Here is a 120,923-nt window from a genome sequence, read left to right as displayed (position 1 = left end):
TGACTCATTATAATTATGTTAGTAGTCAGAAAAAAGAGATGGGTTGGAGGACATTGAACACGTGGAGAAAGTGCTGCTGAAATAAATCATGACAGTATAGTCAGCGGTGATTATTGAGGTCAGGACTGACAAGTGAACAATAGATAAGTATTGGTCCAGACAAGGTCGCCATGAATTTAGATACAGTATCGTGTTTACTTAGGGTTGGGCTTTATAGTGAACTCTGAACTGCTTGAATTGATGTCATTCTTACCATTGTAGTAATTGCACTGTGAGGTTACAGGCGCAAAAAGGAAAGGTACTGGGCTTAATAGCATCATTGTATTTTACATAATGCTCTACATTCCTGATGGATGCGTTTATTCAAAGCAGCAGTAAATGTGAAAGGTAACTTATGAACATTTCAAGAACCCTATAGTATAGACTGACATTGACCCTTAAAGATGTAATAGACCTACTGTAGAATCTTGGGGTGCATATTGGACAAGGAAGGGACATCCCAGCATGCCTCAGGGCACACACACATTCATTTTATTTACTTTATGTATTGCCCCTCCTTATTTCCTTTCTTCTTCCAATCTCTTTGCCGAAAATAGCCGAACTTCAAGCTCATCTGCTATTTTTGACAAATTATCGCCCCCAGAACAGATGGGTTTTTCATTTCATGTGTTTAAATTGTTATTACTGAAAGGAATGGTCACTGGAAGCACATTCCTTCCTTGAGGGCTCCATTGTTTGAGCGAGTTGGTTGGAGACACAACTTGTGAGAGAGGAAGTTGCTCAGTCAGCAGGCCTTTATGCAAGGATTTTGTCCTGACAGACACGTGCAGGTTTGTCTCAGTAACAGGCCCCTTTTTGAGTCAGGCCTGTCATCATCTGTTGTTTTTATCAATCTTTTATTAAGAGTCTTCTGCTGCTGCTTTTCCAGCCTCACAATAACATTTTTCAGCATTGTCAAGATCTGATTATCAAGATTACCGGACAGAAACAAAGATACCTTAGTTATCTTTGTAACCATAAATCCTCTGCAAAGCTGCAAGTGTTTTGGTTTCTCCTAGACATGTTTTGGCAGGTGAATTTTCCCAGGGCATCGTTACTGTATGTTTTACGCACTTGCAAAACCAACCGTCATTCATCCCCTCAGCAATACTTTGACTTGCCTCGTAGATTTGTATAATTTTTTACCTTACTACCCTGTTACTTATAGAATACTGTTACTAGAATATTTGAGATTATTATTCCACTTTAGCCCCTTGGAATGCTTGTTTGTTTATATGTTGTTGTGCTTTCTGTATTTCTTTATTGCGAGCTGCTCAAAACTTGCCCTAGTGGGATTAATAAAGTTGTTTGAAAATTGAACTAGTCCATACTCTGGGGTGTGTGTGTGTGTGTGTGTGTGTGTGTGTGTGTGTGTGTGTGTGTGTGTGTGTGTGTGTGTGTGTGTGTGTGTGTGTGTGTGTGTGTGTGTGTGTGTGTGTGTGTGTGTGTGTGTGTGTGTGTGTGTGTGTGTGTGTGTGTGTGTGTGTGTGTGTGTGTGTGTGTGTGTGTGTGTGTGTGTGTGTGTGTGTGTGTGTGTGTGTGTGTGTGTGTGTGTGTGTACATAGCCCCAGTCCCAGCAAGCTACTATAAAGAGGATAGCAGGATGATACCCTACGAGAAGCAGAATGAGTCAAGCTCATAATATGGGCCTCCAACCGCCGGGCCTCGGCTGCTGCCAGACAAACAGACAGAGTGCGTGTCCATCTTACCCTCGGCCTCGCCACTCACGAAAGGCGACTGAGGAGACAGAAGCCAGGCCATCTATCGATGTCTGGTTGCTATTGTGACGGCCTTCCCCCCTCTGCCTGTCTGGGGCTGGCGCTTTCCCATCAGGGGAAGTGATTGGCAGAGTGGGGCAGGCTGTCTCACCTGCGGGTGATTGAGGGAATTCTATATAAGGCTAAGGAAACTAGAGGCAACACTCTCTGTTCTCCCCCAGTGAGCAGCTGCTCTAATTTGGGTTCCTGCCTTTATTGTTGGTTATACATTCACACACATGCGCACACCATGCTCCACTCATCCATAGAGTGCAGAGTGCAGACACTACTAATACCTACCATTTATTCACACACCATTGCTGTATTTGTTCATTATTCTTTACTTTAGGGCATTTAAGTTTAAATTACTTTTATTGCATTTATCTTGTGTGGACTCCCTCTTTGTCACATTCATCACCCGGTTTGTGACACTATCGATGGCACGTTGCATGTAATTTAATTGCAATACTAATGAAAATCTCAACTGTAATAACCTTGCTATGGCCATTTTAAGCACACCCTAATTAGAATCAGAACATGATATGCAATAGTGCAGTCATTGTTGTGCTATGTACAAACTCACACAACATCCATAGATTTCTGTCAAGAGGTTTAGTGGCTTACCAAATGTATGACTCAGCAGTCTACCTATAACACTGCAGACTCGACATAGTTGGGTAACAGGAGAACTGGGCCCCATTTTTTTTAGGTAGAACTGGAGTCTTTGTTGTAAAACAGACAAAGACTCGAACAGCATGCTGCATACTGCACATACCATGGATATGTGATACATATGGGATCAATCTGTAGAAGATAAGGCAGGCTACAAGAGTAGCCTACAAAACAGATTGGTTCAATGTTCACAGTTCTAGTGAACTGATGGAGTCAACGACTCTTATATTAAAATATTATATTTGGCGTTATATACAATTAAGTTAAACTTATGTAAACTATTGGTTATGGGGGGAAAAGAAAGAAAGAAACTATTATATAAACTGTCTAGAACACTTGCCTTGTGTGTGTTATTTATGAGGTGGAACATTCCGTTTAGTTTGCTGTAGGTATGACAGGTGGGTACTACTTACCAGTGGTGGAAAGTAACTAAGTACATTTACTCAAGTACTGTACTTAAGTAAAAAGAAATAGGTACTTTTACTCTACTGGAGTATTTCCACATTTCTGTACTTTTACTTCTACTCCACTACATCTCAGAGGCAAATATTGTACTTTTACTCCACTACAATTATTTGAAAACTTTAGTTACTAGTTACTTACTAGATTTTGATTGTTATTACAAAACACACATTACATTTCGGCCATTTGTAAATAGCCGATCTACAAGCTCACAAAGTGACACATTGTGTGCTTGTAAATCTGCTATTTTCAAAGAATTTGTATACATTTTATACACTTGAAAACTTGAAAAATGGGACATAGTGCATAATGAGTATACTTTTACTTTTGGTACTTCAAGTGCATTTTGATGCCAACACTTTTGTACTTTTGCTCAAGTAAAATTTTGATACCAACCTTGTACTTGTGACATTGATTGATTGATTGATTGATTGATTGAGATACTTTTACTTAAGTAAAAAAAATAGTACTTTTTCCACCACTGCAGGTAGGTAGCAGCTGAGCCAGCAGTACAAACAAGAGCTCAGGTTATAGTCTGAGTCCGACAGAGGGGGGAGACAGACAGACAGGCGGACAGACAGACAGACGGACCTAGAGAGAGAGAGAGCAACTTTAATCCTCCGGCTGAGACACACATGTTGTTCGAGAAACTTCGTGAAAACTGTGGAATTGAGGAAACTACAGTCAGTAACTCTCAGTTACACAGAGACAGCAGATAAGAAGATAGACACACAACAACCTGTAGTCCTGTAACTATATAGTTGACTATTTGTGGTTCTCTTCGCTCTGGTCTGCTTCGCTTTCCCCCGGTGAGAGAGGAGGATGAGTAGTCCGGTGGAACAACAACCCTCCACAACCAATGTGAGTGACGTCTCTTCAACTGTCTTCAAATAATGACGTTTATCATTAGTTTGTTTATCCGAGTTTACAAAGTAGCTAAATGTGTGTATAGCCTTTATATATGTGACGCTAATGGAAGGCGAGTTGCTAACAGAAACAGAGTCGCCCGACAAAGTCAATAAAATGTTCAATCATTTGAGACAAAAGCGCTGCCCCTAGCAACATTATTTCAACACTTCATTTTCATTATTATTAGCCTTTTAGGCTACGCTGTTTATTTGTGTCTTTCATCTTTACTCTAGACTACTATTATGCTATATTAAAGAATATGATTAACTTTAATACACAGCCTACAATACATTTCATTATTACTGCTATATATGCCCTTCAAAGTATAGCTACTTGTTGGCTACATTGCCATTCTAACCCCCCCCCCCCCCCCCCCCAAACAACACAAATATCAAACTAAAAAATCTATTGAAGAAGTTATTAATGCTGTCAGCCTATGTTATTCCTAGCTAAAGGAAGTCAGCATTAGGCAGCAGATGTAACAATCATCACATACTGTATGGCTAAAGAGTCTCTTATAAGAGATAGGCTACTGTAGCATAATTATGTTCAAATTCATTGAAGTGAGGAGGAATTATTATGGACTGAAATGTCTTTGTCCTCCATGAAGACATTTTATTATGCCATTATTTTCAAGTGCCCTCACATTTGAAGCAAATTGTCATTAAAACTACATTTTTGTTCAATTGAACATTTTCCTCTGTAAGATGGCACCCAATACAAAATAAACTTCATAAAGCTCAAAGAAAGTGAGACAAATCTGCCTATTTTTAATTTGTGTTATTATTATTATTTATTTATTTAATATTATTTTTCTATACTTATACTTTTACCAGTCCTTTTCTTTAGTGAGATATGTCAAGTTTTACTCATGTGGCTTTCAGGTAATTTTTCCACCTGTGTTAATGTCAAATAAAGACAGTTTGGCAATGTAACTATACTGCTCAAAGAAATGTAGGGAACACTTTGATCCCTTAATAATTTTGATTGCGCCAAAATGTCCTTGAATTGATCCTCTTGCATAACAGTGTCACCATGCAAGTTTATCATTAACCGACTGGCAAACATGAGGACCATGATGATTGTTATCTGTATGTCTTGTATAACTTTCACTGTCTGTAACACTAACCTGCCTTTCAACTTTGAAAGTGTGTGAAACATCGGTGTACTGATTGTTTCACATGTGAAACATAGTATAATGCTTAACTTGTAAAAGTCCATCAATTATACAATCATATCCAATCTTAAAATATTTGCAAATACAAAGAGCAGGGAATTACCAAAGCTGTTAGATGACACTGTGGAAGGATTTGCCATATTTTTGAGCATGCAAACCTGTCTGTCTGTCTGTCTGTCTGTGTGTGTACACCTCTAGGTTGTTTTTATTTCTAAGATTTAGCATTTTCTTCTCTCAGAGGTTTAGCGTCAACTAAGTGGAAACATGTATTTAATTTTAAAGATCAATACAAGTTAAACCTTAGGATTAATAGAGATAAGTCTGTATCGGCCCGGAGGCAACCCACAGTGCCTAGAGCCTCCTAGTGTCACCAATAGCTGCAACAACCTGGCCTAGCATTGGCCGGACTGATGTCGTGGATTCACTCATATATGGTTCGTGTGGGTGGATCCACGTTGTCGGTCTGGCTAGTGCCAGGCTAACCTGGCCTGGCATCAGCCGGACTGATGGCGTGGGTAGCTGTTGCAGGCTATAAATATAGCATTCATGGATCTGCGTAGTCGGTCTGGCGAGTGCCAGGCTAACCCTAACCCCCTAATTAGCACTGTCTCTAACTATCCCCAAGAGACAGTGGGGGCAGTAGCATGCCACTTGGACACAGGCCGAGGTCTGACCAGCCTCGGTCGGGTCGCCTGGAGGAGGGTTGTCTGTTGCAAGACCCGAAACACCCAGTGACTCCAGGTAACAACACTGATGATGTGTCCAAGTGCATCAGTCAATGTTTTATTGACAGAGATAAGGCTGCTTGCCATCTGCTTTGAGTGTACAAATGAGTAGTTAAAAAGGCCGTTAAACTGGCTCTGACGTGGCAAAACTGTAATTTCACAGGTCTTTATTACCTGTGGATTTACAGTTTTGTCACGTCAGAGGGGCCCTAAAGAATTCAAATAAAAACCCACTTTAAAAACCTGTTCTGTTTTCTGATATTATCTCCACACTGCTGGGAGATTATCTCCATGCTTATCCATAAACATAGGTCCTCTTTCTGTAAAGGAGTCAATATTTTGTCCTAAAACATCAATGAGTGTTCTAAAGGGGACAGTTGAGTATACATTTTACACAAGTATAATTTCCTTTTGATTTTGTGGATCAGTATATAGTTAATTGCTTGATGTTGTCATACCTGCATTTTGTACGGATAGGTAGCCTGTACTGTAGTGTAGTCGATGTTTGACCGAGTCACAGTTAGACTCTATTAGAAAATATAATTTGTGTCAAAAGAGAATAATATTTTAATTCCTCCAATTGTTTAATTAAATAAGCCACATAGTGTTGCATTATTATTATGAACTTCATTTGTTAGGATGGCATGAATGAGCAGGTGGATTGTAAAAGTGTCTGGCAGATGCAGGAGAAATACCTAGTCATGCCTAAACATACGCAGACATGTTGTCTGTGGTTCTGGCTCAGCTTCCAAGATTGGTGGCGGGCCAACTGGGCTTGCCAAAGGCAAATAAATAATTAACACTGGACTTAAATGCTGCTTTGATGTTCAGTGTTTGTGATTTACTATGTTTGTGGTGATTGACACTATCTAAAGTGATGATGAACTTTGTTTGGAACCTTATGTTGTAAGCTACCTGAGCATGATATATAAGTTCAAATATTGTTGTTGATCATCTTTATCTGTTGCTTCTGTGCTCTGTGAATGAGGAACCGGGAGTAACGATTCTATATTTCACTCACATTGAATGGTGAAACAGCTTCTGTCAGTATATAAAACTACAATTTTGACTCCCACCTATTTCACCTATTGGTGTTGTCGTCGTTGCTTATGTTACACCCATATTGGTGACCTTTTTGATTCCTGTGATTCTAACAAACTTCCATCAATGATGCCATGAATATAGCCATTTCAGTTTCCCAAAGGTACCAGGAATTTTTACATATTGGCAATGTATAATGTGCTTTGTTCACGTCCATTTATGTGCTAAAAGTTTTTGAGACCCTTTTTCAATACTTCTGGCTTCATGATCACAGAGCGCAGAAGCAACACAAGAATAATCAACAATGTTTTGACCTAGATCATGCCCAAACGTAGCTATACTGTATAACCCAAGGTTCTATCAAAGTTCAACATTGCAGTCATTCTGTCGGCTCAACCAGTTTGTGCGTGTAGTATCACATACGCTAGAGGGCAAGTTATCGTGATGTAATGGATTTGAAGTCTGCTCAGCTCATGACCTTTATTACTGTACACTCCATCCCCTCTCTTTCCTGTTTCTCCCCATTGTTCGGTCTCAGAAATGTCTTTAAAGAGTCTCCAGTCTAGTCCCCACAAAACGGTGTTTCCTCTATAAAGTTTAAAGCGTTATCACAGCCCCATTAAACCATTGTTAACTAGAAGGTTTTCTCGTATGCCAGCGGTTTCTGCATTTACAGAGAGAGGGGAACATTTTCTTAACCACTCAATATGACAAATAGCTAAAATAGCTGACCTACAAGCTCACAACACATCACATTGCTACGCGTTCTCAACTTGTAGATTTGCTTCTTTTTTTTATGTTGGATTTGAAAAATATGTATTTGACAATTTTTTTAAACTTGCCAAAAATAGGGACAACAGGGTAGCTGTGATTAACATATAGCTTTTTATTAAATTGTGATATTATCAAATATAGATTCTACATTTCCCCTAAAGTATGCATGTATTTGATTCAGTCTGACCAGAAGCAGGGATAAAACATATCCACACTGGCGATAAAAATGAATGACCAGAGGCATGGATTTTCTGTCCATCCCTTCCAGCAAATGGAACCCTGCTGATAGACATCCATTGCTGATGCACTGTAACTTTGACTACTGGTTGTATGTAACATTGACAGCAGGCATGTAATGATTTATCGTAAATCGATTCAAATCGATTCAAATTGGTGACAATTTAAATCGATTTAATAAAAAGATATATCGTGATGCAAACAGCAGGAAGAAAAAGAAGAAAATACAGGATATTTGTAAGAGTATTGATTAAAAAAAAATAGTTTTCAGTCATTTACTACTGTATTGATAAGAGAAAAAAACAGTAAGAGAAATAGTAAAAAAAAAGATTTGTTGGAAACTCATTATGTGTTTTTAAAAATCGTGAAAATTTGTATCGTGAACCTAGTATTGTGATTCGAATTGTATCCTGAGTTGAGTGAATATGTTACATGCCTAATTGACAGTCTGGGAAAACTCACAGTAACCATGCATTATCTTAAGATAAGCACGGCAACTGAATGTCTATTATGTAATGAGACTAGTGATCTCTCGTTAAACATTAGATCTGACCTCTTTGGCATCCTGTTTTGCAAGCCCTTTGGCTTTGTAATTCCTCAGGAGAACAGTGGTAATTACCCCTCACAGCGAAACACATTTAAGGGATTATAGTTTTTTGTCTTTTTGGACTGAGCTTGGCAAGCCAGCAGTTTGATGGACGTCTCCTAATGTGGCGTGATCATGCGCGTTAACCACTTAAAGGACGACTTCACCCATTGTCAACCTATCTTCATATAATTGGTCCCCACTAATGCTCATTATAATATGGTACCATTTTTGTCTAAAAGCCTGTGTCTAAGAGGGCTGTGGAGAGCTCAGAAATCCGCCTACCAGTGACATCATCGATGGGGATTCCAAGCTAATAGAAACTGCATGCTTTCTCTTCCTGGAAAGTTAGCATGCTATAATGGAAGCCATGGAACGATGATTTCACTGGTAGACGGGTTTCTGAACAGTCCACAGCCCTCCTATGAGACACAGACAGAGTAGAAACAAATGGTACCATTTTATCATAATGAGCATTAGTGAGGACCAATTATTTGAAGACAGGTTGAAAATGGGTGAAGTCGTCCTTTAAGACCTATTTTGTATTTGATTGTCCGAAAATAACTGATCGACAAGCTCGCATTGTGTCACGTCACGATGTGCCGTGAGCTTGTAGATCTGTTATTTTGGAAAATGTTTTTAATTCTTTATTTTATTTTCATCTATAATGATATGCCCAAAATAGGGATGTCAGGGTTAAAGTCATTAACAGAACAATTATAGAAGAATGGTGCAGTAGCTACAAGGTATCTACATTGGCCGAGATTGGTACATATGGTTTTCAAACACTGTGCAGTGTGCACTCAATTGGTTCTTTGTTGGGGTGTTACTCCTTCAGCCTGATCCGTCAGAAATGTTGTATAGGGAAAAAGTACAGTTCAAATATACACACAAGCGTAGAGAGCAGGTGTTTATTTACATGGCAAACATATTCCACATGATGCGTAAAGTACAGTGTGAACATTTTGAAATAAACACGAGGCATAACCTTACCTTATACAGGAAATGTATACATTCAGATCAAACCAATATAATAAATAAAAAAGTAAATACACCAGGATATTGTCTGAGGGAAAAGTTCATATACATTATTTTTAAAAAGTTCATTGGGAGAACAGAGGACAAACTTGACATTTGACCTCTGTTTGCACAGCCCTGTTTACACTGCATAGCTACCTCTCAATGCCAGCAGAGACTCCTATATAAAGACGCTTCATTAATCAGGCTTATGTAAGCAACACTGCACATTCCTCACTGCACTGCTACCAACCGCTGTCACCCTGTGGCAACAAACAATGCCCTCTCCAATCTCCATTTCTACTGGCCAATCACTGCTCCCAGTGACTTTTATAAAGACATGCTTAAATACTGTATGGTTATACGGGAGCTGTGGAACACAGTCACGTACGTTACACGGCAGCATTTGTTTGATTACAAAATGAGGCGGCTAATTGATTGAATGCAGGAAATGTAAACAAATTGCGGTAATTCGAATGGGTTGAAAACGAAGTATTTTGTTTGTTTGTTGGTACTGTTACTTTATCCGTGTATATTTGATTCTTCTTAGAAATATGCTGTGATGAACTTATGGTATGAATCGATTAGCCTAACACTTTGGAGAAATTTCGTAAAGTTTAGTAACCTTGACGTTTGGAAGAACACTGGAAAATAATAAGCTTTAAGTTTTGACATCACATCATTTTTAGCTTTGACATCACAAGATACTCATTCAGTTTGAATTCAACAATTTAGGTTTTTTGTTGTTGTAGACTTGTAATCTAATGAATGACATAGTCCCTATCCTATGAAGTTCTCTTCTCATCTAATGTACTTGTAACGACCATGTAATGGCCTTCTACCCCTGCAGGGGAGGCTAGTTCCTGTAAACTCCAGTGAACACTACTGACTGGTGAATAAAAAAATCTTGAGATAAAAGGGTTGGGTTGCTGTAGGAGCCTCGCCCAGACGTCTTAGTGAGGCAGGCCGTTTCCCACACTAACATATAGTCACACACCCAACACACAACATAACACCCAGATCATCACAGGAAAAAGACCACGGTTGGTTGACTTCAGCTCCCCAGGAGGTATGCCTAAATAATGACTTATACACATCTAGATAGTGAAATCCACGGGGATTTATTGCATGTAGTCTGGATATTGTTTTGTCTGTGTGTGTAGTTAATCGTTTATCTGTATGATTCAGTGCGTGGTTATGTCTCATGTTGTATGAGTGGTTGTAGATTCGTCTGATAAAAGGTGCAGCTGATTCAGTTTTTCAGTTTTGTCTTTGTAGCGAAGATCATACTAAAATATTGTGACTCAAAATGAAGAGTCACAACAACTGCTATTGTTTTCATTAACATGGAATATGTTATATAGACATAGATAGACAGACATAGTGATCACTATGTTTATCTAACTGGTACAACAGCAACAGACAAAAAAACATTGTCAATGTGGTTGTCAGAGATCAAGAAACATTGACTCTTGTGCACTTCCCAGTTGACAGCTTTTTGCAAAATGGAAGTGGTTATATAGATTTCTCAGACAGGGATGGCAATGATGTTGGTCTTTATGATTAAACTTAGGAAGTTAGCAATAGCAAGGCATCACAGTCTGCTTTATGGCCATTGTTATCCACTGACCATTGTCACTCGCCAATCATCGTCTGTTAACTACTGAAACCCTATACTTTGTTGACCATGTTCCCCCAGGGGTCTATACTTGGCCCCCTCCTTTTCTCCCTTTACACCAAATGTCTTTGCTGTAAATAGCCGATCTATGTATGACAAATAGCTAAAATAGCCAATCTACAAGATCGCATTGTAACACATTGTGAGCTTGTAGATCAGTTATTTTGGCTGTACATTCGCATAATACAACATTGCCGTGAATGGGGACCGTAGGGTTCTTGTGGTTAAAGCTTTCACTGTGATGTCTTATGGAGGAAATGTGTCATAATTGATGATATTACTGAGTTGTAAATATACTCAGTGGCTTTGGCTGTTCTCCTGTGATTCATGGTCATCACACTGAACTGTGAACTGTGATAGTACTGTGAATACAACTTAAGGTCATGATACAGAGCTCTTATGGGCAAGCACATGTTCCACTGCTTTCCATGAACTACCAAGGCACAAGTAAAGGCACGCATTTAAATGTTACATAACAGCGCCATGGGAGTAATGCAGTGTGTGGTCCTCAGGCACTCAATTGAATATACAGTATTAAATGTTGAATGTTTCTAAGTGATTTTAAGCAGTGGTGTGTTCTAGGTTTATTTGGAGGGCATAGTATAATTCTCCCACACGCACGGCACGTGCACGCGCACATGCACGTGTATGTGCGCGTGCGCAAGGTCGCCGAATGAAATAACCGCTCTATTGTTAATGCAGTTAATGTGTGAATTACTTCAAAACTCCCAACGGCCAGCGGTCATTATCACCTCAAGACAATAGCCACACATAAGCCTTCACCTCAGACGCCACATTATCACATGAAAAAGGCTATTTGAACTGAAGTTTACATTCTTGCTGCCCCCCAGCCCCTCCTCCTGCGTATCAGATATTGCTTTCTCGGAAGTTTTTTGGATGGCTAAGCTTGGCTACGAAAATGTTCTGCAGGTCACACTACCTATATAGCGTAACACGGTAGAACACACCACTGATTGTAAGTGTTTTAACCACTTGAACACTTGCGTCCCTATTCTGGGCATGTTATAATAGGCCAACATTCTGTGAAAATAGCAGATCTGCAAGGTCACAATGTTTTGCAGTGCTTTGCGGTGCTTCCCGTGAGTTGGTAGATCTGCTATTTTTGGCAGAGATTTGTTGTTGAGGGAGAAGGGGGCTAATGATGATAGTCTCCTGGGGGACCACTGTCAATGACGTATATAGGGTTTAAGCGGCTAAATCTTTTACATTTTTAATGGTTAGTCATCAGTCGTCATTTCTCGGTTCTGTGGCGTTCAGTTTATAGCTCAATGACATGCACCTACATCTGGTTTCTGTGTGATCGTGTGGAGACGTGTTTAGTCACCAACTTTGCATGAGAATGTCAAACAGCAAAGCACTGATGTCACTTCTAAATCAGAAGTTAAAAAACTAAGCACACTTAACTGGGGATCTGTTGGTCTTGTGTGTTGATTATAGACGGACACTTCTTGCGGTGCGAGAGTGCTGTGTGGTTGGTTGGCTCAACAACTGGGGGAAAGCAACAATGTTCCTTCTGAATGCTAGAGACTATATTCACAATTGTATAGCTTCCTAAATGGGCTTGGTGGCTTTGATACTGATTTATAGTATCATGTTTTCTACCTAAGTGTCACTTTATAGGACAACTGTTGTACAATATGAATACATTAAGACCGCGAACGCATCTGCGTCATTTTAAGATTTATTTGGCTATTCAAAAATAGCAGATATATAGATCTGCTATTTTTTTTTTAAAGTGGAGAATTTGTGCAAATCTTTGAATATACATATATGTTTTAAAGCGAATTTGTTTTACTCCGATCTGTGCTTCTGGGGGTCCCTGGAACAGCATATTTTGAGATGGGGGTCCGCGGCCAAATCCATATCATTTTGGGGGTCCTTGACATGGAAAATTTGGAGCACCACTGATATTATAGTAACATACGCTTTTCAGAAAACTGTTCGGATTTAGAAGACATTTGTAGAATCCCCAGAAGCAAAAGATTTCAGTTACAAATGTTTGCTTTAAAGCAACCACTGCACTGCAACCATATGACAACTGTGTTGGGCTGCTGCCCAGAACTCCATTGTGTCAGATGACGAGTGTGAGACACTAGAGACTGAAAACAGAGACCCCTCGCAGGGAATGCCAGAGAGCTGACCCATGAAAGAGGAGTTGGATACCGTCCCCTGTGGCAGATTGTTTTCCAAGCATCCCTGTGTTTTGTATTTGTTTTTTCACACTGCATTCCCTTGTTTGTGTTTTTCCGGTCTTAACCCTTTCAGACCGGGAACGCATCTGTGTCATTCAAAAATAGCAGATATACAAGCTCATAGCGCGGCACCGAGTGCCGCGCTATGAGCTTGTAGATCTGCTTTTATTTTTTTTATTGTGATTTGTGCAAATCTTTGAATATATATTTTGTAAAGCGATTTTTATTTTTACTCAAATCTTTGCTTCTGGGGGGTCCCTGGAACAACATATTTTGAGATGGGGCTCCGCGGTCAAACATATATTTTTGGGGTCCTTGACATGAAAAAGTTTGAAAACCACTGACATTATAGCAAAACATACGTTTTTTGTTAGGATTTAGAAGACATTTGTAGAAGCAAAGGTTTGAGTAAAAAAAAATAGCTTTAAAAAAATTCCTTGATGCCACGCTACGAGCTTGTAGATCTGTTATTTTTGAATAGCCAAAGAAATCAAAAATTACACATTACGCGTTCCAGGTCTTAAAGGGTTAATACAGTATGTACTAGTAGTCTGTATGCCCTGAGACTGAGAGTTAATTTGAAAGAGAGGGTTTGGTTTGCATTGTTCAGTTTTCTCATGAGAAGCTTTGTAACAATCTTTAGCGCTCTAAAACCAACAGGGGTGGAGGATATGAGGACTATACAGTAATGTAATCCATGGGAAAATGTACAGAGTGAGCAAGCATTCTCCATTTAGTAATGCCCTACTATACAGTAAAATCCTCAGTGTTAATTTAACTGTGACTGTAAAAATGGTCCCAAATCCACCCAAAGGTGGGAGTGTTATGGCCATCATATTAAGTTGTAAAATGATGATAAGTGGCCATGCAGCAAGCAAAGGTAGATTATCAATGTCACAGTCATTTATCATAAAAATATTTGCCTTGGTTCCACTGATTTACAGAAGCTTGAGAACGTTTTAGCCCATCAGGATGACATTATGTATAGGTGGCTAAATAGCTGTCATAGCACAAAGCTACCTTCAATACCTGCAGTGTGTGATCGAAATGTCTTAAAATAGTAATGCCCTCACTAGACCTGCTGTCTTCATTGTGCAATGTAAGTCCTGCGGAGAAGCAGTTCATCGCTTTGTTTTCTTTGATGTTTGATGTCATCTCACGCACCCAATCGCATTTGATTAAAGTTCACTCAGACCCTGGAGCGACAGTCATTACAGTGGAATGGAACGCCACTTAAACTTGTATCACTACAGTTGTTACCAAAGGCTTTCCCACAAAGCATTTGGCAGCTTACTTCATAAATAACATGAAGGTCATGTAAGATCAGATAAGGAGAAGGAACATGCTTCTAGCATTGAGAGGTAATTCATCTCTGTTAAATCAACAGATAATATTTTGCTGTGTGGCCTGAGTGCAATATAACTTTTTGACATTACACGCTGTAACAGCTGTACTTTTATTCAGTACATTGAAAAACAATGTTGCAATAACTTGTCGCAATACCGGCTGTGCTGACATACTACCGAAACAATATTTCTGTGATCATACAGCACTTCAGTTAACACATACGTCAACAAACTGGAATAGGGTCCTGAGTCAGAGTGAAATAAACCTGCTACTGTAATGTTAGGCCAGGGTAGCAAGGCAATGCCACCTCACCTTGTAGACATCATGCATTACATTTGTCTAGACTATGAATCTTGCAATCATTGGTTCCATGATGACATGTCCACAGCAATGGAAATGAGTGTTCTTCTGAGCTGTGGGGGCTGGCCGAGCAGATCCGCCCTCAGGTGTCTGGATGGCTGGATGCAGATGTTTCATACAGTATACTGTACAAGTACAGAACAGTTTACAGTGTGAGTATGGGTTTACACATGCCCACATTGCATAGACAGATATGGATCATAACAGCGCTTGAAGGAGTAAATAGGTCAGGCTGCGGTCGTGATAATTTTTTGCTGAAAATGGTTGAAGCATGGTTGGCAGCTTGAGTCGTTTACTTTTAACAGTGGTCATGTCGTCTGAAATTACCTTTACTAAGGGTAATGGCCTACTCAGGGATCATCCATGTCGAGAATGACCCGCAGACAGACAGATACAGACATCTGTGGTTTTTCGGTTCTGGACAACTGCTGGTCCAACCAAATTCCCACTCATCACAAACCATCTCCAGGTCATCGGCGAGACACACGCCAAGTTTGAATTCAGCTGGTCAGACAGTGCCTGAGTTATGCTGGGAACAGACAGACAGACAGACAGACATTTTTGTCTGTCTTTACTTTGCATTTTTGTTTAGCACTTTTTGTTTAGTTGTATATACAGTATATTGCAATACTAATGTATGACATCAGCAAAGGAACATCTAAACACACAAAATAGGTTTTAATGCACCACAGCAGCTGTCAACAATAAACAAACCAGTTTTGACCCTTTTGACCTTCGTTAGCATCGAGCGCCTGAGCAGAAATTAACTATATAATATATAGCTGATACTAGCAGTCATTAATATGCAAATGTACATGCTCACCATAATAATATACACAATACAATATCCCAAACATATACATAGATTAGAAAATATGAAAGTTGGGAATAAAAAAAAGTAATATAAATGACAAAACCCACAAGAAAACTACACCAGGATTTTTCTAAATAGCTATTTAATACCAGTTCCTCATTTAATCCCAGAGCGAATTCAGTATTTAGGGATTGAATCCAGTAAGCTTATCTTCTTTTCAAGGGATTCACCATTTCAATACCCTGAAACCTCAGTCTACACACCTCATGTCCTGTGGCATTGAAATGCCTGGCTACAGGAGACTTTTCATCGAGATTTCTAATGTTGCTTTTATGTTCGGTGATCTTCAATTCTCTCTCTCTCTTGCTGACGTATCAAAAACTAGTACATTTTAAAAGATGAACTACACACTTGCGGCTCTATTCAGAGCCAGATTTGAACAAACCACTAATTAGGGATTTCGGACTAGGCAAGAGGCGTTTCCCCGCAAAATTCGGTATTCTATGGCACCCCCCTCACCCGCCAAACACCTGAGCTACCCGTTACATTATGCATAGGTGTGGTTTGGGCGTTACAATGATAAAACCAATCACCGTGCCAGAAGCCATTGCCTTTAAGAGAAGACTGCGCTAGCCGTCATCCCGATCCAATATATGCTCTAGCCTATCTACCTGTCTGCACTGTTGCCTGGTCTGATTATTATAAGCCACATTGGGCTTGTTTTCCTTCTTTTTTTTTTTTTTATCCAAATACATTTTTATATTAATTTGTAGCCTATTGTGTTCACAATAAGCTTGTCATATTAGTCAGATCCGGAATAGTATATGAAAGCCATTTAAAATATGTATACTATTGGTACACACTGGCTGCTCCCAAATAATTAATTACATCATGTTGCGACAACGCTCCTACGTGGTACACAGACAAACAGTAGCACATGGGTATAATAAATTGGACAGTTTTAGGAAAGGTCTATAGCCTATGTACTCACGTTGGCTGTTATCGTTCTATTTCCACCGTTCTAATGGATTCCAGGGGTGTGTAAACATCTCTGAAGTTGCTCCATAGTTTCCTCTGAAGTGACGCAAAGTTAACTTACATCCATATTGTCCCCGTTATCTTTCATCATCCACCTTTGTTCAGTAATCCCGAACAGAGCTAAACTTTAAGTTTACATCAATCAAAGCCTCTCAAACCCAGACACATTGCTGCGATGCGTATGTGCGTCGCCTACCCAAAATAACAGACATACAAGCTATCAACGGCGCTGCGTCATGTCGTGTCGACAGTTACAGATCTGTTATTTTGGGCAGCATACAATGAGGCGCGCGCGCGCCACGGAGTAGCCTATCACTAAACCAAAAACATTACATTACGTGGTCAACAACATACTAGACATGTAACTTGCTTGGAGCTTTTAATGCAGTGGTTCTCAACCTGTGGGTCGAGACCACAATGGAGCACCCAACGCCTGGCGAGCTTGTAGATCTGCTATTTTCAAATAGCTGATGTATATGTTAGAGTGCTCATGTGGCCCATAGTCGCTTGACTCGCTTCTTTTGGGCTGGTTTTCCTAGACCTGGTTGCTTGTTAGTTGTTTTTCCTCACAACACTGGCACTGATGATAACTAGACGGCAGCCGTCATAGAATCAAAATGACCCCGCTGGGAGTGGTGGTGGCGTTTGTGGTAGAGTGACCATGGGTTTGTATGAAGAGAGATAGCGCATTTGCGGTAGAGTGAGCATCGGTTTATATGAAGAGAGAGAGCACATTTGCGGTAGAGTGAGCATGGGGTTGTATAGAGAGAGATAGCGCATATGCGGTAGAGTGAGCATCGGTTTATATGAAGAGAGAGAGCACATTTGCGGTAGAGTGAGCATGGGGTTGTATAGAGAGAGATAGCGCATATGCGGTAGAGTGAGCATCGGTTTATATGAAGAGAGAGAGCACATTTGCGGTAGAGTGAGCATGGGGTTGTATAGAGAGAGATAGCGCATATGCGGTAGAGTGAGCATCGGTTTATATGAAGAGAGAGAGCACATTTGCGGTAGAGTGAGCATGGGGTTGTACAAAGAGAGAGAGGCATTTGCGGTAGAGTGAGCGAGCATGGGTTTGTATAAAGAAAGAGCGCATTTCACACACAGATCATTCATATATTACCAAGATTTAATGAGAAATAAGGCTTCTTTAGAAAAATGACTGACGGGCTGGGCTGGGTCTAATTTGTCAATTATTAGTCGAGCCGGGCTGAAATATTTAGGGGATATGAAAGCTCTAGTTAGTAGTTTGAAGTGCTCATGTGGCCTTAGAGTTGCTTCTTTTTGTTTTCATAGACCTGCGGACTGCAGTTGCTTATTTCTCTCCAAGGCTGGCAACACGGCTCATGGTCCAACGCACAAAGCCATTGTAGTGTCTGTGTGCACTTGACGGGTGATTTTATAAACCAGCGGGTGCTTCTAGAATCCACTATCCCCCGTCCCCAAGCCGTACCCATGTGTGTCTGTAGAATTGCAATGTGGGGGATATAGCAACAACACGCCCACGGGCACACCTCCACGCGCAAATAACGGCGTCGGCATAATGGTGACGGGTAGAGCAGGTGCTAGAATAACCTATTGGGGCGGCGCAGGTCCATTATCCCGATTTAACGGGGAATTTTTGGCCTGAGAATGGGGCCCTTGGTCTTACATGTAGTACCCCCCTGCCTTCACCTTTATATTTTACATAGAGTGTAAGACAGAGTCACTGTTGATCATGGCATTACAGTTAACATAGTTGTTACAGGGAAAGTTCCCTGGGGATAAAGTAGCCAAGAATATTTTTTTTATCAACCTCAGGTTTTATCTCTCAGATTGTTCGCAACTTGGCACGTTTATTAGCAAAAAAGTACGAGGAGTGGAAAAAGCCTTTCCCACCATGAGATCACTATAATAACCGTAATCATAGCCATCATTACAGCTAAATAAGAGTGGAATGCTTTGTAAGTGCAGCATTGACTAGGCTAGTTAGTATTGATGTTGGCAACTTGCATAACTTCATAAATTAATCACCGCAATTTTAACTAGAAGGTTCTCATTGTGGGTCCTAAATGTCAGGATAACCCAAAGCAAATGCATAATTAGGCTTTCTGAGCACCCAGTGATTTATAACACTGCACTGGCGCACCATCACAAGTACTGCATGATGAGCCACTGGGTGAAGTGTGGTCCTTGGCCTCAGTCATCATTAGCTCCTTTCCCACATGTGATTACCCAGTACTTCAGACATGATCAGACGTGGGGCACATTCATCATTGCTGCAGCTATTGTTTGTTGAGGAAATGGCTTTGAGCACCACAGTTTTTGACTGATTTTAAAGCTGATGTTTTGGAACCCAAGCTGAGGACAATTTGCGGTGTGTGCACGGCACGCCAAAAAGAAATGGGAACAATAGCATGTGTTGAAAGCAGAGAACATTGTGTCTCTGTGTGAAGAGCCTATTTGTTGCGTGCGTGTGCGCGTGTGCGTGTGTGTGTGTGTGTGTGTGTGTGTGTGTGTGTGTGTGTGTGTGCGTGCGTGCGTGCGTATGCGCGCGTGTGTGTGTGCACGGCCGTGCGAGTGCATGTATGCCTCTCCCTCTCTTCTCTGTGTTTTCTCTGGGGGAGAGAAGCCCTGAGGCTGCCACTCCCACAGATCACAAAAATGACATGCTGGGGCTGCCTGTCAGCAGCTGAAGCCCTGATGGTTTTCTTCAGGCTTTTCCTGCTATGCAAACAGCACTCTCAGGCGAGGTAAACCATTAAGCCCAGCCTCGACATGCAAATCAGAGACAAACGTTTGCTTATGCATCTCTAGACTACTAACAACCAGAGAGACGTTGCTTCTGCTTTTCTCTGCGCGGCCTGTCCATGCAGCACATATGGTACTCATGTTATTCACACAGTATGGTTCACATATGGTACACATATTCACACATCTTGGCAAGCTGGCACATACCGTATACACTGAGATGTTACACGTGCATTCTGTCTTGCAGCATCATATGAACCCACCAAACAAACAACGTTCAGTCTGACACCATGCACGCACACACACGCACACACGCACTGATGAGACGGTTAGAGGTTTGTGTTAATGACAGAGTGCTCCTGTACAGACAAGCCACTGATGCTGCTGGGCTCGAGGAGTCAGTTCTCCTGGTGGAGGATTGATCCAGGCAGGATGTGGTTGAAACAATGATATAGACTGAGGAGGGTGTGGCGGTGTGGACTCTGCTCATTGGTTCTTACAACCTTCCCCCTTACCCACCCACCCCAAAACGCTGTCAGGCATACATGCTGTAGATAGAAGTACACAGTGTACTTATAGGGTCAAATATCAAAAGTAGTTATTGTTAAAATGATGCTTTCTAATATTACTATCTCAATCTTGATGACGCTGTTCTTTACACAGGCACCTTCCACAAACGTTTTTCATCGCAGTCATGATGTTATAACTTTGTAATTATTTTTTAAGTAATACGAAAATTCATAAAATAGTTTAATAATGTATGTAGCACATTTGAAAGCATTTGATATAGTGCTTCACAAACCATAGTACTATGACATTGACATTGAGTCTGAATGTGGAATTACTGAGACTGTAGCTGCTGTGTTGGTTTTTTAGCGCACAATGAATTTCACGTGCCTTTTACTTGTAAATGGTATTGTTGACAATAAAGTTGAACCTTGAACCTTGATAGAACAACACTAAATAGAAACAATGCTTTAACAGCAAACAGCTTCAGAGGAACCAGTGAGTGAACAATAAAGTAACAGAAAAATACATTGTTAAAGTCATGGATTTTATTTTGCCTCTACATAGTGTTGCAATGTAATTTGCATACTACTGCAAATGTTGTTGCTGGTGTGCCGTGTCATGGGCGTAGCCTAGTTTCTCATAACAAACAACAGGCTGTGGTGTGCACCCAGCGCGTTGTCAAATATTTATCGTTCCTCTGCTGTAATTGCTGCGGTGTCATTCTCACGAACAGTACCTCTAATACCTCACCTAACAGGTGTCATACTTTTAACCACTTATGGCATATTTAACATTTTTCAAAATCAGCCGATCTACAAGCACACAACATGTTGCATCATTACGGTTTGTGAGCTTGTAGAACTGCTATATTGACATTTTTTTGGAAAAAAAATCTTTTTTTCTCCTATAGTATAATGGCATGCCCAAAATAGGGACGACAAAGTGAAAGTGGTTAACTGACTATATTCATATGGTGGCCATTTTTCTCTTAATACATACCATAGAGTCTCCCACACCTGTCTCTGTAGCTATAGTTCACATGTCAGCATTCAATATAGAGTTACATGGATTCTTTATGTATTGTTACAGCTAGAGTGGCATTCACTCTAGTACCAGAACGACAGTACTGTACGACAAATTAAGGGGAAAGGTCTGAGGGATTATATGGAAGGCTGTGTTGTTTGTTTGTTTTTCTTTTCTTTTTTACAGCTAGAAAGATTGTGTAATATTCAACATGGACATGAATAACACATATGATGTAGTTAAAACCTATTAAATGAGATTAAGTTACTAATTGACATGGAATTTAATGTAAAAAATGGTCTGAGAAGAATGAATGGTATTGTTTAAAATCAACCAGTGTTTAAGCTTTTTGGCGTGAAAACGTTTCCATTCTCATTTTATGTGCCGTAACAAAGTTGCACCTGCCTGAGAATCCCGTAAAAATACCTTTCTGGGTAGCAACAAACAGCTTACTGTTGAGAAGATTAGTTTTTTTTGGTGAGTGATTTTAAAGTGTAACACTAGTTCATATTAAGTAACTATAGCCTTTGACTTTGACATCTTTATTGACAATGCAATATATATACAACATAAAAACGCAATAAAGCTGACAGCTTATTTCCATTTCGGGCTTTAGGTGTATGTACTGTATGTGAAAACAATGTACTGATCATTCAATAGTAATGCAAACACTTTGTCAAATTAATAAACATAGTATTGTCATTTCACAGGAAATGCAATGATTACATCTTCCATATTTTTATTTGCTATCTAGAAGGTACTCAATTTGGTTAGTTATTTGACACTTATGGCATGTGTGCATATATCCACACAAAACATTTTTTCTCAGTTACAAGTTCTACAGGTGTGTCTACACATGCCTGTAGAAACAGGGATTAAGAGTCCCTTGGGCTTTTTATCCTCACCTAAAATGGCGTTTGTTTGCTGAACGGCAATCATAGCTAGATGTCTTTGTACATTCACTCACAACCTCAGTAGTTTCATCCAGTCCATAGTTTCCTCGAAGGGTGTTCCCCCCAGGGAGACATTTGTTTATATTCAAACCGGTTAGGCATGACAGTATTTGTCTGACTTGGCAAAAGAGTTTGAATGGCAAATGCTGTGTTGCACAAGACGAAAGAAAAACTATTCAGGGCTTCAGGAGATGCCAGCTTAGTTCAACTTGAAAGTTCTTGTTGAAAGGAAAATCGGAATCCTTGACTGACAACCTTTGTTTCTTTCTCTAATCGTATGACTATATTTTGTAACTGCAAACTCCTTCGAGCTTAATTTCCCCCGCTGTTTTACACCTGTAAACTTGTCATGTGAAAATAAACTTGAAGTTGAACCCTTGAGGATTTACATGAACAATAACGAAATAATGAAAATGAAAGTCTGTCTGAACATTCACAACTAATAGTTACTTTATTGTCAGTTTACGTTGCCATGGGTACAGAGCAGAGAGTGACTCATTCCTGCACAGAAAACAATTTTTGGAGCTGCTGGGTTGGACTGGTTTCACTTTTCCATTCAGCGCAGGGACGTTTCACGTCATAATGACCCACCAGACCTGCCCAGCAGTGGAAACCTCTCTTCACTATTATGTTCTCCCATAGAGATGGAGAGTGAGAAGGGCGGTTCTACAATATCACTGGCACGGCCTGTTAACTGTAGAACTTTCCTTACCGTCCGCATTCTGCCCCTCCCCATTTTGTGTTCCACTCTCTTCTGTTCTGACTTTCGTCAACGTCATTTTGCAACTCTTCTCGCTGAGTCCACTTCTATTTTATACTTTCGGACCCACCACCTTTAGTTGTTTTGCCCTCATACTCTCCAGTCTCTCCACAGCTTTCAGTCGTTTCATTCTTCTCTTATCCTCTCATCTTTCATCTCAGGACCAATGCAGGCGGAGTATTAGACTCACTCTCCAAGACCACGACCAGTCTGCCCAAAAATCACAGCAACACGGCAAGAAGGTGAGCACTGGCTGTATTCAAGGACATATTCAGGGACAAAGTGACAATGTGTTTTAGCTTAAAGAATATTTGTATTTGATTGATTGATTACATTTTATATAGTATTTGTGTTCAAAGATGGCATCTTAACCACCACACCAGCACTGAGCACTGCACTGTAGATGAAAGCATCCTTAATTGTACTGTATGTGCAGTGTTTGATCACTGAACCACTTTATCAGTGTTCAGTAAACCCTCATTTTGATTTCCATTTTCTGTTGTTATGAATGCAGGAAGCACCGGCAAAACAAAACGGCTTAGAGCGGCCACATACACCTGACCGCATCAGACCGACAGAAGTAGAGGTCATCAAGGTACAGTGTGTGTGTGTGTGTGTGTGTGTGTGTGTGTGTGTGTGTGTGTGTGTGTGTGTGTGTGTGTGTGTGTGTGTGTGTGTGTGTGTGTGTGTGTGTGTGTGTGTGTGTGTGTGTGTGTGTGTGTGTGTGTGTGTGTGTGTGTGTGTGTGTGTGTGTGTGTGTGTGTTCAAGCATTCATCCATGCATGTGGTGTACGAGTGCTCACCTACAGTATGTTTACCTAAGTGAACCCCCCCCTCACTTTGTGTTAACATCCAGGTTTACCTTGAACCCCGCCAGAAGCACAAAGAGGAGAGCCATCGTGACTCGAGTGCCAAGATGCTGACAGATGAAGTGTCACAGATACAGGAGGTGAGTGTGGACTACTGTAGTAGTAGCCTGCTGCAACCCTCCTGATTTCGTGTATAAAGGGGCGTGTGTATAGAGCCGGCGAGAGACGGCGCCTGATCCCATTGGTTCACCGATCTGTCCGTCAACCCCCGCCCCGTTAACACAACATTACGAGCGACGCCCACTGCACTCTGGTTGGTTGGGAAATGAAACACTTCCTCATACCCAGTACAGGCTATAGTTGGGCCAGGCTTTTATTTTTTAGCAAAACTAAGCAATAAAAGCCTGGAGATCGAGGCTACTGTAGTAGTGCCTTGGCCTTAGTTGTCCCTCGGGTTTTGTTGTGCGTTCGTTTATGCCTTGTCAAATTCAGTTTGCCAGTTTGTCAATTTGCTTGTGTTCTTCTTGTCTGCTTCCTGCGCGGCAATGAGATGACTCAACATTTCCCAGCTGGTGGAAGACATTAAGACGTTGACATTGATGTGTGTGTGTGTGTGTGTGTGTGTGTGTGTGTGTGTGTGTGTGTGTGTGTGTGTGTGTGTGTGTGTGTGTGTGTGTGTGTGTGTGTGTGTGTGTGTGTGTGTGTGTGTGTGTGTGTGTGTGTGTGTGTGTGTGTGTGTGTGTGCGTGCGTGCGTGTTTGGATCAAATACAATTTGAGCTGGATGACTGCATCACATATTTAATATTGTTGCCTGATGTGTTTGTGTGTATAGGTGAGGTACTGTCTGAAGACCCTAAGAGAGCAGATGGCATCCAGACAGAACAATAACAACAACAAGGTACAAGGAACCTTTCCAAAATGTCTGATGCTCAGTGCTTGAAGCAATATGATGCTAGACTAACTCCACTTACCAGTCGCTGCTCTTTCCTTTAGCATCCAGCCAATGGCTACAGAGTGACCATGCCTACATGTAGCAACCAACCAGTTGTCACCAATGGCAACATTGTTGGGACTGAGTCAGACATGCATGTAAGCTACCACTCACAAATCTGCAACTTGTGCCATCTAGAATATGGATTTTATGTGTATTTATGGTTGGATTTTGTTTGTGGCTGATTCATGGGAATTGTTGAATCATGTCTACAAAGTCTGTTTAAATCCAGGTTGCCGGTGACAGCTAATTTGAATGTATTTAAATTCTTTATGAAAATGATGGGCATTATTTTGGAAATGGAAATCACCCTGCCGTTCAAGTGAAATCAATCATCTGTTCTGTGGAATCGTTTTCAGACTCTGACTCAACACAATTTACCACGCACAGCTTATACGTATCCTTTTACATACTGGCAAATCACACATCCACACATGTGCAACACACATACGTAATGCACACAGATATACACACACATATACACACACACACAGCACAATATCTAATTTCCCATGTGTTACTGGAGACTCAGGACAGCACATCATAACATCTCCGGTAACCAAGTACTAGAGACCCATTATCTACCTCGGAAGTGGTGAAATACCATCTAAGGAAGCACATCTAATGTGTCTATCCATTCCATACCCAATGCCCTGTATGTGTGGTATGTAGGATATCGAGAAGGAAGTTACCCTGTCCTCCATTCTAAGTATCCCATTACACAACTTTGTAAAGTACCCATTTGACTGATAAAGAAACGCGGTCATTCAGTGTGCCGACCCCGGGGTGAAATCGTTGAGCCACGAACAAACATTAGCAACCATCCACTTAAAACGCTTCTACTATCTCAAGCTAGCCTAGTGAGATTTTTCAGTCGCACCACCTCGGCCAATGACCTTTCTGCAGCCTGTCTTGCTCTGTTGTGTGTTAACTCTTGCGTCTTGCCCCGGGCTTCTGTCAGAGTTTGGAGTCGATCAGGTTGCACATTAAATTGAGCATGTGACTTTTTGTCTGCAGGTCAAGGATCATCAGGAGGAGACGGCAAAGCTCAGGGAGATGACCAAACGTCTGTACGCCCAGCTGAAGGAGGGGGAGAAGAGGCATCAGGAAGAGATACACAAACTGCAGGTTGATTTTTAGGCGATCAATAGGTCTTAGAGCAGTCCTGCCTTTGATTATGATTCAAGGGATCACAATGGAAACAAGCCCTGCCTGGGGCTTTTTGTGCCTTTTTAGCATAACCTTTGACTGTACTACCTGTACTGTTAATAAGCATGTTAATAAAGTATTCAATCAATCAATCAATCAATCAATCAAAAAATCATACCTTGTGAGAGGTCATGCTGACACATGGCTTACATACATTCACAGTGTCTGTTTCACATTTAGCGTGCTAGGTCAGGACATTGCCCACATTTGAAGTCATTTTTTGTGTAGACGTGTGCTTCTCTTTCACTATCCGCTAATACTATATACACTATATTATAGTGTATATAGTATTATACATACTATGTCTATAGTGGCTCCTTGAACCGATGCTGGTTCTCAATATCTGCAAGCTCAGAATCTGGGAGATTGAGGTCATGTAATCTCAATGGCTATTGTAACTGCTTGAATCTTGAATCTTTGAATCTCTCTCTGTCACTCCCTGCAGGCGGAGAAGAGTGAGTTATGCCGCCAACTGGATGAGCAGTCCGGGCGTCTCCAGAAGGCGGAGGAGCAGTCGGAGGAGAGGGGTCAGAGGGTGGAGGAGCTGGAGAGGCTACTGGGAGGCATGGAGATCGAGAGCGCCATTCTTAAAGACAAAATGGCCGCTGGAGAGGCTGAGCTGCTGCAGCTCAAAGCAGAAAGGGATGAGGGCAAGCTGGAGAGGTGAGAAGAAAAGACACCTTCTGGTGGTTAAATGATGGTTGGCTCAAACTCAGTTAATAGTCACACCAACAACTCAAGCATTATCACTCCAAGTAAAGTAAATCTTAACTCCTGGTATCCCAACATTTCTCTACCATTTTTTGTAAATATTTAGAAAGTAGCTTATTTAGCCGGCGGCAAGCTTGCAAAGTGCCACATTGCGATGTGTTGTGAGCTGGTAGATCGGTTATTATGGAGTCGCTGAAGTATAAAATAGGGCTTAAGTGCTTAAAGTGGTTCAGGGTTAGAACTGTGAGACAAAAGGGTCAGTACAGTATATATCTTTGCATAGACGTTACATGTATAGTTCTTTTGGGATATTGTTGCATAAATCCCCAGTATGTCCATCAGTGTAAGTCAGGTCTTACTGGAACCCCATTTCCTGACATAGCACTGATAGCACAGACAGCCAACACACAAAGCCAAAGCCCAAAACGCACAAGCGCTAGGTAAATGACACAATATGCAGCTTATAAAGATTAATATGACTCTTATAAATCGGTATGTTCATTTGCATAACCGTATCGTGGGGTCCAAAGTTTAAGTAGAATGTAAATATGCCATGGTCCACTCCCTATGATTTCTTGATACTGTCTTATAGTTACCATATTGCCTTGGTAACCATTGTGTGTGTGTGTGTGTGTGTGTGTGTGTGTGTGTGTGTGTGTGTGTGTGTGTGTGTGTGTGTGTGTGTGTGTGTGTGTGTGTGTGTGTGTGTGTGTGTGTGTGTGTGTGTGTGTGTGTAGGAATGAGGAGCTGGAGAAGGAGGTGGCCCTATTGAAGGAGAAGATTCACCAAATGGACGACATGTTGAAGAGCCAGCAGAGGAAGGTTCGCCATATGATCGAACAGGTAGAAACATCTGTGTATAGAATTGCAAACGCACACATACACATGCAACATTAGGTCACACACACATACTACAAATGCACATGCACACAGACATTTTAATGTTTTTTTGGGGAGAAAAGTTCCTATCACACAAAACTTTGGCGGCCCCTCTGTAGTAACTCTGAGAGCCCCCTAGGGGTCCCAGACCCCCTATTAAAGACCCATGGATTATTAGAGGGAGTGGAGCCAAGTGGAAACGTGTGTGGTGAAACACAACACACACTCGTCATGAATTAGTGAAGTTCTTTTAGCTCTGGAGTAGCTTGACTTACTCTATTGTGTGTACGTACAGCTGCAAAACTCTCGGACTGTCATCCAAGAGAGAGATCGGTGCGTTGGGGACCTGGAGGAGAAGGTGGCTTTCCTGGAGGCAGAGGTAAAACTTCTGTGTGTGCGTGTGCGCGTGTGCGTGCGTGTGTGTGTGTGTGTTCTGCAGAAAGACCCTTAACCTCCTTCCTTAACTTCTTCCTGTCTACAGAACAGAGAGATGCAGGACCACATGGAGTACTTCCTGGGTGGACAGAGCTCAGAACCACCACAGACCTCGGCTGAGAACAAACCCCAGGTTGTCTACAGGTGAATATGTAGCATATAATGCATTCTGATTCCCTGTAAGCTCTGGGAAGGCTGGAGATACTGTGCCACAATAGGAGGTCATGCCACCACAGCAACAGCCAATCAACAGTCCAGTCCTCTTGAGCAAGACACTGAATCCCCTTCATTAAATGTAGTTGTGGAAACAAATGTAGATATGACCATGACTGTAAGACACTGTTATATTCCTTTTTAAACCTATATGATGTGTCTTTGTCAGACAGATTAAAGCCACATATTCCAGAGAATACTCTTTAACTTATCTTTTTTTTTTAATCTTTTTCCCCTTCCCACAGCAAACCACTCACGCCATCAACACGTGCAACCAAGCCCCTTCCTTTCATCAAGGTCATTGAGATCAAGTCCTGAATGAACAGCGTGAGCCAAACGGAGATGTTGCACAAGGAACAACATGTATGCCGCAGTGTAAATAATTTGTGTTCCATCCATTGTAAATAACATATTTAATCATGCAATACTCCGTGTAATATTCCGGTCAATTGTGATTTGAAGCAGTTGGCTTGAGAGACACCATGGTAATAAAGCACACTGGTTGATCCATTAGTATTATTTATGAAGCATGTTAGGCATTTCAGGCTGTTTAGTTTTGTTTTTGCATGACGCTATCAGCTTTGTCAAGGTTTTCCATGCTTCATCTCAACAAGGACAGGCAGTGAGAAATATTAACAGACATGGTGGCAGGCGGTCTCCAAAAAAGGAAAAAAAGGAGGCAATGTAATGTAATAGAAGGAAACTCAATTAACTATTTACATAATATGATTATGCATACATAGAGACAAGTGTCCATGCTATACTTTTAGATGACAAGGCTTTTTCATGTAGCGTGATGTACTTTAGTAGTGAAGTTCCCCGCATTGCCCTTATGGGCCTTTCCTTTCTTTTCCCCATTCAGAATCTGATATATTCCCTTGTCGTAGCACAGCAGACCTACCTCAGCTCCAGTCCCATGGTTGGTGTCTGTGTTTTCTTTTTTTAGATAAATATTTTAGACAAAGCACTTATTCTGTTTCAACACTTACTTTCTGCAGTGGTTCTCAACAACCCCTCAAGGGCCGGGTCCTTGAGCGGGTTCCAGGGGCTCCTCAGCTAAATTATTTATAGTTAGGAACCAAATGGACCCTGTAACTCAGAGAGTGTACAAATGAAACCAAATGGACCCCAATGCATATCAAACTGGGGGTCCTTCGGTTTAAAAGGTTGAGAATCACTGACTGAATTACTGGACTACACTCACTCAACCTTGTAGCCCAATCACAGGGTTTGAGGGTCAAATTCCTCAGTGCTCTGCACCTCCTTGCCAGTGGTGTGCATGCAAGTCAGTCATGTCAACGTTGTTAAAGTTTTATGTCTGACCTAAACATATTTCATTGGCTTTGGAGTGGGTTACTTGGCAAGAATCTAAAACAAGGTGGTCTTATAAGGTATGTTAGACGTTTGACCTGTTATGTATTCGTTTTATTTTAACATGTTGCTGGTGAGATTAGTGGATAGAGTTAAGAGTGGCTAGTTGATGCTGCATTACGTTTATGTAAATTATTAGCTGAGCTACATAGTGCTGCAGATCAGATCAGAACACAGCCATTCTCTTGGGATAAGAAGTCTAATAATCCTAATGACCTTTATTTAAGTAATAAACCTCTGATGCATGTTTAGGATCTCTCACTCTAAACTGTTCATACTGTCTGTTGTAGTTTTATTTTCCTGTTTTCTATTTTGTTAAAACTCCATGCTGAATACTTTTTATAAAATGAATGACTATTTACTGTGAAAGTTATCATTCTTCTTCTTTTTTTTAACAATTGAAGTGCAGTCTATCCTTTGTGTTTTTGTCTAAATAAATGTTATTTAAACGTGTTTTGAAAAAAAAAATTGCATCGCCTCAATTTTCTGTTCAATGTAGTGTTGAAAGCTACATGTGAATTATTTCCATGGAGCTCTTCACCATGGCTCCAAAACCTTGCTCCTTGGTTCACAACTTCCACATAGTGTTGAAGTTGTGAATAACACACTGTTGACAGTGTTTTTGTTCAAATCACAAGATGTAATTAATCACACACATTTAAGAACAATGAAATAAGTCATTATAGATTACATATAACCATGAATGAAAATGTACATTTGCCGTGGCAATTTACATTAGCCACTGCAAAATCATACGTTGAGAAGATTAACTAACAACCACTCAAAATCTGAATAGATTCATGACAAACAGACAGGGTCCACATTCACATTCTTGAGAAAGAAAGCTCATTAGGTCCCATGAAAAGTAGAACAAATGCTATGTAGCCTAAATTACACATTGCATTCTAGTGCTACAAAATATTGACCAAAAAGTTATTATGGTTGCTGTATGAACCACTTTCGAGGTTGACTTTTGCAATAAAAATACCTTTCTTTAGTTCTTGAAAGGGGAGCAGTGAATAAGCAACATAAATTATAATGCCACCGGGGCTATCTGCACAAACATCAAATTCTTCATTTAAATGTTATTGGACTAAAATTGAAAATTTCTTCTAAGTGTAAGGTAGTAGCCACTGGGTGTCACTGTTCAGCCATCTCTTCCCCTTTTCATTCCCATATTGCAATACAAGTACCTACCATAGACAGTGGTGGTAAAAGTACTCAAATGTTTTACTTAAGTAAAAGTATCAATACTGCAACGTAGATATGAGTGTTACTTACAAGTAGGAAGTCCCGTATTCAAAATTTACTTGAGTAAAAGTACAAAAGTATTGGCATCAAAATATACTTTAAAGTACTCAATGTGCAGAATGTCCGATTTTGCAAGTTCAAAATTTATACAAATATCTTTTGAAAATAGCCGATCTATTGTAATAATAATCAAAATCTAGAAATTAACTTGTGACTAAAGTTTTCATGTAATTAGTAAAAGTACAATATTAGTATTGAAAATGGTAAATACTGAAGAAAGTAAAAAATATCTAAAAATTGTACTTAAGTACAGTACTTGAGTAAATGTACTCAATTACTTTACACCACTGACCATAGACATACATACACACTATGGTATGTCCTTATAGGACACCGTACTTCTGTAACGCGTTACGTTTGGGACGCCATCTTTTTCAATATTGTTTACCTACACGTCCAAAAGGTAAGCAGTGTCAATGGCTGCCTACATTATCGTAACATTTCTGAATTAAACACTACCATCTAGCCAATTATGTTCAACTAACGTGTCGTTTAAGATTTAGACTTCGCAGTGGGTTTAAGAAGTGAACGCTTATGTTTTGTATGGAAATGTTGGCCTTGCGATTGGCTAAGCTTGTTGGAGTAGATCACCAATCATGGTCATGCAGTCTCTGCTATCTGCTGTCTGCTGTTTTAGAATGTCTTTTATTTTCATACTGTAAATCAGTGGTTCTCAAACTTTTTCATGTCAAGGACCCCCAAATTGACACTTATTAGCCCGCGGACCCCCATTTGAAAATATATGCCAGGGACCCCCAGAAGAGAAGATGTTTATGTTTCTAGCAGTGATTCTCAACCATTTTAATTTCAAGGACCCCCAGTTTGACATGCATTAAGCTATGGACCCCCATTTAATGGCATTTCTATCTCTGGGACCCCAATTTATATTGTAAAATCAATGTTAATTTAACTCAGAGAGTGTACAAATTGTACACTCTCTGAGTTACAGACCCATAAGGGCCCATTTGGTTCCTAATCTATCATTTAGCTGGGGACCCCCTGGAACTCCCTCAAGGACCCCTGGGGGCTATTTTCGAATTCTTTGCCTCTTTCTTATATTAATTGACAATTTGGCCAGTTTGACCTAGTATAGTTTGATTACTTTTGATGCAGTAATGGTCTCATTCCCCCCCCCCCATTTTTTTTAGGTATTAAAAAGGACTTAAAAGTCCTTAAATTGTCACTTCACTGTTATCTGGGGACCCCCAAAAATCATGTGGGGTTCCGACCCACAGGTTGAGAACCACTGCCTTATAGGACCACTTCACCCATTTTCAAGTTCAACCTAATCTTCATATCCATGTCCTCACTAATGCTCATGGTACCATTTCTGTCTACTCGGTCTGTGACTGTGTCAGAGGATGGCTGTGGGCAGTTCAGAAACATTCCGGAAAGTTTAAAACAAATATATATACATATACATATTTATCAGAACAATGGTTTCTATATTTTTCAGCATGTTATTTTTCCAGGAAGAGAAAGGCTGTAGTTGTATTAGCGTGGAACCCCCATCGATGATGTCATCGGTAGGAATGTTTCTGAACTGACCAGAGCCCACCAATGAGATGCAGGGTAAGTAGACGGAATTATATGAAGATGAGTTTGAAAATGTGCTCCTTTTAAATGTACTTTGTTTGTTAGTAACTTTGTTGCTGCCAGTGTTTTTTTTTGCATTAGATCATGATTTTCATTTTCATTTTTTTCCTTTAAGTTTACTTTCACTACTTAAGGTTATGGAGCCAGCAGCCAGCGTAGTGGACCTGCAGCGGAGAGGAAGCCTGTACTACGAAGCAACTTCACCATACCCAGGATGTATTTTTGTTATCCGTCTTCTTCACTAACCCTAACAACCACCGTCTCGCTAAGTGGTCCCACGAAGGTCCAACTCGGTAAGTCAACCCACTGGATTTCCCAATCTGGCGGGAAGGGTCTATCTGCAGTATGGAGGTTTTTAGGGAACTCCCCTTCAATGGGAACGCCTCTTCTATGGGAACGCCTACAGGGGAGTGCAGGTTTTATTTGACTCAACTTCCTTCATATGTCTGGGACGATGCAGCGCAAACAATGTTCCCACTAAATATAATATGTTGGGATGGATGAGCGCTAAAAGTGTTCTACTCAGCGACCTGTGTACGTTTGGGAAGGGGAGCGCTCAATTTGTCCGACTTGAACAACTCAGATCTGAGAGAGCCGCTAGGCGAGCGAGTGCCCGCACCTACCTTTCCAGTGTATATATATATATATATATTATTAAACATCTCAATGTAATGTTTATATGTAACAATTGACATCAATAGACTGGGTTATTAATGTTTAAGTTTCAATATGGTTATGTATGAATTAAAAAAAGGCATTCCCAGAAGCTTGGAAAATCCCTAAACGTAGTGAAGAGGGGCATTCCCTAAGCGCCTTCACACTGCCGATGGACCATATTGAATTTAGCCATGAGCGAGTTCACATCAAAGAGGTGGCGTTTGCACTTTGCTGCATAAACTATTTGCAAACATGGACAATTCTACTGACAGCACAGCAGTGAGCCATATTTCACAATTAAACTATAATAGCAAACTATGTTATTATACATTTAGAATACAAGCAGTTCAAACACAATCTACACTAAAAGCAACACAGTAGTAGCTGCCAAATGCAGGAGGAACAACTGGCAAAAAGTAGCCAACTGTTTGCATAAATTATATAAGATTACTTCCCCATCATTAGGGCGAGGTAGATCTGACTATAGTTACTATAGTTTGTATTTGATTAAATTGTGTTGCTTAGACATGCTTATTCTTTCAGCTGCAACCCCCAGTGGTGTAAAACGGACTTGGGAGCAAATAGAAATAAATATAAAAACATAATTCAAAGTGGTAAGTAGGCTTACTTTCATATCTTATAAATACAGTACAATACTTTAGGGCTTCAGTCAGTCTCTGTTGTAGGATAATATGGGTATAGAAAAGCATAAAGAAATTGCTTCGATATTGCTTGCAGCTAACAGCTGATGGCTCAACAAGCTGAAACCGATAACTCACTCCCTCTGAGGAGAATCTGTACCTTGTCCTCTCATATAAAGAATTATCAGGGACAGCCAACGGCTTTTACCGGTGTCTGGACATTCTTGCCCTCCTAAGAGACCCTCTCACTATCCATGCACCAAGCTCCAATAGATCTTCTGTAGCCGCGGTGCTTTTATGTGCGTTGATCTGTTATCTTGAACATAACCCGTTCTGGCCGCATCTAGGTGTTCAGCATAAGTTACCGTGGCGATGTCCCCATGTAAGAAGTGAACTACCATCATAATCCTGACAATCCAGGGTTAAACTTAAAGTTACCTCACTAACCCCAAATCCTGCTTTGTAGTACAGGCCTCAGACAGAAATCCAGAATGTGTCTGGTGCTTCTTTCTGCATAACAGCCTGACACAGACCAAGAAATGCAACGTTGTGTAGTGTGGAGAAGCTGCAGCATGTGTGGGTTACATAAACAATTATGTTAATCAATATGGGAGTTCTATTCATAACTGTTACAGCATGCTACATAAAGACATTTCAACATTGTCCTTCTCTTATGTTACTGATCTGAATTTCTTCATCTCCCCCAGACCTTTCATAGAAAGATACTTTTATGGTTTAACTTATAACATTTACTGTAGAAGGTCTTGAAACAACATTAGAAGGATGTGTTTATCATAGTTAGGTTGTCAAATCTCTCAACTTCCCTGACCTGATTTTTTTCTTAAATCCCCTTTTCTCTTCATCTCCTCTCTACCACCACATTCTGTTGCGTTTCTTCTCGCCTTTATACATGTCCCTCCCCCTCCTCTGTATGTCCTGTTTGCAGTGTCCTCTTGTGTGCTTCTCCCTCTTTCCTCCTTCAGCCAACAGAGAAACCATGACGGACAAGAAAGAACGGAAAGAGAAGGCCAAGCTGGCCAAGCAGACGGGGCACTATGACGACATGGCCGCCACAAAGACTTTGACTGAGCATGACTCCGGCCTCGAAGACGATGAGCGCAACCAGCTCTCTGTGGCCCACAAGAATGTGGGGGGAGAAAATGGGTCCTCCACACAGTTGAGGGAGGAGATAAGAGATCAGAGGAGGGAACTGAGGAGGGAACTAAGGAGGACACAGAGGAGAGAACTGAGGAGGGAACTGAGGAGGGGGCAGAGGAGGGAACTTAGGAGGAAAGAGAGGAGGGATCTGAGGAAGGAAGAAAAGAGGACACAGGAGGACGCAGAGGAGGAAACAGAGGAGGAAAGGGAGGGGGGAGCAGATGAAGAAACGGAAGAGGGAGCAGAGGACGAAACAGGAGGGAGCAAGAGGAGGGAGCAGGATGAGGGAGCAGGGGAGGGAGCAAGAGGAGGGAAAAGGAGAGAACGGGGGAGAGAGCAAGAGGAGGGAACGGGAGGGAGAAGTTAGGGATGCACAATATATCATGTCATCATTTTGATTGATATTCTCCTAAATTACTTCAAAACGTGTTAACGCCGGTATTGAACAGATTAAAATTTTCCTGATATGTCGCACTGATACGATGACACATGAATTATGTGCCAACCAAGATGTGTTGGTGAAAAGACGTATATTGGGTGTCTGCAAACCCGGATCAGGCATATATACGGCCCACACAGTTTCACAACTCAGACTGAAAATAACCATACTAAAAGGAAATGTCATTGTATTACACTTCTTGGGTCATTTTCACATCTACTTGAGCTTTTGTGTGCACCCCAGACAGTTTAAGTTGCTTGTAGGTGTGACAAAAGGCCCCAGAAGTGTTATGAAGTGAAATGACCATATTGAAATTTAATAACTTGAATTTAGGTTTACATAAACATTACTTGGTTTCATAAATCTAAATCTAATTATATAATGCAAAACAAGGCAGGTGTGCTCTTTTTGAGGCACTGAGAATCATGAGACGTGCCAAAGCGAGCTACCATGCGAGCGAGTGTCTGCATCAAGCAGCCGATGCCCTCGCACGTCAACAAGCACGGATGTTTCGAAGTTGCACATTATGCAGGACACTAAATGAAACACGTGAGCCCATCCTCGACACAACTGTAAATTACTAAGAATTCAGTCCTGAAACCGCAGCCTCTGGTACTGCAGGAACCCCCTACTGGCCTACTCCTTCTATCGGTCTGCTGGTTCATAGGTCAGCAGTGTCGTAGAACTTGCCTTGACTGTAGATCTGCCTGTGCTCCAGGTCTTCAGCCTCCCCCGGTGCCCCTTCTGGGAAAAACAGCTCTTTGAAAGTGACACCAAATTTGCCATTTGCAATGACTGTTTATCTTCAGTCATGCGAGGAGGGAGCAAGACACAGTTGGTTAATAGCACCTGATTCGGATGCTATCAAATAAGCCACCTGAACATCTGACATCCAGAAATATGATCATCTGAGATCATTCTGTTCTAATTTGTATCGTAACTAATTTAAAACCGGCCCTTGTGAACAAAGTGTCTTCCGGCCTACTAAATCAGGTCATAACAAAGCAGTGTTTTTTATCTGAATCCAGCATCACAGGAGTTACAGCAGGGGTTCCCAAACTTTGTAGCTCAAGGCCCAAAAGAGAAATGTTGTCTCTCCAGGACCCAAATTAGTGAAAATAGTTTTTTATTTTTTTAATCTTTTGAAATAAAAAAAAAGAATTGTAGGAAACGAGAAAAAAAAAAGAAAAGGATATTTACTCGGCCATAAAAATGGTTCCCGAGTCTCCCAACCCACTGTTTGGGAAACGCTGAGTTACAGTATTACTATAACTATAAGGTGTGTGGTTAACCGGGCCTACATGTGGAAACCGGTATTGCAATATTGGTATTGGTCAATACGACCATAGAAATAATCGGATATACTGTATTGGCCATGATTTCAATATTGTGCTTCCCTAGGAGCAAGTGGAGGGAACAGAGGAGGGAGCAAGCACATACCAATTATTTTGGTACACTGTTGTTATAGGTGATTAATTCTTTAGTTATTTTATTTATTTTGACTTTATTTAGCACTTGAGGTAACCAGGCAGCTAGTGACCTTTATAGCTTTGTCTTATATATTTTTTGCTTGTGTACATGTTTCTTTGAAAAAGGAATGAAGTCTTCAATATCTAAGCCTAGCTACTGTTTATCTTGGTTTGTTTTTGACTTGTACTCTTATTTGTGCGTCTTGTGTGTGTTTCAACCTTGTTGCTGTTATGACACCTGAATTACCCTCTGAGGATCAATAAAGGTTTCTCTTATCTGTGAATATGCAGTTAATCAGAGTGAAACTCCTATATTATTCAAATTAAAGCTAAAGTGTGTTGAAAATGTGAATTCATTGCAAGGAGCTCATCACTGTGGCTCCAGAAAAGTACCTTTATCCTTGATTCACAACTGCTACCTAGTGTTGATATTAAAAACACGATGGGAATCCACAGATTTATTTCAAGTCACGAGATGTAATAATCACACATTTAGGAACTTTACAATGAAATAATTTATGTAATATAAATACTATCTTACATCTATACAGTCCATGAATGAAAATGTAAATTTACATCATTTTGCATTAAGAAAATAAACGGCCTCTTACAGTATGTTGGTTTTACAAAAATCAGCATTGACTACATTCACAATCACATTCCTATTAAGAAACAAGCTCATTAGGTCGAGGTCCCATGGAAAGAAGAACAAAAGATATGTAAATTACATATTGCATACTACGGCTACGAAATATTGACCATAAAATTGTGGTTGCAGTAATATGTTTTAAATGGCTTTTGCAACGAAATGTATTGTTCTTTACTTGAAAGGGGAACAGGGAATAAACAGAGGCTTAATGTATTTAGGAAAGATCTTAGATCTCAAGTGACTACTGCCTGGTTATAAAAAGTTTTAAAAAAAGGAAGGAATTGCAGTTTAAATTGTCATATTAATTCTCCATTGTTAAAGTTCATTTGAAGGCCAAAGGGTTTGTACAGAAGAATACATTGATTGAAACCCCTTTATATCTTGTGAAAAAGAAAGGTGACGTGCTGCTTACATCAGACTCCAGATTCTCTTACAATGTGGAAATTACTGCATAGCTTAGAAGTTACAGTAATTATGTTTTGATTCATCTCGTCATACTGGAAAATTGCACGAAACCGGGTCACATAAGGAGTTCAGTCAATCAGTCCAAATCTCAGTCTTTCACAGAGTACTCTCCAGTGTGTTGTAGTTGTCTTTAAAGCTCTTGAGTTCCAGAAAATGTTTTGGTCTTTTGCTGCGCTGGCCAGTGGAGGGCAGATAGGTCACCTGGATGGTGGAAGGGGTGCTGCAGACAGGCGATCCCGTCAGGTCCTTGGCTGCAGACTGGTGATGTTGGTCTAGACTGGTGGTGCTGGAGTATGCCTTCACCCTGAGGATGGACACAGAAGGGGGATTATGTAAAGATTATTATTAGTAGTAGTAGGAATCAGAAAACGTATTACTTCATGTTAAAACATATTTCACTGTAATCTAATCTAATCTCTCGTTCTCTACTTATTAGTGCTATTGTAACCATTGTCTTAAGAAAAGAACACAACACTGCTATTCTGATGACAATCAGAATATGTCACATTTGCATATAAATCATATCACATCATGCGGTGTGGTACGACTACATACATACAATGATCATATAACTGAGCAGTGAGTCTGTTTACAAAGACAATGTAGTACCATACAGTGAATGTATCATGTATTCTCTGATTATACTGTCAATTGTGATTGGTTGTATTAAGTACATTTTTATTTTAGAATCTTCTTAACCACTTAAACCCTCTATTCTTAATGAAACTGACATTATTATATAGTCATAGCAGTAGTAATGTACAGTATACTCAGAACATTAAGCAGCTTCTAAGTCCTGGCCACACAACACTTACACATCAGCTAGTTCATTGAGAGCCATCTGGTATTTCAGAAACTCAGCTTCACCAAATACCTGGAACAAAGAGTGAAAGTCGAGTCATCAGTAGTATGGTATCACAATCAATGACAGAATTATTAGATCAAATTATATAATCATGTATCTGTAATTCATTCACATTTTGGGCCTAGCTGGCTCCAAAACAAAAATGTCTCATCTGGAACAATCAAGTCTTCAATTTGATATTGAACACACACTGTGGTTGTTACACACCCCAGTCCCATGGCGAGCATTGTCATAGCCCTCCAGCAAGCTGTCAATGAGTGCACTGCGGCTGCTCTTAATCAGAGAATGGGAGTTCCGAAGCTCTAGCAGCCAATTTCGAAAGCTTCGTCCTGTGAAAGCATTGGGACTCCGGCTGATCTCCTGCAGTGGAATTCCTAAAATAGAAAATGGGCAATGGATGCGAAGATATGTGTCAGGTAGAGGAGAAGTGTGCGAAATAAGATAAACTAAACACATGCCAACTTGCAGTGCTCTGCATGCATTAATTGTTTTACATAAGATGATGAGAATGACTATCATGGAGAATAAGTGCATGAATATCATATCATTATATGGTTGATTGCTGAGAAGAAAAATGCAGACATCGAGATACATCTCTCACCTGAGTCACGAATAGCATCCAAAGCCTTCATTCTGTACAGGTAGTTATAGCAGCCTGTGGATTATAGACATGTTTTTTTTAAGCCATTCTTAAAGATTTCAGGAACTTGGTTATAATAACAGAACAAACTTCAAATGCAAACTCACTGATCTGTGCATCGTGTTGTATCCTGTCATCTTCTAATGATAGCAGGCGAGGTTCAAAACGGATTTCCTGCACCCTGGACAGTCTTGAATCGATATCCTCTCTTAAACCCTGTAACCCATCAACACATGACCCATGAAATTATCCATTTGTAACTGAGAGTGTACAAGACAAGAGTAATGGTGGACACAGCTACAATCCAGAGCTTATTTTAATAAATAAAACGTTATTTTAACCAATCTGTATGGCAGAGTATGTTGATACAATGAGGATACTGGGTCGTGAGTGAGACGTTACCTTAGGAGCATTATGGCCGATGGGGGCATGGGGACCCCGGCGAGATCTCATTGCAAAACGCATGATCTGCCTCTTGACAAAGATGAAGAGCAGCACAAACACCTGCAAACGTACAAGGTTACATGCTTGCAGTTGTGGATAGTAACTAAGTACATGTACTCAAGTAAAATGTTTTGATATTTTTCACTTTACTGGAGTATTTCCAATTTTCTGGTATTATTTACTTCTACTCCACAACTGACATCTCAGAGGCAAATATTATATTACTTTTACTTGTAACAGTAACAGAGTATTTTTAAATTGCAGTATTGATACTTTTACTTAAGTAAAAAATTGAGTATTTTTTTCTGCCAGTTAAACACTTACCAAACTGCCATAGGCCATGACCAGAACTACATTAACCCCAGATAATGATTCTGCCATTTTCTCTCTGATTCAGACGTTTTAGATAAGATAACAGACTCAGACCTGTACTGTTTATGTGATCAGGTTAATAATGTTAGCTACCGTAGCTAGCTGTGCAGTTTACCTAGCCTTACTAGCCGTTTGATGTTCAAATTGGCTATCTTGCAACGAAAACATGTCAATTCCCCTGTAGCGTTTAGACCATAATTGCTAAATAAAAGGGGTCGGCCTGGATCCTACTCATTTTCAAATTTGCATTGTCCAATTTAGCTGCCTTGCCGCAGCACAAGACACCAGCGTTGCCAGATTGTGCGAGAGAAATAAGCATCCAGGTCTATGAAAATAAGCCCAAAAGAAGCACACATGAGCACTCTAACCCTATCTACATTGGCTATTTTCAAAGACAAATCTAGGGGAAAATGTGGAAATTTGTATATTTTTTCAAATCCACACAATCTTGTATGGGGGCCTCTGGCACAGAATATTTTCAGAAGGTTGGGTGACTTATAAAAGCTTATAAAAAGCGGACATGGCAACGCTGATGCTATTGGTCGAATAAGGCTTATGCTAACCTGACGGTCTCGCGAGATGTTGCTATTGATTGTTACGACGCTCCAGAATACCGTAATAACGGTGTACGATTCCCGCTCAAAACAACACTAGAAGACTGTACAGATTAGAATAACCTACAAAAAAAGTAATAATGACACGACACTAGTCTGCATGCATCTTAGCTTTGTGTCACAAAGAAAAAAACCTTTACTGTATATCCATGATATACATAGTGACAGTCTCAGACTCACTCAGAGTAACAAACAACGGACAATTGTGCGCATATAGACTACCGTGTGACTGTGAGCACACAGTTGTCAGTAGATACCCCACACACAACAAGCACAGGCATGCACGAACGAACGCACGCTCGCACGCACGCACACACACACACACACACACACACACACACACACACACACACACACACACACACACACACACACACACACACACACACACACACATTTTAACCATTTATTTATGTCCACACAAAGGAGAGTATACAAGACAAGGACACAAATATTAAAGGTACAGTAAGATTACATCCCAAAATCATGGAATACATCTTCATGATACAATAAGCATGTCACTCAGTACTCTATGGGTATAATATAGTATATAGTAACAGCGTCTCCGCCATATGTGGCGGCTGCCAATTATAGCAGAAATAGAACAATACTTTGCCAGCCTTTTTGCCTCCTTTTTTGGCATCCCAAGTTGTTGGAACCCTCTAACAACCAGTCTGTGGGTATGTCCTAGGCTGCCAAATATAAAAACAAATAGTCTGCACCTATAGCCCAGCTCTGAGATGGTATGTAGAAGTGGTTGGTATTTAATGACCTTGGTCATAAAGGCTTCCTCTAGGCTAGGGTCAAAGGTGCAGGCTATCTCTAATACAAACACCTCTCTGGACTCTTCATCAACCACAACATCTGGTGTATTAGCTGTCAAAGATGTAAATATGTCAATATATATATTCTACTGTGTATACTTTATTTATTTTTCATTTTTTGACTTGTTTTCATTTTTCATTGCAATTGTGTCTTATTTGTTTGTATTGTCCTTTGTTTTAATGGTACAATGAGATACCAGGGTTGTGGCTCTTTCGGAGCGGGAACTTTGGGTGGGTGGGAGGGGTAAATACATTGACTGTTTTTGTATGCCTTTATTATAGACCTGTATGTGAAAATATAAAATAAAAAAACCTTGAAAAAAAAATGTAAATATGACTGGGTTATCACAGAGATGAAACATGGATGAAATGACACGGGAATGTTTGTACATTCTCACTGAGGGTGCATGATTTTTTGATATGTCCTTTGCGATGAGTTCCACTATTCTATCATGGCGTGCTATGTACATCCCTTTGCATGCATAACAGCCATTCAGGATGTGTGGCAGTGTTTCAGTGATCTGTTCTGTGGTGTGGTGCAGGCAATGAGGAACCTGAGTGGTGGGAAACCATATGGAAAGGTTGAGTCTGGTGGGAAGGACTTGTAGTCTGGCTTTTATAGTGAATGTGATGATGTCCTCATTGAGTGCAGTGTTCTTAAGGAATGAGTGTGAGACAGAGTGATCAGCATAGGGAAGACATGCGAGTTTCCCTTGGAGTTTTAGTCCAGTCCAGTGTTGTTGTTGTTGATGTTGTAGCTGTTAGCAGGTGACTGTGACCAGCATAGGTGACTGTTGCCCTGACCTAGGTGAGGGGGTCAGTTGTAATGTCCTCTGAGACCCTAACAATCTCTGAGTCAGACCGCACCCACTCTAACGACATTCCAGTGCGGACACAGAGGTCGTTCAGGTCTGGCCAGTCCGACCAGACACCAAAACCAGCGGAACGGGTGTCGAGTTTTCCGCTGGGTTTCCTCCTGAATCCGAGGAAGTGGGGCTCTGACTCCCTGGCCAGTGGGACCTTACGCCTCCTTAGGTCCAGGAACAGGGAGGATCGAGCCAGCTCCCTAACGTCCTTGTCGTCGTTATTCAGCATTTTCAGAAGATGCTAAATCCGCATGCTGGTGTAAATCCATTCCACGTTTGGCAGCCCCAATCCTCCCTCCCACTGTGGATGAAAGATAATGTCACGTGTGCTGTGTGAATTGAGTCCAAACCATTTTTGCACCAGGCTCACAGTTTTGTTGTTCATCTCACACAGTACCTTCTGTTTGATGTGAACATTGGAGAACAGGTGTTGTACTTTGGAGAGTGCAACCTGTCTGACAGCTTCCAGCTTCATGGACATCTGTCAACCAGGTCCAGCCTAGCTGTATACTCAGACAGGATGTTGTCAACTTGCTCTTTCCATTCACCTGCAATGTTAATTTTATGTCCCAGGTAATTGTATGTCTCGTGAAGGGAGTACACACGTATAGGTTCCGATGCTATTGTAAACACTGGGGGTGTATCTGTTCTTGAGTGATACCACCTGTTCCCGCCACTTCTCCTCTCATACAAAACGGCACATTTCGTGTTTTTAACCTCTAGGCCTGACCATTCTAGAAACGTATCTGTCCTGGCGAGCATGGTCTTAATGGTGCTCTCTTCCCTAGAGGCTAATGAAATGTCATCTGCATAGCCCTGTACAGGGTTGGGGGAGATTACACCAAGGGGGGCACATTCACACATCCACTTTATCCATTGGTTAGTGGCAATTATGAAATTAACTGCGCTCCATGGGCAGCCAGTCTTAATGCCTATCTGTAGAGGTGTTGGTTGTGTTAGTTGTTTTCCACAAATTACTTGAATAAAGCAGTGTATATCAACCCTGGCAAACGTCCCAATTTTGGGCCGGGGCTACTGCTGAGGTGTGCCGCGCCGTTTGAAGAAGGTTTGAAAAAATATAATTTTGAAAAAAAAAAAAAAAAAAAAACGTTTTTTTTTTTTTTTTACATTAATAGTAATCAGGCATGCAAACAGCCCCGAGGTGAAAAGGGTGACAACATGCTGTTTTTTTTCGGGTCAGGTGTCACACTATTGCCCTATTATATTTGGATTCAAAACGGCTAGTGGAAGCTGAAAAGCTACAAGTTTGCATGTCTGACAAGCTACAAGTTTGCATCGTTTCGTGAAATTAGTGTATCGGCACACCCCTAGTGTGTGTGTGTATATATATATACCGTATATATATATATATAATTAGATATATATATATACCGTATATCTAGGTGTGCCCTGGGATCTTTTGGGTATGCCAGGTGTGCCTTGGCACAAAAAAGGTTGATATACACTGGAATAAAGGAGTCTTTGTAAACATCTTTCACTATGTCAATAAATAGTTGGGGTAGCTATTTCCTCCAAAGATCTAATCATGACATTGTGAGTTAATGTTCCAAATGCATCCCTGAAATCAAGGAACACTGAATACAGTTTGCAGGACTCATGTTTAAAGTCACACACACACACACACACACACACACACACACACACACACACACACACACACACACACACACACACACACACACACACAATTCAAAGAGCTTTAGGCATGAGAAAACATACGTTTACATTGCCAAATCAAAAGTGGAACAATACAATCAAAACAAAATAATCTATGTACAATAGGGAATATATTCCCTATTGTACATACATTTCTGGAATATGTTCCATATTGTACACATCATTTCTATTCCCTTTTGTACATTCATCTATAGATGTATGTACAAAAGGGAATAGAAATGATGTGTACACACAGAGCCCCAGCCTGTGTCTTCCGTGAGGAAGAAGCCCAACAAACCCATGGTGAGGCCTTTAAAGAGGGCCTTTCAAGTAAGCCGCAAGTGGAGCCTGTAGTACCACCACGGCCCAAGACACCATCACGCCGGGTGTGAAATGTTTGGAACGGGGCATCTGGTGCAACGCTCAGGTCCTGGACCTGGTGAGACGAAGGAGGGGCCCGGCCAGGAGGCCATCCACAGAGCCTAGTCCCTCCACGTGCCAGAGCCTCCCCCAGTCTCGGCAGAGTAGTTCCGGAGAAGCGGACTGAAGGCCCCTGTCTTTCCCTTAGAGGACTGACCGTGGGTAACCACTGGGACGTAAGTCGGGGCTTGATCAACCCCGGCTGGGTCACCTGGGCGAGGGTGTATGTTGCGAGAACCGAAACACCCGTCGACCCCAGGCTACAACACTGATGATACGTCCCAGGTGCATCCATGTGATGTTTTTTATTTATAGTTGATGTTTTATTGACTGAAAACTCTGGGAGTGGGAGTACCAGTGACAACCAGGAACAGACTGGGTGACGACCACGAAGAGTGTGGTGACATCTGGACAGACAGAGGACGGCCGGAGAGACGCTGACCCGGGGTGGAGAAGGTCGGCAGCCCAAACCACGTCTTCCGTGAGGAAGAACTTTTTGCTGCAGGCTGCGGTGAAACCTGCAGGGAGGGTTTAATCCATCAAGGCAGAGTGAGATGTTTGTGCCCAGCAGCAACGACAACGCAAACCACAGAAAAGCCTCCACTTCTGGTCAGATGAAGGAGGAGCCAGGCCTGGTGCCAAACCACAGTGCCTAGAGCCTCCTAGTGTCGCCAACACCAGCTGCAACATCTAAACTAACCTGACCTGGCATCGGCCGGACTGATGCCGTGGATTCACGCATCCGCATTGTCGGTCTGGCTAGTGCCAGGCTAACCCTAACCCCCTAATTAGCACTGTCTCTAACTCCCCTCAAGAGACAGTGGGGGCAGTAGCATGCCACTTGAACACAGGTCGGGCAAGACCCGAAACACCCAGTGACTCCAGGTAACACTGATGATGTGTCCAAGTGCATCAGTTGATGTTTTATTGACTGATTATATATATATATATATATATGTTGAGGATTTTTTGGGGTTATCCTTTTAGCTCAAGTGTATGATTGTACCCGTACTTTGATTGATTGAATACTTTAATTAGACAGCAAACAGCAGGAGTAGTCATACACTTGGTCTAAAAGGATAACACAAAAAAATCTTGTGGACTTTGAGTTTCCAATGAGGTCCTATGTATTCAATTCATCAGCATATCATACAACTGTGTGCATTTCTGCCTAAGAATGTATTCAATCAATCAAAAAAAGTATCTATCTCTCTCTCTCTGTCTATATCTGTATATATAGACAGAGAGAGAGAGAGAGAGAGAGAGAGAGAGAGAGAGATAAATGACACATGTTGAGTTAAAGTAGGCTATGTGATCATGTGGTTGTATTAAAAGTTGTTATATCACAGTTAAAAGTAGGTTATGTGATCTATATAAATATATATGTTGTTGTGTTAAATGTTGTATTTGTGATAAAAAAAAATAAAGCTATTATATTACAATTAAAAGTATATGTGGTGTTGTGGTAGCATAGTTATATTTGTGTGGTAGTGTGTGTGTGCAGTGACTGGCTCCAGTTTCCTTGAAGCCCCCAGTGTGTGTGTGAACCACGTGACCCAGCAGCTATCTGTGGTGTCAGAGTGGAAAAGAAACAGGTAAATTCCGAGGCTCTCGCAGTTTTATTGTCTGCGCGAGTCGGTTCACTGTGTATTTTCTGCTGTATAAACGTCGGGGAGTTGGGGTCGCATATTCTCTCGCCTAGGAGCTCGACGACGAGACCATTCGGTCGGTTGTTTTGCAGGATATCTTTCGGTTTGAGCCCTTGTTTCTGGTTAGTATGATCGCCTGTTATTTATTTTCATGTGAGCTCAGCTCGGGGCCTTGCAGGCCGCAGTCGCAAGCCTCGGTGTCTGGTGTTTCTTTGAACCCGGCAGACCGGGTGCATTGGGGGATAATCATAACAGGGGATGGTGTTTCATGGTGGTGGTGTGTAACTCACAGTGCTAACGGTGTAGCATCAGTGTTGCCATGTCGGCTTATTATAAGCGACTTTGGGATTCTTTTTATGTAAAGTTGCTTGTAAAAATTGGTGGTTATGTTTTTTTGGGGCTTGTTTCAAAGGTGTACTTGCTTATTTAGGCTTGCTTTCATTTTGTAAAAATGATTTAAACCAGCTGTTCTCAAATATTTTCATAAATGTTTTGTGCCAGCGAGTCCTGTACCCGATTTGTGTCGAGAAAAAAAATCTAAAAATACTTAGAACGTTTAAAAAAATATTCTAAATATTCCACATTTTATTTCAAGAGCTTTTGAAAGTAGCAGATCTCCAAGCTCACAACGTGAGCTTGATAAAGTGCTCATGTGGCCTAGTTAGTTGCTTCTTTTGGGCTTGTTTTCCTAAATATGGTTGCTCATTTCTCTCTCAAAATACGGCAACACTGTGTAGCATCTTCTATACGCGTTAGCATGGCTAACACTCGCTAACTATCAGCCAGTGGCAGATGACTGGTATGGCAGGGCGTTTTTGTTGGGTCTTTTCCCCGACTCCCGTCAGTCGTATTTTCGGTGTTTATGTGACAGTAAAGTGCACGGTGTGGACTGGGTTTAGCTCGCTTGTTGGCCAGCAGGTCACCGTTGTTAACGCCACCTAGTAGCCAACCAGCTAACGTTACCCACACAACCCGGGTGATGTCGTTTCTTCTAGCAGGCTAGCTGGTCTACTAACTAGACTATACTTAATAAAAATGATGTAATTTTCAGCTGAAAAAAAGGGTCAAGACCGTCTTTTCAGTTGAAAATAACGCTACGTTTGTCGCGCTACGAAGAGACGTCGGTCCTCGACCGTCTCTCGCTCGTCGCCATGAGGCTGAAGAAGCGGAAGCCCCTTCGACTAGAGACTCGACGACGGGCTCCCCCCCCCCCCATCCAACACATTATTAGCACGTTAGCATGTTTGCCATGTGGTTGTGGTGGTTATTGGAGGTGGATATATCCGACCGACAGGCCCTGGACGTAGGCTTTAATTCGGACTGACTGACTCCTCAAGACCAGGGGAAATTTACGTAACGTTTACCAGCGTTACCGTTTAGTTACCGGGCGGATGGATGGACGTCTCTCTCTGTAGCAGCGCTGCGTGTCGTCGTGCGTGTACCCTGTGTGATGTTTGTGTACATCCTGAATCGTTCACCCACACGTCAGTGTCGTCGGAACAAAATGCATTTGTGTGCGTTTTCACACTGCTGCTTTGAGATTATAGTTTGATCTAGCCTTGGATCAAGACTATAATAGATGTATATGAGCGATCTACGATAGTCTTGATCCAAGGCTGAAGATTATAGTTTGATGTAGCATGGTATTGCACATGACGGTTGTGGTGCTGGGTCTTTAAAACTTACAAACACGTTTTAGTTACATTATCTACTTGTGTGTGCGTGGTGGTACTCAACGGTCCCATGCCACGCCACACACTATTTCCCGGCAGAGACCCCGCCACCAAAACAGCGCGTTGAAAAGGCGCAGTACCAGTAGAACAATCTGTTTCTACTATGTATAGTTGCATGTTTTAGTACCCCACTGTCGTTATCGCCTTGGCTTGGCATCCACTGTTACCCCAACGGTCCAACCCCTCCTTGAAAGGCCATAAAAGTCTGCTTTGGGAACATAGTGTGTGTCTAGTGTAGTTTGTACACATATGTCTCACGAACTATGGCGTGGTTATTTGTAACTCTTTAACATAAATGTATCCCCTTTCAGGTGTCATTCCTTTGTAAATACTGTTATTTGTATATACTGTAAATGATGACGTCCGTGGGCGGAACCCGAGCCCGGGGCAGCTGGGAGCAGACACAAGGCCAGACACAGAGCCAGACACAGCATAAGCAGAGGCCCCAGGTACCCATATATATACCCACCACGACCACCTGTAATCTAGGTAGGAAAGAGATTCAATCTCTCACAGGAGAGAGAGATTACTAGCTAACTACTATTGGCATATGAGATGTATTTATATATACTAGCAGGAAACTAACCTAACCACCAACCACAAACTGAATTAACCACCAACATTCTGGGTGGTAAATTACACTTATTGGAAATATTCAATTTCACTAAATGCCTAGTGGTTGACAGAGGAACAGACTTGACAGGCAGTCAGAATTTTTGAGGTGGCTATGATTTCAGAACCTACCTAAGAGGATCAGTGATTTTTACTTGTTAGCGGGTAATATTAGTATATTAATCAGATTTACATAGAACAAAACACTTGTGTTTTACAGAGCAAACAAAAGAAGAAAGAACCAATTATTCTCTCAATGTTATTTGAAGTAACTATTCCTAGCTATGACATTTATTTACAAATACAAGCAAAACTGTTATGCATTGATATGGCAGTGTAACTTCACCAGTTAGTTTTTAACAAAGCATGTGCCTTAATGTAAAGTAGGCTAAGGCATTGCTTGTAGCCTTGGTTGAAACTAGCAACTAAACTACTCATGTTTGTAGAGTAAAGTCCTGTCTTTTTTATGAATTTAATTTACATCTGTTTAACCACTTAATTTTACTCTTATAACAGGCCACTGCTGAGCAGATCCGACTCGCGCAGATGATTTCGGACCACAATGATGCTGACTTTGAAGAGAAGGTCAAGCAGGTGAGAAGTGGCACACATTCTCATTGCTCCAGGACACATAGCTTCCCTCTTTAGTCTCTGCAAAAACGGTATTGCACAATGATATTTTCTTCAGGCTTATCCGATCAGGTTGTTGCATTGTCCAATTTATTGTAGCTTGAATAGCAGTCCTCTCAATTCTTGTGACCATATTTTTCATCGGGGAAATCAATCTGATGCATGTCCAGCTTGTTCACTGCCAAGCAGACTGCAGCTGTCATAAGTAAACAAAGGCATTGGTACTGTGTTAATGGTTTTCTACAAATGGTCTTCCTTCTATCGGAACCAAACAAAATTAATGTTTATGCTGACTAGAGCCAACAAGACCCTGTTTACCCTAGTAAAAGGAAGTAAACTAGCTGAAAGGATGATTTTGTAATGTAAACTGGTGGAATCTGGCACTGTTGGTCTGCCACCTCAGGAGCTAGTGGGCACAAGCCAGTCTGCGTTGCCATAGATGAAATCTGGAAGGATAGAACCTATTTTGATGCCACATTTTTTTTCACTTCTGCAAATATGAAAATGTCTATCAACCATATACCAAATTCCATTCCATGTGAAATGATTTAATTTAACTTTGATAAATGTAGGCTTTCATTGTAGCTGTCAATACAGCATAGAAATGCCTAGAAGAATAAGGCCACCCACACATTTTGCTGCTATTAAGGTTGATTGTTTACAGCTTTAAGTCTTTGTGTTTGGGGGTCAGTGCCTCATCTCTTCTTTACTTTCTACCTTTAACAGCTGATTGACATCACAGGCAAGGACCAGGATGAGTCTATGATCGCACTGCATGACTGCAATGGGGATGTTAACAGAGCCATCAACGTCCTACTGGAGGGCAGCCCAGATACTGTGAGTATGGGCTTTGTGTGTGAGGGCCAGGCTCTGGAGTAAATGGCGATACACAGGACCAGATGACTATCATAAGAATAACGATGAGAACCTCAGGAGTATTGGTCCTGAGTCCGTCCATGTGTTATGAGCTCTATTGCATGTGTAGCTTCGTGTGAGGATAATGACAGTAAAGCTCTTAAAGGAACACCTTTTCAACCATAGCTCCATATATTATTCCTCACTCATGTTCACTATAGAACGGTATCATGTCTGTCTACTTACTGTGTCTCAGAGATGAGCTGTGGATACCTGCCGATGACATTGGCGGGGATTTCAAGCTTTTGACTACTAGGCTTTCTCTTCCTGGAATGACACAGAGTAGATAGAAATGGTACCGTACTAGTGAGCATTAGTAAGGACTGATACAATACTTGGACAGTGTTGCATGCTTGTTCTGTTTTTCAAGTGAGCGTTGGAAGCTCTGACTGGTTTTTGAACCATTAATCAACTTTATTTGAATGCTGTTCACCTTGTATGCTCTGTCTATGGTGACATGGATGGCTTTGTTCACGTACTGATGTCAGTTGAACTACATACGATACAGTTGCCATGTTCAAGGCTCATGATGTCCGCTGCAATGTTAATTTGTATAAATATTCCACAGTAATCTGAAGACTCACCTCTTCAGACTCCATCTTAGCCCGTAGCACTTGCCATAGCACTTTCCCTAGCCTTGACGACCTTGCAGGCTTATGCAAAGGTTAACATTTAATTTAGATAGCATGTTATGTAGACAGATGCCAGGTTCATTCGTTGACCTGGCATGCTATTGTTCGTATAGCTTTCAATGTACATATTTATTTTTTGATATTATACTGTTTAGACTGGTTCTTGGTTTACCTATGATCCTAGATTACTACTTCTATGCATTTGATGTAATTACCTTGTGTTTACCTTGCTTGCTGTAAATCGCTCTAGATTAAGAGCGTCTGCTAAATGCCTACATTGTATAATATCACCCTACGGTTAAATGCTAACAAGTGTACACTTTTAAAGAAAAACATAATGTGGTGAAGAATGGTGAAGTTATTTTTAAAGTTTGATTCCGATAGCGGCAAACAATGTTGAAACTCATTTTGGCATTTGGGAAATTAATGTTTTAGCTTGTGTGTGACTGTTATGCCACACTGTTATGCCATTTATGTGGATACACTATGGATCTTAATGAACATCACACGGTTTGCTTTGGTGTGTCTTTTCCTTGGTTGGTCCCCTAAAACTGTCTGAAGAATATTACTGTTTTCTCGACCACTTCCCTAGGAATCTTGGGAGATGGTGGGGAAGAAGAAAGGGGTGTCTGGCCAGAAGGAGACAGGCCAGGCTGAGACTGGAGAGGAAGGAAAAGAGAACAGGGACAAAGGAGAGAGGGATGTTGCACGCCGTCGAGGTGGGGCCCCACGCAGAGGCCGTGGAGCCAGCAGGGGACGAGAGTGTGAGCTTCCTTTTTTTAAATCTTTGTTTTTGGGTTGTTTCATTTCATAGCTACACTGGCCAACGGCAAGTATTTCTTAGCTTGGTTGTTGGCTTGTGTATCCTTTTGAATTGCACAACATGGAGAATTGTTTCACTGTAGAGTTCTGTGTCCTACTCCTATCCAAGTAGCATTATGTTCCAAACTACTGTATAAACATAATAAGATTTGGGGGGAAAAGTTGTGAGCGAGCCAATCGAGTTCCGATCCTGACGTCATTCACTTGTCAGTGAATCCATGTACCAATCCAGATAAAAAAATTATAATAAATTACACACTGGAGTTAATTATAAATATTGGTCCATACCCGATATACCCAACCTGTGTGCAGACTTGACACAGCAACTTAAGTGGCTCCTTCGCTTGCGCCTTTCACCTTTAGTGGGGCTATCTGTACTGTATAAAAATGTTCTGTCCGCTGATAAGTTATGTCACTGTAGCACGTTTAGTGGTACTTAACAATCCACAGCTGTAGGTTCTTGCTGACACAATTGACGAGATCGTTTTATAATGAATGCTGCACGTGTGTATATGAACAATAACAGTGTTGCTGGGTGTTCTGCTTTCTATACGTTTAAATCAAAGCCTTTATAACTTTGCACCGTTCATGCAGCTTTCTTTCTCTCTACTGCCATTCTCTCTAGCGTTGTGTGTGTGTGTGTGTGTAGCTGCTCCTATATAGGCATGCAAATGTATAACTTTTCGTCAGAATTCGCCGTTTTGAATCAAAGTAGGCTTTTTCTGCCTGTATTTGATAGTATACAGTAGACTGACAGGAAATGGGGGAGAGATATGGGGAGTGACACGCAGCAAGGGTCATCGGGATTCGAACCCGCAACACGCTGTTAGACTTAGCAGCCTAGGCATGCACTGTGGACTAGGACCGATCTCTCGACCACCCATTGCAGTGGTGACTGGGTCTTTATTTTACGTCGTGTCTGTGTGTGCTCTACGAACATGTGTTTGTGTGCACGCACGTGTGTGTGTGCACGCACGTGTGTGTGCGTGCACGCGCGTGCGTGTGTCGTACACGCACGTGCGTTCATGTGTCGTACATGCGCGCATGTCTGACGTAGATAATGTTGAGCTGGTAATTTTAAAAGTTAGTTTTGGGTCTGACACTGATCCTAGATCAGCAATTAATGCAACGTTTACCTAAAGCAGGGATCGGCAACCTTTTTAACATGGAAGTGCCAAGTTTTCATTTTCTTGATAGTCATTGTGCCAACATTAAGTTTAATTATGACAGCACATAAAAATGTAATGTATCCGTCTGATTTTGATTGTCCATAGGCTAAAAATAACTTATGTTTTCCTTCTTTTAGACATAGGTAATTTGTATATAGATGTGAGGGGACTTAATTTAACTGACTAAACTTATTTTGAATATTTAATTTTAAAAGAAAAAACCTCTCACACTTAGCCAGTATGCAAGTGATCACCCTCCCGTGTGCCAATGTTGACACCCGTGCCTAAGGTTGCCTACCCCTGACCTAAAGTTTATTCTAATGCATTCTCAATTATATGGCAGAGGAGAACAGGATAAGATCACTTTTTACATTTTAAATGACAATGTCCAGGTATTTGGGATCCCATAGCTGATGGGGGGGGCAGAAATGAATAAAATGAAGGACAGTTTGTCATTAGTGGGATATGATCATGCAATTTCAATTTAAGCCAAAACCTCTTGTCATATAATTTGTAATTATTATAATCCAGCACTCACTTTGTTTTCTGCCAGAATTCTACGATTTCGTTTGTTAGACATTAATCTGGGAACCCATTCAGTTGTTTTTGCCTCTGTGGCAGAGGGTGCCACCTCCTTTTTTGTGTAGAAACAGGAACTTGGTTTGGCCCTCCCCTTATTTAGTCCACTTCCTCCCCGGTGCTTCTGTGTTTATTCCTACCAACAAGATTGCATGTTTAGGGCAGTGGTGCAGACAGATTCTGCAGAATCTCTCTTGAGAGATTAGTTGGACTAATGCTGAGTTGCTTTGTATTTAAATCATTCTGCTATTGGTATCGGGACAGATTTTTCTTTATTGTGCATTTCCTGAAAGAGATTTAAAGGACCATACAATAGATATAATTTGCTATTCACATCTTGGCCAAGTACCGTACATTAACCACACAGACCATTTTCAATGTTTTACTTACTTATCCCCATTACGCCGGCTGGCGTGTAGGGCAGCAACAAAGTTTCTCCGCGTCCATCTGCCTTTGGCAAATATTCTCTATGCTCCCCCGGCTCTGGTGGTGTTGCTGGAGCTCCTTCTCTATTTCCAATGTTACCTAGACATAATTGCGTGGTTAAGAAGTCGTTTTAATTTGGTTATGAAACTACTCTTTGCTACGGGAACTAGGGGTTGGACAAGTATTGATATTTTATTCTCCTTTTCCTCGCATCTCTGTTCTTGTATTATGCATGCTCACCAAAATGTTGCTCTAAGCTCCATAGTTAAAGTTATGGATATGATTTGGATTGTGATACAAGATAAAACTAGAAAAAGTGCTCCTCGGAGCACAGGTCTCCGCCAGGTCAGGTAGGTTAGTGTGGGCCAGAATTGTTCGCAATTCGCCAATCAGGCTGGAATGTGAAAAATTGGACGGATCCATCTTGATAACTTGACTAAAGAGATAATGTGTACCAATTTGCATGATGTTTGGATAACATTTGTTGGAGTAATATAAAACAAATCGTTTTACAAAAATCGGCCTCCTGGTGGCGCTATAATAGGGCAATGTTGAAAGGGTGGCACGTGTTCCTCAATGTTGAGCGAATGTGCGTGCAAAGTTTCACCACAATCTGACGTTGCGTTCATGATTTGCTGCATTTTGTTCAAAACGGGCCAATCCTGTAAACTTTAGATGTCAATCTTAGCAAATCAGGATGGAATATGAAAAATCTAACGGATTCATCTTGATCACATGACTATAGAGATCATGTGTGTACCGATGTGCATGAAATTTGGATATAATCTGAAGGAGTAATATCCAAAAATGTGTTTTACATAAGTCGCAAAAGTGTCCTCCTTTCTGAGGTCCTGCTGGTGGCCACCCTACTTACACGTTCATTTGGTTCCATTTGTACACCCTCAAGAGTTACTGACCATTGGACCGTCCTATGTTGAGAAACCGTGCCCTAGAGAAGCCATGCAGTGATTTCTCGCGAGCTTGTAGATCGGCTATTTTCAAGTAGCCAAAGTTTAAATGGGGCTGAAGTGGTAAATGTATGTCTTGTAATAATAATCAAAATCTGCAAAGTAACTAGTAACTAAAGTTTTCAAATATTTGTAGTGGAGTATAGAAAATTGGAAATACTCCAGGTAAGTAAAAAAATACCTCCAAATTGTACTTAAGTACAGTACTTGAGTAAATGTAGTGCACCGCTGCTCTTCAGGTGGTAGTAAAGCTCAAACCTGGATTCTCTGGCCGTCTATATTTTGGGGCCGATTGGCAGCAGGACTGCGCTCGTAGCTGTAGAGAAACGTGGCAGCAATGACCAGAATTGCTCCTGCGAAGAAAAGACTAGTGGGATGAAAGTTATCTAGCCAGAAATATGAAATGAATGCGGTCAAGATGATGCTGTTGTAGCCTTGAAATATTCCAGAGACTCTCACCCTGCGTCCATCATACACCATCATCCCAATAGAGCCAAACGCAACGCTGAACAAACCGAGCTGTATATTACGGACCAACAGGCTGCTTTTGGTCTTCTTCACGATCTTCTCAAAGTAAACCCCGGCAAAACCACTGGTGATGCAGGTGATCAGCACAGCCGCCAGTCCTATGAACTGGTTGCCTGCAGATCGCTGGTTCAGTGGGCCTGTAGAGGCGACTGGTTCAGTGGGCCACTGGACCAGCACTACACCGGCCATCAGCATGAGCATGGAGAGCCACTGGTAGATCCGGAGCCTCTTTCCCAGCATGGAGACCGAGAACAGCGCGGTGGTGAGGATCTTCAGCTGATACGTCACCTGGTAGGTGGCAGTGTCCAGGTTGGACAAAGCAGCATAGAGCAGATTGTTCTGCAGGGTGTAGATGCCGGCGGGAATGGCCAACTTCAGGGTCTCCATCAATCTCCTCCTTGAATACACGGTGCAATGACTGGACACTGAACCGTTGCTCTCCGAAGATGAACGGGATGCAGGTGAAGATCTTGAGCAGCTCGGCCGACACCACGGCAGAGGTTGCCAGGTAGCAGGGCCCGTCCTCCTGCTGGGTGCGTGAGTAGCGTACGGTGAGCAGTACGGTCACGGTCTGCACCACCAGCACTGCTAGTGACACGTATTTCCGCCACAACCTGTAAGACGGGGAAGACATGACCGTTGCCGCAGGCGGCTCCTCCCCTGGGCCAGTGGACACCGACAACAACAAGGGCTCTTCTCTTGCTGTGTTTGCACTGCCGGTTCCGACACTCATCTTGCTCGCCCTTAGGAGTAGGACTGCTCTGGTCTCTCGGTTGCCAAAATGCTTTTATGTTGTTCCTCTTGTAAGCACAGTTCCTCTCTCAGTCACTGTCTCAGACTGAGAATCCTCCCACAAGTGAAAAGCAAGAGATTATCAGAAAAGGAACAATTTAGTTTAAACCGTGTGTTTTTCTGTCTTGTGTCCCTTTTTATGCTCATGAATGGAGATCCCTGACGTCATGGCCGCCAAGTACTATGATATAGTACTAAGACTTCTGGTGATTAGTAGTTTTCGTTCCCTACCTATGTTGAATGCACTTATTGTAAATCGCTTTGGATGACTGTATGTAATATTATTGCACTAAGTGGTGCAGCGAGCCCACATTACATTACATTACAGTCATTTAGCAGACGCTTTTATCCAAAGCGACTTACAATAAGTGTATTCAACATAGGTAGGGAACGAAAACTACTAATCACCAGAAGTCTTTAGTGCATTTTCTGCAAAAACAAGCAACCAAGAGTATACCTAGCGCTAAGGTAAAAGTGCAATATATCAGCTACCTATTTCCTTAAACAGATGAGACAAAATAGCTAAGTCAAATGAGCATGAGCTAAAACAATTAAGTGTATCGACTAAACAAGATCCAATAAACAATACAACAATAGAAAACAAGCGTTCGTACAACTATGCCCACAGTACCCACAATAATAACTAATAACTAATAAGTAATAAATATGGTCATGTCTGACAGTCACAGTACTGACGTGCCAAACGTCAGCGTAAATCGGCATTGTACTAGTGTGTGACGTCAGACTGGAGCTCGATCAGCAAGAGATGAGAGAGACTGGGAAGAGGAGAGGAATGCAGAGCCTATTTCACCTATGCAACTAGAAAAATTGCTCCTCGGAGCACAAGTCTCCGCCAGGTCAGGTAGGTTATTATGGCCTCCTGGTGGCGCTATAACAGGCCAATGTGAAAAGGGTGGCATTTCTTCCTCGGCCTAGTGGGAATGTGTGTGAAAGATTTCACGGAAATCGCACACTGCGTTCATGATTTGAGGAATTTTGTTCAAAACGGACCTATCCTGCAAACTTTGGAAGCCAATGTTAGCCAAGTAGGATGGAATATGAAATATCGGACACGTCCATCTTGATCACATGACTATAGAGATACTGTGTACCGATTTGCGTGATGTTTGGACAGAATCTGAAGGAGTAAGAGCATTTTTTTTTACAAAACTCGTGGTGGCGCTCCAAAAAGCATATGTGAAAAATGCAGGGCAAAGGTTTTTCCTTGGCCTGTAGGGATTGTGCGTGCAAAGTTTCACGCAGATCGGTGCAGCTATAGCTAAAAACGTGAATCGGCCTGTTATAGCGCCACCATGAGGCTGATTTTAAAGTCTTCAAGTGGCATTTCTTCCTGGGCCAAGAGGGAGTCTACGTGGAAAATTTCACGGAAATCGCATGCTGCGTTCATGATTTGAGGCATTTTGTTCAAAATGAACCAATCCTGCAAACTTTGGAAGGCAATCTTAGCCAATCAGGATAGAATATGGAGAATCGGACAGCTCCGTGTTGATCACATTGCTATAGAGATACTGTGTACCGATTTGCATGTTTTTTGGACAAAATCTGTAGCAGTAATATCCAAAAATGTGTTTTGCAAAAGTCAGCCTCATGTTGGCGCTATGACAGGCTGATCTGAAAAATGTGGGGCAGAGGTTCTGCTGTGGCATCCAGGGAGTGTGTGTGTGTGTGCACAGTTTCACAGCGACCGGGCCAACGGTGGCGGAGATTAGCTGCTGGCAGACGGACGGACACACGGACGGACAGGGGGCAAAACATACCGTACTCTCTCGCCATGCCTTTCGGCCTGGAGGAGACAATTATGTTAAACGGAACATGATACTGTGATATTGTCACACCAAGCAGAGACATAGATTTTGAAAAGGCAACAAATCCAACTCCATCTGTGTGTGAGGTTCTTTATTTTTCTCTGTTTACTTTTCTAAGGCAGCACCATGAGCAACAATCATAAAGCAGTTACAGCTTTGTATCGTGGCGGCTTCCTCCAGGCCTCACTTTTTTTATTTTCAAAATTTGTAAAAAAAAAAGAAAAGAGACTGGATAAAATGGCTTATCTACAAGCTCGATGTGTCGTGCATGCATTTATTTGTCCATCTGCTGTTTTTGAAAATGTTTGACAAATTAATATTGTCAAAATATCGCACCGTTTAGTGTGATTAAAAAAAACGTTTGTATTAACCTGCAATTTCTCAACGGTTAATGGTTAAATGATGAACCATTAACATCAGTAGGCAATACTTGTATTGTCCCGCCCTGCCGGGAACTTCATTTGTCAGATAGCTGAATAGAAAGAAGCTTAAAAATTAAAGGGGGAGTAAATGGTTAATAACATAACTTTATCCCCCCCCCCCCCCCCCCCTCTAGTTCGTGGTCAGGAGAATGGCCTGGATGGAGGCAAGGCTGGTGGAGTTGCTGTAAGAGGCACAGAGCGAGGCCGCAGGGGGAGAGGCAGAGGAAGAGGGGCCGTGGGCGTGGGTAAGAGATGCCCCCACCCATGCACTCTCATACACTTGCACACAAGCCACCAGGACTCCTGATGGAGTTGCTGACAACTTGGAGCAGAGTAATATTTAACAAAGTAGTGCAGTGCTCGTTCTGAGCGGTCGAATTGTTTGGTTCACTGTATTGCCCCTCAAAACTTGCAGTGTTGTTGAGTAGCCGGTAGGGCTGGGCAATATATCGATATCCTGATATGACACAAGATATCGTCTGGGATTTTGGATATGTCATAAAATCTCTTCCTGTTTTAAAAACTTTCCTTATTTTATACTCCAAAAATCTTTTAAAAAAAAAAAAAAAATAGAATGTCTAAAATGGCTGATCTACAGGCTCAATGTGTCGAGCATGCATTTATTTGTATATTTGCCTTTTTTTTTTTTTTTAATATAGCCAAAATATCAATCTCGGGGTAAAATATATTTGATTTTGTCCATTTTACCCAGCCCTTGCAGCGTTCTCATCTGGGCGACTTCACACTCGATACAACACTCCCTTTGGTCCTCGGCAGTAGTGTGAAGTCGATCAGATGAGGTGTTCAAGACATACAAGAAGGATAACCAGACATGAAGAGATTTACAGAATTATAGATTAGATGGATGGATTGTGACATGCTGTTCTGGTCATGTATCTAATAAAAGTTATTGTAAATAAATAACAATTCTTGGTTGTACATCTGATGGGTTCATTGTGCTTGAGAATTTAAAATACGTTTCTGGTGTCATCTGCAGGAGTATCTACTGGACGGCGAGGGGGCAGGTTCTCTGCACAGGGCATGGGGTAAGATAACACCTGTGTTGCCTAAAACCAGAGGGCTTTTTGTTCCTCCTCGCTCTCTTACCTGTTGCCATGGTCACCAGAGAGCAGGACCCCAAGCCTATTGTTTAGCCTTAATCCAAAGGAGGCGGGACGTTTGGGCCGGCCAGTGGAGTGGAACAGCGTGGGCCGAACACAGCATTTATGTAACTCAAACCTTCAGAGTGCAGGGTGTCCAAACAAACCATGTGAAAGTGAAAATTTGGGTATATTATGCTACATTAACAACCACCTAATTGGCTAACATTTAAACCTAATGTTTTCTGGCCATTGCATATGGGTTTCCTCTAATTTGTGTGTTATCCTACAAGTTATGTAGAGCTTTGGTTTGTGTGTCTTGTGTGGGTTGCAGTGATAATTGTGTGTTGGCATTTCTAAAGGGTTGTAGGTTACTGTGTCATGACAATAGTGAGATGACATTGCCTGATTAGATTTTTATTTACTTTTTTTTGCTGTCAGGAAAGTTAGAGCAGCCGTTTTAAATCTAGTTCTGCAGTGCTTTATCTGCCATAAATTATAACTGTACAGCTCCACATTTGGCAAAATGTACACATTCACAATATGTTGTGATGGGGGTTGGGATTGTAAAACGCGGCAGTGTATGGTTTCCTCTAGTGAGGCTGCAGGCACACTGGCTTCCTTCCAAGATGCTTAAGCATGTCATTTTCACCTTTGACAACAGAAAGTGATACTGGCTTTGTTTGGTTCTAACTTCTAAGCAAAGCAGCTTGTTTGGGTGAGCTGAGGGATTCTGTGACTTCATCAGCTTGCCTTTCAGAGTACAGACCTAGGCAGGGCTTATGCACTCCTTTTGCATACCTGCCAACCTGCACATATTTTGCGTCCAAACTACGGCATTCTTGGTATCGGTACGCAGGTACAAAATGCCTACTGAAAACTATGCAATTTGGGGGATGGGCGCGGTATAACAATCAAACTAAAAATATGTTCCATTCGGTATTTACCCCTCAGTTTTAGTAAACTCAACTCACGGGAGTTCAGTTGAGTGCTGGTGGAAGAGTGCCTACCCCTCTCTGACCTCCAAATCTCAGTCTAAAACACAGACCGTTAAAAGCATTGACCGTGGCGCACTGACTAGGTACCGTAAATGGGATGTGAGAGAGCCATAATAACTAAGTACAAACTACTTAAAATGTGTCCGTAATGTTGTGAAACATTGTTAAATATGTTCGGTAACGTTATGTACTAGTTTCATGCGTTGTTTGACTGTTATAATTTATGGGGATAAATTTTAAACAAATACTAGCTGTGCTATTTCTTCAGGTATATCTATAATTGCAAAAAAGTGCTCAATCATGCTTACCATGTTGTAATACTGTCGGAGGTGGCTTATTGTTATAGTGCTGTTAACATCAGACCCTAAACCTAAATGATAACAGTTCCACCAAAGCCTTTGGTTTGAAGGAGAAAATTAAGCCACACCAATAAATCGGCACAGAATAATTCTCAACATGGTATTCCTTAAATCATACTATATATATATATATATATAATAGCAGGCCAAAATAACAAACAAGCTAGCTCAGAGTGAGCGAGTGTGGTGTTCCAATGTTAATGAGCATGTGAGCAGTCTGACTGTACTTCACTGTCTTATCTTGTACATACATGTAATAGGCCTACATGTGCATTAGGGCTGCGTACTGATTTTATATTTGATTAAGTAATATAGCTTATCAACATAATGTTATTGATAATGGTATCACTATTTCAATTACTCATAAAAAGCAGATTTATTATTGAACTTGATTATGGAATATAGTGGGAAATGACTGTGTTCAAGCAAAGCGGCGTATGCAGAAACTGCATGCGCAGAAACGCGTGCGAAAGCGGTACTAAAAAAAACATTTTCCCAAGGTTGGCAGGTCTGCTTTTGCTGCAAGGGAGGATGGACCCTGTTAGACGCAAAAAGGGGGATGCAATGAGATTGGTGGAATACACATGGATAGGTTGAGGTCAAAAAGCTGCTCAATGAACCACCAGTGGAACATAAATCCAGTGTGGGCTATCCTTATATTTCACAACTCAGTTTAATGCCATTCACTTTCCCCCAACCGAAACATGATTTTTCTGCCACTGGTGCAGAAAATAGGATGAAGGAATACACAGCCTGCATTGGCAGTAAGCTTGTTGATTAACTGAATATTGTATTGTCCATATGCAAACCATTTTGAGAGAATTGTAGGGCAGCTTGTACAGGCCATTAAAACTCCAGGGCTTCCGTTTAGGATGAAATGTTGGCAAAATTCCAATGATCATGGGTTGACGAGGAGCCCACAAAGATCTTAAGGTTTATAGATTTTGATTTGTAAATAACAATAGACTTTTTTTTTTGTTTTTGTCATGGGCCTGTAGGATTCCAAGTGGCTCCTCTGGCCAGATCAGTGACCCAAACTGTAAACGTGTTTCACTGTAACAAGTTAATCAAAGTCCTTGTTTGCTGAAACTAGTTTCCTTCAAAACGATTCTTTAAAGGAGATATATTCTGCAGCAGCAGTGTTAATCTCGAAACTATTTGGATACTAAACAGTCTGATATGCACGAAGAAGGTCCTTGACAGAATTGTTGCCATTAAATGTATTTATTGAACAAGTGAAAAAGGTGCACAGGTTTTTTTGGTCGCTTGGATTGTGTACATTTACTCCAACAGCGTACCTGTAAAATGGATTATTTTCAGGTGTGCAAGAGACATTTGATGACCAGAGAAAATGGTAAGATCCTGAGTGTTAAAGTTGCATTTTAACATTCAGGATTTTACAATGTATGGAATGCAGTTGCTGTCAAGAGACCTGCTAGATTACACTGAACCTCCAATCCAAACGTCTAACAAATGCCCTTGTCAGCCCAAGGCCAATGGAATCTTGCCACCAGTGGTCATAATCACGATTAATTTGGCTGTTATATTTACCGTTAATCATGAATGGATTTTCTTAACTACTTTTTGAAGTGTGTCCTCCCATCTGTTTAACCTGTGTATGTGTAATTTCAGGGTTGTGTAGGGATGCACAATGTAAATGGAGGGCTAATGCATTTGCTGCTGCAGAACGGCTATAGAAATCCAGCTTCCATTCCTGTTTATACACTGCTGACAAGTTTGGCTTCTTGGAACCCACATAACACTAATGGCCCACTCTGAGTGATAGCATACTGGCTTGGCTTGCTTTGTACTGTAGTGTGACTGATGGATACTTAGTGTGTCCCTCAACATATCCCTGTTGAAGGGTCTGTTGCTTCCACTGCTGCTCTGGGTCGTGTGGTTTATAGACCTTGTGCTTACGAGCTGCATGAGAAGGGTGGGAAATTGGCATCATACAATAGCCAAATGCTGGTGTATTAATAAGGCGTATCTTCAAGCTATTCTGCTTTATTTAATGGTACAGCTAGGAAAGGGTCTGGGGGGAGGGGGCTGATCATGTGTGATTTCAAATCCACTGTTAGAATTATGTGACCAATAACTGGTTGTGCTGCAGGGAAATTCTTGGTAAATTTGAACTGTGGCTGGTTATTTTTGCTTACGTACTCTACTGGCCATTTGAGTGTGTAAACAACTATTTGTTAAGAGGGTGGTTTACCTTCTTTTATTTTCTTTAAAAGCTAATTAAGTTTCCCACCCACTACATGCATGCCTTTCTAACTTGTATGCCCTGTGAGTCAGATGCTTTTATGATGAAGGAAATATTAAACAAACAAACTTGTGACATTCCCGTTCCCTATTTTTAGACTAACCAAAACACCTGCAGAAAAGTGCCACTGCTTCCACCTTGCAGTGTTTATTGTATGTTTTTGTAAAGTGCTCAGTGTTGCAGACAGTGACTTGTGACTATGCATGGAGGACACACACATTGTATCCTGTACTTTCCCCTTTATTGTGCTGCTTCTAATCCTTGCTATTATTTTCCCCTCTTAAAGCCAGATTGATAAAGGGCCCAGATATGATTTGTCAGGAGATGAGAGGTGAGTGCACCACCATTGGTGTGTCAGTGTGTCAATCTTGCTTTCTGCCAGGGGGTGGTATTTGCCAGTGCCATGAAAGCAGAAGTTATGATGATGCAGTATTCGGAGCATGCTAGAAAACAAATGCCAGCGAATAGATATGGGCAGAATGTTAACACTCAGGCCTCAACCTGTCCATGCAAGCCCTCTAGAAGCCTACAGATTTAAATTTGGCAAATTCCACAGAAGTCCTGATGTGAAGTGTTCGCTTAAAGCTTGAGTGTGTGGATTTTCTTTCCTGTCTATAATCTGCAAAACTACTGCTGTTATGCATCAGATTTGTTAGAGACCTCTGTGGAACACATGGTTGGAGGGAGGGTGATGAAAAGAAGCAAAACAAATGCTTGGGATATTTTTCTGCTTCTGGCTTCCTATAAGTCTGTCATTGCAGATGATTACTCATGCACCGTCAGTAGCCTGCATCTACGATCACTTCCTGCTTTGACCATACTTCCTCCCACAACAGTTTCAGTAGCTCAGCAAACAGCTTATAACGCTAACCATGTTATAGTTTAAATTCCCTTACACCTCATATTAACATGAAATTTACATGGCACTGTCAGGTCTTTTGCATTAAACCACCCACCAAATGACATGTACCATATGTGCCACATTGCACCCTAGTGAAAACACATGGATGAATGGAGATTAGAGCACCAAAAACCAATCCCTATATTAGTTTGTTGCTCTCCCAAGCGGTAGCAGTTTCATCCTTTATGTTTGCTTCTTCAGTTAAGTACAGGGTATCCCAAAACACTGGCAGCGTAGAGGGCAGTGTATGGTTGACTGGATGAAACCATTCTGAACCACTGGATAGGGATGCAGAGTGTGCTCCCAGACTAGACTCTAACCAGCTTTATCTTCAGCAGCAAATGACTGAGGCCTGTGCAGCTGTCACTCTATATGTGCTTTGACAAGACACAAAGAACCATGGTTTTTTGTTTGTAAACCAGTGGTCAGTGTTCACAATGAGCTCGAGAGTTTTCAGACAGGCCTGTAGACCAGACTCTGTATGCTCATAAGGCCTACTCCGTCACTGTCTCTCAGAACATTCAACCCTGCTGACTACGCCGAGCCAGCCCAGACAGAGGAGAGCTACGGAGGGGGCAGTACCTGGAACAACACAGTGAGCATGGAGCCTGAGGAAGGAGCAAGTAAGTTAATTGATCAACTAATGTTTTAACCTCCGACTAGACATTGACGAGACACCTGCTTGTTAAACATTATTGTCCAGCTTCATCTATGAGGCTCCTTAAGCTAAGACCTGTATGTATAAATGAAAGTCTTAATATGGTTTCACTGACAGTTTTATTCCTGTAAATACAGTCACTTGGTCTTATGAATGAAAACTCTGCTCTGACCTCCCTCCTTTTTTTTATTTTCTCTTCAGGGCTGGAATACTCGGCAGGAGAGGGCACAAACTATCAGCCCAAGTTTGATTCCGCTCCTGGTAAGCCAGCCTCTTGGCTGTGTGACTTATTTTTAGGCAACCTTTATTCCGTTTGAAGCTGTGTTTACCCTGTGCGTGAGTACTGAGCCCTTTCTCTTTCATGCTGTAGGTGCCTGGAGGACCCCAACAGAAGAGTGGGGTACTGAGGACTGGAATGAGGATGTGAGTTGTCTCTTGAGCTCAAAAACCCACCTGTAGTACTTCAACACTGAACCTAAATATAATGTTAATTTGAGCACTTCTGAAACCAGAGCCAAGTCACTAATGCATTTAGGCCAGCTGGTGTTGATCCTTGTCTGTATGTCCCTGTCTCTCCCTGTCTCTGTCTCTCAGTTGTCAGAGACCAAGATATTCACAGCATCCAGTGTGGCCACCATGCCTCTGCCTCAGGAGAATGTCACCATCACTAAGGGACAGAGGTGGGTTGTGATGCCTTTAAAAGTGGAAACTACAACCTCACTGACTTTTAAGTAGTTTAGTACAGTGATTCTCAACCTTTTTAATTTCAAGGACCCCCAGTTTGATATGCATTGGCCACAGACCCCCATTTGATGTAGCCTGGTTCCCAGCATTACTCATCATTGTTTCCCCTAGTCAGATGTTGAAGGTGTGGGGGAGGAATGCGCCACGTGCGCGCTTAAAAAAAGTTGGGTTCTCAAAATGCATATTTATGCTCAAACACAAAGTCTTATATATCTTATATAGTACAGTGCACAGTAATAATCGGTATAGTTTACTTATGAATTGTCTCCAGATTTAGGAAAATATGCTTTTATTAGACAAAAGTATAGACAAAAGTATACAAATCAGTCGGTCACACATCAACAACTGGTGATGGCACAGATGGCATCCTGCCTGAGAGCGTTTGAGCCTTATATCAATGCATTTGAGCATTGATATAATTTTTCTTTTTTTTTTACTGAAAAAAATCATACTGTGGCGGCCCGCCACTGCTTAATGCATATAGGGGAAACTCATCTGCGAAGAGATAAGCCTGGTCACGACCTAAAGCAGAGAGTGTCTATAGGGGCGGGATTTCCGTTGTGGTACCAGCGGTTTAGTAAACCTCTTGTTCTGACCCTGATCTCTGCCCCCTCCCACAGGATTGATCTGGCAGTGCTGTTGGGCAAGACTCCCCCGTCGTCCTCTTCGGAGCCAGAGAATGCCCCCATGGAAACCTCCCAGCCCCCCTCATTGCCCCAGTCACTGGTCTTCAGCAATTCCAAGCAAGGGGTGCCGCTCTCTCAGGCACCCTCTAGCACTCCTTATACCCAGCACAGCATGGTGAGCTAAGCCTTTGTAGTGGATTGAATACATGCATGTCAGCTCTTGCTCTCCTTTGTCTGTACACTATTGTTTTGCCCTCCGCTGCAGTTAGAGTTGTATTCTATTTCAGCTAATGGCATAATAGCCTATATTATTTAAGTTATAGCAAGTCTCTGGCAGTGTCTCCAGTATGTCTATTTATGCCTATTAACATTTCAGGTGGTTTATTGGTTGTTTAAGACTTATTCCATTGGCTCAAAATCCAATTGACATTGTTGGCATGTTTAAGGCTCATTCCGTTGGCTTAAAATCCTGTTGGCATATCAATTTATAAGTGCAGTCATTCTACTGAAAGCATCTTTGGGTTCATATTTACAAAAAATATACTTAATTTTACAGCCACCTCCTCTACTCTAGCACCTGTCCTCTATGATGGGGTTGTCATTTACATTGACAACTGCCATTTTGACAGGTTGATGGCCCAATGCTATTGTAACACTAGTTTTCCGCTAGTTATGCTTCATTTGGGTCAAATGGAACTGTCTGATGCTTGCCAATAAAAACTATACTGGCTGTAGAATTTCCTCCCTGGGGAATTTTCTATAGATACAGGCCAGGTCTACAACAAAAGCTTACTTACTTCATCCCCCGCCCCTGACAAATACAAGCATCTGCTTGTTTTTGGGTGAGACAAAATAATTTAACCAATAGAACTGAACAGTAATTCCCTATGTCAATTTCAAGCCTGACGAACAATGAATGATAAGCAGAGTTTTAGGACAAATAGTTTGAAATAATTTGCTAAACCCAATTTTCAACAATCCTACATGTCAATACACTGTCCAAATACCACATAATCATAGAAAATCTAATGTTCCCTTGGAATGGGCCTCTAATATAATCTGTTGACAGTAGAGACAGAAATGTAAGATAACATAAACCAGCAGCATAACTGGCCGGCAGAAACTCTTCCAAGTCAGCATGTGTTTGAAACACCACCACATTATATTCAAGTAATAACCATTATTGCAGGTGGGCATGCTGAGCAAGGGCTTCGGGGACGTGGGAGACCCTAAAGGAGGTAGCACAGTTACCACCACTGGTTCCCAGTTCCTGGAGCAGTACAAAACAGCCCAGGCACTGGCCCAGCTGGCTGCCCAGCACTCACAAAGTGGGCCTCCCAACGCGACTCCGTCTTCGTGGGATACAAGCCCCTCGACACACGGGCAGTATGGTGAGAGCACAAACTGTTTAAATCATTTCTTTTTCACTTTAGTTTTTCAAAGCTTATCCAAAGGATAAAGGAAGAAATGTTCTGCTCATAGCAACACTTTTTACTTGCACCTTCATCAGGTCACATTAATGGAGCGTGAGCAACAAACATACAGGCTAGACGGGAAGTAGAGCCATTGTAAGATTTATTTCTTTTTTGAAAAACCAAAGCGGCACCAGATGTGGACATAACAGGAAGCAATACAAAATACCTACAACCCTTAGTCCAAAAGAATAAAATTAATACTTCTAACACAAAGACAGAGCTTCATCCAACTTTGCCACGGGTAATTCTGCCTGTTTGCAATCACGATGTTTGAGCTCGGAAAAATGTTTGTATTTTCCATGCAGATATGAAGACTCAGCCGGAATCTGCGGTCCACACACCCTTCACCAAGCGCCAGCCCTACCAGTCCACCACCTCCACCTCATCCATGTTGGACGCTTTCCTGCAGGACAAGGGCCTGCCTCCACCTTCGTCTTTTCCCCAACAGACCTCCACCTCACCCCACGTAGCCCCCCCACCTGCCTCGTCCCTCCCCAAAATGGTGGCGGCCCCTACTTTGGGTCAGCAAGTGTCGCCGGGTCCGTCAGACACGCAGGGCTCCAGCCCTCTACCACTACAGCAGCACAAACTAAAACAGCAGAAGAAGAGAACCTCCATTACTACAAAGGTATCGTCATCACTTTGTATTCAAATGTTTTGTCTGTTTTGGCAATTAGCAGAAATGCATGCTGGTTGCTAAGTGTCGACTTCACTTGAGCTTGGGTGTCTTTGTCTTAACTTATTAGAAGATAAGCAAATGCTCAACTGATATAGACGGAAGAGACAAAATCAGGAAATGAAATACTGGTAGAAACAAACTGTAAAATTTCCATCTAAACAATGTCATTTTATATGGTTCGTAAACCCAATCCAAACATCTGGCTTGTATAATCTTTTTAGGCTTCGATGTTAACTTGCTCTGGCAGTTTCCATCTGTGCTTACTTCACATTCTGCCCACCGTTAGAGGCTGACGTTAGACATGTTGTGCTTGTCAGGGATAAAATGCATACAGATGCAAAAAAAGAACCAAAGGGCCGCCCCGGTGTAGCGGTTGGAGCATACGCGTTTCATGTGGAAGATCGTGGGTTTGAACCCTGGCTGGGGTCGACGTCAGCAAGGGCATACGGGTTCCTGATGCCAAATCAAATGGGTTCAGATGTGAGCCAAGTCTCCTGCAAGGAGGCGCGTCTGAAGCCTGTCCTGGACGGGAGTCTCCGGACTTAGACGCAGATGATGATGCATTTTATTCCCAGCCTTTTATTTATTTCTCCGTAATGCGCCAGTGTTGATGGTGCCACATTGCGTCTCCCTAAACAATGTTGGAAACACTGCTGAAAAGATCTCTTAACATCCGTTTCCTTGTAATGTCTACAGATTCCAGCGATGGCAGTAGAGATGCCAGGCTCATCAGACATCTCGGGCCTCAATCTCCAGTTTGGGGCGTTGCAGTTTGGGTCGGAACCAGTGCTGCCAGAATATGACTCCACCCCCGCCACCACCACGCCAGCCAACCAGGTTCAGAACACCATGTACACCAGTCCTAGCAGGTTTGTACGACTCAATAACGCATCACACCGGGTGTAATTACATTGAGAGATAGTGTAAGAAAGTGACATCCATTTTTTTGGGGTCACTTTTTGCACCCACTGTTCATTATGCTGTTACAACCTCCAGTGAGTCGACTGCTGCTCTCCCCAACCCCAGCCAGATGGACCTGTATGAGCAGAGAACCTCCCAGTCCAGACGCTACCCTCCCTCACCCTCAATCTCATCCTCTCCCCAGAAGGACATGCAGCCCAAGGTGAGGTCATAGTCTTTATGGATGAGATTTTGATTGATTGAATATTTACTTTTGCAAAAAGTACAGGTACAGTTATACTATAATGCTAAAAGGATCACGCAAAAAGCCCTGAGGGATTGTTTCCATTGTGGTCCTATGTATTCAATTCATCATGACGTATAAAGACATACACTACTATACTAGAAATCATCAATATTAGGAGCGATAAAAGTATATTTACAGGACAAACAGTGGGGGGCAATTTCTTCTGGCAAGCTAGAAGACAAGCTAGAGTCTAGGTCCAGTTGCAAATTGCAGACGGGTGCTCTTTTATGGCGGTTTTGAATGAGGGTAGGGAGTCTCACTTTTTGATGGCTGGTGGTAGGGCATTCCACATTTTGGTGACATAATAGAAAGAATCTCCATGTTTGCCGAATGTGGGGAGAATGAGATCAGTGGAGCTCCCCCTGGTGTTGTGCCTGTTGTGCGTTTCTCACTCTTTTGAAGTAGTTTGACAGGTACATGGTCACTGGTCCCAGTATCTTGAAAACCAGGCCCATTGCAAGTTGCTGTACTCTGTCCTCTACCCTGAGCCATCCCACCCTAGCATAATGAGCAGGGATTAAGTGAGTCCTAGTAGTCTGATTCGCTTGTTTTGAGAGGTCTGTACTGTGGTTTTGATTTTAGTGCCTTTGAAATGCTAGAGTACCATGAGGTGCATGCATAGTCAAAATGACATTGGATGAGTGCTCCAGCTAGTGATTAATTAGAATGTTTTCAGTTTTGGCTTTGGGCCAGAGTTGTGAGGGGATTAACTGTGGAGAGATTGCCTATTTGACCGTTATCCTGGTTTTTCTTTGTGCTTGATCAATCAATGAATCTTTTTCTCTCTGCATACCCTAATATATTATGACAACTGTCATAATATTGAGTTGCATCCTCTTAGAGGCAGTCTCTCAGTTGTCTCCATAATCCTTTAAACTGTGCAATCTTCATAATTGAAGTTGAATCAATAGGTGAAATGAATAGTGTAAAACAGATTATTATTTCAATTCATGTTGTGCTGTTTTGTGTGAGTGTGCAACCGAGTGAAATGGAGGACATTTGTCAACGGCCCATGCACCCTAGAGGAGGAGCAAAGGGCTTTAGTCAAGTGTGTGCGCTATTAATTTTGTTCACTCAGTCTATTCCTATGCTTCACAATGTCTCATCTTTCTAGGTCTTATTTTTACTGGGTCAGGGCCGTTATAAAGCATGAGTGGTTGTATGCCTCACACAGAGTTGCAATGCTGCGTACATGAACAAATGATATTAATGATTCTGTTGCCAAGAACCCCACACCCCCTTAAATATTTCTCAGTTGCATGTTTCAATAGAAACGAGTGAATTCACCTTCATTTTTGTTTTTACAGAATGGTTACAGTTCAATGCAGACGGTGCAATCTGTGGAAGGTAAGTGTCTTAATGTGCTTTATTTCCATTAACCACTTGAACCCTATATACTTAGTTGGCCGGGGTCCCTCAGGGGTCTGTACTTGACCTCTTCCTCTTTTCCCTCTACACCAAGTCTCTTGGCCAAAATAGCCGATCTACAAGTTCAACATTGCAACGCGTTGTGAGCTTATGTAGATTGGCTATTTTTTGCAGAATGTGGAATAACTATTATGACATGCCCATAATAGGCATGTAAGTAATTAACTAAAATGTGACTTTGATTTGCTCTTTGTTTTGTATAAGTTGTTGGTGAAAACAAGTCAGATTAGCTATTTTTCTGAATTGGAACTATTATCCCAGAAACGTCCTCTTTACATGTCTGATTACCAGGTATTTCTCTGGATTGGAAGTAATCCTAGAAGGCATCCATTTTATTTCCTCTTAGTTTGTTTCTCAGTCTGATTGTGGGTTGGGCCATATCACAGAAATCACCTCTTTGATTTCCTCTTAGCTGCAGCAGGTTCTGCAGTGTCGGCCTCTGATTCAGTTACAACGGCATCAGTTTCAAGCATGGGAGCTTTGGCGGACAGCGGCTCAAGTCCCGCCTCTTTGTTGACAACATCCAATCAGACGTCCCACAGTGCTTTGGGGCACAGTGAAGACCTGCCCCCAAGTACCATCCCCCAACCCCAGCATAACAAGTAAGACAGCTCAAATACGTCATTTCAATTCACTAGCATATTCAGATATTTATTTTCTATAGTGATTCATCAAATTAAACACCATTTTTATTTAGCTAAATTAAGCAAAATAAAGACATGACTCACATCATCACTTTTTTTCCCCAGTTGTAAATATGTAATTTATGTTGAGCGACACGCTCGTTCACAAAGTATAAATTGGCCTTAAGTGCTCCGATTCTGTCTTCCTTCCATAGTTCTCTCGCAACACAACAGAACAGCCTCGCTCAATCTTCAGGCCGAGCATCTAGTTCAAGCTTAATGGTGGTGAGTGGTTGTGTGTGTGTGTGTGTGTGTGTGTGTGTACAGTATGTGTTGGGGCATTTCCCACCTGGCTTAACCACTTAAGCCCTGCATACTTTGTTGTACTATGAATAGCGAATATAGCTGATTTACAGGCTCATGCAATGCATTGTGAGCTTGTAGATCTGCTATTTTCACTATTACATTTTTTTAGAATCTTAGGGGGATAAGAGTGATTCTTTTCTCAATGTGTGCCTCTATTGTCATGCCCAAAATAGGGATGTCAGGCTGAAAGTAGTTAAAAAGCTTAGGGGAGAACCTCCTCCAGGGCGAGCGTAGGCATGGAGTTGCTTGCATCTGCTACTCACTGTTGCAGGATAAACTGTTGGATGAAATGCTGTCATAGGAGGAATTAATTGATTGGATAATGTTAACTCCAGGCTCTTGAATAATAGAACATCTCATATTTTGTCTGTGTGTGTGTGATGAGGATATTTGCCTCCATCTCTTAAAAGCAACAGTCTGAAAACAGCATTTCCTGCGATAGCGGATGCATCAGATAACGGATAACTTATCCGTTCGACCCCTAATGGACATCTAATATAATTTGTCTGAACGACATCCTCTCTGCAGCACCCTGGCGTAGACGGTGAATCCGGCTTGCATCCCTCCTCCTACCCCTCCTCCGTCTCAGCCGTGGCCTCTTCGTCGGCACCCTCTTCGTCAGCGGCTGCGGTGGTGCAGCAGGTCTCCCTTGGGGCACCCCAAGCCTCGTCCATGGGCTCCTCCACTATTATGACCCCCTCAGGCCTGGTGGCCGCCAGCGCCTTGGCCGCCATGGGCCTCAACGCAATGGGTCACCCAATGGCCATGGCAGCCGGGTCAAATTCCACGTCGGTCATGGCCTCTTCGACCTCATCGCGCGGATCAGCAGTGTCCTCAGGTTAGATATGTTATGTGGATGTTTATTTTCTCCGCCCACAGATCAACATGTGAGGGAGGTGGGAGGGTAGGTTTTCAATCTGCATGATTTATTGATCTTAAAATGGCAAAAAAAACTAAACATCTTAACCCATTAAGACCTGAAGCCGATTCTGCATGTCTCTTAAATCTCAACAGTTTTCTGAAAAACGTATGTTTCTATATCAGTGGTGCTCAATCTTTTTCATGTCAAGGACCCCCAAAATTATATGTATTTGGCCGCGGACCCCCATCAAAATATTTTGTTCCAGGGACTCCCCAGAAGCAAAGATTTGAGTTAAAAATGTTCGCTTTAAAAATATATATATTCAAAGATTTGCACATTTTCACGATTTTTCAAAAATAGCAGATCTACAAGCTCGTAGCGCGGCACTCGGTGCCGCGCTATGAGCTTGTATATCTGCTATTTTTGAATAGCCCAAAGTGTAAAAGAATGCTTTTTATCTCAAATCAAAAAATGACACAGTTCCAGGTCTTAATGGGTTAATGTACTTGTTAGCCGACAGACATTAGAGACTAGTTGTACCTTTTTTCTTTGTTGAATTGAATATAATGTTTGGTCTTTTTTTTTCTCTTCTACTTCTGCATACAGGGAAAGCACCACCAAACCTTCCCCCTGGAGTGCCCCCTCTGTTGCCCAACCCGTACATCATGGCACCTGGACTACTGCACGCCTACCCTGTGAGTCGCACACTACTACACCATGCACAGGGGGGACCCGGTCCTTCTCCTGGACCTCACTTCTACAATGTTAGTTTATCCTCCATTTGATCCTATAATTATTGTGAGGATTAGAAGTGGCAACTATGGAATTCATGCATTGATGCATAAATATTTTAACCTGATGTAGCGCAGACAAATGGACTAGTATGACTCGCTCGGATGAATCCAGTGTTTCCTAATGACTGAGTCAGGACAAACAATTTTATTGCAGGATGTTGAGACAGTTACAGACATAAAAAACAACTTAACTTTACGATTCTTGTGCTGTTTTACATATCAGTTCCTTGCTTTGCAAAGCATAATTCCCCAGAGTCCAAAACTAGTGCAGTTGGACAGCTCTGATCCCCAAGCATGCTGTTATCTCTGGTCTTATGATTTGTGTAGCAGTGGTACATTTTAAAGTAACCTTTTTGTCTCTCTCAGCCTCAGGTGTATGGCTATGACGACCTACAGATGCTACAGACCAGAATACCACTGGTGAGTTTAGCCTAATAAAAGTACTAAAGTGCTTTTTGATTTATGGATAGAATGATGCCATTTTAGTTAATTGCCTATTTTTTCCTATGACGAAATTACTACTTTTTTTTTTTTTCTCCCTCCCTCCACTTGTCCTCTGTCAGGATTACTACAGCATTCCATTTGCAACTCCTGCAACGGCACTGACTGGCAGAGATGGCAGCCTGACCAACAACCCTTATTCTGGTGAGCTCATTACCTGGCAGTCTGCTCCGGGGGTTTACGTAACCTAAAGTAACATTACGTAGCATCCATCCAAACGTCCATCCGGTTGACGATTGTGTCCGTCACCTGATGAGTGCACACGTTGCTAGAGTGGCCTCAGGTGAAATCAAAGCTCCAAATCCCGGCACAGATAGTGGTGTAATATTCTACCAGTACCAGGCAGAGCATGTGAGCGGAGCGACGCGATTTTGACGTGAGCGCGGAGCTGGTTTATAAAAAGGTTGGAGCGCTACTCAGAGCGAGGACCGCCTGCCGCTCCAAGCCGCCCCGGCGGGGGCTGCGCACCGAATGTTTGAGCATGCCCGGTCGCACGGACTCAAAGACACACAGACATCCAGCAGTGCACCGAGATTTCATTAGAATTTCTACTTTATTTTCTTTTTTTTTACTGTTGAGCGACCCGGTTTGAGCGGAGCATGTAGCGAGAGGTGCTCAAATCAACGTGAGCGACGGGGAGCGGAGCGCGGGGGGACTCAACGTGAGCGAATAGCGAGCGTGAAACCAGCCCCCTGGAGCGCCGAGCCGCATTTCCACCCGCTCCGCTCCGCTCACGTGCTCTGGTACCAGGACAAACCAAGCTCTGGCAGTTGTAGTGCTGTGCTCTGCCCCAGGATGTAAAATCCTCCACAATGAATGGAATCTCCTCCTAACCCAAGAGTTAGGACAATTGAGCTCGATTCATACTTTGTCACCCGAAGATGTCTTGCTCCCAGAATAGCCGATCCACAAGCTTGGTCTACTATTCTCGCCATCACGCGACGGAGTATAAATTTGGCTTTACACAATTTTCACTGTTTCCTCCTCTTCTCTCATCCATCTTCCCATTTCCACAGGTGACCTGTCAAAGTTCGGCCGTGGTGACGCATCATCTCCGGCTCCGGCCACCACACTGGCCCAGACGCAGCAGAACCAGACCCAGACGCACCACGCCGCGCAGCAGCCGTTCCTCAACCCGGCCCTGCCCCCAGGGTACAGCTACACCAGCCTGCCCTACTACACCGGCATGCCAGGCCTACCCAACACCTTCCAGTACGGACCTGCTGTCTTCCCGGTGAGGAATGCCCTGCTAAACTGAGAGGAAGAAGCACTACGGAATGTCACCACGTTTATTTAACCATTTTGTCACATCTGTGATTGTACTTTTTGTGTTCAGGAATGCAATTAAATGTATTTTTTACAAATTCAGGAAATGAATGAAAATCAGTGGTCCAAAATGGATTTATTGACTTTCTTTTCTTTTTGTACTTTAAACAATAAATAAATAAATAATAAAATGGATTTGCCCTCGTTTGCGGTTGAAATGTTTGGCCAATTCCTTTTTTTTTAGGTTGTTGTAATGATGATATGCTATGAGTTGTATACCAGGCCCAGCAGGTGCACATGTGTTTCCTGTGACTGGGGGGCTTTCATCAGGCTGTGGACACAGCCTCTTAACTACTTCCTGTTCATGTTGTCTCCTACATTCAGGTGGCTCCTACCTCGTCAAAGCAGCATGGCGTGAATGTTGGCGTGAACGCATCCGCCACGCCCTTCCAACAGGCCAGTGGCTACGGTTCCCATGGCTACAGCACTGGTGAGGCACCGAGCAATACACCAGGCGCTCTCCACGGAAACGGCATGCCTTCAGTGGTCATGCCCGTTTAGTTGACTTACACCTGCTTAGTGTTACTGACTGTTGTCGATTTGTGTTTCGACTTCTTGAATGGATTTTTTGTTTTTCTTTTCTTTTGTACGTCACTAATATCTATTAACGTAAGCAAAATGCTTGTCCGCATGTGTTCATAGGTTGTTCAGATTCAACTTTTGAAACCTGTCCCCTGCATCGATTCTCGTGCCTCTGATTCTGAAAGTTAAGAATGCAACTGCTTGCAAGTCGATATGGGTTTCTGTTAATGCTCGCTTTCATTTCTGTCCAGTTTCACTGACAGACCATGGCTAACTTGTATGCATCTTGCGCAGCCATTGTTGTTGCCTGTGAACAGCAGGAAATACTCTGTACAAGGAATGTGGGCAAAAACTAAATTGTATGTTTCAACAACTCCCTAGGCTGGTCTTGGTCTGTAGGATTGCCAATGGAAAATAAACGGGAGGAAAAAAAAAGCAGGACGTACAACAATGTTGCCTGGCGACCTCACTTTATAAATAACAGATGGGGTTAGGGTGGTTGGTCTTCTGTTGTCTTCCATTGCTTGCTTTCTTCATTTCAGCAAGAGGAGTTGGCCTCTTAACGCTTCACCATCAATCCTCCCCTATCTCCAACACTCACCGTCATACTCGATACTGTCCCCTACGGCCCCATCATCCTCGACACTGCCCCCTTCAACACCACACTGAGTGCTGCCAGCTCACACTTCTCCACACTGACCTTTTTCTTTATGTACCTTTCTCCAGGTCAAGCCCCCCCATCATCAAATGTTGACTTATCCTGTACTTACATTAGTTTCATTCACACTGAATTTACTCTCAAAACCATGTTGAGTTTTGTGCACCTACAATCATAGTGCCTTTTTATTTGTACAAAATTGCACAGTCTGCTGCTTTCTGCCATTACCTACCCCCCACCACCAAGCTCACCTGCCATCTCGCTCAGCCTCCACCCCCGCCCCCCATTGCGGACACGTACACACCCTGCCTGAACCTCACCCGTACCCACCCCCATCCCCTCAGACCTCGCTCAAATAGTTTTGCAGATAATACAGTACCAGGTGAATGCCGTTTAACCACTTGGGACAAAAAACGGTACCAGAATGTCTTATGTAATCACAGGCATTATTTCAGTTTGCTGTGATTTCTACTGTAACCTGACCCTGAAACACCACTCACCTGGTGCTCCACAAAGGCTAGAACTAAGCGACTATTTAAGAGCAGAGTCTGCCCTCCCTTCCCTCCTCCCCTCCCCCCGCCTGGTGTGTCTAACGCTGTGGGCTGCGGCTGTGTGTCTGACTGTTGCAGGCTATGAGGATGTGGGCCAGGCTTCGGGGAGTGGGGATTTCTGTAAGGGCGGATACGGCTCTGCCGTGGCCGCTGCCGCTTCCGCACAAAACAAGCCAGCCAGCTCTGTCACCGGGCCTGGAGTCGGTGAGTGCCGCCAAATGAAAAGCGAGAGAAAAAAAATGAAACTTCCATTCCACCCACCTCCCATCCTCCTTGTGTCATCAGCCGTCCTTCCACATCGCCTATTTTCCCTCTTCGTCCCCGCTCCTTCATCGCTGATTTGAAGCGAGAACCGCCGCTCTGTGTATGTATGCTGGACAGTCTACTGCGGCCTGCCTCCATTTTGTTTTCAAGCCCAGCCTGCCATTGTGTGTTAAAGCTCCCTTACTCCAGAGCTACTCATCACCAGGGCCTTATACAAGTATAGGTCATAGCCTCAGTTGCGGTAGACGTGCCTTGTATATTCTGATCAGTTGTGTTGGTAACGTAAGTGATTGCTGGTGTCCAATCTGTGTTTAGTAATGTGTGACAAAAATATCCAGTGTTTCTCGTTTGATTTCATGCGACAGGGGTGGGTTTGGGGTCATTTAACTTTGGGTCCATGCATGTCCCAATTGTGGTTACAGTTATGGTCCGACTGCACTTTGATGCATCTAGAGATTTTATAATAAATTTAGGAGTGTTCAAATTACACTGAATTCATATCACTGGCAGTTCAACTGTTTCTTTTTGCTGTAGCGGATCACCACTGCTGAACGGATCAAGGAAACACTATAATATATGCATTTAGCAGACGCTCTTTTATCCAGAGTGACTTAACAGTAAGCAAGGTAAATGCATACATTAACGTGTCACAAGTGTCACTAATGGAGGGAGTTGAAATGGAGGGAGTTCAAACTGGTGATGAGCAGCTGTGGTTCACGCTTTTCCCCCTCTGCTGCTTGTTTTCCACCATGTTCCCATCGCTGTTCTCAGAGGTACCTACCCCACTCTCCTGAGGATGAAGTAGGTCGCAAGGTGAAAAAGGCACAAAAATAAAGCCAATAAAGTACTTGCCCACAATCCTGTGTTCCAAAAAGGTGATTGTACGAACTGCTTGAGGATTTTGTGGCTATTCAACTGAACGGAACTTTGAGTTGCTGCGCCTAACCGCTGTCCCATTTGTTAGGAGTGGCAAATGTTTGTCCGAGTTGTCATCTGAGTTGAAACAATGTTGCCTGCTGTAGATGTGTATGAGAGTTTGGTCGTCCGTTTACATGCTTCTGTTGGTTTTTGGAATAGAAGAGGAGCCTGTTTTGGAATTTTTAGATGTTAGATTTACCAGTGTCTTTGAGGGAAGGGCCACCATGTTGGACGGGCAGTGACAAAAAGAAAGGAGATGGTGTTATCTCTCTAATATTTTAAATTTTTAGTACAATTACAACCCACACTTACCCAGTTATGTATGCCATTTTCATTTATATTGTTAGAGGAGGAAATACAAATTGTTCTCCCTATCTCCTCATGGTGACGGTGGCAATCCATAACCAATTTCTAATGAATGTGTCAGACTTTTATGAAAAACTATAGGCTTTGAGCCATCTAACTTTCACTTTGCCTAACTCAACGTTCAATCATCTGTTCATGAACATTAGTTTTGTTTAATTTCAGTGAACTTGGCACCGTGGGATTTTTATTTCATACAAGGTGTTCCATGTGTGTTTTGAGTGTCCTCCTATTCTTCACACCGGGACCCTGTTCTGCATCTCCATGGCAAGACGGGCGATCTCTGCGTCAGAACAACTATGGCAGTAACCACCAGATAGTCTTGTGCCTTGACTACTGTGGCTGACTGGACTTGATAAACTGCTAAACTTTCTTTTTCCCCTCCATCTCCTTTTTTCTTTACCCTCTTCATCATCTCATCCTGTCCCCTCACCCCTTTCCTTTTTAATTTGTTATGCATAAAGGGTAATTCCACCAAAATGGGTCTTTAGGTTGGTATTCATTCTGAAAGAGTAATACAAACATCTTTTATTTTATTGTAATCTATTTGTTAGTTTTATTTGCCACCAGGATTAATGGAATTTGAATCACATAACTGCATTTCCTCGGATCGTTGCAAGACATGTTGATGGGCATCATATAAATGTTTCATTGGCTTATTTGTCCACCTAAGTTACATAGCTAAGTCAAGGATTGTGTTTTCGTCACTCTTGGTAAAAATCATAATTGTGAAAACATATGGCAACATGAAAACACCCTAAAACTCAAATGTGTAGAATTCCCTTTGAACGCTTATTTGTATGACAAGACTACAGTGTATTGTAGCAGCCACGCTAATCCAAATGAGAGAATATTCCCTTGGGCAGTGATCATGTTACTGAATCACTGGCTGAATGCCCATAGGGCTTTTCCTTTAAAGTGTTTTTCTGAAAGATCGGCTTCCAGATTTGTCAGGCTAAGTTTGTCTCCTCTGTGTCCCCTGCAGGAGTCTCTGTGACATCAAGCAACACAGGGGTACCAGACATTTCAGGGTCTGTTTACACAAAGACTCAGGTCAGTATGACAAGTCACTGACAGGACTGTTCTGATTGTGAAATGGTAGTGAAGTTTGAAAGAATGGTGCGTCCTCCATAGACTATGAGCTCTTGCTCTTACTGCATTAATTTGTAAGTTTATACTTTTAAGTGTGTCGATTGTTTTTCGCATTTAGTGTGAGAATCCATTATTTTTGTCCACTGTTGATAGACACTTGGCTTACGAGTATTCAGTTTGCTTATTTACTTAATAGGATTTTGATATTGCACTCTGAGTGCAGTCGATCTAGTTTTAAAAAAAAAGATTGTATCTTTGTTTCTGCAGTCGTTTGAGAAGCAGGGTTTCCATGCTGGTACGCCGGCAGCATCCTTCAGCCTGCCCTCGGCCCTGGGCGGTGGTGGACCCATCAACCCCCCCACTGCCGCTGGCTACGCCCCGGCCCCATTCATGCACATCCTGGCACCGCATCAGCAGCCTCACTCTCAAATCCTGCACCACCACCTTCAACAGGATGGACAGGTAGGTTATCCTGACAACATTTTACCGTTTTGTTTCCTTGCCTGCAGGATATGTGTGTGAGTGTGCAGACTGCAGACAGGTCAACTAGGGATGCACCGTTTATCGAACAAATATCATTATTGGCCGTTACTTGCCTTGACTGCCATCGGTGTATCGCCAAATAGGGCTTAGCAGTGGCGGCCATTTTCTGGTTCCACTTCAAAATAGTATCCACTAGGAAATAATATTTCCAAAAATATTTATATCAATTATGTTAATTAAATATAAAATAAAAACAAATCACAGAAAAAAAAATTTTATGGTCATGATTCACCATGGATGGCTTGATTCTAGGCTTAAATGAATTGATATAAATATTTTTGGAAATGTCAATGGGAAAAATGCATTGACTATTTTGAAGTGGAACCAGAAAATGGCCGCGCCACTGCTATGCCCTATAAGATGACATTCACGATGACAGCGGCCGATAATGTGGTGTTTGATAAAGCTACATGGTTGAATTTGTGCTCATTAAAACATAGTGTGAAGAAAGGCAGCAATACTAACAATTATTTCTTATAATGAAGTTTTTTTGTTTGTTTCCTTGGCATAAAAGGGTAAATGAATGGCAACAAAAGAAAATTGCTGCTGGCTATCGGTCAAATTGTTATTTTAACATCTGTATCGACCCAGAATTTCCCAATTGGTGCATCCTTTAAGTTAACACAGAAATCCACAATGATGGGATGAAATGCTTATGATCCTCTCTATCCACAGAGCGGCGCTGGACAGCGCAGCCAGAACGCCTCCCTTCAACAGAAGTCTCAGATCAACAAGACTGCATACAACAGTTATAGCTGGGGGACCAACTAGTATCCACCGTCTGGGCCCCCTGGTGTTCCAAAGTCTTGACAGAAACTGGGGCCATGGAGGGGGCCCATTCTGCCCTGCCCCCCCTCCCACAAATGGTCTCTGTGTCATTCTCTCTTCCTTTTTCTCTCTCTCGCTCTCTGCTATAGAGATTCCCTCCATGCTCTCTCGGCTCATAACACCTGCAGTTCTTTCCCGCCCCCCCTGCCAGAGGTGGCGCTGTGCCGAAAGAAGCACTGGGACGGGCAGGAGGGTCAGGGGCAGTCTTAAGAGAGGGGAGCTGGAGCTAAATGGTTATATGGTTGTAGTAGTGAAGCACCGTAAAAGAGCTGAAATATTGAGTTTTGGGAAATTTGTATCATGTTCAAAACCCCCTTAATTTCAGATGTATGTAACATAGAGATGTTTTCTAAAAGAATGAATGTTTGCTTTTTGGTTGGTACCCTTTTCACCCCTTTTTTGGGTTCTTTTTTTGTTTTGTTTTTTTTATGATGGGGACAAACAAAGAAATATCTGAAGGTAGGGCGGGGGTGGCAGGCCGGGTTTGTATTTTTCACACTTTACTCCCCACTACTTACTGTATATGAAAATACCCCCAACACACAATATCCAACCAATTTTTCTTTTGTTTTTCAGATTTATTTTAGACATTGTTTTAAGCTTCAAAAGTTATTCTCCCAATTGGCAGTGAAGTTTATTTTTTACCAAATATAGAATATTATATGTATGTGTGCATGTCTGCGAGTGAGTTTGTGTGTGCGTGTGTATAAGCGCGCGTGCTGGCTTGGAATGTGAGGAGAATGTGTTTGTTGGTGGGTGTTTTGTGTGTCTGAGCATGTGGTTGTACGCTCAGGAGGCTTTTTTTTTTGTCTTACCACAGAATATGAGACATAGTGTACAAACTTATTTTCCATTAACTCAATAATGTACAATAACTGTGGAATATAAATGTTAATGCATAAATTCCCACCAATTCTGGAAGAGATGGTGAGAGTGAACAAGACCTACACACACCCCGTCTGCCTTCTAACCTAACGCGTATGAGTGACTTTGTTTTTCTAAGCACCCCCCCCCCCTCTACACAAGGCCCCTCCCTCGTTCTCCACTTATAATGGAAGCAGTGATTTCAGACGGACAGAATTGTACTGTTTTGTTTTGGGTTTTTCTGTCAGTGACTTTTTTTTTGTACTGTGCGTTTAAAAAAAGAATTTAAATGGATAAACTTGTCTTGTACATATATATATACTATATATATAAACACAAGTACTGTAGTCCTTGTTTGTTTGATGCCCCCCTTCCCTTCTCAAATCCTCGCAGACTTGTTAGCTTTTTTTTTTGTTTCATATGTTTTTTATTTTGTAAAAAATATATAAATATTAAGTAAATAAACAGGAAAAAGACATTTTCATCATTTTGGATGTGAATGTCTTTTTTTTTTTTTAAGAAACTTTATTTTTGTATCCTGTGGCTTGTAAATATGGCGGCATTTCTTTCAAAGTCAGTTTGACAGTGATGCCCTACACTTGTACTGTGGGCTGTCATTCTGCTAGTTGGCCTTTGATTCATTTGACATATTGAAATGTGAAATTCAATTTTAATAGTCTACATATATCTTTTTCAACTTGCTGTAACAGTGGAACGGTGTATTCAGGAGAACGCTGTCCAATTCTCGGCCTGTGCTACATTTCGCATCACTGGATGTTTACATGCACACAATACTTCAGTTACTGTGAACAAAATTATTAAGGGTCATAGGTTTATTTTATTTATTTTTTTCCTAATAACCCAGCTAGGATTTATTTGATAGATGGGTTAGTTTACTCAGGATGGTATTCATTGAGATTAACACTTATTTTTTTGTCTTCACCACTTGTCACGTTTTTATTAGAATCCATAATCATGCCACCGTGGCAGTTTAGTAATCGGACTATCATGATGTTGGAATCAGAGTATTGTATTAAAATCTAATTGTGTGCATGTAAGCATGCCCACCTAGAAACTAAGAAAGAGGGTGTTTGGTTATAGGTGTGCGTCAAAGGGCTGTGATCTCTTAATAGTTGACTCTGGAGGACCAGCAGTACCAAATAAAACTTAAAACGGTGTTTCTCCATACAGTTGCATTTTGTTTGTTCTTTGTCATTTTACACTGTTATTCAGAACTAGGTTTGGGTTTAGAATAATCTGATTGATGATTTTACTCGGCAGAAAGTACATTTCTGTATCAGCCTGGCTAAACATTTTACTTCATGACACAAATCTTTGTATTCACACTTCAAATGTTTAATCTGAAACTGGCAATACAAAGCATTCCATCAAGTTCATGTCTATTCTTATACCGCACACACCAGTGCTGCTGGTCCTCAGAGTGAACATAGGCAGGGTGTGATTTAACAAAGAAAAACAATGCTGTGAAAAAAGTAAGTACACTTCATGAAAACCATTATATTTCTAATCGGTCTTAAGGAAACCTACTATACTTTTGAGTGTTAAAGATGATCAAATTCAAGCCAAAAAAAAAAATTCTCGCACAGAAAATAAATGAACAAAAAAATGCAATAGCTGACATTGGCATTTATCACCCAATCAATGTTTCTTGTACATTTGTATCGGTCTCGCTTTGCTCTGGCTTTATGTTTACTGTCTGAAGGTCTGAGTGACTAAATGCACCGGCTTCACCAGATTTAGATTTTATTTTAAGAACAATTAAGAGACCAGTGCCTCATCTGAAGGTCTGATTGGTTTACAGACTGCGAGCATAAGAGATGTAGGCCATTCATGAGCTAAACCAACTTAGTAAACCAAGGCAGCTTTTAGTCAAACATGACACCTGCCTGTCATCACAAAATAATTCAACCTTTAATCTGTCCAAGTACTGCCGTTCTTCACCCAAGTGCTGTTGGGCATACAGTACTTCTTCCATTCAGCTGTGCATTTATGGTATACTGTATTGTTTTTCATCAGAGCTTTATTCTTTCCTGACGCCCATTGGTCATGACATTTGTGCAGTCTCTTTCTGATGCTTGACTCATGCACTTTGATATTGACTGAGGTTTCTTAGGGATTCCTCATTCCTCTGGTCAGCTCTTGGACTGAACTTGCATTGGACTGCCTTTCCTGGAAAAATGTACATTCATCTGTCCCTGTGTGGGATAATCTGGTGCTATGTTTAGTACATTTTCGGTCACTGGGAATCTTATGATATATTTGTTACCCCTGCTTGCCTTCAAATCTAGTCTTATACTGCGTTGATCAGAGCAATGGTCACGAGATATGGCCATTTGAAGTGTTAAACACTGCTGTAACACTTCTGTAGCACCCCCATATGTGTGCAATTTAGGTTTCTGGTACCACTATTCTCGTGCCAGAGCTCTGAACAGTGCGCTCAAGTTTGGTGCGGATTGGTGTGGCCCTTGACACAGTAAGTTGGGTTGCACAACGTGGCCCCTGGTGTGAGTATTCTCATCATGGCAGAACCCTGAACAGTGTGCCAAGGTTGATGCAGATTGGAGCAACGGTGCACTGTGTAGCCCCTGGGGGCTTCCGTGGTCCCTGGGGGCCCCGGTAAGTTGGGTTGTACAACGTGGCCCCTGGTGTGCCTATTCTCTTGACAGACGGTGTTTGTGCCGAGTTTGGTACGAATTGGCGCAACGGTGCGACTCGACAACGTGGCCCCTGGGCCTGGAAACCCTGTCTGGTGTGACTATTCTCATGGCAGACCCCTGAAGAGTCATCCTCTAGGCAATATTAATATAAGAAGATAAATATATATAAACAAACACACACACACACACACACACACACACACACACACGTACATTACAAAAATAGAATATAATGGAAAACAATTTTTTTTCAGTTTTCTGTACTTTTGCTTCTACTCCACTACATCTCAGAGACAAATATTGTGCTTTTACTCCACTACAATTATTAACATTACTAGTAGTTACTTTATAGATTTAGATTATTTCAAAACACACTAACCAGTTTAACCACTTCATCCCTATGTATATTTCGGCCATTGAATAGCAGATCTACAAGCTCACAACGCACACGTTGTGAGCTTGTAGATCTGCTACTTTCCCCCCAAAAATTATACATTTTTAAAACTTGAAATGGAACATTCTGCATAATGAGTAGGCTAGTTACTTTTACCTTTGGTACTTTAAGTACATTTTGATGCCAATACTTTTGTACTTTTACTTAAGTAAATTCTGAATACCAGAAGTATTTCTACATGGCGGTATACGTGAGTACTTCTTCCACCACTGTCATGATCGTACTTCACAGATTTCACAAGGGGGAGGCCCGATATATTATAACTCTATGGGGAGGCCGCATATAGGGCATTGGTTCTCAAAGTGGGGTCCTTGAGGGAGTTCCAGGGGGTCCCCAGCTAAATGATAGATTAGGCACCAAATGGACCCTTACGGGTCTGTAACTCTGAGTGTACAAATGGAACCAAATGGACCCTAACTAACGGGTCCATTTGGTCCCATTTGTACACTCTCAGAGTTAAATTAACATAGATTTTACAATATAAATTGGGGTCCAAGAGCTTAAATGGGACTGGGAGCCCAACCCTAATGCACGTCAAACTGGGGGTCCTTGAAATTTAAATGGTTGAGAATCACCGCTAGGGTCGTAAAAATCTTCTCTTATGGGGGTCCCTGGGCCAGATATGCCAGGGACCCTGGCATATCTTTTGAAATGGGGGTCCGCGGGCCAATAACTGTCAATTTGGGGGTCCTTGACATGAAAAAGTTTGAGAACCACTGGCATAGTTATAATATACGGGAGGCCGGGATTACTTTCTGACTAGCCCCTACGGAACCTCTCCCTCCGCTAAGTAGCTCCGAGATGAGGTCCCTCGTTAATTCCTGCCGGCTGCGGTCGACATTTTCGCACGTTTTCCAGTTTTACATGTTTCTTACCCCTTTCTGCACATCGTATCCAAAAAGCAAAGCAATTGCGCCACTCTCTCAGATGGTTTAAGTTCTAGCGGAACATAACAGCTTCCAACGTGTTGAAGAAAGTATTTAATTTGCCTCGGTTTTCATCCGGTTCTATGTTTTTAAGACATTGCGCAAGAGTTGCGCCCGTAGAGATAACATTACTGATTACCCTACTGGTCAAATGTTGAATTGCATCTTCTAATGCAAAATATTATGGAACCGGATGAAATCCGATGCAAATTAAATACTTTCTTCAACACGTTGGAAGCTGTTATGTTCCGCTAGAACTTAAAACGTCTGAGAGAGTGGCGTAATTGCTTTGCTTTTTGGATACGATGTGCAGAAAGGGGTAAGAAACATGTAAAGCTGGAAAATGTGCGAAAATGTCGACCGCAGCCGGCAGGAATTAACGAGGGACCTCATCTCGGAGCTACTTAGCGGAGGGAGAGGTTCCGTATGGGCTACTTTCTGACGTGCCTTGTTTGTGATCGTTACGGTAAAACTAGTATTGCGACTGATTGCGTCACTCAGAGACATCCAGAACAGTTTACGGCGTTGTTGACATTCTGAAAGCGTCCTTCCTGCCTGGGCATCAACACAACTGAGGATGAACTGATTTTTATACACAACAGCTGACAATTAAATGAGCGTTTTTGACTTATTTCGTGGATTCTTCGGGGTTCCTGGCGGCCACCATCGTGGGGATTGCCGAAGGTGAAGTTAATTCATAATAGTAACGAAGACAGGCGCTAGCAAGCCAGCTAGCAGCTAGGTGCATGTCTGTGGGTTTGATTGATTACTTTAACAGTTAGCAAATAGTACAGATTATACAATGATGCTACAAGGATAACACAAAAAGGGCTTGTTTGTTTCCATTGTGGTCCTGTGTATTCAATTCATCAAGACATTTAAAGACAGTAAACAGTGGGGGGACATGTCAGGTATTAAGCTTAGAGGACTTTTCTAGGACCAGTTACAGATTGCAGACATGAGCTCTTTATGGCAGTTTTGAAGGAGGGTTAGGATTCACACTTTTTGATGACTGTTGGCAGGGCATTCCACATTTTGGTGACATACAGTAGCAGTAGAACGAATTTAACCCCATGTTTGTGCCGAATCTGAGTTGAACGAGACCAGTGGAGCTCCCTCTGGTGTTGTTCCTGTGTGTGTGTCTTTTTCATTATTGAAGTAGTTTGACAGGTACATAGTAGCTTTGGTCCATAGCGTTAGAAGGGGGGGAACTCCTTCTAACTATGGACCTGTTTGGCCTGTTTATTCATGTTAACTACTCTGGATTCTCCACTCTAGTATGTTCAGCTAGATTCAGTCCTACGAATATCTAGTTCTAGATGCCCTGGAATGGTAACGTAGAATTTCCACTTGTTGCTTGGAATTTCGTGGGCACGCATTTCATGTATCCATACACTTCATTCAACAGGGACCCCTTCTTTGATGCCATGACTCATGATGATGACGACGACGATGAAGAAGACGATGAGGGTGGATTCTACTACAATGACTATCAGGGAGATCAGCAAGATCCCTTTGATGATGCGTTTAGGTTTGGCCTCAGCTTTGGACCCAGTGGAATCAGAATCCAAGAGTCACCTGTGTTCGGCCAGGTTTTCAGGGAGATGGAGGAAATCTTTTCCCAGCTGGGTCGTTGGGAAGGACATGCTGGGCCTGGAAGCTTTGGTATTAAAGTCCCTTTACCACTCAGTCTAAAACAACTCATTGTCTAGTTCAGTAAATTACACATTATATCTCAGCATTGTAGCCTTCTCTATGAGACCTGTTGTTTTGCTTAAAAGGGAACCTTTGCCCATTTTAGAATCTGTTTACTCATTACATAGCATGTGAATCTAAAGTGAGTGCAAGTGGAAATGGAACATTAGACACTAATGTCTCAAGTCATCCCTGTAATTTATTTTAAAAAATCTGATGTTTTCCTCTTGTCATGTGCAAGGTGGGCCCAGTATCATGCCACCCCCACCACCACCACGGGACAGGCCTGGCGGCAATCATGGAGAATCCAGTGGGAATGCTCTGAGAGATTTTATGTTGAAATGTCCCCTCCACGAAGGACCCCCATCGGGAGAGCCAAGAAGAGATGGCACCCCTCCCTCTGGGGCTCCACACCTACCCAGGTCCCCATTCCACGACTGGACCCCAAAGGTAATCCAGACTGTAACCTCTCCTTTAAAGGTTTCATGACGTTCAGTTTTACCACACATTAAAAGTCTCTGTCATGGTCCTTCAAACGTGTATAAAAAGTTAACAAAAAATTCCACTCCATTGATCCATGGCAGGTGTTTTTCTCTCACATTTCTAAAGCCTTTTCAACTGCAATGAAAAAAGAAATCTTTGCCTGCGGGTGTCGCTGTTGAGGGATTTTGCCTGTCAATCATTGCCTCTGCTCCGCCCCCCCCCCCCCCCCCCCCCCAAAAGGAAAGGATAGGGGAGGAGAGGGGCGAGGAGGAGAGTGGGCGGGATTAATGAGCTGTGACTTCACTGCCGAAGGGCCAAGCTCAGATTACTTTTCAGCCTAATTATTCAGAAAACCCCAGACTACAGAAAATCCACTGAATGTTCAAAGTTCAGATTTTTGGGGTGTAATTGAGGTCATAAAACCCCCCAAAAAACATAAGAAATAAAAAAATTAAAATGAATGTCATAGAACCTTTAACAACATTGGAGATACACGCTGAGTTGATTAATATCCTCTAGATTTTCATGTCGTTTATTATGTAACCTTTTTGAATAATTAATAGTTATTGCTTATTGGTCAATCAAGCCATTCTTTTCTGCCTCTGTTTATGTTGCTATGGAAGCTTGTAAACACATTTTGAATTCATATTTTGTGTCACATTATTCATCTTGTTCATAAGTAACCTTGTAATAAGTGGGATAGTGTATAATGAGGCTTTCATTGTTAGAAACATTTCTGTCTCTCAGTTCAGAGATTCAGACATTTGGAGAGGGCGACCACAGAGAGGTCCAGAGACTGAGAGAAGGGAAGACACAGGTAGTAGAGCTTACATTGGTACTTGTATATCGTTGCTGTCGGGCAGAAACCTTGTATCTCCATATTTCAACGTCTTATGTTTTTTCCGAAGTTAATACCCTACTTACATACAAAAGTGTTATGCAAGAATAGCAGATCTACAAGCTCTCTATTTCATTTTTAAAATATTTCGAAAGTGAAATTGATTAAGTGTGAATTTTATCAATATTGAACCAATGTAAAGTGTTAAGAAGAGCTCGTTGTGACTAAATAATAACTACATTGGATGCATTTGGAATACAGGTAATGTTTTGCCATTTCCTGAAAAGTAACCGTTTTGGACCACCCGACAGCGACGATATCTAACATTAACCCCCTGTGGCGTGAAATACATTATGCTCGTAGTACTGGTTCCCAGTTGCAGCTCAGTTCCTTCTCCTGTGCAGATCTGGATTCTGCCGTGTCCTCGGGAGGTCTGGATCAGGTCCTGGATCAGATTCTGACCCCGCCCCCTGCTGAGTCACCAAATCAGCCGAGGGTTCGTTCCTTCTTCCAATCTGTCAGCGTCACCAAGGTGGTGAAACCTGATGGGGTGAGACAGCTCATGTCATGCTATAATTGTACCAGTACAAGATATCTATCTTTTTTAACATATTGATTGACTTTATTTGATGGTTTAAAATACATAAAATCTGCCCTGCAGTACTATGTACGGTAGTGCTTTTAAAATAATCGGAGGATAAAAACACAATAAAGACAAAGAAGGTCCCTTAAAGCCATGACCACGATGGACATGTGGTCCATCGTGGTGGCAGGTGTATGGGGTGGGGGGGAATGGGGCAGAAGGCAGGCAAAAACGGTATAGTCTGTGAGCTTATTCGGATTCTATACATCAATACTAAAACATCACACCATTTCTATACATATTACATGATGCATACAACTAATCACAGTTGATTGATTTCAATCAATCATTTTTGCCTATCTAACTACAAAAAACTGATCTAAGATCGATCTATTAACCCTAATTCACTTCGATTTATCTGTCTTTTTTTCCATCAGGCTACTTGATTTATAATAAAAGTGATACAGTTATTTAAATCCACTATCAGCTGAAGAAAACAAACATTAAATCACAGGACACAGTTGTGTGTGTGTGTGTGTGTGTGTGTGTGTGTGTGTGTGTGTGTGTGTGTGTGTGTGTGTGTGTGTGTGTGTGTGTGTGTGTGTGTGTGTGTGTGTGTGTGTGTGTGTGTGTGTGTGTGTGTGTGTGTGTGTGTGTGTGTCAGACTGTAGAGGAAAGGCGGACAGTCAGAGACGGCCAGGGGAACGAGGAAACCACAGTTACACGTTCAGGAGGCCCTGGGAGCCTGAAACAATCACATGATCACATTGGTCCTCTTGTTCCAGGTTAGTTGATCACTACTGGCTGCATTTAGGCCGCCAACATTGCACTTTGAGTCCATGACTCTTCAAAAGATCCATCATCAGGATATTTTCCTGATGAATACTTTTTAGAATTTTATAACAGTTTCCAGATCAGTACTGTTGCCATGTATATTGCTATATTGTATCTATATAGTGTATAATGCATATTGCATTGTATATCGGTTTTAGCCATTTCTGCTTACCTTTGTTGTCGCTTGTAATTAGTGTGGTTGCCCGAATGGGCAACCAGACTATAGTACTCTACCGACTTTATTTCATTTTCTAGATAAACTTTTTTCTTACTCGCTATTTCTCCCACAGTTTATTTTTCCCAATTTCGTGCCATATGTCATAATGACCGGCTTCATCGGGAATAGACTGCTTGTACTTTGCTAAGAGATTGGTTGCATAGTTTTATTGATATTGATTTATTAGTGCATTAAATTTCCCCATCCACTTTAATGGAAAAGTGAAAACTCAAATTCAAGTATTTTTTTCTCAGAAACCGTAAGAGCTAGAGTTACCAGATTTGGAGGGGAGGTTCATAGTTTATTGCAAAATTATTTAAAAAATAATCACACCAGTCGGCCACATGGTGGCGCTATAACAGCCCACTTCACCTTTTGGCCTATAACTCTTGAACCGTAGGTCGTAAAATAAAAAAAAAATCCCCTAGATTCCTTGGGTCAAGACGCAACTTCCCATATAGGCCACGCCCATTTGCGTCAGGAGAGATTTTCCGCCATTTAGAATTTTCTTCAAAACACACTTTTAGCTCCTCCTCCCACATATTTTGTCCAAATTTTACAAAAATCGGTACACATGATCTTCGGACCGATGCGATAAACATATACACATTTTGATAGTCCTTACCGTTTGTCCGTAATTGGCTTCCAAATTTAGAGGGAGGGGCCCGTTTTACAAAAAATGCCAAAAATCACAAACGAAACGTCCGGTCAATCCCAAATTTGAATCACATGATGAGGGTGCTTTATTCAACAAATCCCCTAAAGCATTTCCACTTTGACCCATAGGGGGCGCCACAAATGCTCAAAATGTCACCGTATGATGCAAAAACATGATTTTTGGGGGGATCAGTCCCTTCAAAATGAAAAGCAAGTGATCTCAGGAGTGAGGTGACAATATGATTGGGCCGTTACATTTGTGGGAGGGTCCTGTTTCTTTAGTGGGAGGGGCCTATTTCCTCAAATCAAAACGGCACGTGTCACGAACGCGGGATTCGATCAGCACCGAATTCGAATCGCACGTCACGCGGCCTCCGACGGTATACCTCCAAGCGTATTCCTCGAGTCCAGGCGGCCGCGACCGGCGTCGGCGCAACCACACTTTGCAATTGCCCTGAATTGCGACGCGTCTAGTTATGTCTTGAGTTGAAGAGTTGTACATAATTTAGACGTTTCTATAAAGTTAGTGTAATGCAATTTGAAAATATACCTGTCAATAAAAATAATCCTCAATCTGAAATAGAATAACTGGTTAAGAACCAATTAATCAGCATGCCATTTTCATGGCATGCATTTTCATGGCATTCACACAGAATGGATCAGACAGAAAAAGACAGCTAGCAAAAACGGTTCAAAGCTTGTGACATGACATGATGTAATGCAGAACATGGCTGTAGTATCAACAATCAATGTGATTGTGCTCCACCTAGTGGTCTCTCAGGGGTATAGCACATTCAACAGGCAGGACAATAACACATGTCACAAGAGCCACATCAGATACAAAAATTGTCAAACGATTTAGACTTTATTCTACAGGTTAATACATAAATCAAAAACAATTTTAGAATATACTGTACATGCTACAATCTTACCTGGGGTCCATTTAGCAATGCTGGTGGCTCTTCTACTCTTTACTATAATTTGTTCATAATGTTGACAATTTAAGTAGAGCCAGACTGATACATTGGTCAGCTGATATCAGCAGCTAATACTGGCTTATTCCAGATATATCATTAATGGAATGTTGTCTGATATTGCATATAATATATATAGATATAATGCAGAAGCACTTGAGGGGCTTTATAAAGTGTCATTAGCATAGTACAGCAAAGCATGCTCCGACTCCTATGTTAGTTTCTTGGCAATTTGCTAATTGGTTTGTGAAATGCTGTTGGAAAGTCAATAATTTTCAATATAACCCTGACAACCATCATGTGACCCATTCTTGTCACAATTACAGTACTTTATGTGTTAGATACTGTAGCTAGTTAGCCACGTAGCTAACTACTTACGGTATCTTTGTCACAACTCTTTGATTTGACCAAATTTGAGGGACCCTTCCTAAAATTAAATGTGTGAGGATCAGCCTTTGCCAATTCATCAGTACTTGAATATTCTTGTTCCTAAATATTATCAGCAGCTCCAGAAATGCATTATCCGTCGTAACTGTAAAGGAGTGTGCACTATATGCCTACTGTAAAGTTATATTTCTACTGTAAAATGGCATTTCTTACCTAAATACCTACAGTAAAACATTACATGCCATAATGCCTGCATTAAAATTAGCGTTCCTTACCATAACGTTTCATTAAAAGAGAGTTTTCTAACTATTATTCTTTTTCTCTTTTTCTTTTCTCCAGGTGGTGAAAACCCTTTTTCTGACATGCGGGATGATGGGTCATTTTTCTCAAAGTTCTTTGGAGGTTTCAAGTAACTTGTAGCCTACACGAAACATGCTCCAGACTGGGTGGAACATGAAGATATTTTTGAGTTTTAGTGTTGGTATTTTATAGCAGATGCGAGACCTTTTATTTTCAATGACCACTCTCTCACATTCTCTCTTTCTCACACTCTGATTGTATGCCACTGAACGAGGTTTGATTGCCAAAATACATGGTTTGCTTTAATATAATACAGTATATTAAGTTCTAAGATGGCACCTTCCATTAAACCACCTAGAGAAGAGGCTGCCAATCCTGTTGAATAGTTATTTTTCTGGCAGGTTGAGACACAAACACTTCTCAATTAAAAGCTTATTTTTGTAATGTCCTGCAGATGGTGTGTAGGGTTATATAAATGTGAGTGTATGAATGGCAAAATAAAAGATAATATATTTACTTCAGTGTTAAAATGTGTGTTAATTCATTCCTGGTTGTCAGTGTTAATGTGTGTTAATTCATTCCTGGTTGTCAATACGTCTGTCTATTGAACATGAGATATAAACATTCTAATTTTTGTTGAATAACCTTGGGTGTTTGCTGAAACTTTGTCACTAGTTTTCATGTTTTGTGAAGGGTCTCAGATCTGCTGTACCTTTGTTGATTGGGCAAGACTTATGTCATCAACAGAGACCCACAGGAAAACCACGTCTTGGTTCATGTGGTTAAATGGCCTTGACATTTGGTTACAGGGCAGCATGGTGAAGCAATGATGAAGATCCTGTGGTGAAACAGTGGGAGATAATAACAGTGTGTGGACTCTTATTTTGATGCTGATCTTCTGTTTGTCCTGCACCTGATCACCTGAGTGGATGTGCGTGCTTATAAAACTTATAGTTTTATAACTGGCAGGACTGGAAGGGGAAAAGAACCATTTTCAGACTGTGGAAATAATTATCACCAATATGCTGGTGCTATTTCCATTTCAGTGCAATTCTTGAAAGTTGAGCTTGGTGACCTTCAATGTAACTTCTCCAGGAGATTTGTCTTTTACTGTAGCAGAATTGTACCGGATCGTTGATGGTGACGTACTGTATTGCAATTTCTGGTTGTCAGTGACACAGGGTATACAGGGATCCATCCAGTGGCACAGAATCACAGGTAGTGATAGCTGAACCAGAGCAGTTTTGAATAGATAGTGACCAGCAAGCATGGACCAACTAAAGAAGAGACTGAAAATTAAGAACATCCTAGTTCGGCAGTGCTTGAGTGAATGTTTGGGCACATTCATCCTTATAGTGAGTATATATACAATTTTATTTTATTTTATTTTTTGCCATTTCCTTCTGCATAATATACTATTGTATACTGCATGTGGTACCTTGTGTGGTAATGAATTGTACAACTGTATACTAAGAAGTATTTTAACATGCATACCAAATGAACTTTGAGAGCAGTGGACTAAGATATAATAATATCAATATGTTCTGGTCTGGCAGTACATTTTGGTGGCATAAATGCTATGTTTCACTGCCGAAGATGTTGCAGCAAAACTTAAGATCTATGTTATGGCTCCATTAAAGGGATGTGAAAGTGTAAGGCGGGACTTGCACTGGGTTCCTCCGATCATAACTGCACCTTCTGCCTGTGTATAGGTCTGTGCTGAGGATGCAGAGTACAAATAAAAGGCAATATGCCTGTACTGAGGACAGTTATTTTGCCCTCCAGGGGATCGCTCAAGTTGGTTTTAATTCTGATAAACACCTGGCTGGTGAATTAAAGGGTTTCTATGTACAGTACAGAGTACAGTAGGATTTTATTGATTTCACTGCACTGTGTCATGAGATAAGAGAAAATACAGCAGCTTCTTCAGCATTTGCTATTGATGTGAAGAGAGTGGCAAACCTTTTCTGACATACTAAGACTAAGATCTCACAACCTGATACCATGTGCAGACCATCTATCTCTAGCATTTTTCAGCATGTTTTGACACAGTCTCTTCAGAAGATCCCCAAGCTTTAGAAGCAATCCATTATTGTCCCAGTAGCCAACAGTAAAACCCCTACTGCATTAAATGATTTCAGGCCAGTAGCTTTAGCTTCTTCATTTATGAAGTCATTTGAAAATCTTATCAAGAATACATCATCTTCTCCAATAGAAAAATGATGACTCCAGTCAAATTATCAATCAATAACATCGAAATTGAACGAGTGTATGAGCATAAATTCTTGGGAATTACAATAGATAATAGACTCAGTTGGAAACCCCATATAGATAACACAAAAACAAAAATATCAAAATCAATTGCAATATTATATAAAATGAAACATTTAGTAAATAGGAACTCACTTCACATATTGTATTGCTCCCTCATACTTCCATACTTAACCTACTGTGTGGAGGTATGGGGGAACACATACAAAACAACCACAAAACCAATCTACATGTTACAAAAGAAAGCAATACGAATTATAACCCAAAGTGATTACCTTGCACCCACCAACCCACTCTTCATCAGTACAAAAACTCTCAAATTAGATGATCTAGTGGACCTACATACAGCTGTAATTATGCACAAGGCACACAATAATATACTTCCACCCTGCATGCAGGAGCTGTTTGAGGCTAGGGAATCCCAGTATGCACTCAGGGGTACGTGTATATTTAAAACAAGAAGTGCTAGGACCAACACAAAAGGCAGGTGTATATCGGTAAAGGGGGTGAACTTATGGAATAACTTAGATAGAGAACTCAAAATGTGTAAAACTGTCACTACATTTAAAAAGATGTTAAAAAATAAGTTACTAAACAAATATAAAACCTTACTATGATACAGCACTCAAACAAACAGTTAATAATAATTAAAAATACCAATATACAGAAGAAAAAGTTGACTTGTTTAATGTGCTTCTTGGCCCCATATTCTGTGGTTAAAAAGCCACCCAGTATGGTCTCTGCCGCTTGGTGTTGCTAAATGGTGAACCAGAATTAAACTCTAGTCTTTCCTGTCTTGTGCCTGGAAAGTCCTTCTGAATTATGCCTTTTATTTTACTATAATAATGTTTGAAAATTATATTTATTTATGTTTTGAAACTTTTGCTAATTTTTGGAACTTTTGTTACTCCTCAAATTAGACTATGTAAAAGTTGTCTTTTGCTTAGATTTGCTTTAGTTTTGTTAAAACCAATGTTTGCCTAGATTTCTTTTCTTTTTTTCAATTTATCTGATGAATTTAGCTTAGTCAAACCAATGTGTTACTACATTTTATTTTATCTTCGAAACCAAAGTTTTCTTTTTCAAAAAGGGTAGGCAAAATAAGCTTCGGCTTCAGCCTACACCTTTTCGGTGCCACTTGTATAAGTGGACTCTAATGTATGTATGTATTTTAATTTTTAATTTTTAAATGGACCGAAATAAAGATTTACTACTGTACTACTACTAGATTTACTACTAGGAATGCAGATCGATGAATGAGCTGATCTGTTACAATTTGCGTACAGGCCGGGTAGAGATATGGAGGATGCATGTCGTTATTGTAACATTTTCTGTACTAGCATTTGGGAGGGCCACAAGAGGCATGCCAGACTCTTATTCATTGATATCTCATTGGCATTCAATACCATCCAGCCATTCCTGCTTGTTGAGAGGTTATTCTGTCATTTTAAACTCGATACTAACCTGATTGGATGAATAATAGACTTTTTAACTGATAGGTCACACTGTGTGAGAGTTAATGGTTCTTTCTTAAACTGGCTCTACTCATCTACAGGTTCCCCTCAAGGTTGCTGATTCTCCCCTTTTGTTTACAGCTTGTACACTAATGAGTGTCACAGCAACTATAAGAAAAGACACATTTTAAAGTTTGCTGTTAGCATTCTTGGAGAGGAGGAACAGGATTATGGGCCTGTGGTGGATGACTTTAATTTGTGGCTTAGAAAGACTTTGTGGCTTGGTGTGATGAGGCTTGCTGCTTTCCTCCACCTTACTGTGTCAAAATAATGTGAACACTGATTTCACAAAGTCACAATCTAGACCACTACTTACCGTTATAAAATCTGTTGACATTGACCTTGTGAATACCTACACACACTTGGATAATGCTCTTGATAACAAACTGTTTCGAATCCCATGTCAACACTATCTGTAAAAGGTTTCAGCTAAGACCTTTTTCGGAGAAGAATTCACTCTTTTAACGTCTACCGAGATGATGACTCTCTTTTACAGAAGTTTGATTGAATGTGTTTTGAGTGAAAAACGTTTCACTCTTAGTTATAATTTAACAATAATTGGTCTGTTTTCCTGTCTGTCATGTTGATGTATTGAGTACTAGTGTCTCTGGTGTGTGCGTGCATGCGCGCATGTGTAAAATATGCATGGTTACAAAAAAAAAGTATTATGAATAATAATATTATTACTTTCCCCCCATTCTTCCTCTGTCCTCAAGATATTTGGCCTTTCAGCATCAGCCCAGGTTAGAACGACACAGGGTATGAAGGGCCAGTACCTGTCCGTCAACATGGCCTTCTCAGTTGGGATCATGGTTGCCATGTACATCAGCAGAAACATTTCTGGTAAATTTGACAATATTTTTATTGCTGTTTAATGTAGAGATGGGAATAAGGTGAAGGTCCCAAACTCAGGAAAATATTTATGGAGCCTACACATTATGACGTACATCTTCGGTACACAGTAAAAATGATTGAAGCATGATAAGCATGCACAGTGTTTTAATTGAACTCTGACAGTGTAAAAAACATTTTTGTTTACATTTGTGTCCATCTCTCCACGTTCCTACAGGGGCCCATTTGAATCCAGCTGTGTCTCTGTGTAGCTGTGTGATGGGCCAAATGCCCTGGGCCAAACTTCTGCCCTACTGTCTCTCTCAGGTCTTGGGGGCCTATATAGCATCTGCTGTGGTTTTCTTCATGTACTACGGTAAAGCATCATTTATTTATTGTATGATGGTGTCGTGCCCTTGACAATTGCATATGTACGCAAGCTCATGATGACGCATTGTGAACTTGTACATAGTATACTGTAAATCGGACTTTAAACTGATCTAAGATTCCATCTCCATTTTCTCTCTTTTATACGGTACATATTGCATCACACATTATTACTTATAGTCTATTATCTAAAAGAGTCCATCTATCAGACGGTTCTCGAGATCAATAAAACCTTAGTGTTTTGCCAATAATTTGGGGGCCCACTTGCAATATCCTAATGGCCCACCGAAGTACCATAGATGACAGGGAAGCACCATAGGAAGCACCGTAGAAGACAGGGAAGCACCATAGGAAGCACCGCAGAAGACAGGGAAGCACCATAGGAAGCACCATAGAAGACGGGGAAGCGCCATAGGAAGCACCATAGAAGACAGGGAAGCACCATTGGAAGCACCATAGAAGACAGGGAAGCACCGTAGGAAGCACCATACCATGATGCCGATTATCTAAAAGAAGCCAAATATCAATAACAAGTTGGGAATTTCATAACAAGGTGGGTCTTTCTTTGTCTGTTTAGATGCGATTATGGACTACAGCAGTGGCATCCTGACTGTGTACGGAGCAAATGAAACTTTTTGCCACCTATCCATCTGAGTTCCTGACTCTGGGGAGCAGTTTCCTTGACCAGGTAAAAGATGATTGGAATAAGTACGAGAAAATACATAACACACCCATCATTAATTTATACTCAAAAGTGACATCATTTCAACTGAAACAATTCAACATTTTACAGTTTATTTTTGTCAGACGACACGGTCGTGCTACACGGAATATAACTTTGCCTTACAGTATGTGCACTATTGGGTATGACATGCAATTAGTCAACAACATATTAGGGATATCTTCCCTGCATCTACATCGACAACCTTCATGAACGAGGTGAATTAATTAGTGAAGTCAATTAAGGCTTGTGGTGAGGTCTGGATTCACATGATTATTTCATGATGAAAAATAACAGGTTATTGTAATTAATTTCCACACAGGAAATTTACATGAATTTGCATTTGATTTGTAGCATTTATTTCCTAAACATAAAGCGGGCAATTTACAATTTACAATTTAGGCATTTAGTAGACACTCTTAATCCAGAGCGATTTACAGTAAGCAAAGCGAGGATCATAGGTAAACCAAGAACCTATCATCACTCTAAACAGTATAATATCAAAAAAGATCAATGATCTGTGCAAGGAGGGCAATGTAGAATAATACTATGTACAATATGATCTTTGCAGCAAATATTCCTGTTACCATAATACTGCATACTCTTATCTGTAACAGAGAATTAACCAGTGTCCTCTACCATACAGACAGTGGGTACAGGGATGATAATGATGTGCTACCTGCCATTGGTGGACACTCAGAACGATCCTGTCCCACACAACCTGGTACCTCCACTGGTCGCGGTTGGTTTACTGGGCATCTCTATGTCCATGTCTTCCAACTGTGGGGGTGGGATCAACCCAGCCAGAGACCTGGGGCCGCGCCTACTCACCCTATGTGCAGGCTGGGGCACAGAGGTGTTCACGTGAGTAAAGCCATTGATTTGCACCACAAATTGAAGAGAGTAATCTTGAGTAATGTTTCCTCCTGGCATGACATTGCTGGTATAGTATCTTCGTTGTCGGGCGAAAGTTTGTTTGTCCAAAACCATTACTTTTCAGGAAATAGAAAAAAATTGTTCCAATGGAGCCAGTCTCTAGTTATTGTTTAGTCACAAGCTCTTGTTAATAATATTCATTGGTTAAATATTTATAGAAATCGACAGACAAACAACCACTTTCAACCTGGTGTTTCTCCAGAATTCCTTTTGGTGTGTCATTCTAGGCGAAAATGTCCAAAAACAAATTCACGTTGTATTGTATTTTCACTATGGAGATACATGGTTTGTGCCTGACAGTGACAATATAGTAAGTAATATAGTACATTGTTTATGGCATTTAGACTGTGTGCATGTAATCGTAAGCTTCTTCAAGACAAATCAAGACAAAGAAGAGAACTTGATAAATATTGCAAATAAATAGAGCAAATATTGCAATACGATGCAATACAGTACATTGTGCAGTACATCTCACAAAGCCCTATCCCTCTATTCCACCCTCTAGGGCTTACAACTACTGGTTCTGGGTGCCCATCGTGGCTCCCATGGTGGGAGCCGTCCTGGCTTCCTGGATCTATGTCATCATCATTCAGTGGCACCTGCCTGAGAGGCACCTGCCCCAGTCAGAGTCAGAAGAACCTAGAAGAAGTGACCTCGTCCCAGGAATTGGTTCCCACAGGACTGTGGAAAATGGCGTTTAGTTGTCCCAGAAACTCTTAATGAATGCGAAAGGCTGTTTTTGGGAAGCAAAGGTGACCCTTTGCATTGTTTCACCTTGGAAATTATAAATTGGAACATTTCAAAACGATTTTCCATAAAAGCAAATAAAATAGCATGAGCTTGATATTTCTTCTGCACCAGTTTTTTGTATTAGTTTTTATTATTGTTCAATTAAATTCAGTTTATTTTTATAATATGGGTGTTATTTAACAAAATAGGTATTACACTTCAAGCACAACACTTTGTCTGTCATGTAGACATCCCAGGTTGACTAAAACTAAAGACTCACTAGATTAAAACTCAAGACTTTTTGTCTGCGCCTACGAAGCCCAGATGTTTTCACCCCTTTCCGTCCGTGTGAATTTCCAAATTATAGGATAGGCAACCTGGGGCCTGTTCCTCAAAAGGTGAATTAGAGCTAAAGCCTGGCTTTTCCACCTATCCTGGCTTAATTTAGCCAGGATTAGAGCTGAGTCGGTTCCTCAAAAGGTGAATTATCTTGAAGATTAGTTTAGCCAGTTCACCCTGGCTAAGTTTAGCCTTATCCGATTCCTCAAAAGAGAATTGAAGCAAGCCTAGCTTAGTTACCATGGCAATTTAGCTGTGAAGTTAGCCTGGTCAGGAGCAGGCTAACAGCCAAGCTTACTTAATCTAGTGCCTTGTTCTTCAATTTTTTTCAAAACATGTGTTTGTATATGGACTCATTTTAATGACCCTGCATTCAAATAAAATGAAATAAATACAATAAGATATAATCAAATTAATTACTGAAATAGTGTGTGACCATGAATCATAATTGTTTCACAATGACTCATGTGATATGTAATTGTCACTCTGTTATAGTTAACTAACACTATAGTTCATCTTGTTGTTAGATGTTTGATAATATTTTAATTCATTTTAATTCATTTTAATTCATTTTAATTCACCTTTTGAGGAATAGGCCCCTGGCCTGGTAGAGACATGTGCACAGAAGAGCACACGTTTCTAGTATTTACGTATGTGTGAAGTGAAGCTCTATCTATCTATTCATCCATCTATCTATCTACTGTATCTAGTACCATATTGACCATAGTCATTAAGCATAGTCAGCACCATAGTCAGTACCAGAGTCAGCACCATAGTCAGTACCATAGTCAGCACCATAGTCATTAACTGTAGTCAGCACCATAATCAGTACCTTAACTTGTGAGAATGTTGTTAATGTTTTAAACGTACTTTAGTGCAACACTGTATTGTTGTAGTGCTGTTTATGAAGAAGTTTAATGCTAACTAAGCTAACTAGCTGCTAGCCTTGGTTAGTGAGGCAGCAGCATGGTGATTCTTTTAGGCTTAAATGACACATATTAAAAACATACAGAGGAAGGTTGAAAAATGCTGAAATGGTCCATTAAGTATGCTTTACTACAGTGGTTCTCAACCTTTTTATACAAAGACCCCACTTTACAGGAAAACAATTTGGGGACCCCAAACTTGATTATAATTATGCCATTATATATATATTCGAAAAATATGTTGGGAGCTTGTAGATCGTCTATTTCCAAAACATTTTTTTCTAAAGAAACCAATTGAGAACAGCTGATTTACAGCATGCTCTATGAACAAGAAAACTGTCAATTTATTAATTTTGTTATTTTTTAAAGAAAAAATCTTTACACTATTGCACATTTTAGCTCACAAAACGTTATTTCTTTTTAAAAAAAGACGTAGGTTTACAGGTGGAGGAAGTTCTTTAAAGAGAATTATCTGGCCATCTATTTGCCCTGAAAGTCCAGGGGACACATAAACCTGGCAGATGCAAACAGGGTTGTCATACTCAGTAGAAATGAGGTAATCATTCAAAACTATATATATTAGGATCCCAGTTAACATGAACGAAACAGCTTTCCATGGATCTAACTCCCATGAAACCCACTGGTCTCCAACTCTAAACCATTTGCCCTTTTAAATCTTAATTGGCCTTTCTTTCCTTGGTACCCCGCCATTCCTCTCAGGTGCATAACGCAGCAACTTCATCCCTGTATAGCAATTCAGTCAACTTGCGGTCAACTTGCGGTCAGAGGTGCCGCTGGGAAAAAAAGAAATTCTTGTTGTAAAGATGCAGTGGGCATGTTCCATTCCATGGTGACATAAATGTCCTTTTTAGTGCATTAGATTTCCAGGTGGCCTTAAGGAGCATTCACCCATTCACCCCATATTATTCATATCATTGATCAACAGTAATGCTCATACAAAATGCCACCATTTATGTCTACTGTGTGTCTCAGAGGAGGGCAGTGGACAGTTCAGAAACCTGCCTACCAGTGACATCACATCAATGGTCATCATTTTCAATGTCCATTAGCTTGAAATGATGTCACTGGTAGGCAGGTTTTTGAACTGTCTTCTTAACAGATTAGAGAACAAGGGAACCAGGAGACAGGTGTGTCTCAATTCGGGGGTTGCAGCCTTCAAAGTGCAGCCCTAGGTAGGGTGGGTAGGGCACTACCCCCTGGAGGGCGCATAGGGCACACACTCTGCCTCTGAAATGGGACAGCCCTTCGGCCGAGTCATGGTCAGTATCATTTCTGTATGGTCAGTATCATGGTCAGTATCATTCAGTATTCAGTATTCAGTATGCTCAGTATTCATGGTCAAAATGATGAAAATGATCATGTGGCATTGACCATCGAACACAGTTTTGATATTCCATTCTGTTTGCCTGTAGGGCGGCCTATTTCTTACAAAATATGTGCTTATATTTACGACAACAACAAAAATACATCATGAACACAAGATCTAATCATCCCCAAATTGGATGTTGGGCCTCTATGGACTGCACCTCCTAAACGACTTCTGCCCATAGGGGCCACTGCATATGTCATACAAATGCTGCACCCCCCCACCCAGCCTCCTTAATTGCGTCCCGATGCCTGCAAACCAAGTCTGGGATGAGATCTGGAGGAGATATGCACTCTGTGGAGTGTGGAGCACCTTTTTTTGGTTTTCTACATCAGACACAGTACATTAGTAATGTGGCATCGCAGCCTACTTAAAACAAAAAAAAAGTATTGAGCAAAAACCTCAGACGATCCCTTGTTCTCTCCCCCTGGCCAGTGTACACGCCGAGATACAAATCAGTTGGAAAGGAGCCTGCACCAGAAGGACTCCATCAAAAAGTAACACCATAAATTTGTTCCCTGGGAAGAGGGTGACATCATTAACACCTCCATTTCTCATCCTGTAGAAAGTCCTCCTCCGCAATCAGTTAGCCTGACACTCCAAGTGAATTTAAGGCCCGATCTATAACGAGAGCCTCGTCACGCCGCGGCTTCCAGTCCCCCGCTTAGGATTCTGGCGACACGGCTGCTCTCACGTGTTGCTTCTAAATCCTAATCTATAGGCTACGTCATATGACGGTGTCACATGCCGAAAATAGCAGACCTACAAGCTCACACCAGTGGTCCAAAAAGGAACTCACATTTTGTAGTTAATTAAAATAATCAATACTGCAATGTAGAAATACTCTGTTACAAGTAAAAAACTTTACACCACTGATGTTTGTCGTACGACGGAAGTATATGTCAGGCTTAAGGAAGGCAGGCTATTGATTTAAAGGCCGTAAGTCTTTATGATAATGATGGCCGTTCTCGTTCGATTGCAGGCGTTTACTGTGGATCACATCAGCGTAAAGGCTGGTCCTTAAGCTGTGACTGTGTTGTTTCATTGAATCACTGATAGTAATTTAATTACAACCGCTTATTGCTTGTCGATAAAGTAAGCTATGAGGGGATGCAATGCACTTTAGAACCAACTTCTGCACCTAGTGGACCCAACAATAAATAAACAACAAATAATATGATAAAGAAGGTACAACATTTCGCTGCTTGTACCTGTATGAGTGACAAATAACTCCTCTTGGTTCTTGATTCGCTTGAAACTGCAATTTTATCATAACAGACTAAAAACTGAACATACTGATTAACAGTACTGCCATATTTGCATCCAAAAGCGGAACGACTGCTAAGAAAAATTCTTCATGCTGCCTAGCAAAAAGCCTTTTTAAATTAATATCACACCAAGCAAACCGGCAGTAAACACTACGCTATGCTACTGTATGACAACTGGATTTCCCTTAATTAATAAAAGGACTATCTATCCACTGTACAGTATCAGAAGGAAATAAGTAATGTGGAAATCAAGTTTATATAAGAAGGTTTACACAAATGTGAATCCAAAGTTTCCAAAGTTGAACCACATGAACCCTATCGTCCCTATTCTGGGGCAAACATTCTGTGAAAATAGCAAGCTCACAACGCATCGCAACCCAACGTGTTGTGAGCTTGTAAGTTGGCTATTCTAAGCTAAGACAAAGTGTGGAGGGAAAACGTAGGGGGCCTATTAGAGCCCTAGGGGACTTAAGTGGTTAAAGAGACAGGCTATCATGATTTCCATTGTTGTTATCAAATATCTATAACATAGATATTTGATGTACTGTATGGTTATTGTTCCATTAGCAACCATAAAGGTCCTTACACACCGGGGCGATTTTTTTCATGCGAATAATACGTTTTTTTTAAAAACCTTATAAAGTCAATGCAAGCTTCCACATCAGTTTCGCGGAGCGAAAAAAGCGTCTTTTAATTATTATACAGACTTCTGTGTCTCTGAAACATCACCAAAGAAATCCCGTACTTCTTGATTTTTACTACCCTTGGTGGCGTGACATTTCTGTCTTTACAGCAAAACAGAGATCTTGATTTAAAATATAAGGTCAATGTGATGGCGGCTATTCGGTTCTTAAGTCTGACGTCATTTTGTAGTCCGACGTCACGTCCGGGTCCAAAAGGCACCAGCGCCGTCCACTCTTCATTGTAAACAAACATGTTGGAACCCGCAAATCTTTTTACAATAACCTCCTTTTTCAGAAATGAACCATTGAGGGTTAATAAGGGTCTTAATGCTAATATCATAGACAGTAAAAAGTAGGCTAATATATATATTTATATTTGTATTTATTTATTATTAACATTATAAAATATATTTTTTATATTTATTTATATATATCTATATATAGATGTAAATACAAAAAACGATTTCCTCTTCTTTTTGTCGTTGCCAGGAAAGCGGTAGAATGACACTTCGTTATTTTTGTCTCAGATCTGTTAAAACAGCGAGGGACACAGCACTGCGCATATTGGGAAAATACACACTGGGACCCGGAACTTATTCTAGCGGGGCGCAACGTCACGTCTTAACAACCGAATAGACCATAGGCCAATGCTTGTCCACAAAATGCATCATGGGAAATGTAGGAACAAAATGAGAGGCTGGAACTGACAGAAAGAGGGATATTGTCTGTCAGGCTATAGTGCTGTTTCTACAGACTATAATATTGTATGCACATCTCTGAGTTCCTTTAAGAAAGTGTTAATATAATGGCTCACTTTCCAAGTTTTATTATAGAGTGCATGATTTAAAGATACAGATACAGATGCCGGCTGGCTGGACGGACGGATGGACGGACGAATGGACGGACAGACACTGTACTTCAACCGGCAGGGGAAATTCAGTTGTACTGGCAGTATCGCATTTCTGAAACACAGAACAGATAAAGAAAAAAGATAGAGCTAGGAGTAACACATAAATACTGCTCATAATAAAAGAGTAAACAGGTAAAGTAACACATGGGGGTCAAGAATAAAGCAGCAGAAACCAGGAGGTTTAGGTATACCACACAACTCTTGCTTGGTCCTCTGTACCATCTGCCTGTTTTCCTGTTTACCATAATACATTTACATTAAAATAATGACATCCAGTCAACATCCATCTCATTACTTTAATAATAATGGTAAAAGGGAAGGAAAAAAGATTCACTTAAAAAGTGAAACAGGTTTAAAACTCACTATGAAAATAATCTTAATAAGAGCTCCTTCCTACAGTAGAGTGTTAATTTAACTCAGAAGAGTGTACAAATGGAACCAAATGCACCCCTATGGGTCCATTTTGTTAAATTTGTACAATCTCCTAAGTTAAATTAACGATAGGATTTTACTGTGTAGCCTCAAGCAGTGCTCGGGGGACCTAAACAGGCTGCAGTCTGTTTATTCCCCTGCTAAACGTACATCAAAAGCATTATTTATTTTATTGTTGACATTTGGAACTTTATTAAAAAATGAATTCGGTAGACTCTTAAAGTGCATGCTTTAATGGACATGCCAGAAAAGGGTAAGTAGGAGGCCGTTATCGCCAATCAGACAGTCTGGAGTTATATACTGTCGAAAAGCAAAAAGCACTTTCTCCTCATCGCAGAGCTTTTTCCACTCCTCTTGTTTTTGTGCAACAGCAAATGTGTGTGTCATGTAAAATGCAAGTGATTCATCCATTTCTGATGGAACCACAACAGTGGCATATTTGTTGCGCTGACTTTGCACGCCCTTCAGGAAAAAGAAAAAAATCACACGCTCCCCTTAATACCTGGAGCTCCTCTGAATGTCCACTCACGTGTTTTTGTGTGTGTGCGTGTGCATGTGCGTGCGTGTGTGTGTGTGTGTGTGTGTGTGTGTGTGTGTGTGTGTGTGTGTGTGTGTGTGTGTGTGTGTGTGTGTGTGTGTGTGTGTATTACTATACTTTAGAGGTCTAGTCCATGGCCAAAAATGGAGAAACAGCCTTCTAATGAGGTCTTGCACCTCCAAAATGGTGGATCCTACAAGAAAAGAAAAAAAAGTTAAGTTAATCAATGTTGGGGTACAGGGTTAGTATTAGGCATTTAGGGGTTGGGGTTAGGTTTAGGTTTACGGTTCAAAATGGCAAGAAAAATGCATAGCCTTTTTTTTAATATTGCTGTCCTCACAAGCATATAGAAATACCAACGTCTGTGTGTGTGTGTGTGTGTGTGTGTGTGTGTGTGTGTGTGTGTGTGTGTGTGTGTGTGTGTGTGTGTGTGTGTGTGTGTGTGTGTGTGTGTGTGTGTGTGTGTGTGCGCGTGCGCGTGCGTGTGCGTGTGTGCTCGTGTGCGTGTGTGCATTAGTGTGTGTATATGTCACAGGGTGAATGGAGATCCAGGGTGATTGAAGACAGAGCGCTCGTTTTTAGGCACGGGGCTTCGGGCGAGGCGGGGCTTTTCGAGACAGGGTTTATTAGCGAGGCTCGCGAGGAGGAGAAGGAGTGTGAGCTTGTAGATTGCTGCTATTTTCAAAAGAAGGAGGACGCGGCACTGCGAGGCGGGGGTTTATTATGAGAGGCTCGCGAGGAGGAGCTCCTCCTTCTCCTCCTCCTCCTCCTCCTCCTCCTCCGAGGAGGAGAAGGAGAACGCGGCGCCAAGAGGCGGGGCTTTGATGCGACGCGGACCTGTCTTTTGTTGTTCCCCCCCACATAGCAACCAGGAAGCTACGCTAGGGGAGCGCTGAACACACGTTCACACGCACACGCTTGTCCATGACGGAGGCGCGCCGACTTAGTAGAGCTTGAGGCCGAGGAGGCGCGCCCTCGCGCCTCCAGGCGCTGACCTCGCGCCTGCCCGCGCTGACCGGCCGATGCTCTACTAGTCGACACAGCGCCGTTCGAGTTGTAAACCGATAGGGACAGAATAGTTCTTTTCATGGATCACTGTGTGCGTGTGTGTGTGTGTGTGTGTGTCAGGGAGAAACTAAAACAAAAGCCAGCAGAACACAATAAAAGTATCTTAACAGTCCATTGAAAGCATGAGCGCGTGTGCGTGCGCGCGCATGTGTGTGTGACTGTGTGTGTGTGTGACTGTGTGTGTGTGGGTGGTCGCGGCCATATATGCTTGTGCACAAGCCTGGCTTGTGGCTCCCTCTAGTGTTTCTTCTACAGAATTGCTGGGTGGGTAAAAACGAGCGAGCCTTCTTCAATCACCCTGGTTCTCCATTCACCCTGTAACATATACACATGTACCGTAGGTGTGACTCAGTACAATTTTCAAAGTTATCAGTGCTACTTTAAGCCCACAATCCTTCTGTCAACAATCTTGTATTCATATCAAGTCGGTACGCCGGCGGAATTACAATACCTTGTGCACTTTGATCTGAAAACGAGGAAACTGTTAATATGCAGAGGTGGAAGAAGTACTCAAATGTTTTAAGTAAAAGTTTCGATTTCACAATGTAGAAATATTCTGCACAAGTGAAAGTCCTGTATTAAAAATGTAATAAGTAATTATGCAGAAAAAAAGATAAAAAAGATAAAAATATATATACCTCAACATTGTACTTAAGTACAGTACTTGAGTATGTGTACTTCTACTGCTTTCCACCTCTGGAAAGCAGTATACCGCCACCGAATTAATATATTTATTATTTATTATATTATATGCATTCTATGCTATATTGGTCATTATTTGACCTTTTTGACGACATCGGTATCGGCAGTTACGCAGCAGTGTTGATTTCGTCGACTGAAACTATTTTTTTTTTAAATCGTCGACTACCTTTTTTCACTAAAACTAAATTAAAACTAAATTAAAACTAAGCTACAATGACTAAAACTAAGACTAAATATATTGACAATTTCGTCAACAAATAAAAACTATACAAAAATGTTAGGGAGGGACTAGTGGAGAAGAGATCCAGTAGAACTAAAAGACAAGTATGTTTGGTTGCGCTCAGGTGTTGCGCTCTGAAAATAGCAGATCTACAAGCGCTGCAACGCGTTGTGAGCTTGTAAATCGGCTATTTTCAGTATGCAACCAAGTGTAAAATCAGCCACTACGACGCCATCATGGCACCGCCAAAATACATTTTAGTTGACTAAATCAACTTTATATATTTATCCCACGTGCGGCGCTCTAACGAAACTTTGGGATCATCCAAGGAGTCTCTAAGAAGGAGAGGCCGGGTGTCGATCCATGTCAAAAATGCTTCCGTTCGTCCGCTCCAATGTTAACTCCTTGACTAAAAGCTTAATATCTCCTATTTCTTTTTAACGTGGTGGAAGTGAGCCGTTTTCGATCGGCGATCACTCTGCAATGGAGGATCGCGTTAGAAATATTATTGTTCCAGGCGTTAGTCGGGACCCTCCGCCGTCTCGCACGCGGCTTTGTTTACATGCACGTCCGCGTCGGGGCTTTTACAGCACGAAACATATCAGCGTAAGTGGATGGAAGATATGCTGGTACTGGATGTAGGCCTACCCTATTTTAATAAACCTCTGGCACACGATGTGTTAACTAATTTCACCATATATGACCACTGTGCAATTCTAGTGATTGAATTAGGGTGCGTTCGGAAATACAGCACTGAGCGCACTGGCCAATACAAACTAATAGGCGAGTGCGCTCCGGTGCGCAATATCCGAACGCACCCTTAATATCACTCAACCTCAAATAGGATTTAGTTGTACCGGGCAACGGCAAGCTTTTTGTGACGTCACGATTTCACATATCAAAGTGTCGAAGTAATAACACATTTATTCAAGACACAAACAATCAGCGTAGCCGTGAAGACACTTAACAAGTAAAACAGATTACAGCCCAAACAGGCCTGTGACTGAAGGTCAAGGCGGGGTGGCTGTAACAAAGACTTTCACTCCCTTCACGTAATATGGGTATTTGATAGATTGACATGGTGAATACTGGTGCTCCCTATGTGGAGTTCTCCGACCTATCCAAAGTATTGTAAACTCCATATATGGAGATAGCTTATCGTGACATCAGTGAGATGTCACGAGCATCCAGCCAAGCACTATATAAATGGTGAACACACGAATGAACCGCGACCGAGAAGCAGAATTATTCAAGTAAGTAATTAATTTAGTAAGTAATTCACTCTCCGACTATCTCTAAGGACTTCTAAAGACTATTCGCCCTCAAGCTTTGACTACAGATCTGGTCATGGCTCGCCCTCTAACCAGGTTGTTCAGGCCACCAGACAAAAGATGGGTCTTTTGTCTAATAATCGTCACTGTGGGAATGTTGGCTATCCTAATCCACCTGTCTTTGAATTGGAAGAATGAGGACCCGCCTCCGCCTCCGGCAGCCCCGTTGGCCCGGCCGTGTCCGAGAGGAGCGATTGCACCGGAACACATGCGCTACGACAAACCCAGGTCCCTGACCGCACCGAATGGACGCACCGACGTTGTCGCTCTGACGCCTTGGTTGGCTCCCATAGTATGGAATTCCACATTTGAACCCGCGCTGTTGGATGCCATCTACAAACCCTGCGACCTCACCATAGCGCTGACAGTTTTTGCCGTTGGTGAATATATGCAATTCCTCAAGGATTTCCTGGAAACCGCAGAGATCCACTTCTTCGTGGGATTTAAAGTCCATTATTACGTCTTCACGGATAGGCCAGAGCAAGTCCCCTCCGTTAAGATGGCTGCAGGACGGGAGTTGTTGGTCAGGCCGGCGCCAAACTCAAAACGCTGGCAGGACATCGGAGCCGGCAGGTTCAAAATCATTGCCAATTTTATCGAAACGGAGCTGAGCGATGGCGCCGACTACATCTTCTGTTTCGACGTCGATTCGAAGTTCCATGACCGCTGGGGAACTGAAGCTCTAGGTAAGCTGGTCGCCGTGTTGCACTTTATGCAACAAGACTTCGCCTTTAATGAGCGCAGCCCGTTCACCTACGAACGCAGGCCGGAGTCTTCTGCGTTCATGTCCGCCGACGAGGGCGACTTCTACTATCCCGCGGGCGCGTTCGGAGGGGAGCCGGAGGCCGTCCGTCACATGCTGTCAACGTGCAGCGACAACTTTGAGCTGGACGCCCAGCGGGGCATCGAGGCAGCGTGGCAGGAAGAGAGTCATCTGAACCGATTCCTATGGCTGAACAAACCCACCAAGATTCTGTCTCCAGAGTATCAATGGCACGGGCAATGGCCAGAGAGGCCAGAGATCAAAATAATCAGATTCTCTACAGTCAATAAGGACTACCGTAAGGTACGGCCAGGATGGACTGGCGGCGCGTATTGGTAGGAAGAGTCATCAGCAGGGCCGGCGCGTCCATACAGGCGACCTAGAGGCTAGAGCGGCAGTTTGGAGAGGCGGAAAAAAGTGTTGGCAAAAGACAACAACATAGTTACCAGAGAATTCGACCCAGGACAATTCGACCCGGTCAGGTCGACCCGCTTTCGACCCGCTTGGACCGGACAATTCGACCCGGACCGCGAGAGAGAGAGAGAGAGAGAGAGAGAGAGAGAGAGAGAGCAGTGTTCTACCGTCAGATGCTGTGTACGTCGTACACCTTGAGATTTTTTTTCGTCGCCACCGTACACCTTCAAATACTGTTCAAAACAGCGTATCTGAGACGCTGATACGCTCTGATACGCTAACTGACGGCGCTGACTGACTGGCGTTAACGTGCACTGTGCTGCTCAGGCAGCAAAGCGAGAGAGAGTAAAAAAAAACGATTCTGGGCGAGCGTTCCGGTGGTAACTGGAACGCTCGCCCCAAAACACACTCGCCCCCATTCATTTCGCGGACAGAGGCCGCCGGATTAGAGACAGAACGAGAGCAAGACAGACATTACAGAGCGAGATTATACCTCTATGAGCGAGACACACACGCGCGCGAAGCGTGCGGAAAAATTTCACATGCAATATTTTTGTGGGCCACGCGCGCGTGCAATTTTTTACATTTCATTAATTATAGACGCGCGCATGCCGTGCGTGTGGGAGGCAGGGAATAATCATAGTATACCTTCAAAAAAAAACTACAACACACCACTGGTCCTTGACAGTGGACCAGACTTGGAATTGTCGTACCGAACCTTCCCCAGTAGATGTCACCCATGCACCGCAGACAGACGCGTGTCTGGGACGGTTGCTTTGTGCAGCAGCAGCAGCCACCTGTTGGTGATCTGCTGGAGGGGCATGTGTCGTGTGTGTGTGTGTGTGTGTGTGTGTGTGTGTGTGTGCGTGTGTGCGTGTGTGCGTGCGTGCGTGCGTGCGTGTGTGTGTGTGTGTGTGTGTGTGTGCGTGCGTGCGTGCGTGCGTGGGTGCGTGCGTGCGTGCGTGTCAGTGTTGCCATGTCTACTTATTATAAGCGGCTTTGGGCTTGTTTTTCTGCAAAGTTGCTTGTAAATATTGGTTAGTTGCGGGTTGCGTTTTTTTGGGCTTGTTTATAGTGTTAGTTGCTTATTTATGTCAATGTCCCCAGATGAAGATGTATTTGTCCGCGGAACTCCATTTGTAAATATGTAGTGCCAGGGAGGCACACGCATTGTTAGCTTGTAGATCTGTTCTTTTTTGATCATGATAATAATAATAAAAGTTCCAAAAACGTTCACAAATATTTCCCTTTTTTTCAATATCTTTTTGAAAATAGCCAATGTAAAGTGGATAAACTTAGCCCAGTCGCAGATCCTATTCTCTATCTAATCTATCTATCTATCTATCTATCTATCTATCTATCTATCTATCTATCTATCTATCTATCTATCTATCTATCTATCTATCTATCTATCTATCTATCTATCTATCTATCTATCTAACTGCCTGTCTATCTATCTATCTATCTGACTATCTATCTATCTATCTATCTAACTGCCTGTCTATCTATCTATCTAACTGCCTGTCTATTTTTATCTTATTTTATGATTATTTTTGTTTTGTTTGCTTCCTCCGATATCACGTTTGACGTTTCCAATGAAGGTTTAATAATAATGTACTGAAACAATATGAAATCTCAATCATGTCCCTTTGACAGATGTTGATCTACTCTACTTGCCCCAGTCTCCACTAGGTGGCAGCAGAGCCTCTTTCATAGGAGGGCTTTTAGTACACAATATAATCGTGTCACTGATAGTGGTTCTCAAAGTGGGGTCCAGGGACCCCCCCTCCCTTTGAGGGGGTTCCAAATAATGGACCCTTACAGGTCTGCACCTCTGAGAGTGTACAATGTAACCAAATGGACACGTAAGGGTCCATTTGGTTAGATTTGTACACTCTGTTAAAGACATTAAAAACATTTGAGTGTGGATATGGGTCATGGGTCATGGGTGAATGACTGTGTGTGTGTGTGTGACTGTGTGTGTGGGTGGTCGCGGCCATATATGCTTGTGCACAAGCCTGGCTTGTGGCTCCCTCTAGTGTTTCTTCTACAGAATTGCTGGGTGGGTAAAAACGAGCGAGCCTTCTTCAATCACCCTGGTTCTCCATTCACCCTGTAACATATACACATGTACCGTAGGTGTGACTCAGTACAATTTTCAAAGTTATCAGTGCTACTTTAAGCCCACAATCCTTCTGTCAACAATCTTGTATTCATATCAAGTCGGTACGCCGGCGGAATTACAATACCTTGTGCACTTTGATCTGAAAACGAGGAAACTGTTAATATGCAGAGGTGGAAGAAGTACTCAAATGTTTTAAGTAAAAGTTTCGATTTCACAATGTAGAAATATTCTGCACAAGTGAAAGTCCTGTATTAAAAATGTAATTGAGAAAAAGGACAAAAGTATCGTCATCAAAATATACTTAAAGTACCGAAGTAAAAAGTAATTATGCAGAAAAAAAGATAAAAAAGATAAAAATATATATACCTCAACATTGTACTTAAGTACAGTACTTGAGTATGTGTACTTCTACTGCTTTCCACCTCTGGAAAGCAGTATACCGCCACCGAATTAATATATTTATTATTTATTATATTATATGCATTCTATGCTATATTGGTCATTATTTGACCTTTTTGACGACATCGGTATCGGCAGTTACGCAGCAGTGTTGATTTCGTCGACTGAAACTATTTTTTTTTTAAATCGTCGACTACCTTTTTTCACTAAAACTAAATTAAAACTAAATTAAAACTAAGCTACAATGACTAAAACTAAGACTAAATATATTGACAATTTCGTCAACAAATAAAAACTAGACAAAAATGTTAGGGAGGGACTAGTGGAGAAGAGATCCAGTAGAACTAAAAGACAAGTATGTTTGGTTGCGCTCAGGTGTTGCGCTCTGAAAATAGCAGATCTACAAGCGCTGCAACGCGTTGTGAGCTTGTAAATCGGCTATTTTCAGTATGCAACCAAGTGTAAAATCAGCCACTACGACGCCATCATGGCACCGCCAAAATACATTTTAGTTGACTAAATCAACTTTATATATTTATCCCACGTGCGGCGCTCTAACGAAACTTTGGGATCATCCAAAGAGTCTCTAAGAAGGAGAGGCCGGGTGTCGATCCATGTCAAAAATGCTTCCGTTCGTCCGCTCCAATGTTAACTCCTTGACTAAAAGCTTAATATCTCCTATTTCTTTTTAACGTGGTGGAAGTGAGCCGTTTTCGATCGGCGATCACTCTGCAATGGAGGATCGCGTTAGAAATATTATTGTTCCAGGCGTTAGTCGGGACCCTCCGCCGTCTCGCACGCGGCTTTGTTTACATGCACGTCCGCGTCGGGGCTTTTACAGCACGAAACATATCAGCGTAAGTGGATGGAAGATATGCTGGTACTGGATGTAGGCCTACCCTATTTTAATAAACCTCTGGCACACGATGTGTTAACTAATTTCACCATATATGACCACTGTGCAATTCTAGTGATTGAATTAATATCACTCAACCTCAAATAGGATTTAGTTGTACCGGGCAACGGCAAGCTTTTTGTGACGTCACGATTTCACATATCAAAGTGTCGAAGTAATAACACATTTATTCAAGACACAAACAATCAGCGTAGCCGTGAAGACACTTAACAAGTAAAACAGATTACAGCCCAAACAGGCCTGTGACTGAAGGTCAAGGCGGGGTGGCTGTAACAAAGACTTTCACTCCCTTCACGTAATATGGGTATTTGATAGATTGACATGGTGAATACTGGTGCTCCCTATGTGGAGTTCTCCGACCTATCCAAAGTATTGTAAACTCCATATATGGAGATAGCTTATCGTGACATCAGTGAGATGTCACGAGCATCCAGCCAAGCACTATATAAATGGTGAACACAGAACACACTATGAATGAACCGCGACCGAGAAGCAGAATTATTCAAGTAAGTAATTAATTTAGTAAGTAATTCACTCTCCGACTATCTCTAAGGACTTCTAAAGACTATTCGCCCTCAAGCTTTGACTACAGATCTGGTCATGGCTCGCCCTCTAACCAGGTTGTTCAGGCCACCAGACAAAAGATGGGTCTTTTGTCTAATAATCGTCACTGTGGGAATGTTGGCTATCCTAATCCACCTGTCTTTGAATTGGAAGAATGAGGACCCGCCTCCGGCAGCCCCGTTGGCCCGGCCGTGTCCGAGAGGAGCGATTGCACCGGAACACATGCGCTACGACAAACCCAGGTCCCTGACCGCACCGAATGGACGCACCGACGTTGTCACTCTGACGCCTTGGTTGGCTCCCATAGTATGGAATTCCACATTTGAACCCGCGCTGTTGGATGCCATCTACAAACCCTGCAACCTCACCATAGGGCTGACAGTTTTTGCCGTTGGTGAATATATGCAATTCCTCAAGGATTTCCTGGAAACCGCAGAGATCCACTTCTTCGTGGGATTTAAAGTCCATTATTACGTCTTCACGGATAGGCCAGAGCAAGTCCCCTCCGTTAAGATGGCTGCAGGACGGGAGTTGTTGGTCAGGCCGGCGCCAAACTCAAAACGCTGGCAGGACATCGGAGCCGGCAGGTTCAAAATCATTGCCAATTTTATCGAAACGGAGCTGAGCGATGGCGCCGACTACATCTTCTGTTTCGACGTCGATTCGAAGTTCCATGACCGCTGGGGAACTGAAGCTCTAGGTAAGCTGGTCGCCGTGTTGCACTTTATGCAACAAGACTTCGCCTTTAATGAGCGCAGCCCGTTCACCTACGAACGCAGGCCGGAGTCTTCTGCGTTCATGTCCGCCGACGAGGGCGACTTCTACTATCCCGCGGGCGCGTTCGGAGGGGAGCCGGAGGCCGTCCGTCACATGCTGTCAACGTGCAGCGACAACTTTGAGCTGGACGCCCAGCGGGGCATCGAGGCAGCGTGGCAGGAAGAGAGTCATCTGAACCGATTCCTATGGCTGAACAAACCCACCAAGATTCTGTCTCCAGAGTATCAATGGCACGGGCAATGGCCAGAGAGGCCAGAGATCAAAATAATCAGATTCTCTACAGTCAATAAGGACTACCGTAAGGTACGGCCAGGATGGACTGGCGGCGCGTATTGGTAGGAAGAGTCATCAGCAGGGCCGGCGCGTCCATACAGGCGACCTAGAGGCTAGAGCGGCAGTTTGGAGAGGCGGAAAAAAGTGTTGGCAAAAGACAACAACATAGTTACCAGAGAATTCGACCCAGGACAATTCGACCCGGTCAGGTCGACCCGCTTTCGACCCGCTTGGACCGGACAATTCGACCCGGACCGCGAGAGAGAGAGAGAGAGAGAGAGAGAGAGAGAGAGAGAGAGAGAGAGAGAGAGAGAGAGAGAGAGAGAGCAGTGTTCTACCGTCAGATGCTGTGTACGTCGTACACCTTGAGATTTTTTTTCGTCGCCACCGTACACCTTCAAAAACTGTTCAAAACAGCGTATCTGAGACGCTGATACGCTCTGATACGCTAACTGACGGCGCTGACTGACTGGCGTTAACGTGCACTGTGCTGCTCAGGCAGCAAAGCGAGAGAGAGTAAAAAAAAAACGATTCTGGGCGAGCGTTCCGGTGGTAACTGGAACGCTCGCCCCAAAACACACTCGCCCCCATTCATTTCGCGGACAGAGGCCGCCGGATTAGAGACAGAACGAGAGCAAGACAGACATTACAGAGCGAGATTATACCTCTATGAGCGAGACACACACGCGCGCGAAGCATGCAATATTTTTGTGGGCCACGCGCGCGTGCACATTTTTTACATTTCATTAATTATAGACGCGCGCATGCCGTGCGTGTGGGAGGCAGGGAATAATCATAGTATACCTTAAAAAAAAAACTAGAACACACCACTGGTCCTTGACATGAAAAGGTTTGAGAACCACTGGAGCAGCAGACCACCTGCACCTTGTGTCAACCACCTAGACTTGGAATTGTCGTACCGAACCTTCCCCAGTAGATGTCACCCATGCACCGCAGACAGACGCGTGTCTGGGACGGTTGCTTTGTGCAGCAGCAGCAGCCACCTGTTGGTGATCTGCTGGAGGGGCATGTGTCGTGTGTGTGTGTGTGTGTGTGTGTGTGTGTGTGTGTGTGTGTGTGTGTGTGTGTGTGTGTGTGTGTGTGTGTGTGTGCGTGCGTGCGCGCGCGCGTGTGCGTGCGTGCGTGCGTGCGTGCGTGCGTGCGTGCGTGCGTGCGTGTCAGTGTTGCCATGTCTACTTTTTTGATCATGATAATAATAATAAAAGTTCCAAAAACGTTCACAAATATTTCCCTTTTTTTCAATATCTTTTTGAAAATAGCCAATGTAAAGTGGATAAACTTAGCCCAGTCGCAGATCCTATTCTCTATCTAATCTATCTATCTATCTATCTATCTATCTATCTATCTATCTATCTATCTATCTATCTATCTATCTATCTATCTATCTATCTATCTATCTATCTATCTATCTATCTATCTATCTATCTATCTATCTATCTATCTATCTATCTATCTATCTGCCTGTCTATCTATCTATCTATCTGACTATCTATCTATCTATCTAACTGCCTGTCTATCTATCTATCTAACTGCCTGTCTATTTTATCTTATTTTATGATTATTTTTGTTTTGTTTGCTTCCTCCGATATCACGTTTGACGTTTCCAATGAAGGTTTAATAATAATGTACTGAAACAATATGAAATCTCAATCATGTCCCTTTGACAGATGTTGATCTACTCTACTTGCCCCAGTCTCCACTAGGTGGCAGCAGAGCCTCTTTCGTGTGTGTGTGTGTGTGTGTGTGTGTGTGTGTGTGTGTGTGTGTGTGTGTGTGTGTGTGTGTGTGTGTGTGTGTGTGTGTGTGTGTGTGTGTGTGTGTGCGCGTGCGCGTGCGTGTGCGTGTGTGCTCGTGTGCGTGTGTGCATTAGTGTGTGTATATGTCACAGGGTGAATGGAGATCCAGGGTGATTGAAGACAGAGCGCTCGTTTTTAGGCACGGGGCTTCGGGCGAGGCGGGGCTTTTCGAGACAGGGTTTATTAGCGAGGCTCGCGAGGAGGAGAAGGAGTGTGAGCTTGTAGATTGCTGCTATTTTCAAAAGAAGGAGGACGCGGCGCTGCGAGGCGGGGGTTTATTATGAGAGGCTCGCGAGGAGGAGCTCCTCCTTCTCCTCCTCCTCCTCCTCCTCCTCCTCCGAGGAGGAGAAGGAGAACGCGGCGCCAAGAGGCGGGGCTTTGATGCGACGCGGACCTGTCTTTTGTTGTTCCCCCCCACATAGCAACCAGGAAGCTACGCTAGGGGAGCGCTGAACACACGTTCACACGCACACGCTTGTCCATGACGGAGGCGCGCCGACTTAGTAGAGCTTGAGGCCGAGGAGGCGCGCCCTCGCGCCTCCAGGCGCGAGTGCCCGCGCTGACCGGCCGATGCTCTACTAGTCGACACAGCGCCGTTCGAGTTGTAAACCGATAGGGACAGAATAGTTCTTTTCATGGATCACTGTGTGCGTGTGTGTGTGTGTGTGTGTGTCAGGGAGAAACTAAAACAAAAGCCAGCAGAACACAATAAAAGTATCTTAACAGTCCATTGAAAGCATGAGCGCGTGTGCGTGCGCGCGCATGTGTGTGTGACTGTGTGTGTGTGTGACTGTGTGTGTGTGGGTGGTCGCGGCCATATATGCTTGTGCACAAGCCTGGCTTGTGGCTCCCTCTAGTGTTTCTTCTACAGAATTGCTGGGTGGGTAAAAACGAGCGAGCCTTCTTCAATCACCCTGGTTCTCCATTCACCCTGTAACATATACACATGTACCGTAGGTGTGACTCAGTACAATTTTCAAAGTTATCAGTGCTACTTTAAGCCCACAATCCTTCTGTCAACAATCTTGTATTCATATCAAGTCGGTACGCCGGCGGAATTACAATACCTTGTGCACTTTGATCTGAAAACGAGGAAACTGTTAATATGCAGAGGTGGAAGAAGTACTCAAATGTTTTAAGTAAAAGTTTCGATTTCACAATGTAGAAATATTCTGCACAAGTGAAAGTCCTGTATTAAAAATGTAATTGAGAAAAAGGACAAAAGTATCGTCATCAAAATATACTTAAAGTACCGAAGTAAAAAGTAATTATGCAGAAAAAAATATATATATACCTCAACATTGTACTTAAGTACAGTACTTGAGTATGTGTACTTCTACTGCTTTCCACCTCTGGAAAGCAGTATACCGCCACCGAATTAATATATTTATTATTTATTATATTATATGCATTCTATGCTATATTGGTCATTATTTGACCTTTTTGACGACATCGGTATCGGCAGTTACGCAGCAGTGTTGATTTCGTCGACTGAAACTATTTTTTTTTTAAATCGTCGACTACCTTTTTTCACTAAAACTAAATTAAAACTAAATTAAAACTAAGCTACAATGACTAAAACTAAGACTAAATATATTGACAATTTCGTCAACAAATAAAAACTAGACAAAAATGTTAGGGAGGGACTAGTGGAGAAGAGATCCAGTAGAACTAAAAGACAAGTATGTTTGGTTGCGCTCAGGTGTTGCGCTCTGAAAATAGCAGATCTACAAGCGCTGCAACGCGTTGTGAGCTTGTAAATCGGCTATTTTCAGTATGCAACCAAGTGTAAAATCAGCCACTACGACGCCATCATGGCACCGCCAAAATACATTTTAGTTGACTAAATCAACTTTATATATTTATCCCACGTGCGGCGCTCTAACGAAACTTTGGGATCATCCAAAGAGTCTCTAAGAAGGAGAGGCCGGGTGTCGATCCATGTCAAAAATGCTTCCGTTCGTCCGCTCCAATGTTAACTCCTTGACTAAAAGCTTAATATCTCCTATTTCTTTTTAACGTGGTGGAAGTGAGCCGTTTTCGATCGGCGATCACTCTGCAATGGAGGATCGCGTTAGAAATATTATTGTTCCAGGCGTTAGTCGGGACCCTCCGCCGTCTCGCACGCGGCTTTGTTTACATGCACGTCCGCGTCGGGGCTTTTACAGCACGAAACATATCAGCGTAAGTGGATGGAAGATATGCTGGTACTGGATGTAGGCCTACCCTATTTTAATAAACCTCTGGCACACGATGTGTTAACTAATTTCACCATATATGACCACTGTGCAATTCTAGTGATTGAATTAATATCACTCAACCTCAAATAGGATTTAGTTGTACCGGGCAACGGCAAGCTTTTTGTGACGTCACGATTTCACATATCAAAGTGTCGAAGTAATAACACATTTATTCAAGACACAAACAATCAGCGTAGCCGTGAAGACACTTAACAAGTAAAACAGATTACAGCCCAAACAGGCCTGTGACTGAAGGTCAAGGCGGGGTGGCTGTAACAAAGACTTTCACTCCCTTCACGTAATATGGGTATTTGATAGATTGACATGGTGAATACTGGTGCTCCCTATGTGGAGTTCTCCGACCTATCCAAAGTATTGTAAACTCCATATATGGAGATAGCTTATCGTGACATCAGTGAGATGTCACGAGCATCCAGCCAAGCACTATATAAATGGTGAACACAGAACACCGCTTTTTTTTGCCGCTGTGGGGGGAAACTTGGCGAACCCTCTGAGGACAAGGAAACAACGTTGCTGTCTGCCACCCTCTCCCAGTCTTCCTTCAATGGTGAGTTGTGTTGTTGCAGTGAACGCTCATCATCATGTTTTCATGTTTCTCATCCTGTAGATGTTCTGGAGGAGACAGAGA

General features: G+C 42.0%; 8 protein-coding genes, 1 long non-coding RNA gene and 2 pseudogenes across 20 annotated transcripts in view; 9 read left to right on the top strand and 2 right to left on the bottom strand.

Annotated features, from left to right (window-relative positions):
- The first annotated feature begins 3,527 nt into the window (after positions 1 to 3,527).
- Positions 3,528 to 29,894, top strand: LOC308096116 (myocardial zonula adherens protein-like). 3 transcript variants are annotated; one of them, XM_080443411.1, is made up of 12 exons: positions 3,528 to 3,791; positions 22,984 to 23,064; positions 23,337 to 23,417; positions 23,679 to 23,771; positions 24,465 to 24,530; positions 24,626 to 24,721; positions 25,641 to 25,751; positions 26,278 to 26,495; positions 27,281 to 27,386; positions 27,718 to 27,801; positions 27,904 to 28,001; positions 28,316 to 29,894. In XM_080443411.1, exons 1-12 carry the CDS (start codon positions 3,753 to 3,755, stop codon positions 28,386 to 28,388), a joined length of 1,146 nt encoding a protein of 381 aa, XP_080299537.1. In that variant the 5' UTR covers positions 3,528 to 3,752; the 3' UTR covers positions 28,389 to 29,894. The 3 variants fall into 3 exon arrangements, with proteins under 3 accessions (XP_080299537.1, XP_080299539.1, XP_080299538.1); XM_080443413.1 differs by lacking the exon at positions 3,528 to 3,791 and adding an exon at positions 9,770 to 9,783; XM_080443412.1 differs by lacking the exon at positions 3,528 to 3,791 and adding an exon at positions 10,405 to 10,465.
- Positions 29,895 to 31,118: 1,224 nt separating this feature from the next.
- On the top strand, positions 31,119 to 35,171 carry LOC308095531 (uncharacterized protein; the record flags this gene model as incomplete). Its single annotated transcript, XM_080442586.1, has 3 exons — positions 31,119 to 31,155; positions 32,209 to 32,324; positions 34,593 to 35,171. Exons 2-3 carry the CDS (start codon positions 32,313 to 32,315, stop codon positions 35,169 to 35,171), a joined length of 591 nt encoding a protein of 196 aa, XP_080298712.1. The 5' UTR covers positions 31,119 to 31,155; positions 32,209 to 32,312.
- Positions 35,172 to 40,429, bottom strand: LOC308094935 (protein C1orf43-like). The gene is made up of 7 exons (XM_080441762.1): positions 40,100 to 40,429; positions 39,734 to 39,835; positions 39,439 to 39,547; positions 39,293 to 39,346; positions 38,899 to 39,065; positions 38,642 to 38,700; positions 35,172 to 38,130 (listed from the first exon to the last, which is right to left on the bottom strand). The coding sequence occupies exons 1-7, from the start codon at positions 40,154 to 40,156 to the stop codon at positions 37,923 to 37,925; spliced, it is 756 nt and encodes a 251-aa protein (XP_080297888.1). The 5' UTR covers positions 40,157 to 40,429; the 3' UTR covers positions 35,172 to 37,922.
- A 5,641-nt stretch (positions 40,430 to 46,070) lies between these two features.
- Positions 46,071 to 82,953, top strand: ubap2l (ubiquitin associated protein 2-like). Of its 7 annotated transcripts, none has more exons than XM_080443063.1 (30): positions 46,071 to 46,143; positions 48,242 to 48,379; positions 49,059 to 49,136; positions 49,899 to 50,009; positions 51,312 to 51,483; positions 58,386 to 58,496; positions 59,249 to 59,297; positions 63,261 to 63,305; positions 64,392 to 64,498; positions 64,735 to 64,794; positions 64,904 to 64,956; positions 65,128 to 65,213; positions 65,898 to 66,078; positions 67,093 to 67,294; positions 67,684 to 68,006; positions 68,754 to 68,926; positions 69,054 to 69,180; positions 70,572 to 70,611; positions 71,105 to 71,294; positions 71,531 to 71,600; positions 72,210 to 72,519; positions 73,150 to 73,238; positions 73,704 to 73,757; positions 73,901 to 73,982; positions 74,855 to 75,072; positions 75,489 to 75,594; positions 76,974 to 77,099; positions 79,426 to 79,493; positions 79,800 to 79,994; positions 80,751 to 82,953. In XM_080443063.1, the coding sequence occupies exons 2-30, from the start codon at positions 48,284 to 48,286 to the stop codon at positions 80,844 to 80,846; spliced, it is 3,618 nt and encodes a 1,205-aa protein (XP_080299189.1). In that variant the 5' UTR covers positions 46,071 to 46,143; positions 48,242 to 48,283; the 3' UTR covers positions 80,847 to 82,953. The 7 variants fall into 7 exon arrangements, with proteins under 7 accessions (XP_080299189.1, XP_080299190.1, XP_080299188.1 ...); XM_080443064.1 differs by having other exon boundaries at positions 46,108 to 46,319; positions 69,084 to 69,180; XM_080443062.1 differs by having other exon boundaries at positions 46,108 to 46,319.
- Positions 54,837 to 55,932, bottom strand: LOC308095912 (UDP-N-acetylglucosamine transporter-like; annotated as a pseudogene). The gene has a single exon. The product of its transcript is annotated as a UDP-N-acetylglucosamine transporter-like (transcript).
- Positions 82,954 to 86,346: 3,393 nt separating the features above from the next.
- hax1 (HCLS1 associated protein X-1) lies at positions 86,347 to 93,309 on the top strand. 2 transcript variants are annotated; one of them, XM_080443011.1, is made up of 7 exons: positions 86,347 to 86,509; positions 87,234 to 87,490; positions 87,762 to 87,970; positions 88,751 to 88,820; positions 89,246 to 89,391; positions 90,096 to 90,209; positions 92,833 to 93,309. In XM_080443011.1, the coding sequence occupies exons 1-6, from the start codon at positions 86,439 to 86,441 to the stop codon at positions 90,171 to 90,173; spliced, it is 831 nt and encodes a 276-aa protein (XP_080299137.1). In that variant the 5' UTR covers positions 86,347 to 86,438; the 3' UTR covers positions 90,174 to 90,209; positions 92,833 to 93,309. The 2 variants fall into 2 exon arrangements, with proteins under 2 accessions (XP_080299137.1, XP_080299136.1); XM_080443010.1 differs by having other exon boundaries at positions 90,089 to 90,209.
- Positions 93,310 to 93,777: 468 nt separating this feature from the next.
- LOC308095408 lies at positions 93,778 to 98,340 on the top strand. The gene is made up of 3 exons (XR_013934065.1): positions 93,778 to 94,148; positions 97,295 to 97,421; positions 97,648 to 98,340. It is a non-coding gene; the product is annotated as an uncharacterized lncRNA (long non-coding RNA).
- Positions 98,341 to 98,378: 38 nt separating this feature from the next.
- Positions 98,379 to 100,297, top strand: LOC308095530 (aquaporin-10-like; annotated as a pseudogene). The gene is made up of 3 exons (XR_013935115.1): positions 98,379 to 98,484; positions 99,164 to 99,381; positions 99,959 to 100,297. The product of XR_013935115.1 is annotated as an aquaporin-10-like (transcript).
- Positions 100,298 to 110,080: 9,783 nt separating this feature from the next.
- On the top strand, positions 110,081 to 111,088 carry LOC308095529 (histo-blood group ABO system transferase 2-like; the record flags this gene model as incomplete). The annotated part of the gene is made up of 1 exon (XM_080442585.1): positions 110,081 to 111,088. One exon carries the CDS (start codon positions 110,081 to 110,083, stop codon positions 111,086 to 111,088), a length of 1,008 nt encoding a protein of 335 aa, XP_080298711.1.
- A 4,193-nt stretch (positions 111,089 to 115,281) lies between these two features.
- Positions 115,282 to 116,283, top strand: LOC308095528 (globoside alpha-1,3-N-acetylgalactosaminyltransferase 1-like; the record flags this gene model as incomplete). Its single annotated transcript, XM_080442584.1, has 1 exon — positions 115,282 to 116,283. The coding sequence occupies one exon, from the start codon at positions 115,282 to 115,284 to the stop codon at positions 116,281 to 116,283; it is 1,002 nt and encodes a 333-aa protein (XP_080298710.1).
- Positions 116,284 to 120,598: 4,315 nt separating this feature from the next.
- The window catches only part of LOC308095527 (C-Jun-amino-terminal kinase-interacting protein 3-like), a gene marked incomplete at its 5' end in the record, with an annotated part of 21,808 nt that continues 21,483 nt past the window's right edge, over positions 120,599 to 120,923 (top strand). The window contains 2 exons of the mRNA XM_080442583.1: positions 120,599 to 120,651; positions 120,903 to 120,923. The exon at positions 120,903 to 120,923 is cut by the window's right edge and continues 93 nt beyond it. Of these exons, the coding sequence (XP_080298709.1) occupies positions 120,599 to 120,651; positions 120,903 to 120,923 (74 nt within the window). The remainder of the gene's footprint in view (positions 120,652 to 120,902) is intronic.

Source organism: Gymnoscopelus braueri (genome assembly GCF_963280865.1).
Source record: "Gymnoscopelus braueri genome assembly, chromosome: 11".
In the NCBI taxonomy this organism is placed as follows: domain Eukaryota; kingdom Metazoa; phylum Chordata; class Actinopteri; order Myctophiformes; family Myctophidae; genus Gymnoscopelus; species Gymnoscopelus braueri.
This window is presented reverse-complemented; position numbering and strand designations above follow the sequence as displayed.

Excerpts from the sequence above, each read along its gene's own strand:
- LOC308096116 (XM_080443411.1), top strand. The coding sequence starts at position 3,753 with ATGAGTAGTCCGGTGGAACAACAACCCTCCACAACCAAT. Across the intron at positions 27,387-27,717 it reads TTCGCCATATGATCGAACAG|CTGCAAAACTCTCGGACTGT; the intron begins GTAGAAACATCT and ends GTGTACGTACAG. Across the intron at positions 27,802-27,903 it reads TGGCTTTCCTGGAGGCAGAG|AACAGAGAGATGCAGGACCA; the intron begins GTAAAACTTCTG and ends TCCTGTCTACAG.
- LOC308094935 (XM_080441762.1), bottom strand. The coding sequence starts at position 40,156 with ATGGCAGAATCATTATCTGGGGTTAATGTAGTTCTGGTCATGGCCTAT. Across the intron at positions 39,066-39,292 it reads GGATGCTATTCGTGACTCAG|GAATTCCACTGCAGGAGATC; the intron begins GTGAGAGATGTA and ends TTTCTATTTTAG. Across the intron at positions 38,701-38,898 it reads ATGCTCGCCATGGGACTGGG|GTATTTGGTGAAGCTGAGTT; the intron begins GTGTGTAACAAC and ends TCTTTGTTCCAG.
- ubap2l (XM_080443063.1), top strand. The coding sequence starts at position 48,284 with ATGATGACGTCCGTGGGCGGAACCCGAGCCCGGGGCAGCTGGGAGCAG. Across the intron at positions 68,927-69,053 it reads ATGTACACCAGTCCTAGCAG|TGAGTCGACTGCTGCTCTCC; the intron begins GTTTGTACGACT and ends TACAACCTCCAG. Across the intron at positions 70,612-71,104 it reads GACGGTGCAATCTGTGGAAG|CTGCAGCAGGTTCTGCAGTG; the intron begins GTAAGTGTCTTA and ends ATTTCCTCTTAG.
- hax1 (XM_080443010.1), top strand. The coding sequence starts at position 86,439 with ATGAGCGTTTTTGACTTATTTCGTGGATTCTTCGGGGTTCCTGGCGGC. Across the intron at positions 86,510-87,233 it reads CATCGTGGGGATTGCCGAAG|GGACCCCTTCTTTGATGCCA; the intron begins GTGAAGTTAATT and ends TTCATTCAACAG. Across the intron at positions 90,210-92,832 it reads CATTGGTCCTCTTGTTCCAG|GTGGTGAAAACCCTTTTTCT; the intron begins GTTAGTTGATCA and ends TCTTTTCTCCAG.